Source organism: Pituophis catenifer, unplaced genomic scaffold (genome assembly GCF_029215685.1).
Source record: "Pituophis catenifer annectens isolate HBS135680 unplaced genomic scaffold, rPitCat1.0.hap2 SCAF_1, whole genome shotgun sequence".
NCBI lineage: Eukaryota > Metazoa > Chordata > Lepidosauria > Squamata > Colubridae > Pituophis > Pituophis catenifer.
In genome coordinates, this window is record NW_027256881.1 from 287,220,059 (window position 1) to 287,364,237 (window position 144,179).

At 38.6% G+C, this 144,179-nt stretch overlaps 1 protein-coding gene across 1 annotated transcript; it reads right to left on the bottom strand.

Moving 5' to 3' along the window:
- Positions 1–1,815: 1,815 nt before the first annotated feature.
- Positions 1,816–94,016, bottom strand: SPRED1 (sprouty related EVH1 domain containing 1). Its single transcript, XM_070931350.1, has 6 exons — positions 93,300–94,016; positions 31,810–31,984; positions 22,675–22,843; positions 21,921–21,970; positions 8,601–8,759; positions 1,816–3,801 (listed from the first exon to the last, which is right to left on the bottom strand). The coding sequence occupies exons 1-6, from the start codon at positions 93,329–93,331 to the stop codon at positions 3,142–3,144; spliced, it is 1,245 nt and encodes a 414-aa protein (XP_070787451.1). The 5' UTR covers positions 93,332–94,016; the 3' UTR covers positions 1,816–3,141.
- Between the last annotated feature and the right edge of the window lie 50,163 nt (positions 94,017–144,179).

Consider the following 144,179-nt stretch of genomic DNA (forward strand, 5'->3'; position numbering starts at 1 on the left):
TTTTAAAAAACACAATATATATATTGGACCAATGCTGTTACTTCAGATGATTTTAGTGGGGAGGAAAGAACCTAAAATCCTATAGTATTGTGTTTGTATTTCAATGCCTTCCCCAAGAAGAAACATAATTTATTCAATAAAGGATAATACAAGTTTACCAGCAAAACGTTTAAATACACACTGAAATGAATGGAGGCGAATATACTGTATTTTTCGGAGTAGAAGATGCACACACCCCAAAAGTGGGTGGAAAAGTCTATGCGTCTTATACAGTGAATTTTGCTGAAGTCCCGCCCACCCACCGGCCCCCACCCTTCATCCGTTTTCAGTCTCTGCATGCTCCATTTTAGACCCATTCCAGGCTGCGGGGATCGCCACAGCACATCGCTGCTGATCGCCGTGTCACGTTTTTGGCCTCTGCACGCCCTGTTTTCGGCCTCTGTGAGCCCTGTTTTTAGCCGGTTCCAGGCAGCAGAAAGTGGCGGTGGTGGTTGTGATTCCCGCCACCTGGAACAGGCCAAAAATGTGACACACAGAAGCGACGATGTGCTATGGCAATCCTGGCAGCCTCGAATGGGTTTAAAACGGAGGGTGAGGAAGCAAAAAACGTGAAGCGTGGAGGCAGTGATGGACTGTGGCAATCAGCCTGGAACAGCTGATTGGCGGTATTCCGGGAGGCCGATCCAACCACCAATCTGTTGTTTGTGCTGAACCATGCTGCGTTAACGTGTTGAAGCTGACTAGGCTATTTGCTGCAAAGACACTAGTCAGATTAATACCGATGGGATGTTGCTGGCAGAGGCAGAATTTTTTTCCCTTGTTTTCCTCCCCCAAAACTAATGTGCGTCTTATACTCCGGAGCATCTTATACTCTGAAAAATATGGTACATGTCCCAGGATAATGTCTTCTGGTCCTGGTGACCAATCCAGATTGGATCCTGAAACACACTAAAATGCACATATTCAGAAAAAGGATTAAAGCATATAGAATTCCTTGTGAAAAACACTACAGGAACAGATGTATTATGTTGATTAGTGTTCATCAGACATAGAGTCGCTGTATCTTAAAATATTTAAATATATGTGTGTGTGCAAATATACACGCAGAGGTCCAAAGCACTTTCTTGGTCAGCCAGCAAGTTCTTTTCATGGCTATTTGTTGCTGTGCCCCACTTTAATAAAAAACAGAATGTTTTAATCATTGCTGTTCACAATTCATGCTGTTCTCATGCCATTAATGAAATAAAAATTAGGGATTTTTTTTCTCTGTCTCACTTTTTCTGTTTGGAAAAAGAAATGAACATTTTGCCTAGGCAACCAAGTTAGCCAACAAAATGACTATATGAAGCATGAAAGACATCCTATACATCAGTTTTTAAAGATATAAAATGCAGGAAAGGCAACTGCTGCTAAAGAATCACATTTGCTGACTTAGGTTATTTATTCTAGATGAAAGTACAAAACTAGAAAGAAGCTCTTAACTTCAATACTTATCAATATATTTCTCTTATTTTCAATGTGAAATAATACTTCAAGATGATCCATGTACATAATGTTGTCAGTTCAAGCTGTCATATAAAATATAAATGCCCCTTTAAAAAGATATTTTACAAACAGTGTTATGTACAATTGTTTGGTTTTGATGTCTGGGCTTTGGGAAATGTAGATTGTATAGTGGAGGTGGAACTGTATGATGGAACATGATCCAAAGAAAACAAAATCAATATGTATATTTTTCTGAAGAAAGACAGATATTAAAAATTGTGAAATTTTAATTTTAATCCAAAAACATATTAAAGACATATTTTACTCCCTTCTCCACATCCCTTAACCTTTTTGAATGAATGACTGCTTCACTGCTTTAAATTTTTATTAATAAAAATCCTCTATGCTTAATTATGTTATTATGCCATATGATAGATAACATTTAGGAATTACCAGAAATGGCATTTAGAACACACAGCCAAATGTTAAGTTAAATATATTCATTAATATGCTACAACTCAAAGACAAAATAAAATCCATTTTCATTCAACAAGAAATTAACTTGTTTTCTCCTACCTGGACTACAGTTTGTCATATAACATAAATTTAACTTGTGGTAGGTCAAATAAAAGTAAAATAATGGAAACATATAATGAAATAACTGGCACCAAGTTGAAACAAAGTTATAAGCATATATTTTAAACAATTTTGAAGTGATAATTTTCTCTTCCCAAACATTTGTCATCAACATTTTTAGGAGGGAATCCTAAAAGAAAATCTGCTGGCTGTGAGAAAGGGAGCGGTAAAATCTTGCCATTACATTGAAATTAGAGTTATTTATATATAAAAATAAATGTTATGTTCTCATAAGAGCATTAGACAATTATATCTGTGCTTAACAAAACATTGGTCATTCAAGACTACAATAATTAATATTTAAAGGCTTTCAGATTACCAGAATGTACAGAAGAAAATTAATACAAAAATGTAGTTGAAGGGAAATAAGACTGAAAATATTGATTTCTCTATTTGAATAAAAATACTAAGTATTTAAAACTGAGAAATACTATCACGGAATGTGCCTGGAAAACAAGGTCCATAACTGCTGAACTGGAAAGTGGAAGAAAGATTTAACAATTTGTACCGTATATTTTGTTAAATATAAACATTTGTTATTTGTACATAAAACTGTTTCCGAAAACTATTTATAAGTAATTTAGTTGCACTGAAAATCAATTTAATTTTTCATATCTGCCAAGACATTAACTTCCTTTAGTTTTCAATCAGCTTTCCCTAGTGCAGGTTTAGTTAAATTTTCTGCCAAATGGATTATTTCAAAAGTGTGTTTCCCCCCCATCACCTATAGCACAAAATGTACAGAGTGCTGAAGTATGGACTGCAGAGTTTATACTTCTTTTAAAGACCAATCGGAAGGAAAGGCTTTCAGGTTGCAAAAACTCCTTCATCACTTGTCCTATGCACTTAAAAAGTAGATTAGGCATGGCTTGCATTGGTCAAATGCCACAGTTCAGACACATCTTCCACAAGAGGCCTTTCTTATAGGGTGGGTTTTCCCTTCTGCGTGCCAAGTGCTTCCATGAATTAGATACTTCCCAGCAATAAAGACTTGTCAGCTCATTTTTGCACCAGACTGCTTCATCCTGCAGCCTTATGTTTTCCTCCACAGCATCCACAGATTTCGCCACAGTGGTGACACGCTCTCAGTGGGAGGTAGCAGCACATACATGGCGCAATGAAAGACAAAGTGACGAGGGCCAGCCATCGTAGGCAAAACTTGTCGTCACTCGTGTCACAGGAGCAAGGGTCAGAGAAATCCCCTTCAGAGTCTGACATGCAGTGGTAGAGCATGCTCTCGGCACAAAGCATGCAGCTAACTTGGTATATGCATCTTCTAATTGGGTCTGGAGCATCTTGGCATTTGCCCCGCCCATTCTCTTCATGGTTAAACCTCTCTTGACAGTATATGCATCGAGAGCGCTCACCATCCTCTTTCCTTTTTTTGGATTTTTTCAATTTGATAGAAGAAGGCTGGGTTTTGAGTACCACAGAACTCTTAGAATCTTTTAGGGAATTCAGTTTAGGTCCATCTCTGGATGGGTAGAGATAGTCCGATTTTTTATGGTCTGCTTTAGGGCAGTGCAGCGAGGAATCTATTTCATCCCTATCCAAGTCATTTTTCCACATATCAGGATGCCGATAGTCTGCATAGCGACGTATTAGTATATCACGAGGGTTTATCCGAACAATTTCTTCTTCGTCCTGAAAAGTGACGCTCCTGACTGGTTTCTGGGGTATCTACAAAAGAGGAGACGACACAGAAAGGAAAAGAGGGGCCTTTAATTTTACACATAACCATACTGATGACTGAATGTGTTACTTCAAACAAACAAAGTATTAAGTCACAACAACTTATGCAGTGGTGGGTTGCCCCAGTTCACACCGGTTCTATAGAACTGGTAGTAAAAACCGGCGGGAGGCTCCGCCCACCGACCCCTACATCATCAAAATGCTTCTGTGCATGGGCAGAAGCTTCTGCGCAAACGAAGCGAGAGCACGTGTGCGGCCCCGCTGCAAACCGGTAGTAAAGGTAAGTAGAATCCACCCCTGACCTTATGTCTCAGGAGAATAGTTTTTCTTAAAACGCACAATTTATTGAATATACCTGCCATATTTATTGTTTTTTCAACAGTCCAAATAACCAAGCACTGCAGTGCTGATAATCCTTATATTAAGTTCACATTCTCTTACACTCAAAACATTTTAAAGTAAAGGACATGCCTAAATACTACAAATTAACAAGAAGGTTATTATTCCAAAGCACAACATTTTTAATGGTCATGTGAATCCCTTGAAGGCATCTAAAAATTAGATTGGGATCACATCAAGCTGTGGATGATATGCACTTCTAACATTATTTTAAACTGAAGGAGATGGTGGACACCCCCTCCCCCCCAGTGAATATCTGGAAATAGGAATGTAAGAAAGAAGGGTGAATAACCTGAAGTTTTAATCAAGCCAGGATCTCTGCAGATAATTTACATTTATACCTGATGAATTTGCATTTAAAAGCCCAAATATGCAACTGGCAAGTGTTCCTGGACTTGGCTCTTTTTGTTGGAAGAGGAAGCATCATCAATGCCATTTATCAGCTTGGACTCCTTGCCAAATGTAGTCTTATTTAATGAATTTAATTGCACTGGTGACACAAATTCTGGTTACATCCCAGATGAATTACAGTAATACACTGTATATGAGGGTATCTTTTTAAAAAGTGCATAAATTTCAATTTTGTGTGTGTTTGTGTGTATGTATTTCTGTAATTATTATATAGACAACTGATTCATATCTGGAGCCAATCCGTCATATTGGTATTGACAATCTGAAAGTAAGCTTATATACAACACCCAAGATCCTACTTTTCAGTCCATCTGTGAAAGTCATCAAGTTGAGTGTTGAGCACATAGCAATTGTTGCTGTGATAATCCTGGAATGACCTTTCATTCCCCCCACCCCCAAATCCACATGGTCTCTCTCTTGCTTTTTAAATACTCCTCTGCATTCCCATGATTTTATTATTATATTCAATAATTATTTTATCTACTGTTGTTGTTTTGAGGATATTAACTGCTTTTTCTGCTATAGAAGAGTTTGATAATAATAAAGGCAGAATCCAGTTCTGTGTGAGTGGAAGCTGCATATTGGTATTTCCTCCTCCCCCATAGGTTGTGTGCAGTGGTGAAATCTGAACCGGTTTGCTATTGGTTTGCTGGCTGTGCATGCACACTGTGCATGTGCACATGTGCAGTTCGCACCAAACACGTGCTGTGCACGCATGCGCAGTACACACCAAAAGGAGGCTTGGGAAGGTAAACAGAACAGCAAGGGGGGGGAATCAGCTGTGGTGTGCAATCTTGGGAACCTTTTTAAAAACTTTTTAAAAGCATTTTTAACTACCTATTCGCCTGAACCTGTAGTAAAGAAATGCTTTAAAAAAAAAAAAAAGGTTCCGATGATCGCGTGGCACAGCTATGATCTTAGGAATCTTTTTTTTTTACTTTTTTCAAGCATTTTTTTTTTACTACTGATTTGGGTGAATAGGTAGTAAAAAAATGTTTTAAAAAAGTAAAAAAAGGCTCGGACGATCACAGCTGTGCCGCATGATTGTCCAAGCCTTTTTTCCCCCTTTTAAAAGCATTTTTTAACTACCTATTCGCCCAAACCGGTAGTAAAGAAACGCTTTAAAAAAGTAAAAAAAAAAAAATAATTCTGACGATCGCCGGCGAACCAGTAGCATTTTTTACTACTGGTTCGGGAGAACTAGCCTGAACCAGTAGCATTTCACCCCTGGTTGTGTGTATGCTCAATATCTGAGGGATAAAAACTGTCAGTAAAAACTAATTCAGTAAAAGCAACCATCAAATTTTGCTTGAAGTCCACAATTTTGAAGCACACAATTCTCAAATACGAGAGGATTCAGAAGGTTTTTTTCCCCCCCTGTTTGATTTCTTCCTAGATTTGTAGCAGTACAATTTCAAACATCCACTGCTAAATTAGGAAGGTTGAAAGAAAGAATTTGGTCTTATGTGATTCATGTTAAGTTAAGCCTAGAACGTTCCTTGTGAACATGAGCTTTAAATCATGTTGCAGATGTAAGGTTTGGTACAGGTGCAGAAGTAAAAGTAACTTTGGAGCTCAGGCCTGAATTATTTCAAAATGCTTTTAGAAGAAAAAAAAAACCCCTAGATTACTTGAAGTACTTGCTTAATAAATACATTAACACTTGTGGTAGGAACTGTAGCCAGGACCAAAGAAGTTGTTCACTTTGCTGGCATCCAATGGAAATCCACAAAACCGAGACAGAAATAGCTTTTCCATAGCCTTCTAAAGGATTGGCTGGTGATGACAGAAGCATCTTTCACTAAATAAGTTTGCTATAACGTTTTAGTTTATGAGCAAAGATTAAAAAGCAAATAGCCATCTCCCATCCCTGCCAAAGGGAAAGACAAGATGCTCTATTATATAGGGCAGAGCAACCTTATGTTGGAATATTTGAGATTCACTATGACTTACTTGGCTCAAACTAATGAAAATCACTCTTGCCAAATGGTTCAAACTCTCTACATAATGAGCAAGCTAAATATGGAATTCTTTGGAATCTAATTCAAGTTCCATTCTCAATTAAAGCAGGGCATGCAAATCAAAAGTTTTGTTACAGATAGTTCTGAATTTTAATTACAGAGTAGTTCAGTCATTAGTATGGAAAATCAGTGTGCATGGTAACAAAAGGATCGTTTTGATTCATGGATGGAAACTGGCTTACAATGCTGTTCAGAATCATATAGCCAGTATAAGTTTGGACAAACACAAAAGGTATTTGTTCAAATATTTATGGAAGTATGATCTTCACCTAAGAACATAGCTTGCCTAGAACTGAATAAATTCAATCCAAACAGAAAAAAACAATGTGTGAGATCTACCAAGCTTCGGCACAAGTAGATGCAAGAGAAATGAAACACAGCACCACTATAGAAACACAGAATGTACTTATCTTTAAAGACTTATTTCATCAAGGTTTTTTGGCACTGGAAAAGACTTAAAATCAAGTATTTCACTTTTCTCAGCCTAAGATCAAAGTTTTCATAAAAATCATGAATTTTATCATTTGTTAGTAACTCTAAATGGTTGCTGAGCATGACATTGGTGAGAAGACAGGCCAGTTGATGGCAAGATAAAAGTAAACGTGAAGGTTTCCTCTCTCCAGTCAAGTCCAACTCTAGGGGGTGATGCTCATCTCTGTTTCTTAGCCGAGGAGCCAGCGTTGTCCGAAGACACTTCCATGGTCATGTGGCCAGCATGATTTACACAAAACGCTGTTACCTTCCCACCTAAGTGGTACCTAACTATCTACTCACATTTGCATGCCTTCAAATTGTTTAAGTGGGCAGGAGTGGGGAAAGTAACAGTAGCTTACACCGTCATTTCTTGAACTGGGTTGTCCACTTACCAGCTAACAAGCTCAGCATCTTTAACCACTGAACCATTGCCCCCCCCCCAAAAGCTGAGAAGGGAAAAAAGGTGAGGGGGAAAAAATGGATATCTGTCATAAAACGTGGATAGAGGAATCTGCAACACATCAATTAATTATGCAAACCAGAGAAGCAAGTTCAAAGCACCTAGTTTTGCTGTTAAGCAAGCAATAGTTACTCATTATGGTCAAATCATAGTGAGAATTATGATTTGTTTGAAAGCAGAAACTTCCAGTCTCTTTCATGACATTTCACATCATTGCAGGGAAACTTCTATTCCATTATGTCTGAACTGGAGCAGTGATATTGCTAGACATAATTCTGGTAGCATTTCAGAGGTATCTTTTGACACATTCAATATACAAGTTGTTTTTCGGCTTCCGGTTGACATCACGGCGAGAACGGCTTGGAAAATAGAGGGCTCCACCAAGCCCTGCGAAATCCAGCCGGTAACCGCTGCTGGGAGGCCCTAAGGGGTTAAAGCCGCCTTGTGGGGGGGGGGCAAAGAAAGGAGAGGCAATTCATGTACCACCAGGAACTCGCAAGTTTCTTGTTAGGTCAGAAGCAAGCTCTCCCAAACAGCAGCAGGGACGATGGCCATTTTTGGCAGTCACAAGCTGGGACAACTGGGACTGTAAGATTTGTGCTTCCAACTTTTACGCCAAAGATTTAATTTAAATACAAGAATTTTAAAAGATAATCTCTAAGCATTAAGGAAGCAGTGATTAGACACACGGAGAAGATTAAAGACTGAAACTTAAGAGGCAAAAGAAATGGCCTTGGGAAGCTTTAACATATAAAAAAATTGGAAAAAAATTAAACAATTTGAAAGCTGATTTTTGGGAGAAACTGTCTTGCTTATTTGTATTTTTAAAACCCCTGGAGTTATTGGATAATTAGCTGTTTTTGACATATTGTTTAATGTTGGACTTGGGAGGAGAGCCATCTACTGGAAGAAGAGGAGCACTACAGCATTACAGTCAATACAATGTCCACAAAATATGTATTGTGTGTATTATATTTTATTTATTTTTTTTAAAAATATGCTAGTTGCTTTTTGTAGATTACCTGGTTTGGCTGGTTGTGGAAGTACAATCTTCTGGTGTTCAAATCTTCAAAGACTGAGGGTCTTATACATAAAGTTTTGTGGGGATCGTTGCTTGCTAGAGATTCATGTTGGAAAATCGGATCTTTCATTAGCAAACTTGATGTATTTTCTGGAATTGCCTGGAAAAAAATATATATTAAAATACATAGTTAGGGGTTTATTTTTCTTCACTTCTCCTATATAAAATTAAATTCATTGCAATGTTGTTTAGAACTTCAGTTAGTAAGTTGCATATGATACTGAAAGTAACCATTTCATATATAATTAAAAATGCACCATACATACTATTTTAAATAAATGGACGTAGCATTTATGCAGCATCAGAATAAAAATTTAATGAATACACTGGAAGTCCTTTATCAACTGAAGCAGTGAAAGAGGAAGTAAAGAAGAAGACAGATTAATTTGAAGATATCACTCCTTAAAGGTACTTGCTCAGCAGACATACTTTATCAGAGGTGCAGGAAAGGAAGCAACCATCCAGATTTGAGTAGTTTGGAGAATCAGCAAATACCACCTCTGGCTAGGCCCAGAGTAGGGTGGGAATGGAGATTTTGCAGTATTCTTCCCCTGAAGTGGGGTGGGAATGGGGATTTTGCAGTATCCTTCCCCTGCAATGCCCACCAAGCCACGCCCACAGAACCGATATAAAAAAAAATTGGATTTCACCATTGCTTTTAACACAACCTTCTTTGAAATGAATGATAGATGTGAAGATGAATTATGGAAGACCTCCTCCCATAATCCCCCTTGAGGTTTCACACAGAAGTGGGATAGATATGTAATGCATATAAATAAATAGAACAGACATGATTCATTCTATGGACAGAGAGAATGTAATTTACTTTTGTTCTAAATATCATTTTGAAAACATAGTGTGATGTTTAAACCATACATACATACTTACAACAGGAAAAAAGAATGGAAAGGAAGAAAGTCAACAACATACTCCAAATATACCCAATTCTTGTTATCTTAGACAAATATGATAATGAGCATCACAGAGCATAAAATGTTTTTTAAAAATAAAGGGGAAATCAAACATCATACAGATCATGGATATGTTATTTTGTCAGATGAAAAGTAGAGGAACATAATTTACAATTAACGCTTCACAAAAAAAGGAAAATCCCATTCATTTAAAACGGGGTGGGGGTGTGGGGGGAGTGTTCTCACATTCCCTCCAAAATTTGCTCCAAAATGCATGTGAACTTTCAGAATAGATTTGGGGATGCCAGAATTTCGAGAAAAAAAAAAAAGGCAAAGGAAGTTCCATTCAGTAAACAGAAGTCTTGTGATAGGCTGTGAACTCAAATGTTCCAAGGAAAATGTCAATAACTGCTACCAAGCCAAGAGACCAAGAAACATAAAAAAGGGTTTCTAGAATGCCATAGGCAGGAACAGTGCCAAGTTTAATACCTAGACCCTGTAAGCCTTAATCACCAAAAACCAAATTATTTGAAAGGGCTTTAGACATGGCATAAAGATTCTTCACTAGATGTACAATGATGAATTTCTGAGACACTTCAGACAAACTCTTTGTCTATTCAAGAATACATGGGTACCAAGTCTACATTTTATAACACAGCTAGTGATATGAAAGTCACCTGTTTCATCAATTATCAAAATGTCTCTATAGTAGCACTCAGTTAACAGAGAAGTTAGCCACATAAATTATCTATCAATTCCACCATGAGATGGCTATTTTGTAGGGCTGTGCAATCCATTTAGAGGTGTACTGATTACAGCTGCACAGAAGCCTTTTCCCTATGCTCTGAGTGTGTGTATGCCCAAAGGACACTTCATTTGCAATTGCCACTGAAGTAAAGCTGTGCAGAACTGAAAAATAGCTTCATCAGGAAATAAGTATTCAAGGTGGGGAACGCTGCTGTATCTGTATGAAAATGATTTTTTCACAAGATTTGTTCTCCCAGAATGCAGCTGTTGAAGGCTACTCTAACAGAGCCATTAAGATCAGGTATTTGGCATAGACAAAGGCAGTAAGCCTTCTACCAAAATGCAATTGCTTTAATCAAAAAAATTCTTTCTTCAACGTCAAAACTGCTGAGCCTGGTGGCTCAGCAGACTGATAGCATTGTGATTAACACCAGCTGTCTGCAATTATTGTAAGTTCGAATCTCACCAGGCTCAAGATTGACTCAGCCTTCCATCCTTTCTAAGGTAGGTAAATTGAGGACCCAGTTTGTGGGGGTAATAAGATGACTTTGTATAAATATACAAAAGTATGAAGGCTATTGCTTAATGCCTTGTAAGCCGCCCTGAGTCTCCGGAGAAGAGCGGCATATAAATCAAATTAAAAAAAAAACATTGTTGATAAAAAGAAAATCAATACGAGTGAGGCTAAGACACAGTCTTATTTGTGGTAATGTCCCATTGAAGGAAATCTAGCTGCATGTAGGATCTCATTACTATAGCATTACTATTATAGTCATAACTATAGGCAGTAGTTGTGGTCAATTCAGTAGTTGTGCTCAATTCAGCAGCATACACAGACATTACTCTTCTTACAAGAGTTGCGGACAGGTTTACAAACTTTTTATGATAGAAATAAACCTGTCCGCAACTCCAATCTAAAAGGTCTTGGATGGTTAGTTTACAGGATGCCACATAGGCATGTTTGTTTGTTTGGACTTGCAAACAAAATGGACTTACAAGTAGCCTCCTGAATGCAATAGCACTTAAGACTTATTATATTGCTTCACAGTGCTTTACAGCCCTCTCTAGGTGGTATAGAGTCAGCATATTGACCCCAACAATCGGGGTCCTCGTTTTACCCACCTCGGAAGGATAGAAGGCTGAGTCAACTTTGAGCCTGGTGAGATTCGAACTGCCAAATTGCAGTCAGCCGGCAGTCAGCAGAATTAGCTGCAGTACTGCATTCTAACCACTGTGCCACCACAGCGCTGTAACCAGTTGAGCACTGTCCGGACACTAAATTGGACAGATCCAGTTTATAAGCATTGGCCAACGTAAGCATTCCTGAAATCCTGAAAACATGCAGTATAGTTACCCTGCACTGTGGCAACACAGTGATCTATATGGTTTTAAGCATCAGGAAGAGCTACAATAATGTAAAGCACTTTATTTACTCTCCATTTTAGGCTACTATGAATTTGCATGGGTTCATTCCTAAAAATAATAATAATAAAACCTAATAAACAAAAAAAATAATCAGGAAACATAATTCCAACAAAAAGCCCAACACAGGTTGTTATTATAGTGAAAAATAAGCCAAAACAAACATTTTTATAGTAAAATAAATGAAAAAACCTCACGACATTAATGTTCATTATGGTCTCTATCTCACTATACACAAACACAGATTTACAAATGCCTGATTCTTTTCTACTGCCAAAGCATTAACACACCTAAATTCAATATCCTTCAACTGCATCACTGGCATAAACTACCCATTATCATCTGTAAAGGAACGTATACCAATTTTTAATGCACAGCAGAAACCTGGTTTGCTCTCAGCTGCTGGTATAAAAATTACTGTTCTATGGTTGCTAAGACATACTTTGACTTTTTTCCAAGACTATTAAAACATTTCTGTGTGCACAAGCAAAAGGATGCTGGATAAAGGAGTAATAAAACGATTCCAGCTGTAGCAGTCCAGCAGAACTCAAAAGCTGGAAGACAGCTGCAGAGAAAATAAAAAACAGATTGGTATTTGCTCTTCTTCAAACCTCCTCTCTACACTTTTCCCAGGATGAAGCTCCAAGGAGAGAACATTGTGCTCTTCTGCAAATCATGTTAAGGCAGTAATTTAAGAAGTGAAATGAAAATAAGGATACCAGCGCTGTACTCGTTTACCTTTTACAGGATCTTCCACATTTTCCAAAAGCATTTTACTCATCAGCCCCCTTCTTTAGAACACATTTTAAAAAGATTAAGAACATGAACATCAAATTTGAAATCATCCCTGCTTTGTGATTTCACAGACAGCAGCAATTGCTTTCAATACCAACAACAGATTCTCTCCAATTAGTTGCATTCTTCTTGCCCAACATCCTGAAAAGCATCAGAAGCAGCCTATGATCTATGAAATATTTTATGTAACCATTTAAAACAAAACGTTTCCCACATAAAGCATCTGCTAAAAGCATGAATGAACCACAGATGAGAGCAGTTTCTGTTTTTCAGGACCCACGTGCATGCACATGATCAAAGCTGCCACCTTTCATCTACTTTATTTCACTGGACATCTTTCACAATGTGGGTTTACTGTCATGTGAGGATATTCAGAATCATGGCCTAAGGTTTTTGTTGCTGATCAAATCAGTTAGAATCTCTTTACAAACATGGCCAAATCTATTTTTATGCATAAATTACCTCTCAATCAAACAGTAATACTTTTAAGAGAGCACTCACTTCAGATGCTTAAGAAGATTTAGCCAATTCCTTAGGAGAACAAGCAGAGTATGATGTCTTGCTGTTTTCTGGCATACTCAGAAAGAAAGCTGAAAATAGAAATTCTCCTGTCCCAACCACTAAAAGCCACACATGAAAACAGCCTTTATTTCACAACAGCTGGCCAGCATTTTATGATAGGGCTCATAAGTAACTCCCTTATCCAGATGTTCAGAGAACAGGGTTGCCTTTCCTGGGATTATGTCTTTAGCAGCACCCCTTAGTTATAGAAAGTCACTTTCCCAAGTTTTATAGATCACCAAACTGAATTTACACAAATCCTTATATCTTTCTTCCCACAAACATGGATAGTGGGATTCATGAAGATGCAGCCAAGTAGTTAAGGAGAAAATTTTATTTTTATTTTTTCTTTTAGGTCAAGGCTCTTAATTTATAGGCAGTCTTATGAAAAGCTTTACTAAATCACCTCAAATTTATTGGATAAAGAGATTAAAAGGGACGTTGGTTTTATCTGACATGCCCTTTCTCGGGGCGGTGGGAACAGCAGTGAGGAATGGGTTAACTCTGTTAGCTGCTAGGACTGAGTCTGCAAACTGTTAAGCCACACCTCTTCCTCTTGCTTCCCAGGTTTTTGATGAAGGCATAACGCAGACTGACGTGTTGAGCTGTGAATAAAGAAATGCAGATCCCTCCCAGGCCCCAGGACTGGATAGAAAGCCGGGTGGGGTTGACTGCTGTTCCCACCGCCCCGAGAAAGGTGTGTCAGGTAAGACCAACACTCTTCCTCCATAACGGTGGGAACAGCAGTCAGGAATGGGACAAAGCAAAGCTGGCTGTGTAGTCCAGTCCTGTGTCCCCCGCTCTGAGTGGACTCTCTGGAGCACTCGCCTACCAAAAACTGCCTCAGCCAAAGTGTAAGTGTCCAGCTTATAGTGGTGGATAAATGGCAAGGGGGACGACCATATAGTGGTCTGGCAGACTTCCTTTAGAGAGGAAGCCCATGCAGCCGAAGTATCTGCGCTCCCGGTAGAATGGGTGATGATATGCCTCGGGACCAGTAAGGCCTGGACCTCATAGGCCTTAGCGATATAAGTCCTAAGCCATCTCCCCAAGGTTGATGATGTAACCCTGCAACCGAGTGTTGTAGATTGGAAGGAGATGAAAAGGGCTTCTGTCCTCCTGAGGGTTGAGATCCTTTTAACATAGATGTGGAGAGCCCTCTGCATGTCCAAGGTATGCCAAGTATGTTCCAAATGGTGGACTGGCTCAGGACAAAAGTTGGGTAAGACCAGTTCTTGAGCCCTGTGGACCCATGTGTTGACCTTGGGCAGGAATGTCGGGTCCAGGCGTAAAATCACTCTGTCAGCGTAGAAGACGCACAGGTCCTCCCTGATTGACAGAGCTGCAAGTTCAGATATTCGCCTGGTGGAGGTGATAGCCACCAGTAAGACCACCTTATATGACAGGAAGCATAGACTAACCTCCCACAGGGACTCGAAAGGATTCTGGGTGAGGGAATTCAAGACCCTGTTCAAACTTCACATGGGAAACTGGTGTACCATGGGAGGTCTAAGATTAGTGCCCCCCCTGAGGAACTGGTGGACCACTGGGTGCTGAGAAAGGGAGTCTCTGGTTCCACAAGTCAAAATGAAGGACAGGGCTGCTATCTGTCTCTGAAGGGTGTTTGGGGCTAGCCCATCATCTAAACCGTCTTGTAAGAAGTCCAAGATGTGAGCTATAGAAACCTCCGTGGGGACCAGGCCACATTTCATGCACCAGCCGTAAAAGGCCCTCCATGTGGCATTATAGATATGGTTGGTGGAAGCCCTGCGGGAAGCCTGGATAGTTTTGATGACCCTGGAGGAAAACTTGTCCCCACTCAGTAGGCTCCACTCAAGCACCAGGCGGTCAGTTGGAACCACTGGGTGTCTGGGTGGACCAATGCCCCCTGGCTGAGGGAGATCCTGTCCTGAGGAATCCTCCAGGGCCATGTCATAGGGTTGCCAGGTCCGTGAACCAAGGCTGTCTGGGCCAATGGGGGCTAGAAGAAGTTCCACCTCCTCCTCCAGAAGTTTCCGGATGACTCTGGGAATCAATGGAAGGGGAGAAAGGCATAAAGCAGCCCCGAAGGCCACGTACTGTGTAGAGCATCCACTGCCTCTGCTTCTGGTGTTGGAAACCTGGAGAAAAATCTCAGGAGTTGGTGGTTGTCCCGGGTGGCAAAGAGGTAGACTGTTGGGAGGCCAAAGTGGTATATCAACTCCCGGAACAGGGACAGGTGCAGGCACCACTCTGCGTGGTCGACTGAGGCTTGGCTGAGCCAGTCCGCCTGCACGTTTGCCACTCCCAATATGTGCTGCCCGTATGGAAAGATGAACAGCTGGGCCTCTGCCCAGAGGCCCAGCTGTTCGGTCTCCTGCATGAGGGACTGGGAATGGGTCCCCCCGAGGCAATTTATGTGGGCCTTGACGGCCATGTTGTCTGTCAGGACCAGAATGTCCTGACCTGATACTACTTCCTCGAAGCTCTTGACAGCCAGGTGTATCATCTGGAGTTCCAACTAATTGATGTTGCGGCTCAGAACTTCCTGAGTCCATTGACCTTGAACCATGTGTGATCTGAGGTAAGCTCCCCAACTGAAGAGGCTGGCATCGGTTGTCAGAGTCAAATAATGAGGCTCTTGGAACCTGCATCCGTTGGAGATGGCATTGGACGTCCACCATTTGCAGGAGATGAGGACCTCTGGTGGAACCTGCACTCTGGTTGTGGCTGTACTCTGGCGAGTCCTCTGATATGGAAGGAGGAACCACTGCAGAGCCCTGCTGTGGAGTCGTGCCCTCAAGGCAAGTGCTATGGAGCCAGGCTCGTGGCGCTGCCTCCAGTCTTTGCTCCAAAATGGCACTGAACCATCTTGTTGCACCCTCCAGGCTAGCGCTACGGAGCCAGGCTCGTGGGTGCTGCCTTTGTGGGGTGCAATGGGGCTGAATCCTTGGGTCCCCAATGGGTCAGCGGTTCAGGGCTACGCCCGTGAGCACTGCCCAGAGATCTGCCAGCCGGCAGTCTCTTCGCTGCCCACACGGCCTTCAGCGGGCTTGGGTTGAGTCGCCCTTCACGCTGGAATAAACAGGGAGCCTCAACCAGCCAAACTGGGAACCGTCCCTGGACATCTTTGAGAATTCTTCCAAATTATTGTTGGAAATAGTCAGGAATGGATCAGCTCACTAAAACATGTCTGTCCAGCTAGACTGGGTCTAAAAGCTGGGAAGCAAGAGAAAGAGGCATGGCTTAACAGTTTGCAGATTCAGTCCTAGCAGCTAACAGACGGAGTTAACCCATTCCTGACTGCTGTTCCCACCGTTATGGAGAAATGCCAGATCAATCCCTCTACTTTTGATTAAAATTCAGTTTAATCAAACTATATATTTAAAATGACTTCTGAGTAAAGTTCTACACAGCATCCTTATACCGATGCACTTTTAAGAAATACATGTTGAGGCTTTCAGATACCAGATTCAAATGGTAGAAAGCACTCCTTCCAACCTTAAACCACTCAGCAGATTTTAGCTACATGTCTTTTAAGTGGGTTTCAAGTGTCACATGTAAGGCTGCTAGCTGCAGATGTTTGAAACAGAGAATGTAAAGAAACAAAGAAGAAATGCTTTTCCAGATTCTCCACTGAGAGAGGATCTGCTTTTAATTTTATTAGCCCTGAAGATCTTATCTATTGGAACATCATTTCTTTAGCAGTGTGCTCCTTTGGGAACTTCTGTTCTTGCAAGTGTGACTTGCCAGAAGTAGTTTACGGAGACCTTACAAAATCAGGAAACCTACATTTCTCTTGGTTTTGTGAACTGGAGGAAATTTTTACACTATGAAGATTGATTATTGTTTGAGGCAGGTTAAAAATCCAACAGGGATTATCAAAATTGTGTATACTTTACTATTTAGCAATCCTGATCTTTTTTTTCTTAATACCTTTTTCTAATTTAACCTTTTTTTCCCTCAACGATATATGAGCATTCCAAATTGGGCTATCTGATAGTAGTAGTCCACGTTTTAACTGTATTACCTGGATATTTTTAAATACAGCTAGTCCTCGATTTACAACAGTTCATTTAGTGACCATTCAAAGTTACAACAGCACTGAAAGATGTGACTTATGACTGTTTTTCACACTTATGACCATTGTGGCATTCCATGGTCACATAATCAAAATTAAAATGCTTTGGCATCTGACTCATATTTATGACTGTTGCAGTGTCCTGGAGTCATGTGATCATCATTTACGATCTTCTGACAAGCAAAGTCAATGGCCAAGTCAGGTTCACATAACAACTGTGTTACTAATGTAACAATTGCAGTGATTCACTTAACTGTGGCAAGAAAGGTCGTAAAATGGGGCAAAATTCACTTAACAAATGTCTCACTTAAAAACAAATTTTGGGCTCAATTGTGGTTGTAAGTCAAGAACTACCTGTAACCAATCCAAAACTGATTTTGGTTTTCCAGCTACATATTACATCAATAGCTCAGTCATTTTCTAATAAACTAAGATTCCTGGTTCTTTATTTAGTTACTTGCAGATGAATTATCAGCTGAAAACAAAAATGTCTCTTATCATTCCAAGTTCATAGCCTTCTACTTGGCAGGATTTCATTTCATTCCATTTCTATTACTCCGGTTCCAGTTCTTCCTGTGCAACTTCCTGGTCCTTCTTCTGTACTCATAATACCTTCCAAATTAGTGTTGTCTATTTCAAGACTCAGACTTCCTTTCTAAAACAAATACTTCAACATTATTAAATTAAAACAAGCTTGATCAATTACATTAGTGCTTCCTTCCAACTCAATGTTTCTTTTTAATACAATGCTTTATCAACACAATTGTAACTTAGTGACTGGAAGTATTCATACTGCTATACAAAGTGTTCATTTTAAATATTATTTTCTTTTGTGGTTTTGTTCTGTATACATTCTTTTATTACAATTCCAATTTCTTTGAGCAGTCTCTCAAAAGACTGCTGCATTGTATTTCCTTCTACGTTTTAGTATCTGCATATGCTGACCAAAATATGTATATTTTATTTGAATACTGGTACAAAGTAATTGATTTTCAGATAACAGATGACTCATGCTATGCTATTGACACTACTTGATTGTCAAAGATTTGACATACATACATAAAGAGAAGACATAAGGGTGCTCTACTCTTCAAAATATAGACAAGCAATTATATTTCCAAGTTTGCATTTCTCTTTATATATATAAAACACAGTGGAAAACAACTTTCTTAGTCTCTAAAGGCTGCAAAAAGCATGAACAGTAAAAGTATATCACTTAAATGGGTGGTCCAAAATATTTGACACAAATTTACACTGGGAGATGTTCAGAATTAAGCTTCAAAGAAGCCTACAGATTTTTTTCCTTCATTTTCCCCACCACAAGGAAGTAATCACCCAATAATTTTGAGGCAATTAAGGTGTGATTGTTGTCTTAACAGCTTCTCAAAGCTTTAAAATACATTTTTTCCTCCTTATTTTTTTTTTTAAATCCAATGGGGGTGAATTATAACTATCAATATTTTGTTCCTGAATTTCAGCAGAATATCTGGACAGCACAAAATGGTTGTGACCTCTGGCTGTCTGCTCTTCAGGTAAGGCAATGAAAATTGCAGTCATAAATTATCTTACCAGGAAGTTTATGTGATTGCTTCTTTATAAAGGTTTGCCCTGCAAATACATGTGATCTATTGGTGAACTATGAACACACACACACTCACTCTCACACACCCTTTGGGGTTAGTCCAATACTCTAATCCATATTCAGATGTCTATTTTAGAACTAATGAGAAATCAATGAATCCACTAACCCTGAAAGCCTGGATTCAAGTGAAAACTGTGGAAAGGCAGATATTCACTGCCTTTTGCAAAGCTGAAGACTTCTTCTTTTCCAGATAATTTGACCTCTATAGTTACCGTATTTTTCGGAGTATAAGAAGACCTTTCCCTCCCAAAAAAGAGGGTGAAAATCTGGGTGTATCTTATACTCCGAATGTAGCCCTGCCCAGCTTCTCAAATGGAGGTTTCAAAGGCTGAAAAAAGCATCAGAAAAAAAGCCCCCAAACAGAACTTCAGAAAAGAAGCCCCCAAACAGAGCTTCAAAGACTTTTTTTCTGAAGCTCTGTTTCGGAGGCTTTCAGAGGCAGGAAAAAAAGTTTTTTCTGAAATGGAGTTTCAGAAGCAGAAAAAAAAAGCAAAAAAAAAGCAAGGCACAGAGCTTACAACCAAGGAATCTGTTGCTAAAATTCATCTCTGGGAACAGCTGATTGGGAGTATTCAGGGAAGCTGATCCATCTGCCAATCAGCTTTTTTCTTATTTTCTTCCCCAAAAACTAAGGTGCGTCTTATACTCCGGTGCATTTTATACTCCGAAAAATACGGTATATTCGATGAACTGTAAAATCATCCATGTTGGACAGACTACATTGAAACTTGACTTACAATGACTACATTGAAAACTTGATTTAAAACGCTTGTTTATTTGCCTGAAACATGTACTGTATTTTCTTTCCAGATATCATCAGTAAGAAAGTTTTAAATTTGGAAATAAGCTTCAGTTTGTTACCAAGCTTGCTATGAAAATTTGTTCTAAGTTACTGGCTTTGTCTTTGTTCTAACTTTGTTCTAATTTGAACAAAGTTTTTTTTCTAGTTTTTTTTTTCTCGATACTATATATGCAAACAGGAAAGCAGATAAAAAGTTCAGGATATTTATTAAAATAAAATGTTGATCTCCTTTGTGTGTGTGTTTTTTTTTCTTTTTGCCTTGGGACTTATATACTTTATTCCAAACCAGAATGACTAGTTTGGGTAAGGAAATGTATCTGTAGCTAACAAGGAAAACTCACTTGACACAAGTCAGGCTCCCTGCCTTACCAAAATTAATCAATTTATTCTAAAAATGGGGAAACAAGTACTGGTAAGGGCCACAGGTGTCCCTGACATGTGACGTTGGCTGACCATGCCCCCCCTGGCCACACCCACCCACCCCCCCTAAGGTGAAACACAACCCTGATGTGGCCCTCGATTTTATTTATAAGATTTGTAGACATATTCCACATTCACTTTTTGAAGAGTAAAAATGATGGCTGAGAGTAGCCACGTTTTGAAGGATGCCTACCTGTTTAGAAAAAAAAAACAAAAACATGCAAACATAAGTGGATGTATTAACATTCCAGAAATTTTAAAAGGGATGGCAGAAACAATTCTCTGGATATATGCAACTTGCTTTCAGAAACCAAAACATGTTGCAAGGTTCCTTTGCTTATTGAGGAAATAAAGCAATACCAAAAACAAAGAGATCCTCAGTAGTTCAGGATCTTGGAGAAATCTTGCATTGCTCAGAGTGGTAAGGACATAAAGAAATCCCCTGGCAAATTACGCTCAATTATCACACTAGTGTACATTCAGTTCATACAATAAGAGTAGAAAGAAGAGACGGCTCTTCCGTGGTAGCAGGTGTCAGCAGTAAAACGTATCTCTCCAAAAATGTTAAATGCTTTCTCAGGAATTGGTTTGCTCAACAGAAGGCTACACAGACATAACTCAGCTGGATTCTTTTCTTTACAGCAGGAAACAATGAAGTTGTAGATACAAAGATTTGCCCACTGCAGTCTACATATGGGTCACTGCCCCAGGGTTTAAATTACAGATCTTTTCCAATCCCAGTCAGATTTTGTTCGATGGTGTTTGGAAGGATGGTTGTTTTCCTTAATCAAATCCATAATTTTTAATCAACATCCCTAATTTTTAATCAAATTCAGGCAGTTTTAAAAAAAGCAAGAGTTTAATGTTGCTTTTGTTCTTAGATAATCCTGACTATTGGCAGTACCATTTCAGAATGAAGTTGTGACACTAGTTAATGGTATATGTGAAATTTAAAAAAAAACCTTTTCTGAATACAGATAGTCCTTGACTTACAACAGTTTATTTAGTGACTGTTCAAAGTTACAATGGCCCTTAAAAAAGTGACTTATGACCATTTTTCACACTTAGGACGGATACAGCAGGTGAATTACAGTCGGCTGCTTGATGACTGGTTCATATTTATGATGGTTGCAGGGTCCTGGGATCATGAGATCATCTTTTGTAACCGTCTGACAAGTAGAGTCAATGGGGAAGCCAGATTTACTTAACAACAGTGTTACTAATGTAACAACTGCAGTGATTCACTTAACAAATGTGATATGAAATGTTGTAAAATGGGGGAAAAATTCATTTAACAAATTTCTCACTTAGCAACATAAATTCTGGGATAAATTGTGGTTGTATGTTGAGGATTACCTGCATTCGAAACAAGTTCATTAGGAAGCTTAGACTGAACCAGGCCCAGCCTTTACAATATTGTTTCTGTAAATTCCTGAGTGACAGCAATCTGCTCTGATAGGAAGGCACCAAGCAGACATTTGGAGGCAGAAACACTTCTGCTTTGGGGCTAAACCCTAATACTGAAAACACAATATCTGACAATCTTGCCTTGTTAAATTCTGCATTCCTCCTGCATCCATAACCATATGTTACTACTATCCCAGTTTCAGCATCTTTTTCTGTCAATGAATCATTTCTTTTCAGGGATTAGAAAAGTTAATAATTAGCTTGTAGAGCCTGTCACTCATGTGTCTGCAAAACCATGCTGATTCATTAACAGCTTTCCTTGGGACAGGTAATAGTTGTGCAGTCCTAGAGACGTCCACCAGCCTTGTCTCAAGGCAAGACTCTCCCAAAACTAGCTACCCACGGATAAAAATGAATGTAAGCATGTCTTTTAGATTAAGAGTTATTGTAATTTTAGCCAACGTAATTAACATAATGAACTGGGAAACACTTACTGGAAAGCCATCTGCAGGCACTTCGATTTCATCATGTGAGGTGGAACAACCTATGGGTGAAAGGGGCAAACATCAAATTTTAACTTGCTTTTATTTGTTTTCCAGCGTTTCTCACTAAGCATAGCGCAACGATTTTATAAAGAACATTATTTATATCATCATAATACAGGATATATTAAAACACATGATGTGAGGAAACACTTTAGACAGTGGCGTATTTTGTTTCCATATCCTTTTCCTGCTAGAAAACAGGAATAGATCTATTTTAATACACTGATTTTGGATGGCGATCGCTCTGTTCCCAGATGTCCCACTTTGAGGCCAAGGGACAATACGCACATTACAAAATTTGAAACAAGGACAAAGCACATCAGATGCCATGGTATGTTTACAAACTGGTTCTCAGGCAGAATATAGACATTGCTCCATTCTGTAGAAGGGGCCGGTGAAAATTAAGTATTTTTGAAGTAAAATAAAGCTTTGGTAACTACAGAAATTTTCAAAGTTTTTTTTTCCCAAATAAGATCTGGACTTTATTACTGTTAAACATACTGCTCTTTTTTTCTTCTTCAAGATTTAAGACAAGTTTTCTTTTTGCATACGTGCACATACATTTCAGTGATACATTTTGGCTTTCATTCTTTAAAACTGGCAGTAAGGGGTTAGTGAGAGCAGATGAAATGAACAACTAAAAAGGGGGGAAAAAAAGGAGTCATAAGCTTTTTAAACAAAACAATGCCTGAATAATGCATACCTTGAGATATATCTTCAACAGCCCTACGAATTCCTCTATCAAATGCTCTTGCATCAGCGGGACTTTGAAATGTGAGGCCAAATTTTTTTTCATCAATCTTCCAGTGGTGAAAAGTTGGCGTAACCTTATTGTAAATAAGATCCTTCTTTAACGTACACTCCAAAACCACCTGAAAAGAAACCAAGTTAAAAGAGGAGGTTACTATAAAGGACTTTTGTATGTTTGTGTATTTAAACAATTTTTGTTCTATCAAAGCTTTTTACAGAAAAAAAAATGGAAACAAGTCATAGCATAAAAGATTTCAGTTACTAACATATAGAATGCAAATTTAATCACAAAGCTTTAAAATCTATCCCCAAATGCCCATCAGTTTAATAACCTATTCCACATATCCCAAAATTTAATTAATTAATTAACATTTACACAAAGAAAAAGGAAGCTGTATAAATGGGAACCATCATCAAGATATCCGTGGCTTTTCATCCCTGCCAGCAAGTTTGGCTATACCTGAACAGAAGCGCAACAGTCGGTAAAGTGAACTGATTCTGGACTATTCAGGTATGTAAGTAAACAAGTAAGTCATTGAAAGTGACATTTGAAAGTGACATTTTTCACAAGTAATACAACATTGGAATAGATTGCTTGATATGCCCATTTGATATCCCTGCCTTGCAAGCTGCATTGGTTGCCAGTTTGACTCAAGAAGATTATTTGTGTATTTATTTGTATCCTGCTTTTATTATTTTTACAAGTAACTCAAGGCAGCAAACACCTCCAACACACCTTCCTCCTCTTATTTTCCGCAGAACAACAATCCTGTCAGGTGGTTTGGGTCGAGAGAAAGAGAGAGAGAGAGGGAAGAAGACTGGTCCAAAGTCAGCTGGCTTTCATGGCTCAGGTAGGACTAAAATTCACGGTTTCTCTCTTTCTAGCATGGTGCCCTAACCACTAGACCAAACAGGTTCTAGGCAACTGACTAATCTTGTTTTTTGATTTGTGGCACCTGCCTTTTGGAATGAAATTCCTAATGATATGTGGGTGGCTCCCATCTGAATGGTGTCCTGCAGATCCTTAAAGATCTGGTTCTTCTCCTAGGCTTTTGGCTAAGGTGGTTTGAACCAACTGCTAAGGATATTACATGTTTTATGTATTGATTGGATCTGCCATTTTTTTACTGTTTTATGTAGTTTGTTATTGTTACATTGTCTTGTACTGTAAGATGCAAAGATTCAGTCTGGAATTGGGTGGTGTATAAACTGAATGAACAAATGAATGAGTGAATGAATGAACGAACCTATCTTCTTTCTTCCCTGGCTGTCCAAACCTATTTTGGATGTGACTAGGATATCAGTAACTAAGACCAACTATATTACAGTAGTTAAGAACCAGGACTAAAAAGAACCAGATTGTAGTCTACTCTTAGCAACAGAAGTCTACTTGATGGCTTTGGGCTAGTCACTGTGGAAATATAGGCGAAGGGAAAACTATATATGTCACCTTGAGCTCCTGAATTAAACTGAGTAGAAATAAAAGTAGTCCTCATTTTATGACTACATCTGGGACCAGAATCTTGATCGTGGAGTGAAGCAATAGTTAAATAAAATGTCACATGACTGCTTCATTAAAAAAAACACAACCCTCAGCACTCCCAGTTGTGTGCATTAAGTGAAATCCCAAGTCATTAAGTGGGCAGAATGAAAGCTGCCTGCAGAAGGATTTCAGCTCCATCCTCCGGTAGGCAGCTCTTTGAGAATGAAAAGACTGTTGCAAGGGTTCAGACCATTGTAATTTCAGACTGCTGTTAAATGAATGATTGTAAGTCAAAGACTATCTGTAGCATAAATAATTCTAAATACATATCTGGTTGCCCTTTATTGGAAGCAAACCCTTGATTTGATAGGGCTTTGCTTTCTAATATCTCTGTTAATGTTCTTCATGCTGTATATTAAAAGTATTTTCCCCTAAGAAATTAATTTCAGAAAGATCAGTATATGAATGTATTCTATTCATTTAAACAAATCCAGGTTTTCTACTTTTTTGTATCTATGCAAACAAAATGGGATTTCTTTATTATGGGCCTGCTATGTGATGTTGTTGCTTTAAGATGTAGACAGATATTATATTTATTCCCTTGCAAACTGTGAACACCATTTCAGAATCAAATCCAAACTATTTCCTAGCCATACTCGATTTCCATTAACTGCTTTTGTTTCACACTGTTCTGTTCCCAAGCTGCTTTTTTTTCTACGGAATGCTGTTAGGTCCTCTTCAATTTTAGATTAAGAAACCCCTGTCAAAATATGTAGATAGCATCCAGGATTAGCAATTACAAAAAAAAATGTGATGGTTTTTCAACAACAAGTGTCATTCAATGATAACCTGTCTTTCAAGGAGGAATACAAAGATTTTTGTCAGCTCTAACCTATGATATAGGTTAAGGCAAGAAAAAGTGGATCCAGGATTACCTGTTCAGTTTAATATTTTCAATCTCTGTTGTCTCCCTTTTTCCTTGCTAAAAATGATTGTGCTAAAATTTCCATAGTCATTCCACACTAAATTATGGAAGAAGTGTGATACCAAGCAATGACATTTAAAAATTGTCTCTTTAGTTTTCCAATTCCTATTCTGGAAACCCTAATGGTACAAGTTTCAAAAACTTTTTTCATTGTCTGAATATGCTAATCTGCATTGATTAAACAAAGGCAACAGAGAATAAAATATGCAACAGGCAACAAACTGACTCATAAAATTGGAAAGCAAAGTTAAGTATCACTTTAAAAGCAATAGCATTTGACAATCTAAAATACTGAAACCTGCGTGCCTGCTTAATGCTTCATATAAAAGGAACTATCCGGCAATGTTTACATAGCTTAAAACAGCAGCAGACCTGTCCAGGTTAGAGTGGAAGGTAATTGTTCAAACTAGACTGGCTGGAGCCAGATCTCAGAAGGGAAGTATAATGAAGGAGGAAGTATGCAATTATGTCAAGGGTGCTTTGTGAAGAAAGAGTGAAAAAAAATTGCTTTACATTCCAACAGAGGTCTAAACAAGCTGGGTAAACAAGTCCAGAAATAGTCTCTGTCATTCCAAAGTGAAACTCATTTCCTCAGTGCTATCGCTTTTCAAGATACCAGGCAGACTGTTTGTCAAAAACATGTCAAGCAAGTATTCTCATTCATGAAAGTACACCTAGTATTTTGCCACAAGTACTCTCAACTAAAGCAAAATAAATCAAAAGATTTTACTTGCATAAGACTTCTCTAATCTTGTGCTTTCTAGATGCGATGGGGTCACACCGCAGAACTCTCTTCCCCTACTTAAATTCCAATGCTTTGCTTTTCTGAACTAGACCTCTGTCTTGCTACCCCACCCAAACAGACAGACAGACAGACAGACAGTCAGTATTCATCAAAGCACATCCTAATGTATGTTTGTTTCAAGTTAAGTTCTATTCTTTATTTCAGGAGTACGTTACAGCAAGAAAATGTTTAATGATGTCATTAATGCCAAGCAGGTTTTAAAGGCTCAAAAATCAAGTGAAATACAATCCCTCCCTGTTGTCTTCCTTTTAAATGCAGTCCACTTTACCACCTGATGATTTTGAGCATCTTGAATTAAACTCCTGAACCTAGTGACCAGGATGGCTAGAAATTCTGAGATGGGAAGTTCAATGTATCTGGAGGGCTGGAAGAGACTGAGTCAACCAGTCAAAGAGGCTTTTCAGGGCTGAAGAATAGAAGTAGGATAAAATAAAAGTATGGAAACCGGTCCATCCACATTGAATGACAGGACAACTCCTAAAAAAACCAAAGGCAGGGCTATCTGATGAGTTTTTAAGTCTGACCTATAATTAGTGGTTTATGACAGCCTCCCCCCCACCAAACAAATCAGTTGGCTCTGGATGTCAGTGCTAATCATAATTTCCTCTGATACACTGTTATATTACCTTATGATTATGTATATACACACACAGAAGAACACATTGCAAAAGGAATAACAGCAATGACAAAACAGTGGCCTTACTGGCACGCAAGTCTTTTTGCCAGCTCAATCTTAATTACTGTTTCAATAGCAGCTTTTACAAAAAACTTCTCATAATAGTGTACTGTTGATATATTACACTGAAAGAAACAAAACTGTACTCGTTAAAAATGGTGAGAAATCATAAAAATTACATTCTAGGACCTTTGAGTCCATGCCAAATGTATATATGGCAATATATTTTCAGGAGAGTGATTATTGTTGCCGTCTTGTACTCCATTTGTACATCTTCAATAATGGATAAAGACACACCTTACATAGAAGTACCATAGATAGTGACTTTCCAATTCTATCACTTTTTTCTTCCTCCACAACTAGCCAACGGTGGTAACATCATTTGGGGAACAGCAAATGTCTATTGTTTTCTTGGACAGTATGCTCAACTCTAGGTACAGAAGAAGTAACAAACAACTGCTCCTCACTGAAAGCAAGCAAACTGCTTCACCAAATCTTCTCTTCCTTCTTTCTCCTATGGTTTGCTCTCTGGTAGTAACTTCTCTTCTTTGTGTTCTCTGCTTTTTCTCACTCGATAGCTAAGGTAATATATTTCCGAAGAAACAAAACGGATGTTGGTTTTATGTGAACATCCCTTCTCAATGCGCTGCAGGAGAATCCAAGTGTGGGTTGACTTCTATCTATTTGCCAAAGATGGGGCTCCTTCTGCCATCTTACCTGATTTCCATCTCTGCATTTAAATATTTTTGGGGAGGGCTTATCTTTTGGGGGAGGCTTATTTTAGCACATGTGCTCAAAAGCCTGATTGGGCTTATTATCAGGAGATGTCTTATTTTTGGGGAAACAGGGTATTCAAATATAAATTCTTATCAACTGCATTACCCCTTTTTGCTGGTGGCAACATTATGCAAAACTGTAAAGGGCAACCACGGAACAGATTTCTTACAACCTAAGAAACCCTAATTAACCCTTGGATTGATAGTTGTTACAAAAGAGCAGAAAAGTAGGCATCAAAAAATGTGAAGTGTAAGAAAAATGGACCCAGTTTGTGGGGGCAATAAGCTGACTTTGTATAAATATACGAAAGTATGAAGGCTATTGCTTAACGCATTGTAAGCCGCCCTGAGAAGGGTGGCATATAAATCAAATTAAAAAAAAAAAAAAAAAAGGGACCCGGATTTAGTTTGCAACCCTACTCTCTATATCAATGACTTGATATCCTTACAAACCAATCTTGTTTCACCTTATCTACAGACCACTTCATACATACATGATTTTAAGAATCAGCAGACATTTAAATAGCAAATCAGATATTTAACACTAATGTTTATGACTAAATCTTTATACATTCAAAGACTATATTATTTAGCAGCTGCTCTGTTGAAAGTATGAATAAAGCAGACAATTTTACAAGCTCTACATTTAATTTAAATGGCAAAACAGGCACTCGGGGGCAGATATTACATGGATTACTATGTGCCAGGCTGATGGTTTACCAGTTATGTGGGAGCTGCCTTTTTCTGTGTGCCTCTTGTATGGCTATAGGTAACATTTAAAGAAAGTAGTCCAAATGCCAATCCCCGGTCTTGGTCCCTGCCCTTCTGGTTAAGTTGTAACCCTAATCTTATGTAAATGTAACTTTCATCAAGATAGCGCTATGTTTAAAGAGCTCTTTATCAGCAATTCAGTGAATAGTTATATCCAGCTGCACCTATAAGCATGATAATGTGTAAGAAATGGATACTGAATTATACTAATGAACAATTCTATACCAAACAGGCAACTAATAACCCATTTAGTTTGCTGATTTCCTGCAATTTATCATTTCATTTTTCTGGCACAAATTATTTTCACTGAAATTTTTTTTTTGTTGGTTGCAATCTTTTTCACAATCTACATTCTTAAGAGTGACATTATCTCAACTTTTAAAATTTCAATGCTGATAGCAATACACACACACACATATTGTAGATATAAATACAGTATTTTTATTAATTTTCACACTATTATTTTTTTCTTTTTGTATACCTATTTTCCTTTTTGGTTTATCTTATTATTTTTTTGCTCTTAATGCTTTGTTTCATAAAACAATCCAAAACACCTACAACTTTATATAGTAATATATTGAGTGTGTCATATACACCATCTACCTCCTAATTGTGAGTTTATTTTATTTATTTTTATTTTATTTTGAATTTGTATACCGCCCTTCTCCCTGAGGACTCAGGGCGGTGAACAGCCAAGTAAAAACATTAAGTACAAATATTAAAATACAATTAAAAATATATATATATAAATTTGGCCCCATTAATTAAAAACGATAAGCAAAACAATTAAAAACACTTAAAAAATTAGGCTAGCCCGGCTTGCTGGAAAAGGAAGGTTTTAAGGGCACGGCGGAAGGCACTGAGGTCTTGGATTCTCCTTATCTCTGGGGGCAATTGATTCCAGAGGGTAGGTGCCCTCACAGAGAAGGCCCTCCCGCTGGGGGTCACCAGCCTGCACTGTTTGGCTGATGGCACCCCGAGGAGGCCCTCTCTGTGGGAGCGCACGGGTCGATGGGAGGTCGTCGGTGGCAGCAGGCAGTCTCGAAGATAGCTAGGCCCTATGCCATGGAGCGCTTTAAAGGTGATAACCAACACCTTGAAGCGCACCTGGAAGACCACCGGGAGCCAGTGCAGCTCACGCAGGAGCGGTGTTACATGGGAGCGCCATGCTGCTCCCGTCACTACCCGCGCTGCTGCGTTCTGGACCAGTTGGAGCCTCCGGGTGCTCTTCAAGGGGAGCCCCATGTAGAGAGCGTTGCAGCAACAGTAACTTGTGAGATAATTTTTGTATTGTAGAGTCTAATAATAATATGAGCATGATTGTTCTATATCTGTTAGATCTCCTATGATTTGCTAAATTACAAAATAATTTGGAATAAAACTAAAGTGAGTGAATGATGGAAGGTTCTCTATGGGAATGACAGTGCTATGTAGAAAATTGGAATTTAAAAGATCACTATTAATATTGTGAATGTCTAAGAAAAAGATAATGAAATCAATGGTCCAAGATATGACAATGAGTTAAATTTGTGAAGTATAGTGAAACTTTATTATTTATTTAACTAATTTATACAGCTGCCCACTTGCCAGAGTGACACTGAGCAGGTAACAGGATATTATTTTGAAAAAAAAAAGTGTATGCAGTGAAGATTTTTGCTTTTCATTTACCAAGTAATTGAGAAATGAATAAAAGCAAAAAAATATATATATTTATTGATTTAAAGAAAGTATATAATGAAGTTTATTAATGTATTTCAGAACATTTGTGCAAATATGGAATTTAATGTTGGTTATAGTGATATATGATGGAAGCTAAGCATCCGAAGAAATAAGGAAATGATTCAACACAGAGAAAGCAAGGATGTGTGATATACCTTTGGTTGTTAATGCATTTATTGATAAACATATATGGAATGCTTGCAATAATTCTAGAAGTGCGCTCACATAGGGCTGCCCTCCTCCGGGTCCCCTTGGCCAGACAGTGTCGGCTGGTGGTCCCCAGTATGAGAGCGTTCTCTGTGGTTGCACCGACCCTCTGGAATGGGTTGCCCACCGGGCTCCGGATGGCCCCTGACCCCCGCGCCTTCCACGCCAACTTAAAGACATGGCTCTTTCAGCAACTTCCCTGATCTGCCGTGGATTTTAACTTGGAGATTTGGGGATTTTAAATTGGTTTTTAATATGAGTTAATTTTTATCTATTGTCGGGTTATTTTATTGTTGTGAGCTGCCCCGAGTCCTACGGGAGAAGGGCGGCATATAAATCTGACAAATATAAATATAAGTGATTTGGCAAGGACATGAAAATGGCTGCAAATGATGTACTACTCTTGACTAGGAACCCAAATGATTGCAGTGATATTAGATACAGAATACTGTATGAATGAGGATAATGGATCTCAAACAACAACAAAAAAGAACAAATAAAAAAAAAGGGTAGAATGTTTTCTAAAGATGGAAAAATATGTTATTTTGTTAAATACCGGTAAAAAAGTAATTGCTATTACCTGGTCTACTGTAAGGAATCTGTATTTACAGGAAGCAATTTAAATATGTGTGTAGGTGCACAATTCTGACCATTGTGTTCCATGGAAATGAGGGCTGGGTATGTCAGTAGAAACAACATAGTGAATTGAAATGGGATTTACTTTATGAACTGAAAAAGGATATGTATGGCAAAATAAAGAGATAAGGTCAGAAATGAATGGGATTTGAATGAATGTAGACTAAATACAAAAGTAACTAGTATGAAAGAAGGACATTGAGATATTTTGGTTACAGAAAGCATGAAGCACATTACAAAGTCAATCTATGAAGGAAAGATAAAGAGAAAAAGAAACAGATTATCAAAAAGAGACGTGAAATTTAAAAGGCTAAAGGCAATGTATGAATTGGTGCATGAAGCAGAAACAGAAAAAGTATTTAGAAGCATAGTGAATAATGTAATGTGCGCTAGATTTAATTAGATTTTATCTTAGTTTAGTTCTGCTTCCAATTTATTTGCATACTACTTTTTTTTTACTACTTTACACTTTTTCTATGGTTTGTATAATGATCCTTATCCTGAAACGGGTAAGTGTAAAACAGCATTTTTCAAGCTTGGCAACTTTAAAATGTATGGACCTCAATTCTCAGAATTCCCCAGCCAACATTTAACACTGCAAGAAATTTAATAGTACCAACAATATACATCTCTTTCAAATTTTGCAATCTTATGATGTACTTTATACATTTATTGTGATAATTATTACAAATCACTTTAAACCATTTTTAGGTATTTCCAGTGCAAGAAAATATTTTAATGGATTTTTCAATTAACCACTTTTAATGCAATCCAACAGTACTTTTCAAATGATCAGAAAATTTTATGAACTTTGAAATTTAAAACCATTTACTAAAATGTGTTTAGGTGTGTATATAAATGTGCACATATGTCTGTGTGGGAGCACATGTGCACGCACACATAAACACCCACAAAGAGAAAAGAGTAGGGGAACAAACACATATTTATAAACAATAGGGTGTTGCAAACTGTTTCTTATGGAGTTACTTCCCTTTAATTAATATCACAAAACAGACATAATTATTTTTACCGTTTTATCCCTGAGACGTTCCCCATGTATAAGAAACTCAGCACAGCCACTTTCTTCTTGGTGAATGACTTTGAAAATGGTGACGCAGCTTAGTCCACCCCCTGCAAGTGGTAACCATCCACCACTTGAGTCATCACGGGTCATCACCACAGCTCGCACACGGGCATAACTATTACTGAAACAGATTAAGGATAAAAAAAAAATTAAGTTTTCTATGTTGGGAATGAATATGATTAAGTCATTGCATAGTCACATTAAATTATTCAAACCTAATAGTTAATCATACAGTTTTCAAAAACATTTGATATCCCATGATTTTCAGCAGCATTGGGAATCTGTTTGGTAATCTGAACTGAATACTGAAGAGCTGTGGTGGCACAGTGGTTAGAATGCAATATTGCAGGCGAATTCTACTGACTACGAAGAGTTCGATCCTAACTGGCTCATGGTTGACTCAGTCTTCCAAGATCGGTAAAATGAGGGCCCAGATTGTTGGGGGCAATATGCTGACTCTATAAACCGCTTTGAGAGGGCTATACAGCCCTATGAAGTGGTATATAAGTCTAAATGCTATTGCTATTGATTACTGTATACAGTTTACTTGAACACATTTGGGCAGATGAGGCAAATTTTGTAATGTTGTTATCAGCAAAAGCCCAGCTAGTTCGATTATCAAGAGATTAAATTATTGTGGCCTAGTCTTAATACCACAGTAATTTATTCTCCACAGAAGACCAGAGCTGCGGATCCAGATATAAGGATATCTGCAAGATGCCCTGGGAATGGACATTAACAACTGGGAAACCTTGACCTCCGATCGTTCAGCTTGGAGGCTAAAGACGCAGTATGGCCTTCTCCAATTCGAAGAGACACTTGTTCGGCAGGCTGAGACAAAGAGGCAGTCCAGGAACCAGCAAAATCTGGGGGCTGGGCAGGGAACAGAATGTATCTGCCCTCAGTGTGGAAGGGATTGCCATTCTTGGATTGGCCTTTTTAGTCATACTAGATGCTGTTTTAGGACCTCTTTTCAGAGCACGATACCATAGTCTTTTGAGACTGAAGGTTGCCAATGTGAGTCTTAATGCTATAGGTAGGGATTTCCAATGTTTCTTATATGAAAATGGATCCAAGATGCACAAGCAAGAGCAAAACACTGTAACAAATCTTCTCTTCCCAAATTTACTAGACGACATTGGATGTAATAGTCTTGCATCAGCATGTGTAGCATGGCAGCATTGGTCAGGGCTGGTAACCAGGGCAACACATTATTTGATGCAGTTCTGTTTATATTCAGCGATACATTCTCTAATTTGGTGAGAAAGGAGCGCACACAGTTTGGATCATAATAACTTGCCACAAGAAAGCATTAACTAAGTAGGAGATGATCACTACGTTTGCTCACTTGCTTCCTGCCAAAAGTCACTTAACTGCCAGTAAATGCAAACTTAATTTTACCATCATTGCCTTTTTGGATATGATGATGGAAGGTCAGCATCCAGTAAAAATTACATAGTAACAGGATTAATGTTGTATTCATCCTTTTATACCCCGATATTTAAGTTGAAGCTTTTGGAGGAGAAGTTAAAAGATTGTGAAAGGGACATTTAGGCCACCCCAATGTTATAAATTATAAAGGAAAGGGCATAAAGGACAGGTTTTAAATGTCCTTTTCTGTTGTTTATCAGTTGGGAAACAAAACTTTTTTAAAAAAAGGACATTGATACATTTATTTAAAAGAAAACAGTTAATATGCTTTTAGCTAGTCTTTGGTACTAAAATGCCAAAATATAAGGTAAAAGGCCAAATTTATTAAATTTCAAGATGGAAGGTACAAGTACACAAGATGAAGAATAATATGAAATTAACACTATTCTCCTTTACTGTATTTGTACCTGTCAGATTTATCTTTTCTTCAAGTACTTTACTGCACTGTTACTATGGATCCAATATGGTAAAAATAAGCCAATGTTGTAAACAAATTAAAACAACAAATACCTTACTATCAACAATCAGAATCCAATTATTATCCACTCAAACGTACTGGAATTGTTCATTAGTATTTTTGGTAGATTGGCAGACTGGCCAAGAACTTCTACACAATTCCCATAACTAAAGGCAGTGGGAAAGCCAGCGGGAAGTTGCATATTCATCAGAGGAATATATTTAAGATTACTTTAATAGAAAAAACACACTCAAATTTTATTTATAAGCAATTTCAAGTACTGTATATAGGGCAGTGGTGGGTTGCCCCCGGTTTGCACTGGTTCTATAGAACCAGTAGTAAAACTGGCGGGAGGCTCCACCCATCGTCATCAAAATGCTTTTGTGCATGCGCAGAAGATTGCGTGGGTGCGCGGTCCTGTTGCGGACCGGTAGTAAAGGTAAGTAGAACCCATCCCGATATAGGCATTCTATTGCCTGAAAAACATAATACTTCAGATCATTTTTCAATAGATCCCAAAGCTTTTGCTTTTATTTACAACCCAAATTATGAAAAAGCAATGCCATCTATACTGCAAATGTGTGAAAGTTCACCCACTCTTTGTACTGAAAAAGCAAAAAAAGTATGTGGATAACTCTCCTTAATGTAAATAAATTTATGTTCGATCTGTTGTCACTGCATTTCACCACGATCTCTTGGGATGTGACAAGGAATTCTGAAATGTTTTAATAATGGGTAATCTTATAGCCTACTTAGAATTCTGCACAATCAGAGATCTATCTATAGATCTCTGTCTATTAAGTCTATAAACCTGACATCCTGCTTATGAGCATATGGAAATATGAAATGGGAAGTTTATTCATTTTCTTGTCTGCTAGTGTTAAATGAAGCTCTATTCCATTCTCCTGTGAACAACAGTAGAGGGAAAAAAATTATACCAGTACCATGCCTAATTTCCCCTCACATTATGGATATAGAACAATTATGAAATCTCCAGTCTGACTATGCCCTTCAGTCAGCTTCTTTAATTGTCACTTTTTTGATATGGAAAAGCCATCATTTCCTCGCTTCCTCCTCCACCCAGCAGCAGCCATTTGACTGCCTGCTGGCCTTGGACTTGTAATTTCCTGCTGGCTTCCCCACTGACTTTTTCCTTGCACAGGCTTCCCACAAGCAAAATAAATGGGGAAGCTGGCTAGAATTCAAAGGACGGAGTGAGGGAGAGAGGAAGATGTCCAATGCCACTTGCCAGCTTCCCACAAGGAAATTCAATGAGGAAGCCAGCAGGTAGTCGGAAGTCGCTCCCACCTCCATTACTTTTTGCCTACCTATGATCATTCTGTTTCTGTTTAGGTAAGGAACTAACTCTGAGATGATGACCCAACAGGACACCGGTTGTCTAATAAATATATGTATTTGTTGTCAGAACAGTAATTGTCAGTAGAACAAATTTCCTTTCTCCCTACATTCCCATTGGATTCCTAAGGGTAAATTTCATGCTACGGTGATTTATGGGAGAGGACAGCAATTGCAAAACAAATTCAAACATACAAGAAATCTAGTCTAACTTTAACCAATTACACTTAAATATGCAAAATCCCAAAAATAAAGACAAATATACACATATGTTTATTGCTACATTGAAATACAACCATGTATGGAGAGGTGCTAGATGCTATGAAAGTGCAATAAATAAATAGGGATCCAATAATGTTGAATTCAAAGCAGAAAGCTGCCTTAGATCTTGTGCGTTATACCCACTGTATTTATCAGTGGCTCCTTAAAGAAGATGTGCCTTTTCTGGACATGTATGCAGCTGTGCAGCCTCTGGTTCTCTTTTGTCATACTCTAACTATATGCTAAATAAAACATAAAGTCCCCAGAAAATATAAGCCTGGATGTTGCTGCCTTTAATAACTTTAATTCAATCCTGTATTACCCTGGGACAGCACAGGAAATGGCACAACTGATTTAAGGAGCTGGTGATAGAGACAGCGAGCATGCCTACCAGATTCAACACAACTTTTTGTTTTAAAGTTTTAATTTATTTTAAAAGGACAACTAACTACCGGTATGTCAATTATGCATTTAGTAATTATTTCCTATTGTCATATTAGCATTTAACTTACAAAGTTTCATTAAGTAACAAAGTAGTATATTTTCTTCTCATTTGGACAAAACACCAGAGAAATGTTAATACAGTGTACAGTAACTTCATAGAGTACTATGCTTTGTATGTGTTTCTATCAAATCAGACCTAAGAGTAACAACCCAAAAGAACAAAAACATGAACCACACAGACCAAATAAAAAATTGAAGAGAGTGTGGAGTATTTTTTTGCTATTTAAATATTAATAATTAGAGCATAATGCAGAATTAGCTTAATCTTCAAGATGACCCTTCCATTAATGAGAGTTGTGGATGGAAAAATATATAAAACAAAAATAAATTATAATCAATGTTTTAGGATATCCAGGTTTGGAGAAAGACTATGAAGGGACAGGTTAAAAGGGATGACAAACTCATTCAATTGCTTCACTTAGTTGTAAACAAAATTCAAATCTGTACTAATGCTTTGAATGCAATGTGTTCTTGGCAAGAATTCCTCTTGACTTAGTTGTCCACGAAGAAAGCATTTTCTTTTAGTTTGCTACTGTACAAGCTATTTAAAATTGGGAAACAGATTTAAAGGCCACATACAAAACGCTCTTGAAGTATGGAAGGCTTATAATGAAACTTGAAGATGCAGTGTTCATAATCAGCCATTTTTAATACAATGATAACCGATATTCTCCTTTGGAGAAATATCAAAACATCAAGGGTGAACATAAAGTTTAAATTTTAAAAGAGCATGAATCTGGTAGGACAATACTGCTTCTTCCCTCCATGGAAGATTTAGAACAGGTCTTATGTTTCCTTCCCTTCTCATTCCCACTCTGAATACTTAATGATTGCTGAGAGGTTCAGCACTGGTTTTAAAGTAAAGCTCCTGGAACAATCAGGATAAGGAGTTCTCTATTGCACTTGCCAAGAATGACCCCATATACAAATAAATGCAAATTCAACCCCCGAGTGACAAGGACAGCATCCATTTTGATGAATTACAGGAAAGAAATCTTGGAAGCTGGCCTTGCTATTTGTTAATTTCTGCCTGCCTTGTAAAGTTTTCAGTTCACTGTCCATACACAATATCTACAAAATGCAAGGTAGCTTTTTTGTCACTTTTGTCACATCATGATTCTCCTAAAGGGAACAAAAAGACCAAGCAAAGAAACTGGTTGAATACATGCACATGCATACCTATACACCCTCTTCTGGTGGGAGCATGCAATTTATGTAAAGGGGCAGGTATATAAAAAGTAATCCCTGGATCTGAAAAATGTCTACATTTTTCTCTGCATTTTTTTTTAATTAAAAAAGTTTTTATTTTATGATCAAACAAGTATACAATATAAACAATCATTCGAACTATCATCAGGAAAAAAAAAAGAATTTTTTTTTTTTAAATCCATAATCCGTCTCTAAACTCAATCTTCAACCCCTCCTCACCACCCCCCACCCCCGACTTCCCAGAACAAAAACAGGGCATAGATTTCACCAAACATTCGCTAAAATAAACTAGCTAACTGCAAGATTTAATAGCTCCCAAGACCCCTTAACTCCCCTTTTACAATTTCATCAACCTCCCTTTTATAGACTCAAAATAGCATATAATCCAATAACTATAAGAGTTTTAAAACCATTAACAAATATAAAGCATTCAAACCTTAAAAAAATCTCTTAATATATCAATAAGGTATTCAATTCATTTACATAAACATTTTTCCCCCTCCTACTTTTCTCAAAATTCAAATATTTTAAAGTCTTATAACAAAAAATAAACCTTAAATATTCAAGTTAAATTTCTACATTTTCCCCCTTCATTGTTTCCCTCCAACTTTTAAAATTTTAAAACATAAACATCAGCATTTTAATCAACCATTAATACATAAACTAGAATATCAAAAAAGATTAACCTTACATTCTTACTCTCGAATATTTTAAAAATCTTAAAACAAAAAATAAACCTTAATTAATCATAATCTGTACATTTACCCCCTCAGTCTTTTTTCCTCCCTCCCATTTTTAAATCCTAAGACATAATCATTTTAGCCATTATCATTATTTAAGTTTCTACCTTTTTTTAAAAAAAAATAATCATTTTAATTAACCATTAATGCATCATATTTAAAAAGCAATATTTAAATTTATAAATTTTCCCCCTCAGTAGTTATAAAACCTAAAACATAATCATTTTTAACCATTAATAGAACAACTGCAAAGCCAAAAAGAAAAGTTAATCTTCCATTCTTGCTTTCTTTTTATATTTTTTCCAGTCTTTCTGCATCCCTCCTGCTTCTATTTTGAGGAGGTTTTTAATTTTAATTTGAAGTTGATGTAACTGCAAGGATTATCCCCTTTTTGAGAAAATTTCCTCTGATTTAGAGCCCCCATATCGCCTCTTCTTGCTTAAATAGATCAGTTCATTCCTTCGTCTGTAAAACCAAAGATTGTCCAAAGTTTGTGAAAAAAAGTTCAGTTGTTTCTTTTCTATTAAATGTGTAAATACCACTGGCAAATCTCCTTCCTCTTCTAAAACTTCGAAAGTCTGATCATTTACTACTTTCTTCCAAACCAAGTCATAATTTTGAAAGATTCTGTCAATTTTTTCAAAAAGAGCAGAAAATAAGCTTGAAAATTCTTGAGAAGATTCTTGAAAACCAGCCAGTTCCACCTTCTCTGCTTCAATCAAAATGTCTCCTGGATTGTCATCATGCTCCGTACTTTCTTTTGTCTGCTCCATCATTTCTATTGTTATCCCTTTGAGAATTGCTATTTGATTACTTATAGCTGCAGTATGATTATTCATGGCTTCTTTTATAAATTCTGTAAATTCTGCATTAGGATCCTTGTAGTTCTGTAAATCAGACAACTGTATCATTTCTGACACCTCCAAATAGCTTCCAGCACTTTCAAAATCTCCTTTCTTGGAAGCCATTTTATTTTAAAAAGATTTTCTTTCTTTCCACAACCATAAAGTCATAAAATCACAGCCATCCTCTTGAACAACTTTCAGCAATTTCTTTATAAATCACCAAACGAAATAATCTTTTCCCAAACAGCTCTTTAAGATCTAATCCAGCAATTTAAAGCCAGTCTCTGAGCACAAAACTATTAGCAGGCACTTTCCTTTCTAGCTTTCACTTTTTAAAAATCGCAACAAAAACGCCATCTTTACTTCCAGCTCAGAAAATTCAATTAGAAACATTGTATCCCCGGAGTTAAGCATTATACTTGCAAAAAGCTTGTCCTCCTGCTTCCGTTCCGCCTGCTTTTTTGAAATCATTTAATCTTCTGTTTGACAGCAGAAATTGGACGCGACGCCTAGCTCTGTAAAAAACAGAGTCCCCCCGGATCCGGAGCTTCAGCGGGCTGAACGGGGAGCTGTCGCCCTCTGAACCCCTGGAATTAATCCAGGGGTTTTCGGGGAGCTCTACCTTCACCCACCAGCTCTCCTCCCCTTCTTTTCCCAAAGGGGAGATTTTCAAGCCGTTTGACAGCTGATTAGCGCTGTCAGAACGGCTCAACGAGATCGCGGGGGCGGCGGTCTAAAAAGACCGTCCATGGCGCCGCAGAGCCAACCCGGAAGTCCTCTCTGCATTTTTAATGTTTCTATGTAGCATGTATGTGCCTGTACTATATGCACAGTTCTCACATTTTTTTCTGGTATAGCTGGAAACAGAAATACATTGGAATTTAGATTTTCTTTAGCAGATTTATGGCTTGCCTCAATGTGCAAACCAGAAATTGTGATCTATAATAAACTCTAGTCTGGAGGTCCTCAATTTTTCTAGCTCTATAGATAGGCAATGAGGAAGGGGATGGGTTCGTGTGTGCAACCTAGATCCCGTACATGCGCAGATGAAGCTTTGCGTGTTTGCCACTTCTGCAATCCGGTTCCCAACAATCTGTGCTGGTACCGATCCGCTGCCTGGAAACCTCTGTTCTAGTCAATTTCCAAACGAGTTTTAGCCCTTCAATTGCTTTTGAAAGTTTATTTTAAATTTAATTTCTAATTTGCCCATAAGAGAAATATCTGCTGAAGTAAAAAGATGATCAAGTAAAAAAACTGACCAAATATAACAATGTTTTGTACAGAATCAATCTTATGTATGAGCATTGGCTAAATTATGGGTAATTTCCATATAACCCTATGAAAAAATCATACATTAAGTGATCATATATTAAATCTCTAGTATCATTTATAAAATAGGAATAATAATCTAGTACAGTATAAAAGAACCCATAAGCTATTAACTGTTTTAGTGAGCCATGTATAAGGATATATAGAATAACTTTAAATTTGCAATGCCCATTCCAATATTCAAAATCTTTTGTTTCTAAGAAATCAGATAAAGTGATAGTTTTGATTATAAAAAACATAGTGAAAACATCGTATTGTATTAAATCAAACAACCACCAAAGGAAAATTATACCCTAGGAGCGTTAATTACATATGAAAAGATGTAGAGCAGATGACCTCAAATCCTTTAACAGGAGAACAGTGGTCAAATCTGTCAACAGCAGAATGTTGAAGTCACTTTGGTATTACTCAGTTGGGTTCGACAGATAAACAAGTCCTTCCACCTCAGCCTGTTTCACTTGTAATTGTGGTTCTTCCAAGTGGTCACCTATGAATTAACACTCATGGGTTATGTTCCTGTACAAAGCCCTGTTAGGAACCTGTTGGCGTTTGTATAAATTCTTTGTGAGCACCTACCCTATGGATCCCATATAATTTTTCCAAATTTGTGTAATTTGTAAGACAAACATAATGGATCTGTTAAGTAATATTGTCTAGGAACAGCGTAAAAGGCAGGTTGCAAAAATTCCCAGATAACCACTCAAAAAAAATAATAATCTCAAAATATAAACATTTGCAACGGAAGTTAAATGACTGTGGCAAAAAAAAAAAAAAAAGTTAACAGGTGCCCTGGGAGCAATCCCAAAACATATTCAAAACCACTTGAATACCATGGGTGCCTTGGGCAAAATCAGTCATCCCAGTGCCTTGGGAATGACTCCATAGTTGGGTAAAAATGTCAAAACCAGACTAAACATCTGGCTATGTGATCAACCATCAAAATGATAATAAACTGGCCATTATGATTCCAGTAGTTATCCAAGGAAAAAAATATTTGGATGGCACTGAGCATTGATTTCCGTCAATTACAAAAGGCCACACTGTTTTGATTTGCACAAATACTACGTTATGACATCTTAGCTTCTTGGGAAGAACTTGATGCAAATGAAGACCAACATTAGTTAAGCAACTGACAGCTGTGTATTTAATAATAATTATTGTTTCCCCGAAAATAAGACCCAACCGGAAAATAAGTCCTAGCATGATTTTTCAGGATGCTCGTAATATAAGCCCTACCCAGTTAAGTCCCAATTAAGATTGTCAGCCAGACAATCTTAATGGGTGCATTTAGTACTTTAGTACTACGTATTTCCCCCAAAATAAAACCTAACCAGAAAATAATCCCTAATGTGTCTTTTGGAGCAAAAATTAATATAAGACCTGGTCTTATTTTTGGGGAAACAAGGTACTCCAACAATTATAAGCTCCAATTCACTAGATTTCTTGGAACAGAAAAAAAGACCACTTCATATAATCATTTAATTAACATTTTCATTTACTATGAAGATATTTTTTTACATATCTGTAGAGAAGAGGGAATATCATATTCTTTCAGATTTGAGCCACTGTTCCTTATAGTAAAAAAGTTTTGTACAGTAGCTTATCTTGTGGACCAAGAAATTGTTAATATGTAAATATTCGAATATAATAGTTCTATCAACTCTGATTAATATCAGGGACCAGTGGCTATCATGAATCAAAAAAACAACATACGTTTTGATCCTCAAAAAATTACAGATCTAGGCTTTGGAGATTTATTTTATCTTAAGAATGTCAATTTTTTTTCTCTTAGGCATCATACAGGTATTGCTAATTAACATCAGGAAAATGGGCCCCAATCAAGTAGAATTTCCATTAGAAATGATGCAAAACTATTTACAAAATAAAAGTTCTAATTTCAGTTGAGCAAAGATATAACCATAGAAGCTAGAAATAAACAACTTTATCTTTATTTCAGACAACAAGGACTTAAGATGATGAATGACATACCTTGCTACCAGGAGAGAAAAAGTTATTCAGAAGTCGATATTGGATATAGCTAACATCTTTAAAATGAAAATCTTGTTCAACCCTGAAGCTTTAAAACGAATCAATTTATCTACTAAAAAAACCATAATATTTTAGCATATGATACAAGGATCAACTGAGCTATGATAGGTATCTGAGTTCCCAAGAAAGCAAAGGTATTATAAGGAGAGGACACAGCTATGAGGAACAAATTATATTTATGTGGGTAGCTCTAGCTCCTTAACCACAGAGGTTCCTGAATCATCTCCAACTTTTAGGAAGATCAGGATGCCATTAATTCCATTAGGAAAAAAGTCATAAATTCAAGATGCTGTATTATAGTAACTGTTATCACTAATAATCTACATCTACCACCATTACAGAATCTTAAATACTGAAGCAATTAAACTAACAGTTTAGATATGGCTGTTTAAAACTTTATATGATGGTAACATTTATATATCTGGATTTAGTAAATTTATAAATTAAATTTATTTATAAATTTAATAAATCCAGAGATTTCAGAAATGATACTGTCTTAACACAATCCTCTGAAACAACAATTATTTGCTTACATTTTGTTTTCTCTTGTCTAGCTAGTAATAATGTTGGAGAAACCTATGGAAAGTATGGTGGAGTTATTTTAGATGCTGAAATGATGTGTATTTATTTTATTTATTATTATTTTATGCAATTTATATGCAGCCCTATCTCCGAGGACTCAGGACGGCTCACAACGGTAAAATGCATAATTCCTTATTAAAACGATATAAAATTAAAACCCGATTTAAAACAGTTTAAAATTCATTAAAAACCCCCCATCAGTCCAGGCTATGGAACAACCAGGTCTTCAACTCGCGGCGGAACGAGCGAAAGGCTATCCGGAGCCACAGCCACTCGGTCTTGGCAGGGTTGAGTCGAAGCCTGTTCCTCCCCATCCAGGTCTGTACCACTTCCAGGCAACGGGACATCACATCGAGGGCATCACTGGGCTGGTTTGGGGTGGATATAAAAAGCTGGGTATCATCAGCGTACTGATGATGCCGCACCCCAAAACCACGGATGATCTTCCCAAGCGGCTTCATATAGATGTTGAACAGGAGAGGCGAGAGGACTGACCCCTGGGGGCACCCCACAAGTGAGGGGCCTCATAGCCGACCTCTGCCCTCCTGCCAACACCGCTTGCGTACGGCCTGAGAGATAGGAGGAGAATCACCGTAGAATAGTGCCTCCCACTCCCAACCCCTCGAGCCGTCGCAGCAAGATACCATGGTCAATGGTATCAAACGCCGCTGAAAGATCCAAGAGGACCAGAACAGAGGAATATCCCCTGTCCCGAGCCCTCCAAAGATCATCCACCAGTGCGACCAATGCCGTCTCCGTGCTGTACCCCAGCCTGAAACCCGATTGGTACGGATCCAGGTAGTCTGTATCCTCCAGGGCCAATGGGACCTGCCGTGCCACCACGCTCTCAACAACCTTCGCTACGTGTATTGTTTTCTAGCAGATAAAAAAAATATTACCTATATAAAATGTGGTTATTCTATCTTAAAATATATGCAATTTGATGAAGTCCATGATTATTATACATTTCTTCAGATGCTGTATTATTTGCTGATTATATAAAAAAACAAGCATTAGTGGAAGCCAAGAACAAACATTAGTGCTAGTTAAAAATTGGAATATACTGAATGTAAGGAAACAAAATACAAATTTTGAAATAATGTAATAAAAACAAGAACAGAATGCTGGCAAGGAGAAGCATTATATGGACAATTTCTAGAAAATATGAAGGGGAAATTGAATAAAGATAAAATCTGGCAATGGCTTATAACTGAAACATTAAAAAAGAATCTGAAGGCTTGATTTTGGCTGCTCAAGAGAAAAACTATTCAAATTAATGAAATCAAGGCCAGAATTGAAAAATCAAATGATTCAAACAAAGTGCATATTGCACAAAGAAGCAGAAGAAACAGTAGATCAAATATTCAGCATGTGCAAAAAGACTACACAAATTATAAACAATAGTGTAACACAGTTGCCAAAATGATTCCCTTGGAACTTTTGTAAAAATTATCACTAGTCATTAATGAAAAATTGGTGGGAACGTGTAGTTAAAAAGTAGTAGAAAGTAATCAGGTTGGAATATTGTGGGATTTCCAAATACAAACTTATATAGTCTTGGCTCATAACACAACTGGTTAAACTGTGCAGAACAGAAGACAGAATATTTGTCTTTGTGAGTAGATCACAAAGTATCAAATCTAAACACTGAAGTTGAAAGATTATGGTACAGGCTAGTCATGGTGATTCCAGTGATTATTGGCACATTGAGTGCTATACCCAAAAATCTTGGAGAGCACATAGAAAATCTGTGCATTGACAAAATTTTCATTTGTCAATTACTAAAGGCCACACTGCTTGGGTCTGCACATATATTACACTGATACATTACAATATCCTATGTTCTTGGGAAAAACTTGATGCGTATGAAGGCCAATAACCTGCTAAAGCAACAGTCCCTAACCTTTCCGGATCTACAGACTGGCAGCGGACATGGGATTGGGCAGCCTCTGAGCTTAAAGAACTGGTAGATGTGATTTTACATTGTGTAAATAACAACAACAACAATGACAATGATTGTTGTTTTTAAAATCTTAATAGCGTAAAGTTAAAAAAGCGTTTTTAAACCTTTTTAATATTATGAGTAGGTAAGAGATCCGTTCCTATCCCCCTCTGTAAAGCTCCTTTGTGCCTCTATAGTTTATTTATTAATTTATTTGCTTGTTTAATTATGTGCCTGTTCAGAGTCACATTGTTTGAACTGAACAGCCTTATAAATCTTAGCAATCAATCAATCAATTGGCAGAATCTCTTAGCCAAATGTTCTTTCATTTCATCTGCTCTGTGAGCTTGGCTAAGCAAGGCAAGCCATCAATAATGAGCAAGTTGATTAAATGCATAGGACAAAATCAATACCTATCTAGCTGGTGTACATTCTACTCGATCCCAAGGACCTTGAGCAATTTACACAAATCAAACAGCAAAGCCCACTCCTCCACAAATGACTGGAACACGGAAGCAGTATGAAATATTGCCCTTCTTTGGCTAGTAACTGAGGTCATGTCCTCTGTCCTATTATCTGCTATCTGTTGCAACATTATCATTTTCTTTAAGGGAGATACAGGATGATCTTAATTTTCTTTTGTCTTCTTTCTCACACCCCATTCCTTATCTTTCTCTACATTACTTAGAAGTTATCACAATCTCTACACCCTAGATTTCTCACTCCTCAGGTTGTAAAGACAATCTTTATACTTGCCACATATAAATTGGATTATAGTCTTTTTTCTAAGCAACTAAAGTAGAATAAATGCTTCTTGAGCATATTTTTAATTTTCCAAATTCTTTATTACTATTATAAACACAGATATCCAAATTGGGCACCCTTGGATAATATAATATTCTTCACTGAACCTTAAGTGAACAATATTGACATGGTTAAAATTAAGCACCATATTTTTCTGTAAATTTGAATCCACTTACTATTTATATGCAATTATTATATATATATATATATATATATATATATATATATATATATATATATATATATATATATATATATATATGCAACTCTTGGTGTATTCGGGTCTTCTCCTGTGTAAGATTGAGAGCACTTCGACAACGTTTCGGCAGAATCTCATCTGCCATAAATCAGGCTTATGCAAGGTGTCTTCTGCAGTTGCTGCAGAAGACCCTTTGCATAAGCCTGATGATGGCAAATAATAACAATAACAATAACAATAACAATTATAATTATAATTATTATTTTATTTCTATACCGCCCTTCTCCAAAAGGACTCAGGGCGGTGTATAGCCTATTAAAAGCACAAAGACAAACAACAATTAAAAAAATTTAAAATTATTAAATAATTTCTGCTCAATATTAAAACTCCCAAAAATTTAAAACATCCAATTTAAAATCATTACATTGATAGCCTGGCCTGGCGGAACAGCAGGGTCTTAAGGGCACAGCAAAATACCCTGAGTTCGGAGATCTTATGCATTTCCGGGAGCAGTTCATTCCACAGGGGTGGGGCTCCCATAGAGAAGGCCTTCCGCCTGGGTGTCGCCAGCCGACATAACTTGGCTGATGGCACCCTGAGGAGACCCTCTCTGTGGGAGCGAACTGGCCGGTGGGAGGCTACTGGTGGCAGAAGTCGGTCTCGAAGGTACCCGGGTCCTATGCCATGGAGTGCTTTAAAGGTGGTAACCAACACCTTGAATCACACCCGGAAGACCACTGGGAGCCAGTGAAGCTCGTGCAGGAGGGGTGTCACGTGGGCACAATGGGTTGCGCCCATAACTACCCGCGTGCCGCATTCTGGACCAGCTGGAGCCTCCGAGTGCTCTTCAAGGGGAGCCCCATGTAGAGAGCATTACAATAGTCCAGCCGGGAGGTGACAAGGGCATGAGTGACTGTGTGCAAGGCATCCTGGTCCAGAAAGGGCTGCAACTGGCGAATTAGGCGAACCTGATAAAAAGCCCCCCTGGCCACGGCCGTCATATGCTCTTCAAAAGACAGCCGTGCATCCAGGAGGACACCCAGATTGCAAGCCCTCTCTGTGGGGGGCAGCGATTCACCCCCAATAGTCAGCGATGGCACCAGCTGACTATATCGGGATGCCGGAAGCCACAGCCACTCGGTCTTGGAAGGGTTGAGTCTGAGCCTATTTCTCCCCATCCAGACCCGCACGGCCTCCAGGCAGCAAGACATCATATCAAGGGCATCGTTGGGGTGGTCTGGGGTGGAGATGTATAGCTGAGTATAATCAGCGTACTGATGGACTCTCACCCCAAAATCACGGATGATCTCATCCAGCGGCTTCACATAAATGTTGAACAGAAGGGGCGAGAGGACCGACCCCTGCGGCACTCCCCATGTGAGGCGCCTTGAGGTCGACCTCTGCCCCCCTGCCAACACAAACCGTGAGCGGTCGGAGAGGAAGGAGGAGAACCACAGCAAAATGGTGCCCCCGATTCCTAACCCCCTCAACCGCTGCAGCATGATACCATGGTCGATGGTATCAAAAGCCGCTGAGAGATCTAATAGGACCAGGACAGAGGAGCAACCCCTGACCCAAGTCCTCCAGAGATCATCCACCAATGTGACCAATGCTGTTTCTGTGCTGTACCCCTGCCTGAAGCCCGACTGGCACGGGTCCAGATAGATAGCTTCATCCAGAGCGGCTGGGCGGTTCTCTGCAGATGCGAGTGGAAAAATGGTTAGATTTCACCGCTTTTATCGCCACTAGGTAGGTCTTGATATAAGACCTCACCAGTGTCCGGTCGGAATCGGATTGACTAGTCCTCCAAATGCTGTCTAGGCGTCTTTTCCTATGCTTCATCTCTCTCAGCTCCTCAGAGAACCAAGGAGCCAATTGAGATCGGCATCGGGTCAGAGGCCGCAAAGGCACAATGCGATCCAAAGCTATGGCCGCCACACTCTCCCAGGCGGCCACCAGCTCTTCAGTCGAGTCGTGTGCCAGGGTCTCAGGAAATGGCCCAAGCTCCGTCAGGAACCTTTCGGGATCCATCAGGCGCCTGGGACGGAACCATCTGGTCGGTGAGATGAGATGAGATTCTGCCGAAATGTTGCCAAAGTGATCTCAATCTTACACAGGAGAAGACCTGAATACACCAGGACTTGCATATCTGTACCCGTGAAAATCTACGAATATATATGTATATATTTCTTTTCGTAGATTTTCACGGGTACATATATCAAACTATTCTAAAAATACGAGTTCCAGGTATATTAGTAAAGAAAGAAGCAGACATCCTGCGAGCTCCGGAACTTAAAATTTTAAAAGAATTAAAATTTTCTTTTACTAAGCTTTTGTCAGCCATCTGCTGACATCGTCAGAGTATTAAACTACCATTACAGAGATCTGTAATGTATATTGCAAGTTCTGACATCCTCTTTCATCAGCCAAGCTTCTTTGAAGTTGTACTTCAGGGACCCTGAAAATTCACAAATTCTTACTCATTTTAACAATAACACATGATCAGCAAATCAACATATGTAGCTTCATTGTCAGAGATGCAGATTGATATGGATCTTGATATTAAAAGTTCAGCTTGAATGAGAGTTACACTGGAACATTTTTAAAAAATTTATCAATCACTTTTACTGATCATATTATTTTCTTTTCTCTATTATTTTGTTGCACTGTGTCAGACTGGACAGTGTTAAAATTAAGATCAAAACAGGCATCCTCACCACCACCACCATTTCTTGAATGCCACAGCTGAAATGGGAAAACAAGACAATGGTAATAATATTTAACTGATATGAATGCCCTCTGCAATAAAACTATGATTTAAAAAAGCCTAAATTAATGGGAAAGAAGGCCAAAAGGAAAAAAAATGTTTCTGAAGTTTGTTAAACTGAGTTTTTTTAAAATGAACAGCTTACTGTATTTTTCCCTCAGACTCTTGCCAATCTGACCAAATATAGAAGAGAAGCAGCAGGTTTTTCCACCTGCTACTAAGTTATCTTGCTTTTTATGGGTAAAAGATATCAAAGACCAAGGACAAATCACTGTATCTTTATTACATCCTGTTTGGCCAAAAGCAGAAGTAGGGATATGCAGGTCTGGGCTTAGACCAACTTCAGGCAGAGGATTTCTCAAATCAAGTCAGAAGAAAAATCCAACAACTTGCCAGGTTTTAAGAAACATATGCCCCCAAATACTATACAATGCAAGAATAAACATTCTCTGGGAATATGGACTTATTTGATAGCGAAGTTCTACTCAGGCAGGGGCACCTTCATTTAAAGGTTATAATAGATGACAGTTGTACCACAGGTAAAGTCCAAGAAGCTTTAACCCTTGACTTTCACATTGTGGTTAGATTGTGACTTTCATGCTTCATGTGCTTAAATCTAATGTGTCAACCCTGGCATGCACCTGACCATGCTGTGAATACCTGGCTTTTTCCAATGGCTTGATTATTCATTTAAAGGTTATAATAGATGACAGTTGTACCACAGGTAAAGTCCAAGAAGCTTTAACAGTTGACTTTCACATTGTGGTTAGATTGTAATTTTCATGTTTCATGTACTTAAATCTAATGTGTGAACCCTGGCATGCACCTGACCATGCTGCAAATTCCTGGCTTTTTCCAATGGTTTGATTATTCACTTGTTTGTTTCATTTCTATATGCTCCATACAGTGCAGGACATAAGCAACATCTTCAGTATGGTTGCCTGTCTCAGCCATCGTTCCCCATGTCTCCTGTAACAACGCACCCTCACAACACGAATGAAACTGCCTCCTCCCTTCCTGTCTCCCTTATAATCCCCATTACCTTCTCAACCCTTGATACCAGAAAATGTAGTCACCAAAAGCTGAGCGCATCAAGAATTATTGTATAATAATATCTGCATGAAGGAGGAGCTTGAAGGGATAGAAACAAGCACCCCTAAAATATTTTAATCTCCCTTATGAACAGAAGATGTGAAAATCAGCATATAGTACACTTATTAATTCTTCATTTAGTGTTTAAAAGGATTGAGACAGAAGTCATTTTAAGAACCAGTTGTCTCAAAATTAAAATAGTGGCACTCCTAGTTATAACTCCTAGTTATGCAAACATTTAATGTTATTTCCTTGGGCAATTTAGATAAACGAGATTGTATTTTGTATGTTAGACTCAAGGAAGTATAAGGGTAATCAGATATCCAGATTACACCTACCTTTCTATCTTTATGTCTGTTTACAGAGTCCGAGTCATTCTTTGTATGGACTTCCCACACACCAGGAAATACACACTACACCAAACAATTCAAAGTAAACTTTCAAATTCAACTAAGTCCATTATGAACAGATTATATTGTCAATTTCAGCTTTACAATGAGTCCAATTACTGTATATTAAAATAGGTTAAAAATAACTCAAATGCAGATGCCCTATGAAGGGTGAGAAACTTGTGGTCCATGCTATTGGCAGTCAGCACTTATAAGCACCATCATCAGATGAGTGATTCAGTAGCAACTGTTCAACAATTTTTCAAGCCTTCCACTCGTATTCATTTTATGATTCATACGGTAATATATTTTATATGCAAAAGATTTCAGATTCAATTCCAAAATAGAGCTTTGTTTGCAGCCTTGGGGACATTGTAGCACTAGAAAGATCAGTTTCCTAAATTCATATATATTTAGATTTACATCATAAATCTGGATGGCTAGTTTAACAATCTGAAAAATTGTTTTCTTCTGACAACTCTCTCATGCTAAAATATTGTGGACTTGTGACGCACACCTCCAGCATCCTCTAAAAGTTTGGCAAATATTTACAGGGATCTGTGGTTCTGTTTCACAGATCTGCCCAATTTGGGGGCAGTTCCAATAGAGATTTTCTTGATCTTTAAGCTGATGTCAGACAGTGAAGGAACTGAAGGTGAAAAGTAGCTGGATGATTCAACAACACAATGATCCAAAAATATAACTCTAAATTAACTACTTGCTACTTAAAGGAAAGAAAGATAAAGGCATCTGAAAATATTTCACTGTCCTCAAATTTGAATATTATTGGAAATTACTGGAAATATGAAGGGAATTTCAAATATGCTATACATGTAAAGTTATCTAAGAATATATTATTAGATAGTTGATTTCTGCAAGGAAGAATGAGGGCAAAATCTAAAAGCAAGAACAGAAAGATTCTTAGCTGGCTACAAGAAACTAACAAGAGTTGGAAGGGTTAGGGTTTATATAACAAATGACTTCCCCAACACCTTCAGCCCCCAATTCAATGTGGCTTTCTCACTAACTTGAAGTTGAATGCCTATGATGTAATATATTTCAAAAGCACTAAAGAGTGCTGTGTGCCGCAAGAGGAACACAGGCATAACAAAGTTAAAGAACTTTTTGTGTGGCATGCTAAACACTCTTGTTCTCGCAAGTGAATGAGATGGTAACAAGGCCTTCAAGCTCTTCAATTGCTTGGAACAAGAGTAGTATGAAAGATATAAAGGATAAGAAAGTGTATATATAAGTGGAATATATATCTCCACCCAACAAGGTATATACCGTGTTTCCCCGAAAATAAGCCCTCCCCGAAAATATTTAACAGCATGCGCAGCCAGTCCCTGCCATTTCCTCTGGTTAGGGTTAGGGGAACAGAGCTGGAAATCAGGTAAGATAGCAAGAGAAGCCACATCTTGCTCCATGTGCCCCAAAATAATAAGACCTCCCCGAAAATAAGGCCAAATGCTTATTTCAGGATTCAAAAAATATAAGACAGGGTCTTATTTTCGGGGAAACACGGTACTCCACTTTGATATAATTCCTGTTGTACCCAGCATTTCTAACCAAAAACATAACATTGAACTTTTGTTATCTGAACATCATTTATTAAAATTGAATGAATTCAAGTACTATCATGGAACTCTACCATGAATCCAAGCAGCTTATTTGGTTATTATGAACTGCTGTTCGTGGGAGTGGATTATGTATAAGTGTGTGTGTGTGTGTGTGTGTGTGTGTATGTGTGTGTGTGTGTAAATTCATTTTATACTTTATTAGGCATTCCATTTATTAGGCATTTATTAGACAGCATACTAAAAAGCAGAGACATCACCCTGCCAACAAAAGTATGTATAGTCAAGGCTATGGTTTTCCCAGTTGCAATGTATGGCTGTAAAAGTTGGACCATAAGAAAGGCTGAGTGCCAAAGAATTGAGGCCTTTGAACTATGGTGCTGGAGAAAACCCCTGCGAGTCCCTTGGACTGCAAGGTGATCAAGCCAGTCAGTCCTCGAGGAGATCAACCCTGACTGCTCTTTAGAAGGTCAGATCCTGAAGAGGGAATTGAAATACTTTGGCCACCTAATGAGAAGAAAGGACTCACTGGAGAAGAGCCAAATGTTGGGAAAGATTGAGGGCAAAAAAAGAATGGGATGACAGAGAATGAGGTGGATGGAGTCACTGAAGCAGTAAGTGTGAGCTTAAATGGACTCCAAAGGACAGTAGAGGACAGGAAGGCTTGGAGGAACGCTGTCCATGGGGTCGCGATAGGTCGGACATGACTTTGCAACTAACAACAACAGGCATTTCATGGTAAAAGAAGAAAATGTCCAGGAAAATGGTTGACAATAACAATAAAGCAATAGGAAAATGGACATTGACTTACCTGAATGTCCTTTTTCGGAACGCTGCGTATACACTCCAGCATTGGGAAAATCCTCTTATCTGACAGCAACTGAGAGAACTTTTTTTACTTATCTACCCACTCTGTGCTCTCTCCACGCCCCCTTTTGCACCCGAATCCCCAGTCTTGAACGAAGACACCACAGGTGAACTACAACAAAATTTATTAACACAAAACCACCACAAGCCAACATACAAAGAAAGGGAGGGAAATGGAGTGTATACGCAGCGTTCCGAAAAAGGACATTCAGGTAAGTCAATGTCCATTTTCCAGAACGCTGCTACTACACTCCAGCATTGGGACATACCCAAGCCTAACTTCCAGGGTCGGGCAAAACACTATCCAACTCAGAGGACCCAGACACCACTACTTGAAAAACTCGTCGCCCAAAAGACGCCTCAGCCAAAGCGTAGGCATCAATCCGGTAATGTCTTATGAAAGGCGACAAGGAAGTCCAAGTAGCCGCCCTACAGATGTCCAACACAGAAGCCTGGGTAGCCCAGGCTGCTGAAGTAGCCGCACTCCGCGTAGAATGAGGCAGAATGTTCCCAGGAACAGGACGACGCTGATTCTCATAAGCAGCAGCAATACAGGCCTTAATCCAACGACCAATCGTGGTCGACGACACTTTCTGACCCATGGATGCAGGATGGAACGAAACCAATAGGGCTTCCGTCTTCCGAAACTCAGCCGTCCTACGCATGTAACGTCTCAACGCCCTGCGCACATCCAGAGTGTGCCAGAGAACCTCCCGGTGATGTCTCGGCGACGGGCAGAAATCCGGAAGCACTAATTCCTGCGCCCGGTGAAACCACGAGTTAACCTTGGGCAAAAAAGCAGGATCCATCCTCAGGACCACAGTGTTAGCATGAAAAATGCACAAATCTTTCCTGATGGATAAGGCAGCGAGCTCAGAAATGCATCTAGCAGACGTGATCGCCAGGAGAAATGCAACTTTGAACGACAGAAACTTAAGTGAAGTGGAACCCAGCGGCTCAAACGGAGACAAAGTGAGAGCCTGCAAAACTAAAGACAAATCCCAAGTGGGATAACGATGAACCGTAGGCGGTCTCAGGTTCGTAGCTCCATGAAGGAACCCCTTCACCCACGGATGATGAGCCAAGGAAATGTACGGTGGACAGGATAACACAGTGGCCAGGGCCGCCACCTGGCGCCTGAGAGTGGCGGGAGACAAACCCCGTTCCAAACCCGCCTGTAGAAAAATGAGGACATCCTGAACCGTTGCAGACGTAGGATCCACATGAGCAGTCGCACACCAACGGCAAAAGGCTCTCCACGTGGCTTCATAGATCCTCGTCGTGGATGGTCGACGGGCCGACTGAATCGTACCAATCACCTTATCCGGCAAACGGCCTTTCTTCAAGAGGACGCGCTCAAATGCCAGACGGCCAACTGCAGCCATTGGGGCTCGGGATGACGAATGGCCCCCTGACACAGCACGATCCGATGTGGAGGAATCACCCACGGGTCTGTCACCGAAAACTCCACAAGATCTGCGAACCATGGCCTGCGGGGCCAATGTGGAGCCACCAGTAATATCTCCGCCCTCTCCACTATCATCTTGCGAACCACCTGCTGAATCAGAGTGACGGGTGGGAAGGCATATAGTAGACCCGCTGGCCAACGACACCGCAGAGCGTTTGTGTCCTCTGCCGCTGGAGTCGGATACCGAGTGATGAACCGGGAAAGTTGGGCGTTGGTCGGACTGGCGAACAAGTCTACCAGAGGCCGTCCGAAGCGAAGAGAAATCTCCTGAAATAGACTGGGAAGCAGCTGCCATTCGGCCTGGTCTATCACTTCCCTGCTGAGCCAATCCGCTCGTGTGTTGGCTTCCCCGGAAATGTGGTCTGCGAGGATGGACTCCAGATTCCTCTCCGCCCAGTTGAACAGACGTGTCGACTCGAGCATCAGCGTCTGTGACTTCGTCCCCCCTTCCCGGTTTATGTGCGCTTTGGCAGATGTATTGTCCGTGAGAATCAGGACATGACGACCCCAAACCAGCGACCGGAAATGCAGAAGGGCGAGACGAATGGCTCGAAGTTCCAACAGGTTGATGCTCTGTGCACGTTCCTCTGGAGACCATTGTCCTTGGCCCACCTGGGCACCCAGGTGGGCTCCCCAGCCATGGAGGCTGGCATCGGTGGTGATCACGACCCGGTCTAGTTCCAGGAAACTGCAACCTTGCAGGATGGCCGACGACTTCCACCAACACAGTGACATTCTGACTCGCGGAGGCACGAACACCGTCCTTGTGGAGTTGGAACTGCCTGTTCTCTGGAATGGAAGAAGAAGCCATTGCAGTGGACTAGAATGTCTGCGTGCCCACGGAACAACGCGGAAACACGAGACCATCTTCCCCAACAAACGTGACAGCGTCAATAGAGGAGCCTTCCTCCGGGTCAGCACTTGGCCCACAAGCGATTTGATATTTTTCGCCCTCTCTGAAGACAGGAAAACCTGACCCTTCTCGGAGTCTATCAGGGTCCCGAGGTGTAGAATCGCGGTCGTGGGAACGAGCTGGCTCTTGTCCAAGTTGATGGAGAATCCGTGCTCTCGGAACGCTGAAAGCACCCTGTCTCTGTCTTGCGCCGCTTGTGCCCTGGACGAGGACAGGATCAGAATGTTGTCCAGGTAACATAACACCCTCACCGGAACGGTACTGAGATACGCGGCCACTACCGCCACCAGTTTGGTGAAAGTCCTGGGAGCCGAGGAAAGACCGAACGGCATCGCACAATACTGGTAATGCCTGCCCGCATACTCGAATCGCAGAAACTGTCGATGCGAAGGAAGCACTGGAACATGCAGGTAAGCCTCTCGCAAATCCACCGACTGCATCAGGTCCCCTTGGCGAATAGAAGCCAGAATGGACCGAAGAGAATGCATCTTGAAACGACGGTAACATACCGCCCGATTCAACTCCTTGAGGTTGAGAATGCCTCTGACCCCTCCCGAACTTTTGGGAACCAAAAATAGTATCGAATAGAAGCCGGTCCCCTGCTGGTCCAACGGAACCGGTTCTATCGCGCGGATCTCCAGCAGGTGTGCTATCTCTTCCACCATCAGGCTGCGAGAGTCTGTGGACAGGGAAACTGGGCACCGGATGAACCGTCGTGGGGGCCGATCCGTGAATTCGATTGCGAGGCCCTCCGAAATAGTACGACACACCCACTCGTCCGGAGTGGACCGGGCCCACCAATGACAAAAGGCCCGGAGACGTCCTCCCACTGGTCCCGGAGTCGGTGAGTCATTTGCCCCTTCTGAAGGGCCTAGAAGTGGATCCGCGATAGGGGCGCTTGGAGGAGGACTGTGATCTGCCACGCTCTCTGAAACGTTGTCTGTCGGAGAAGCGGTCTGGAGCCTGGAACGACTGCCGGTAAGTCGAGGGGCCTCCCTGCCCCGAGTAGGAACGAAATGGCTGACGTTGCGTGTAAGGGGTGTAACGTCTGTCTTGTCTGCGAAGGGACGAGGGCATAATATTGCGTTTGTCTTTGTCGTCCACAAGAATCGGCTCCAATGCCGTGCCAAACAGGTTCGGGGCTTTATACGGGGCCGCCGCCAACTTCCATTTGGTTTTCACATCGGCTTTCCACGGCCGTAGCCAGAAAAGGCGTCGCGATGTGACAGAAGTCGCTAACGCCCGCGATGCAAACTTGACAGAGTTCAACGAGGCATCCGCTGAATACTCTGTGGCTGCAATAATCTTGTTAATATCGTGGCGCAAGCGGGTATCCTCTGGAGGGAGTCGTTCCTGAAGTTGGCGCAACCAGATCAAAGAGGCCCTATTGAAGAATGAAGTAGCCGTGGCAGTTCTAACAGTCCAGGCCACGGCCTGATGAGACCTACGAAAGGCCAATTCGGTGCGCCTGTCCTCCGATTTGAGCCCCTCCAGCGGATCAGATGAGACCATCGAATGCGAAGTGAGAGACGCCACCGGTGCATCCACAGTGGGCACATCCAACATGGCTTCAAGTTCGGGCGCCGCACAGAACAGTTTCTTATCTAAATTGCTTGGTGCAGTGGACGACCCCGGTTGGGCCCAAGGCGCTTGCAGAACATCCGCGAACAGTTGAGGGCACGGAATAAAGTCCTTCTCCTGCTTGACTTGCTTAAACAGGGCATCATGAGGACCGGTCTCAGACGGGGTTGTCGGGGGTTGTGCTCCCACCGAACCCAAATTAGTAGTCAAACGAGCCTTGTGAAGGAGGGACTTAAATAGTGAGGGACGAAACAAGCCCGTGAAGGCTGGAGTGTCAGGTACCAGACCTTCATCCTCAGAGAATTCGAGGTCGTCGGGGCCCTCCTCGTCATGGCACGAGCCCTCAGACGAAACAGACTCACGAGGCGAGGGGGATCGAGCCCTGCGAGAGCTTGAAGAGGCCAACGTGCTTGAAGTCCCCGCCGCCGATGTCTGGGCCGCTGTTTGCGCTCCGGCCGCCATAATAGAAGCCAACGCAGTCGACAACATCGTCTGGAAGTCGAACTGAGACGGAGGCGGAGGATTGTCCACCTCTCGGAGTCCCGCTGCTGTGGGCGTGAAAGTGGCCTAAGGTTGGCACCGAGGGGGCGGAAAGGCCTCCAAACCCGCTGAGGAAACATCAGGCATCGACTGGGACACGCCCTTCTGCCAAGCCAAGGAACCGGATTGGACCGCTCTCCGCTCCGAAAAGTCAGGAACAGGAACAGCCTGTTGGGCGGATCCCGCATCACCACGGACTAAAGACGCTGACGCCTGCTTGGCCTTCTCACATCGTTTTTCCAAAGCCTTATGACGCCTGAGAGCATCCTTATCAGCGGCAGAGGAGGTCTTAGAGTGGCGGGACTTGTGACCGCCAGACGCAGAGCGTTTGCCCGATTGTTTCTTGCGGGACTTAGATCTGACAGGGCTAACCTCCTGATCACTGTCTGAGGAGAACGAGCAGTCCGCCATGGTGAGAATGCCCAAGTTGAATAGTAATTATAAATTAATTGACAGATAGATTTGTAGTAATAAATAATGAATCAATGATTGATTGCTTGATTAATTGATTAATTGATTAATTGATTGGAGAAATGCTTGATTGAATAATTAATTGATTGATTGGATGACTGGCTGCTTTGAATACGAAATTAATAGATATCAGCTTGTTTGATTAAATAATTGAATGATTAGATGAAATCTTGCTTAATTGATAATTGATTGCTGAATTGATAGTCTGGCTACCGCTCTGGGCAATGTACTATGCCCCAACAAGCAGTGCTGGCCCTCCTGCCACGCTGATTCCAAGGGCCCCCTGTTTCTGCCCAGGAGAGAGGACAAGCCTTGCACAAAAGGCTGCAAAAAGGGGTGAGCGATAGACTGGTGATGCTCCTCCCCCCCTTCTTTCTTCCTTCGAGTCAATGCCCAGACCGGGACAGAGACTCAGCCAGCCGGACCTCGGAGTAAAGGCTGCGGCCCTCTAATTAGGGTCCGCGCTGCCACGAGGTGCTTCCAAAATGGCGGCCGCCCTGATGGTCTCAAAATGGCGGCCGCAAGTTGGTGGCGTAGGTATAAATGGCGGCCTGCCCGAGCTTCGTAGGATGGCGGAGCGCTTTCCCCCCCTGGCGCCGCTCAGACGCAGTTAAAACTTACGGCCGGAGCTTCGAGGCCGAAAATCAACGCCGCCAGAACACAGCGCCGCCCGCAGAAGCCTGACGGGACGGTCGCTGGATGAGTCACGCCTCCAAACGCAGCGAGCCGGTAGCCGCTCCTGAAATCACCTCCGTTCCGGCTCGCTGTTCCACACGAGAGTCGGGGAGCTATTCCTTAGCCCCGACCTCTCTGGCAATAATAAAGCTTTACCGGATCCGCCCCGCAGGGACAGAAGCCGGCAGCAGCAGGTGCTGAAGCGCAAAAGCCGGTACGACCCAGCTCCCTGGGCACGAAACCGACGAGCAGCTGATGGACTCACCAAAAAGAAGATAGAAAACTAAACTGAACCGAAAAAAAGGAAAAAGAAAAAGGGGGCTAATCAAAAATAACCAAAAGCCTAACGCAACACTCAGAGCACAGAGAAAATCCTCCCAGTGTGTCAGCAACTGAGAGAAAGACTGGGGATTCGGGTGCAAAAGGGGGCGTGGAGAGAGCACAGAGTGGGTAGATAAGTAAAAAAAGTTCTCTCAGTTGCTGTCAGATAAGAGGATTTTCCCAATGCTGGAGTGTAGTAGCAGCGTTCTGGAAAATGTTCTTTCAGTATTTATTGTACAAGGAAAAATACTAAGTATATGATTAAAGAATACATATGACTTAGAGAAGTGGGAAAGGGCTCAACCATTTCCCCACCCATATACTGTATTTTTCGGAGTATAAGATGCACTTCCACCCCTAAAAGAGGGTGAAAATTTGGGTGCATCTTATACACAAAATGTATCCCCGCCCACCTCCCCCCTCCCCAGAAAATGGGACGTGCAGAGTCAGTAATAGGCTAAGGCAATTCCTGCAGCCTGAAACAGCTGATTTTCAGGAGGCCGATCCAACCGACAATGAGCTGCTTGTGTTAATAAGGCTGTGGTGAAGCTGAAGCTGAAACAGGCTATTTGCTGCAAGGAGGCAAATTGCTGGGAGGCAGAGGCAGATTTTTTTTTTCTTGTGCTAATCAGACTGTGCTGAAAATGAAAATGAACCTGAAACAGGCTGCTTACTGCAAGGAGGCAAATTGCTGGGATGCAGAGGCACATTTTTTTTCTTTTGCTAATTAGGCTGTGCTGAAAATGAAACAAGCTGTTTACTGTTTGCTGCAAGGAGGCAAATTGCCGGGAGGCAGAGGCAGATCCCTCCCCCCTCCGTTTTCCTCCCCAAAAAAGGTAGGTGCTTCTTATAGTCCGGAGCGTCTTAGACTCCAAAAAATACTGTATTTGTCTGACGGATACATTAAAATGCATTGAGTATTTTTTTATCATTACTGTGATGCTTTAAAAAACAACTTAGTTAGGAAGAAAAATACTAAGCTAACCAAAATGTATATTATCAAACTAAGAATGTCACTACTCAGCTTATCATTATAGCTTCAGTCAACTACAATTTTCAACAAGATACTGCATGCATTTTTATCCTGATCCACCAAATAGGCTGGTGCATGCTAAACCATTTTTTTCATTAATGGTATCAAAAGAAATTGAGGTGCACTTCTAACCTTAATTGGCATAGTTTTATCACATACCTTGGTAAGCAAAGGAAAAAGTCTGAAGAATGGAGGAACTCAATTAGGAGTTGTCTCTTTTGTGTGTAGGTGCAGCCACAATGTATATAATAGGTGCATAAATGACACAAGACCTATACATTTTTATTTTATTTAGCATATGGCATCTGTAGAGGTCATGCAATCACTGATACACATGTATAATTTATATCATATTATATCACTATAATAATTTATAAATTACTTGTAAAATCATCCAGTTTAATGCATTTTAGAATATATAAAACAGTACTATTCGATAATGGTGCTGGTTTGGTCTCTGGCTCATCTCCGACACACATTGGGACTATAATTTATCTGCATTTAGTTTTGCTAGTTCCTGGTCTGTTTTCTTCCCAAGAACGGAAATACTGTATAAGTTCACTTATGTAAATAAATATGCAGACCACCACAAAACATCCTAAAATCCTTTTGCCATTATACATGAAGCATTTCAGAACTGTGTAATATTTTGTTAAACAACATATCGTGCAAGAAAGTAAATTCAGTATAGAGGTACCAGAATACTGTATTCAAAAAACACATTTCTGTGTATGAATTTAAAATACACATCCCACACCAGATACCTAAATCTTATTTTTAAGATGGTTCCATTACTATCCTGCTTGCTCTTAATGTTACTTCTTTTCTAAATCACTAATTGAAAATGTTTATTATCTTTGGCTTCTGCAATGGCAAAGAACAAGGTTTCATATTTTTGTGTGTGATACCTATAAATTATTTGAAAACTGCTATAATATTCCCCTCAGTGTTCTCCTCTCAAGTCTAAGCACTTCCTTTTCCATTTTTTTTGGCAGTATTTAATTTTTAATCTCCTAATCACCCTTGTTGTCTTTCTCCAATCCTGTTTCAGTTTGTCTAAATCATATTTAGGTTCTGATGATGGACCTACTATTTGAGGTGAAGTGTGACTGTCGTAGAATAAAGTGAAACAATTTCTTACTCTAATTTAAATACTATACTATAATTTAAATTTACCTTTTTAAAGCCATATTCACTGAGATTCATATTATCCATAATCAACTATTGTCCCAAAATCTCTTTCATGAGAAGTAATATTAAGCTAATTATCCCCATCTGATTTCCTTTTCCTAAGTAACTTTATATTTCTCTTATTAAATTTCATTCTGTTATTTTCACTCTATGTCTCCATCTTATTGAATTTTATGCCTATCACTTAAGCCAGACCATCCCAAATTGTCTCAGTTCATAATGCCCTTAGTATCTCAGTAATTATTTTCATTGTACCCCTAGGCTAGTAGTTCATGCAGTGTCCCACAGATGTCAAACGTAGCCATATTTCCTTCCAAAATTTAAAATATCCTGCACTATCCACCCCTCTGAGTTTGTTGCAGAACCCCAGCACAGACTTTGGGAACTGCTGTTCTAAGCTATTAGCTATCATACCCATTCTTATGTCATTTGCAGTCTAATGATCATTTTCTCCATTTCTCTTGTCAAAATCATTATCTATAGTCCTGTAGTCATTTTAAAAGAGCAATATGCATGAGTCATGGCCTTTAATGAAATAATTATTTCTTCCATAATGTGGGAAAAAGCAAAGTAAGCGATATTGCATCTGACTAAATATTGCTGAATTGTAATTCAGTCTTGCTCTTGCTGTTTGGAGTTGCCGAGAACTATAATTCAGCAATAGCTGGCAAGCTACCGTATATTTCCCCTCTCTGGGTCTATCCCCACTGGGTCTACAGTAAACCAAAGTTGAATTTTTAAGTGGCAGTACCATATGGAAATCACTATCTGTATAAGTTCATTATACCTCATTGCTGATTTTTAAACATTAAGCAAAAGTTGTATACTTCATAAGTTAAAATATATGTTTCCAGTAGGGCTATGCAAATGTTTTGAAAATACAGTATTTCAGAAAAGGGTGCTTCTTAGTGTGCTTGCAATACCAGCCCAGAACTCTTTAGGGCAACCTCGTCTTTTCTAGAGGTCATGTGGTTGCCATGAGATTTGGAAAACAATGCAACTGTTTTAAAGTTTCTATTTATTTATTTTGCTACACTCCAAGCAATTCTGATGGTTCATAACATAGGCAGAATTAAAATACCAATCAAACCAATTAAAAAACCTCATCAATCCCATATTTGAAGCTCAGAATTAAAAACCATTTATGCTCTCAAAGACTTTGGTACTGAATCTGAAGCACTGATTGTAAATTGTGCAGATTTTCATATATATTTAAATAACTAAAACAAAGCAGTGGGTCAGTGTTATGTTGTTGTTAGTTGCGAAGTCATCACGATCCCATGGACAACGTTCCTCCAGGCCTTCCTGTCCTCTACCATCCTCTGGAGTCCATTTAAGCTCCAGTGACTCTATCCAGCCACCTCATTCTCTGTTGTCCCATTCTTCTTTTGCCCTCAAACTTTTCCAGCATTAGGCTCTTCTCCAGTGAGTCCTTCCTTCTCATTACGTGGCCAAAGGATTTCAATTCCATCTTCAGGATATGGCCTTCTAAAGAGCAGTCAAGGTTGATCTCCTCTAGGACTGACCGGTTTGATCGCCTTGCAGTCCAAGGGACTCACAGGAGTCTTCTCCAGCAGCATAGTTCAAAGGCTCAATTCTTTGGTGTTCAGCCTTTCTTATGGTCCAACATTCACAACCATACTTTGCAACTGGGAAAACTGTGTTATGAAAGGCAAGCAAATAGGATGTTGGGAAAGTAATTAGGGGTCCAATTTGTACAAGCAATCTAAGTTAGTTTATAAGTAATGTAAAGGATTAGGGATATAGAAATATTTGATGAGAATATATTTTAGCTAAAATAATAGCAATAGGTAGTTCAAAACCATTTCACAATTGTCATTTGCCTTCCTAAGGTTTCAGAAATAAATTGACTTGTATTTCATGCAAGAGAAAAAAACATTCTCAATTTGTAGATGAAATACAATACATCTATGGTCACTTTGTTTAGAAAAACTGAGAAAAATACAACTTGCTAATGAATTAGATCACAAAAATATACAAAACATACTAATAAATTAATTTGTTATGAAATTCATTGCTAATAATTTAATTCCACTTTCATTTATAGCAGTTAAAAAAACACTTTGAGAAAACTTATTTGAGTGATGCTGACTGGCTCAAAGCCACTGTAGCTGAATTCATGTCTAAGGCAGAACTAAAACTCATGATCTCCAGATTTCTAGCCTGGTACCTTAACTGCTGTTATCAAACTAGCTCTCTTTGTTTCAGTACTCAATAAAAATATATTAAAAAGTGCTCTTTGGGATTCAAAGAAAGCAAAGGAAAACTCTTATACCAGCAAACATATCAGCAGGAGAAAAAGTCTGAGAGACAATGTTCACAATTCACTATATATAAAAGTGGGTACAAAGGGAAGGTGACACACATTATATCTGTAGAACAAATGACTATATACATGGAATATAGGTAGTCATACATTCCAACATTCTAATACATTATATAGAATTTATTGCGATTAGCAATTGGATTAAAATATTGCATCAACAGATTCTAATGGACTATAAAGCTATTTCTGATAACCATCCCACATAACTTTTCAGGGTGAGGGGAAAAAAGATTGGGCACATACATAATCAGGGTATATAAACACCCTGGGTATGTACAGTAGGTTAAGCTAAACTCCTTCCTGCAAATAAAGATGATTATAGTAATTTTATTTTGAAATTGATTTCTTGGTAAATGTTATCCCAGCACTTTGGGTATCCCTGATGGAGAAGTCTACTAAGTTCTCAAACTACATTTCAAAAGTATAACTTAGTTTGCATAGAAGAAGGTAGTTTTTAACTATTTTACACCTATGTTAGCCAAAGATAGTCTCCCTTCAATCCGAGGTCATGCAAAAGGCCAAGCTACATTTCTTTCGATTAGTTTCGTCTGAAAATTCTTGCATAAGAAATAGTTTTACAAACATGGCTCTAAAGAATTATAATATAGATCACTTCAAAGGTACAATGTGTATATGTTTTCTTACTTATAAGTAGCAGTTTGTAGTTCTAAATTCGTTTCGGAATGGTTGGAGAACCTAGGAATTTTTCAAAGAATAAATACCTTGTGATCAATTGTAGGACCTCTTATCAGAGACAAATTGCAGAATTTATCCTACTACGTCCCCACAATTACATTATAATGCCCCATATATCTTTGACCCAATAAAGACTGCCTGCTTGATTAAAACTAAAATGTCACAGATACTCTGTAGTAGCAATTAGCTAAAATGAGCTATTTCAATGGTTTCTCATGTTCACAAGTTTATTTGTCAAATGGCAAGAATTCATTCTAATTTGGGAATACAGAAAAATTGGAGCATGCAGAAGTTCTTAGAAGAGTGAAAATGTCTTACTGTACCTTTAAACTTTGAAATCACTAAGTAGAATTGATAAAACAGTTGAGTAAAGGTGAAATTAATCATAGGGAACTTAGCCTTTGATCCTTGGACAACAGGAAAGGCATAAGGAGGGCAGAACAGCACAGTGTAGGAACAGATGTCTATCTGTATGACTTATAACCTAAATCATAGTTTTGATAGTCTATAGCATAAATTTATAAGGTCACAGTCCAACAACTTTGTCCTTTTCCCAAATGCATCACATGCTATATTAGGGATAAGCGATGCAAAGTTCTTGGACCAAATGTAGCATTTATATGTATAAAGCAACAGTCGGTCAAATGTTATTTCTTTCCTTTCTTTCTCTAAAACTATCTGAAAACCGTGACCAAAAGGTCTATTCTTTGATAGAAGTATCTCAGCAATACCCTTCATGTGCTTTCTTAATATTGATAATTCTCCTTGTTTGCTCACAAGCTAAGAAAACTACTCATCTAAAAGATAACAGGATGAATCATATTGTTACATAACATTTATAGAATTTGTCTACATTATTAAAATGTTAGGCTTTTGCATCGAACATGAGAAGAGTTGATTTTCTTCTGCTTGTTTCATTTGTACTAGACACAAAATTGCTTTTTTTTCTATTTGAATATTGTTTTCTTCTTCTTCTTCTTCTTTTTTGCTTTAATTTATATGCCGTCTTTCTCCGGAGACTCAGGGCGGCTTACAATGTGTTAAGCAATAGCCTTCATACTTTTGTATATTTATACAAAGTCAGTTTATTGCCCCCACAATCTGGATCCTCATTTCACCTACCTTTGAAAGGATGGAAGGCTGAGTCAACCTTGAGCCTGGTGAGATTTCTTATTTGTTAGTATAAAATACTATGCATTTTTCCTGTAGAATAACTAGTCCTATGAAGATACATACATACATACATACATACATACATGGAACATAATTTCTCTAGCTTTTCAGGCACTCAGCTGTAAAATTTGGCAAATATAGTACATTATCCAAGTTATCTTTGTTGTTGTTGTTAGGGTGTGTGTAAAAAGTATTTGTTGCTCGTGCAACGAGCAGAGCAGAAACACACAGGGAAGGAGATAAACGTCCAGCTCGTGTGAGAAAAATACTTTTATAGATAACAAGCAGTCTCGATGTAAGTAAAACAGTCCAAGGTCATAAACAGTAATATCAGTCCAGTAAGTATCTTCCCTTACCAAAGCAAACAGACTTTAGTAACTCTTGGTATACAGTACCATACGCAGTAAGCAACAGGATACAATCAGGTATCAATCCGGAAGAAGCAGGAAGAACCAGGAAGAACGAACGCTTCTCTGTGCTGCTTATTTATGCACTGTAGCCTAATTACAGGGTTCAGCAAACCCTGATTACGTGGCTCAGTTGTTTCTTAAAGAAACAGATATTGCCTGACCAACAAGTTAGGAGTAAGCTGCAAGCTGAACCTAACATTCTCCCCATTGGGCAGGACAATATACACAATAGATACAGAAACAAAAATACACATCCAAATCATACATTGTACAGTGGTATCAGTTACATTTCAGATTCTTAATCCAAATCTTTCACAACAATTGGTGTGTTTAATGGCACCTTGCGCTTTGGTAAAGTTATCGGCAATATTGTCCTCTGATGCGCAATATTCCAATGTAATCATGTTATCCTTAACACATTGCCGAACATTCAGATAACGTATATCAGTGTATTTAGTCCTTGTCTTTACAGCAAGATTCGTTGCCATTTTAATGGCTGCCTGGTTATCCTCATAAACCGTAATAGGATAATCCATTATGAATCCAATATCTTCCATCAACTGTTTATAATAAATCAATTCAGTACATGTAAGTGATAGACAAGAAAATTCCGCTTCCATGGTAGACAAACTGATGTGTTTCTGGCGAATTGATTTCCATCCAATCAGGCAGTTATCCAACATGATTGCTATTCCAGACGTAGATTTTCTGGCAAAACTGGCATCAGCATATGCCTTTAATATCATATTGGCATTTGGTTCTAAATACATAGCAAAATGCAATGTTCTTTTAAGATACCTAAGAACACGTTTAGCAGCCTGCCAATGCCTATCAGTAGGCTCTGAACTATATTGTGCTAGTTGATTAACACTAAAAGCTATATCAGGCCGTGTCCAGTTGCTCAAATACGACAAACTGCCTATTAATGATTGATACAGTTCTTTACTGAACTGTGGACTCTGCAAACTATCCTGTTGGAATTCTTGTGCCATAGGAGTCTTGGCAGGTTTACATAATTCCATCCCATATTTTGTCAACAATTTGCAGATCTTATTAGATTGTGAAATTTTAAATCCTCTAGATGTTTTCAGGATATCCAGCCCTAGATAATGCCGTATATGTCCTAGATTTCTAAGTTTAAATTTTGTTTGCAACTGACCGATAATCTCTCTGGCCTCAGTGTCAGTTCTGGTAATTATGGCAATGTCGTCTGTAAAGAGTAACAAGAATGAAACACATCCATCCTGTTCTTTTTTAAACAGACATTTATCTGCTACGCCCTCATAGAACCCAATGTTATGTAATTCCTGCACTATACATTGGTTCCACTCGTAACCTGATTGCCTTAAACCATATAGGCTATTCTGTAGCCTCCAACACTCAGTGCTATCCTGTGTATCATAACCAGGAGGTTTCTTCATATATATTGTATGCCTTAACGGAGCGTTCAAGTAGGCTGTCTCGACATCTATATGAGTAATAGAGCATTTATTTCTAGCTGCCCAAACAAGCATCGTTCTCAAAGTGCTCGCTCGTAGACTTGGAGCAAAAACCTCATCATAGTCTCTATCTGTCTGTGAGAACCCTTGTGCAACAAGCCGAGCTTTATGGGTTACTACCCCATCTACACTTTTCTTTACCTTATAGACCCACCTACAGCCTATAAGTTTCTCATTTGGTGGTATTCTTACAACTTCATAGACACCAAGCCTCTTCAAAGAATCAATTTCTCTATCCATTGCCTCTTGCCAGGCTTTTTGCTCCTTTTCTGGATATAATTTTATATCATGGTAACTGGATGGTTCGATATCTACTTGGCAAACCACTGTGGCTTTATAGCGATCTGGTGGATGCCGGTCCCTGGAAGATCGTCTAGGCATAACAGGACTAACATCAGGTATATTGGGTTCATCCTCCCCTAACCCTAATTCCTGTTCCTGTTCTTCCACCTTAATAGATGGTTTATCATCCATCTCAGATGAACTATCATCAGGAATATGGTCTACCTTAACATCTACATCTGTAAAACCATAGTCTGCTTTCTCTAACCTGTCCCAGCCTTCATGTTCTAGGAATTTAGCATTAGCGCTACACAAAACTTTTGTTGTTCCTTTTTCCCAGAACCTATAGGACCTATGGTTAGCTTCATAGCCAACAAAAATCATTTTCTTTGCTCTCTGTTGGTCCTTCCTTCTCTGACTAACTGGTATATGCACCCAGGCTGGTGCACCAAAAGTATGAATATAACTTAAATCAGGCTTCCTCCCGTGCCATAAAGTAAAAGGTATTTTTCCTGTAGAGGAGTGCACCACATTATTTAAAATATGATTGGCACATAGTATTGCTTCTCCCCACAATTTATCAGGTAAACAAGCATCAGCCAGCATAGTCCTAGTCATAGCTTGTAGGGTCTGGCCTCTTCGTTCAATATATGCATTATGTTCCGGCCGAAAAGGGGCAGAACGTTTATGCTGTATCCCAGCATCCTTCAAAAACTTAGCCAACTGATGGTTAGTAAACTCAGTTCCATTGTCAGTAACAATGCATTTCACCTTAAACCTCTGCTTCCTTTCAACAAAACGAAGCCAATTTGTGATACATTGAAACGTATCACTTTTGGACTTCATAAGGTAGCAAAAACCATATCTGGTAAAGTGATCAACTATACTCAAAATATAGCATGCTCCCCCTAAACTGGGTTTCTTTGGTCCTATTAAGTCTAAAAAGACTACCTCCAAAGGTTTAGTTGTTTTAAACCCATTGCAGCGGTTTGCAGGTGTAACTTTACTTTTATGCTGGTTACAAGTATTACAGTTCAGGTATTTGCTGCAAGCCCTTAATTTTATGCCTTTAGACTGCTTAACAGTCAAATTCAACAACCTGAAATTCAGATGACCAAGCCTTCTATGTAGTAAATGTACGCATTCATCATGAGGCTTTACATTTCCAAATTTAGCTTTTGACTGAACTAACAGTAATGACTTATCCCTAATGACAAATAAGTCGTTTTCTAATTCTGCAGTAACTACAGTGCCTTCACATTCCAGCAAACATTTGTTGTTTTTAAAAGTTACTGTAAACCCAGAATGTAGTAATGACTTTACAGATAAAAGGTTATATTTCAAACTAGGGATATAAAGCATGGGTAAAGGGTGCTTACTGATAGAACATTGAACAAGTCCCTCCCCAGCTACAGTCACATTCCAGCCATTAGCTAATTTGACCTTTTTAGTACTTTTCTTCATATTTAGAAACAGTTTTCTGTTTTTTGTTATTGATTGAGAGGCACCACTATCAATCACCCACCAATCATCTTTTATATTAATAGATGAACTGGTTGCTAAATTACACCCTTTCCTGGGTTTAGCAAAGTTTCTAGCAGATACTTTCTTATTTTTACAATATTTTGCAATGTGCCCCTTAGCCCCACAAGCATAACAGCGTTTAACAATATTGACATTCTCATATACAGCTTCCACTTTTGGTTGCTGTTGCATCCTTAACTGGTCTCGTTCTTGCCTACGTTTGGCCTCATCCAGTAACCTACCAGTTATACTGGCCAATGTTAGTTCATCTCTAGACAATACTTCTAATGATGAAACAAAAGAGTCATAACTGTCATCCAACGATGAAAGAATAATATAAACTTGCTGCAGTTCAGTAAACACAAGGTCTTTCTCATGTAGCTCCTGGAAAAGCCCTGTCATGGAGTCCAGGTGAGCCATCATGTCTCCTCCTTTCTGAAGATGTAAGCGAAATAATTTCCGTGTCAGGTAGATATGGACGCCCACAGAGTCACGAACGTAGAGCTTCTTTAGCTTTGTCCAACACCTCGCAGCAGACTCTTCGCCCCGGAAATGGACAAGTTGCTGGTCTCCCAGTGTCAGGCCAATGATGCATAAAGCACGCTCGTTGTCCCTGTGAAATTTCGCTATCTTTTTAGCATCTTCTTCGTCAGCAGCATTCAATGCAGTTATATCCGGTGGATTATTAACCATGTCCCACAGTCCTTCTTTTCGCAAAAGTAGACAGCATTTTGTGGACCAGGTTACATAGTTTGTTCCATCCAACCGGGTTATAGTAGAATAACTTGTACCTTGCTCAAAAACCATCATCTTGACTACTACACCCACTGCCTGCACTTCTCACTTCCACAAAAACAAATTAAAGAGCCCTGGAACGTTCTGGGCCCATAACCAATGTTAGGGTGTGTGTAAAAAGTATTTGTTGCTCGTGCAACGAGCAGAGCAGAAACACACAGGGAAGGAGATAAACGTCCAGCTCGTGTGAGAAAAATACTTTTATAGATAACAAGCAGTCTCGATGTAAGTAAAACAGTCCAAGGTCATAAACAGTAATATCAGTCCAGTAAGTATCTTCCCTTACCAAAGCAAACAGACTTTAGTAACTCTTGGTATACAGTACCATACGCAGTAAGCAACAGGATACAATCAGGTATCAATCCGGAAGAAGCAGGAAGAACCAGGAAGAACGAACGCTTCTCTGTGCTGCTTATTTATGCACTGTAGCCTAATTACAGGGTTCAGCAAACCCTGATTACGTGGCTCAGTTGTTTCTTAAAGAAACAGATATTGCCTGACCAACAAGTTAGGAGTAAGCTGCAAGCTGAACCTAACAGTTGTCCCACCATTTATTATTTTCATGACTAAGTCAAGAGGGCCGACATACCTAACACAGGTAGTCTTCGACTTACAACAGCTCATTTAGTGACCGTTCAAAGTTACAACAGCACTGGAAAAAGTGACTTATGACAGTTTTTCACAGTTACAACCTTTGCAGCATTCCCATGGTCTTGCGATCACAATTCAAATACTTGGCAATTGGTTCCTATTTATGACAGTTGCTATGTCCCAGGGCCATGTCATTACTTTTTGCAACCTTCTGAGAAGTAAAGTCAATGGTAAACCAGATTCACTTAACAACCATGTGGTTAACTTAACAACTGCAGTGATTCACTTAATAACGGTGGCAAGAAATGTTGTAAAATGGGGCAAAACTCACTTAACAAATTCTCACTTAACAATAGAAATTTGGGGCTCAATTGTGGTCGTAAGTTGAGGACTACCTGTACTTCTTCCTTTTTCTATTTTTCCCACAACAACAACCACCCTGTAAGGTAGGTTGGGCTGAGAAACAATCATTGACCTAAAGCAGTGGTGGGTTGCCCCTGGTTCAACCGGTTCTATAGAATCGGTAGTAAAACTGGCAGGAGGCTCCACCCACCGACCCCGACGTTATCAAAATGCGGGGCGTTATCAAAGAGCGGGGCCGCACGCTCTTCGCTTGTGCAGAAGAGCATGCAGCCCTGCTGCGAACCGGTAGTAAAGGTAAGTAGAACCCACCCCTGACCCAAAGTCACCCAACAGGCTTTCAGGCCTAAAGTGGAAACAGAACTAGCAGTTTCCTGGTTTCTAGCCTGGTGCCTTAACCGCTAGACCAAACTGGCTCTCATGTCAATCTCCTACCCTCTTATGTTCTGATAAAAAGTATTTATACACATTAGTACAATTTCAAAGTATTTTGGATATATATTTCAGCAAGCAGCCTGATTTTATCAATAAAAATCACATATTCTAATTACTGGTGAAACTACCATAATTTCAGCCCTTACAACTCACACTTCTGAAAGTTTTCATTTTTTAAAAAACAAATAGGGATTGAAAAAAATAGGGATTTCATCTCAAGAATGTTTTTCCTCAAAATGCTCTTGCTGCAATTGTATTATGACTTTTGGTTTGGGAAACAAAATAGGAAAATGTACCTATCGAAAAACTGCCCCAAGTTGCCATTTCCTAATGGCAGCTTAACCAGATGCAAAAGATTGTTTCTAAATTCACCAGGAGAAATTACTGACTGCATTCTATATCAGCAACCCACGCAAGCTGACTAATGGAGTTATATTTGTCTCATAAGATATGTTGCCTGTGGAATATAATGGCTGCAAAACGAAGCATGAACAGCAGAACTTGTCAGTGAAAATAGAAAAAATATTCTCTTTAGCTGCCTCACTGTCTACCCTAACAGGCTGTTTCACCCAGAAAGTTCTATCTAGAAGTCTAGATCTATTCAAATAAACTCTAGAACTAATTAAATGTTACTGAAAAGAGGACAATCTATAGAAAAACAAGCAAATAAAGTGTTTAAATTTTGGTCCAATTTCATTTTATCGAACATCATGGCAAATGAAGATTTAAACATATATTTACATATCACTTTGTCCTTACAATGAATTATGCTGACAAAAGCTTCCCTTTTAAATCTTTTTAAAGCGTTCTTATACCAAATCCTAAAATGAAAGCATCTTTCCTAATTCTAAAGCTGCTTTGAATTTTAAAACAAATGTTATGTAATCCTAAATATATTTACAAGTGAGTAAGTCCTACCAAATATAGATTTGATTTAGTTCAACATAGCTACATTTGCACTACAAAAATACTTTTAAAAAATCAATAAGGTAATATATTCATTGATATACATTTAAAAAAAAAATAGAATCACCAGACTATCTGAAGCAAAGCTACATAAAGATCCACAACCAATATGAGAAGTGTGGAGCAATCCTCTTTCAAAGGAAAAGAAGAAGCACTTCTGACAATCACAATATAGTCCATAAAAATTCTCTTTTTTGCATTACATTGCCCTGAGCATAACAGAAATAAAGTAAAATTTAGCTTAAAAAAAAATTTTTTTTTTGAGAGCAACTCTAAAAAACTTTTCAACTGTATGTAAAGTCTTCTATGTCAAAGCAATGTGAGAATAAGATTAATGGTTTCCAGTGATGTTGTAAAATCACTACCCTCAAAGTGTACAACCTTGCCACTGCATATATATCTGTGGCAAGTGGCTTGTTCAGGAGCTGCCCACAAAGAAGCCAAATGGCAGGCTTTGCCAGGAAGCAAAGGCAAGGGAGTTTTGACAAATCTTGGGATTCCTAACTGAAACTGAGTCTAGATCAGGGCCCGAGTCCCAACACTTTTGGGAAATCAGCTGACAATCTTAGACGGTACTCAGGTATGGTAGACTAAAAGTCTCCAGCTAACTCCACATCAAAGTCTTCCTTAAAAATAGTTTCCCCACTGAAGCAACCACTAGACTACAGTTCTCCATCATATAATCTTTTGCTAGTGTACATTCAGATAGAATTCACTTATAGGTGCTGTTCCCTAATAGGAGTTTTTTAGCCACACATCTGGAGCCATGAGCAAAACTTTCTTATTGAAACTACAGTGTTTGATATGAACGGGAGGGTTGACTCAATTGCTTCAACAGTCCCTTACATTGCTAGACTTTTATTTGTATAGAGAATACTGTGCTCAGGAACACATAGCAAAGAGCACATTTCATCCAGTTGAGTTTATGTTCATAAATAGGAGTTCAATGCCTGTGAATGTTACAAAATATTAAGCAATAGGTTGGTGTATCAGCTACACACATTTAACAGATGAACTGTTAAATGAATGTAGCTGAGGAAACCGACTTGTTCTGGGTCAGGCCCTACCTCAGGATTGTTTCCACTGGCTGGATATGGAGTCTAAGTATTTCAGAAAAAGTCTCTTCCTGTCATGCTCAAAGACTCTGATGAATGAACTGGGCCACGTCCCTTGGTAGCTTTTTAAATCCTTCACTTATTTTTATTTGCTCTTGCCAAGATGTCCATGAACTCCAAAATATGATACACTTTCACTTTCCCCTTCCATTAACCACACAAGCCAGGTAGACTGATCTGCTATGATCTGTAATCTGCTAAGTAATTCATGGAAATAAGAAGGACTGTAAGTGTTCCTTGAAATGGAAAATTCTTTCTTATTGGTTACTTCTTAGAATACAGAGTTTGATATTCCTCTATTATTACACCTTTGAATAAAAATTGTTCAAAGAAGGGGATCTGATTTCTACTCATGGAAAGAGGAGTGCAGTTAGATTCTGTTTTTCTCTAAACTGATTTAGGAGGCTTTTCAGTGTCTCTGTACCTTTTCCATATGCCTGTGGCTGCTCAACACTTTTTGCCAATATCTTATAGTCTCCTGCATTGGCTTTCTTTCTTCTTTTCCAAAATATAGTTATATAAATATATACATTTGTTTAATAAATCCAAATATTTTTGCACTTATCATTTATTTTTTTCCACTGTCATCTTGGGAGTATTGATGGGATATGGGAGAAAAATGTTAGGTGCTGGTCCCTTGGTCACTCAGGGAAGCAAGAAATTCCCAGTGTTACCCTGCTGTTACTGGGTAGATGTCATCCAAAAGTGTGGCTTATTAGTTATGGTTTTCAATACTGACTTCAGTACTTTTCCTCTCTTTTTGTGCACTGCCTGCTACACAATTCCTTTTTCCAGCTCTTTGGGACAATTTAGTGAATACAAAAATCTGCATCAACTGAATATTGGAAAGCCTTCTTCTTACTACTGAACAGATAATTCTCCAATCTCAGTGGCCAGTTGTAAGGTTAAGATAAAGTGGTCAACTCTTTGTCTTGGGGTCTCTGTGAGAAATTCTTGAATTTGCTATTTTTGGCAGCCTGATTTTCTATCTTCAGATAGTTCTTTTCTTTCCTTTCAAATCTCTTTCTCGGGATGAACAGAAGATGTAAATGGGATGCCACTATTCTCTTTGAGAAGATGGAGTATTGAAGTGGTTTCTCTCAAGGAGTGGAAAAAAAAGTTCTTTTGAGCTCTGTCTTCTAGGTAAAATCAATTCTATTTTTTTGGCATAAAAATATGGTGACCGATTCTCATTTTAATAAATGTTATAAATGTCAAGGCAGAAAGAACACAAGATTAAACTGATCAAATATGAGAGCAAACAAGACCAACAGATCAATCCATCGAGATCTGCCTTCTGAATCAGGTAAGTTAACAAGCTAAACTAAAACACAATTCCAATTTTCTTTCCAGATTCACCATGTCTGTTTCTTCTGCAATAATCAGAAGAAACTAAGCACTTCATATTTCTCAGTAAGGATTTCTTACTTGAATTTGATGAAAAGGGCCTGCTGTCATGGAAGATTTCTGAATGAGTGATTTCAAAAGCACACTGAGGTAAGAAAAGGCAATTATGAATAATGCAAGGTAGTTGTTGGTAATTATTATGTGTTATTCAGTTTTAGAGCAAAGATTATTGCATGTTAATCCTGAACATTTTTACTTTGATTTTGATCCCAACAATTATAATATAATTTGTTTTCAACTACATGTTTAAAATTACAGCCTGATACTTTTTTTAATGATAGGAAGGAATTATGTCTTTTCACCATAATGTCATGTTACATTCTCCATTCTCAAAATTAATTTAGCCTTTGATAATCTGAAAGTGAAGTTGACTTGCAGGTTGCCACAATATATTTGTGTTACACAAATAGATAATACAGAAGTCCAGAAGTGCTAGCCTTAATATATAAACTCTCCCTAATGAAGGAAGATTATAAACTACAGAAATCTTATTAAGGTTTGATATAATATACAAAATGTACCTTTACTGAACAGAATTTAGAAGTTCTCATCATCATTATAAATAGAGGGATATAGAGCATATTCAGTTTCTTTTTTTAAAGCCTCTAATGCCACATCCTTACAGCCATTCTGAACACAAGCAGTATCTCTGCCTTCAATATAGACAATATTTCTTCAGTTATTATAACAAAACTGTTAATTGTACCAATTTACAATAATAATATTCATTTTAACACAACAAAGTATTGTTGGATCAAGGAAATGGGATTTCAAAAACTAATTTTACTTCATTTTAACTGGATTTTATACACCATTCCTACCTTTTATAAATCAGTTATAAATCAGTTTCCAAAAATTACTTTAAAAATATTGTGGTCTATTTCTAGGGAAGATACCCTAGGAACAAGATATTTAAACCAAACCCAACTATATCACATTATGCTAGGGAAATTAACATTTACTACTCTGCACGTGTATATTAAAACACATGGCCACTCATAATAGTCAGACTTTTCTTGAATGAATAAAAGTATGCTGCACAACTCTTTTTCTCACTTAAAAAAAAGTCCTTTTTGAAATGTAACTTCATTCTTAAGAAAGGAACATTAGCTACACAAATGTTATTTGTCTTTCTGTGCTGTCTTATGACCGGATTTGATATATTAACATGAAGACTGTAACGCAAACAGAACATGTCAGCAGTAGAAAGGCCTTGAAGTAGCATGATTCCAGAAAGGGAAAAGGATGCAAAAACTCTTTTTGCAGTTGCTTGACCTTACCTACTCTTCATAATATGCATGTCACAGTTGAATGTATGTGTCAGAAGGGGACAGAAAACAGCATGTTCCATTCCAAAGGCATCTTTCAGTTTTAAAAACTAAAGAAGCAAAGAAAGAAAGGAAGCAAAAGATTCTTTTCTACCCATATGAGTGCTATGGTTTTTTATGGCCTGGAAAATGTATAACTCAAGCTTAAAAAATTAACCCCCCCCCTTTTCTTTCAGTAACCTAATCTTTCCTGGCAACAGTTCCCACCAACTCCGCCAGATTTGAAACTTCTCCCCTCCTTCCATGAAAAACATATAGACACAATGCACTCTTTTTGCCCAAGCCCTGGTTTTATTTTATCTTCATTATTCATATAGATGAGACATAAACTCTGTGTTGAAAATTGAGAGCTTGAGAGTAGCACAAAAAATATTTTAGTGGAAGAAGTTACTAGCTCCAAGAAAAGTCAGCCCACTATTGACCAATGCTTAAAAGCAGTATAGAAGCTTTGTGCAGTGTACAGTTTTTATAATTTAAAATCAGAGTTTGCCACTATTTCCCAAATAAAACTATGGTGAAAGTTAAGATTCCTCTATGACAGATTGGTTATTATGACTTGTTTGCATCCTGCATACTGATATGGCTCTAAAAATCAAAGGCATTATCAAATACTACTCCAGCTTATATTATTGGATTTCATCTTGAGTCCTCATTTCAGATTCATTACCAATATGCAAGGTTAGACAAAAGACCAGAGCATTATATACAAAAGACCAGAGCATTATATATTATAAGACTCATTAACAAAAATAAGAATGACTTTTTTAGGACTTTCTCAATTAACTTTTATAAAGCAACAATGAATATCACTATCAAATGTAAAAGCAACATAGACACATTTAAATAATATTTTTACACTAATAAGGGTAGCATGTCAGGACATAGAATCTTTTCCATAAGTAACATAGAAAATATTTTAGAACAGGCATGTCCAACTCATGGCCCATGGGCTGCATGTGGGTCTCGACAGCTAGTAATGCAACCCCACAAGATTGTAAACTTTTAACAATATGTGTCTTTATATACATTAACTATAAAATCTATTATATATATGCAACCCAAGGCAATTCTTCACTCAATGCAGTCCACACAAGCAAAAAAGTTGGACAACCATGTTGTAGAAAATAATATACATCTGAATATGTGCAACAAAACTTTGAGCACCGATATCAAGAATTTTATTTATTTTAATTGAGACCCCTCATTTCCATACAGCCTCCTCTTTGTTTTAGTGCTATTCCATTTATGCTGTTGCAAGGTTCCTCTATTGTTACATCTGACTGCTTTAAAAATAAACCGCACTGAGGGTCTCTAAAAATTACAAAATATAAACTACCCCCAACTTATTTCAGCATTTTAGCTTCCGTTTAGCAGATTCACTTTTCAGATTTTCCATTATCATTTATCTTTAGTTGAAAATTATAGCAGTCAGGAGGTGGAATCAATCTTTTAGATCAAGGGTGATATTCTGAAAAGCTCTAGTATTTGCAAACAGTTGGCACCCATGGCCTTTTCTACTCCGAGACTACCTGTATTTGTAAATCCTAATACTGAAACTATATAAGGTATCTAGATGGTTTCTCCTCATTTATTGGCAGTGTTAGATTAACACAGATAGGTTAGCCTATCAGATTAACCATGGTTTCCTAAACAAATTTTTGTAGCCTGGTCGTAATGCTGGACCATAAATCATGTCTTACAAACAACAGCTGTGTTCACATATCACCACTAAATCTAAAGCAACTAAACAACATTATGGACCAGAACAATGTGTGAAGCTAGTTATTGATTTAAATCAAAAGCAGCTGCAAGAGGTTGGAGGGAGTGGGAAGGAACACTCTATTTTATCCATGTGTGCCTAGTTATTTTATCACACAAAACACAATTTCTAAAATACTTTGGTTCTTATACAAAGACAGACAAGGAGATATCTTTTACCATATAATAAACTTCTCTGAGCTTTTGGAGAAAAGGTGATCAACTAGTTTGGTCTAGTGCAGTGGTTCCCAATGAGGGGCCCACGCCCCACAGGAGGGCAATTTGATTTTTAATGGGGGTAATTGGAACCTTGTTTAAACTAAGTTAATGGCCTTTTAGGCTTCCTCCATGTAAGTAGGAGTCACTTTTTGAATAGTAAGAATTATATATCATGGGGCGGCGGGGGGGGGGGGGGGAATCAGGATTTTAGAGATGCTTAGGTGGGGTTTGGTCAAAAAAAGGTTGGGAACCACTAGTTTAGTGGTTAGGCACCAGTCTAGAAAACCAGGAAACTGACTAGTGAATTCTCATCTTGCCTTAGCCATGAAAGCCAATTGGGTAACTTTGGACCAGTCACTATCTCTCAAGCCAACTCACCTTACTGGGTAGTTATTACAGGGAAAAAAGGAGGAGGAAGGAATATTAGATATGTTTGCTGTGTTGAGTCATTTATAAAGATAATAAAGGCAGGATAAAAAAAAATCTGGAAAAAACTCATCAATTAAATAATGGGCAGATCTTTTGTTTCAAAGGTAGCCTGTTGTTCTGACTGAAATAAAAGAGCATGTTTAACAGCCCTGCACAGCATTCAAAAGTGATGCTTTAGAAAGTGCATTAGCATAAATAAAACAACCTCAAAGTGTAAAAACAATCATGTCTCTGGAAGGCTGAGGCTGCTGCTTTGAAGAATATTCCCAACAATTTGCCCAGACAATAGTTCCATTGGGATCACCAGCAAAGTAAAGCGTCTGTTCACACAACACATGCAGAAAGCTGGGGAAAACTTCTAAAGCAGTGGCATAACACTTCTAAAGCATACCGCTGCTTTAGGGGTGATTTAAGGAGAGCTTCACTTGTGCTAATACACTTTCATGTCTTAGAACTTAATCCAGTTGAAGGGGGCTTAATTATGGTTCCATCATTCATCAAATCTGCATACCTTATTAATATAGACACAATAAATCATTAACAAGGACATTTATCCCTCTTGTCTCTCCACCCTGCGTGCAAATACTTCAGTGGGCTTTTCCTTATTTATTCAAACAAATAACTAGACGTTCATTCTGTAGCAAGAGAGGTAGGCTTTCCAGCTGCTAAGGTTTTAAAAATCAGCAGCAATCACCTATCAGATGTATAATTGTCCCCATAATACCGTACAATTTTGCAAAATGTTAAAAATTATGTATTATATCCAACACTGCATGAACAGACATGCTTTGGTACTGTGGAATTTTCCCAATACCTCCTCCTCTTGTATGTTCCCCAAAATCTGCTTGAGATACTAGAGCAGATTTGGAAGAACACGGAAGGGTAGAAGTATAAAGGCAATCTTTTCTATTGGCTGATACAATTGCACCAGAGACCCAAAGAACTGATTTATATCCTACTATTCACTTAGGACCGTGATGGCAAACTTATGGCACGCATGCCACAGATGGCACACTTAGCCATATTGGTGGGCATCTCAGCTCCAGCGCGCATGCGCGTGTCAGCCAGCTGATTTTCGGGCCTTATGGGCCCACCAGAAGTAGGGAAAGAGACTGTTTCCTGCCTCCAGATGACCTCAACAGGTGGTGGGGAAGTCCCGTTTTTCTCTCTCCCCAGCCTCCAGAGCCTTTCTAGGACTCTGAGGAGGGTGAAAATGGCCTCTCCCCCCCCGAGGCCCTTCGGAAGCCAGAAATGGACAGAAGTGGTGGGACCAGAAATTGGCAAATGGGCCGTTTTCAGCCTCCGGAGTGCCTCCGGGGGGGGGGGTGTTGGGAAGGCCGTTTTCACCCTCCCCAGACTCCTAGAACGGCTCTGGAGGCTGGGGACAGCAAAAAATGGGACTTCCAGTCTCACCGGAAGTTGGCAAATGGGCCGTTTTCAGCCTCCAGAGGGCCTCCGGGGGGCAGTTAGGCCATTTTTGCCCTCCCCAGACTTCTAGAAAGGCTCTGGAGGTTGGAGAGAGCAAAAAACGGTCCTACCATGCCATCGCGTGGGGGTTCGCACACGCATGCGCAGGGGCATGGCGCATAGAATTATGGGTATGGGCACACACACATGTGACCCCCCCTCCCTGGCCTGCTCCTGGCACGCAATGGCAAAAAGATTAGCCATCAGTGACTTAGGAGAACAAGACAACAAACACAACAATTCCCTTTTTCCATTTTATCTCTGCAGCCATAACCATGTGAAATAGAAGGGACTAAAGAGTATGGTTGGCCCAAGTCATACAAATAACCCCTATGACTGAAGTTAGATTTCAACCAAGATCTCTTTGGTCCTAATACAACATTTTAACCATTACAGAACACTGACATTTTAATCTCATGACTTCATACTATATGGTAAATATGCATTAGGCCAACTATATATATAATACAAGCTACAATGTAAATATTATTCTATGAGAGGCTATGTTTAAAAACTGAAAATTTCTTTGTGCTTTGTGTCCAAACTATTATAGTCTATTAACTCACTGTCAAATATTTAATGGAAGCATCTGATGCTGTTAGGTAATTTTTTACTTTGGACTTCATGGTTTTACTGAATAGGTGAAAGTTCTTTAGATAGTAAAGTATATTATTTCAAAATGATGAAAGCCAGCTCTTCTGAATTTGATACCTGCTACTCACTTTTCTAATTGGGGACACTAACTTCTATCCTATATTTCTATTATTGATAAAACACTGGTTCAATTCCATTATTGTCCGTAATTTAAAAACAGAAGTATTATTTTCAACTTACTTCCAGTTAAATATCTTTAAGAGTTTTTTCTATTTTTTCTCACCAGAGCTTCAACTGCTATCTTTTGAACTATTAAGTTTCACAAGTCAAACTCAGCTCCTGTTTAGTATAGTATATACTATATGTAGATGACTTACAGTCATTTGATTAATGACCGTTTGAAGTTACAATGGCACTGAAAAAAGTGACTTATGACTGTTTTCCACGCTTACAACCACTAGAGCATCCATATGCTCGTGTGATCAAATTTTGGAACCTTAGCAACAGAAATTTTGGACTCAATTGTGATCAAGGACTACCTGTATATTTCTATATGGACATTGCCACAAGTCTTCTTGTCAATAATTCAGTAAAGGTATGACACTACTTTTTAGAGGTTGTTTCTTCAATCATTCAATCTAACTAACAGCTCTGGAATTTCTTGATACTTTTGAAAAAAAGTGGCATTTGCGTGGCAATAGAAACTATAACTTGAATTCCCATTTCTGAAATCTGACAGGGGAAGAAACTTTTAGGAAGAGTACTCTACATTAAATTACATTCCAATTTAATCTGAATAATAATTTGCAGAACTTTGATGATATGAAGCATTATTCCAGAAAGTTAATAAATACTAACACAGGCTTATCGATCCCAAGCAAAAAAGGCTAAAGAATGCACATTTTTGCAGTGAAAATACATTTCTGGGACAACACAACAACTTACATTTTTGATTCATTTTGTATCTTTTTCTCGAATATTGACAATATTTTTTAAAATTAACAATTTTGCAGATCTCTCCTACAAGTAATGTTGTAACAGTAGTATCAGCAATATAACACATATATGGTACTTTGTCAGAAATCACTTCATAGTCTAAGTTCTCACGCATACTAAGTTATTGTTTAACCATAGCTCCATGAATACTTTTATGAATCATAGATATAATAAAATAACCATGGTTTTTTTTTGAATGAGTTATAATTGTCTGGACTCAGATCACACTATGCACTATGCACACAATACAAATACTAAGCTAAAGAAAACAAACCTTACCAGAGCTACCTGTTGTAGTAACTCAGCCACGTATTTCTCATGAAGACTGATAGATTACAAATTTAGTGCATTTTAAGAATCCATTTACTTAGCAGCTCATTTGAACCAATTATGGAAAAGACTGCATAAGACGTAAAAAAGTTCTATGAACGGTTTTATTCCATTTTGCATTTGTGTACCAGTAATTGACAAACTGTAAAATCGATATGGCTTATTGTTTCTCATTCTGTAAGAAGAAACAAAAGACAAGCAAAAATCAGATTGCAGAGAGATTGCAACTCACAAAACAGGGGTATTTCAAATTGCTTCCTTAAACTAAGTATACCAAGAAAAATCCAGATCTCATTCTCTAAGATTAGATGCCATTTTGTACAAGGATACCTCTAGACAAACACTGGGTTTTTAAAACAGATTTAATATGCGTGATAAGAAACAAAAAATATAATTTAAACCATAACAAATAAAATTGATGGCTACTACTGGTATACTAAACACATTAAATCCCTCTAGGTAAGAACTACACCTTAGTCATAGCTCCACAGGAAGTTTGTATGTTGCTTCAAAGAGGGAACTCAAAGTATCTTATCAGAGCATATGGGACAGATATGATTCCGGTAGAAAAATCCCAGGAGAGATATTGAGATATTGTATCTGCAATCTTCTGCATTCTGCTAAAGCTGAAAATATAAACTTAAAAGATTGTTGTTGAAAAAAATATTTTTTATTGTCATCAACTTTTTTAATATTAAGATTATATTACACAGAACTATGCAAAGCTGGGGTAATTTATAACATATGTGCTTTTCTACAACCTTAATATCTAAAATTCTAAAAATCAGGTTTTTAAATCAGGAATTGATACATTCCTTTTTCAATGTAATCTTCACTTTACTTTTTTCTAAATAGGGACGCTCCATAGTATTGTTTTCTTATATCTGTGGCTGTATGTGTAGGATACAATGGTGTGTGCATTCGATTAGTAAATATCCTAATACCAGTGCCAATTGCTAGAAAGGAACAGCTGAATGAAAATGTGTATAATTAATGTAGTTTTATTTTTTTTAAAAAAATACAAATGATTAGAGGGGTTAGCTCAATCACAACTTTCTATTTGTGTGCATTAAAACCCATTTTCAAAGAATAAAATTGAAACTGAACTTCAGAACTATTATGTCTGATTTGAATGGCATATGCCTATCTGAAATAAGAACAACACAATTAAAAATCAAAATGTGTTTCCATTTCACAAACTGAGTAGATTTTAATAGTATATTTAATATGTGAATTTAGTAGGGAAAAACATACCAAAATACTTCTTAAAACATGTACTGTAGTACATTTTATTTAAACATAAGTTTTCAGCATCAATCACATGTAAAATATTAGCAATTCTGGATTTCCATTTTTAATATAGTTAGTTAAATGTAAGTTACAAGACTTAAGATTTATTTTATGTGATACTGCTGCATTTTTATTTCATGGCACAGATATATGATCTGCACTATAAACCAGAGTACTAGAAAATAGAAATCACCTTCATTAGGAAATAATTTAACAAAAACAGTTCATTCATAAAAACTAAGGTAGAATTATTGTACTATATTTGCACAGTACAGAGCAGAAGATCAGTTTTGTGGTCTTAAAATATAGTACATATATTTTCTAACAAATATTATATAGTAGACTTTAAAGACCACCATAAATTTAGCCATAAAATTGTATTCCAGTGATAAAAGTTGATAAAATGCAGCATGAACAAAACCAGGAAGTGATTGCCAGAAGAAAAGGGAATATTCAAAGGGAACTGCCTTCATCCAACACATGTAATGAATGAGAGATGTGGGGGAAAACAGGAAGCCCCTACAATGGCCAAAAGAAACAGGGATAGGAACAAAGCAGGATTATGTACAGATAAACCCATTCAAATGCCGTGTAAAATCTTAGCATTTTAGCATAGTGTTTTTATTCAGTGCTGAGGTTTCCAGGGCAAGGAAATGCCTGGATTAATGCAGTTCAGTGAGTAAGAGCAATCAATAAAGTTTTACAGCTACCTTTGCAGAATGCTGTTTACATTTGAAATTGATTACTCAAACTTAGTAGAGACAAGACAGCGACATAAATGTTGTCTCACTACTATAAAGCTTGGACATTTTGCAAGAGTTTCACAGTTTGAATGCTTAGTCCAAAATGTTAAACACACTCATCCTATCAATATTGAGACAAATCCTTTACATGGCAATAAGGAAACATAGGCAATTGCAATTTGTTCAAGGGCCGGCAATAGCTGAACTAGCCCTTACTACACATCTTCACACTGAATAATAAAATACAACCAATGAATCAATTTCACACTCCTGCAACTATTAACCAGAAACCCTTTAGCCAGGAATGAAATCCAGCAGGTTCTGGAGAACCAGTAGTGGAAATTTTGAGTAGGCAAATACCACCTCTGGCTGGCCCCAGTGGGATGGGAATGGAAATTTTGCAATATCCTTCCCCTGCCACGCCCAAGCCATGCCCACCAAGCCACACCAAGCCCACCAAGCCACGCCCACAGAACCGGTAGTAAAAAAGTTTGGGTTTCACCACTACCTTTAGCATATCAATCTCTCAATGCCTGTTGAAAAAACAATCCTGAGAACCCTCCCAAGTCTCATTTCCAATCATGAAAGCAAAAAGAAAGTTCCTGAAGAAGATATTGCCAAATTACTATGAATTTTCTGCAGGACTGGTGACTAGAGATGCAGTACTACAGGCCTTCCTATAGCAAGCTTTGCTGTTACTAATTCTGACAGGGAGAAATGGGTCTCTAACGGGGACTAAAGGTAAAGGTTCCCCTGGCACATATATGCTAGACGTTTCCGACTCTAAAGGGCGATGTTCATCTCCATTTCAAAGCCAAAGAGCCAGCGCTGTCTGAAGATGTCTCCGTGGTCATGTGGCCGGCATGACTAAACGCCAAAGGCACACGGAATGGGAGTTCACCCCGTTACGTGGCACTAGAGATTCGAACTGCTGAACTGCCGACCTTTTGATCAACAAGCTCATCTTAGCCACTGAGCCACCACTCAATGACGGGGACTAGAAATAGCCAAAATATACTGCAAGCCTGCTACTTAGTTTGCCACACACTGGTTTCTACAGAATACGTTTAAAAACAGAAAGCACCAGTAGGGGAAGAAATAATAAAGTACTTCCCTTAAATCTTGGTTGGGCTTTAGGATCCCTTGATAGGGAGCCCCCTGCTGCCCTTCTAAAATGAATTCTGCAGCCTGATCCCCAGATCATGCAGGCCAACACATTACATCTGGTTACTAATGAACCAAGGTTAGCTCTAATCAAGGTCAGACTTCATTATAAAACAAACACTTCTTTTAAAATGGAAGGCTCTAATAAAATGATTAATGAATTTCCTGGAAATATATTTATCTACAGGCAGCAATAAAGTCTTGATAAATATCAAAAGAAAAAAAAATAACGCTACTGCCCTTTAAAACCACAAGTTGTACAAAGCTTGTTCATGCAAATAGACAGAAATGAAAGTACTTCTTATTGAATGTAACTGTAATTCAACTTTTGATAGCTGGATTGCATTTAATCTTATTACTGTATGCAGCCTGACCCATGCTGCACAACACCTTCTTAACAAAGAAATTGTCATTCTGCAGCAATATCTTTACCTCTGTTGTTTGCTGAGAATCTCCAATCTTAATAATATTGTTAGCAGATCAGAGAACTGCCCAAACTATAAAAATCTTATTAAATCTACTGGGTTTTTTTTTGTTTTGATAAGTAGCTTTTATGAGCAACTTTATTTTTCAATGCCCTAGGCAAATACTTAACTGAACTTATTTTCGCAAAGCCTCTATTACCTGACTTTGGCTTGTTAAGTATGCAGAAATGTTTCCATTGCCATAGCAACATTGGGTGAGCATTTATAGGTGTGTGCGGTTCGGCTTTGAAAAAAAAAATGTTTAAGCTGATGATATAAGGAATGAAATGGCATACTTCAGTTCACTTATGAAACATGGAGATAGGCTTCAGATTCAGACTGTAACCGGGTTCAGAATTTAGTTTTTCATTATGGCATATTCACCTTGCTCATAGTCCTGGATTTGAAGGACAAGGTATAAGATGATCAATCATTCTTAAAATAGAAGAATCCGTATTTCAATGGCAAAATTATTTTAGCACAGAATTTTAGCAACCCTTGCTAGACAGTTGGAATATCAAAAGTCCAATAAACTGTGGCAAGTGCCTTTTATTTAGCATGCAAAAATCACCTGACACTGAGGACATAATAAATTTATTTTTCCCCTGGATTATTTTTGCTATCCCTTTCTTAAAATATGGAAACTTACCTTATTAAGCTAGCTGAAATCTACACCTAAAAGAATAAGATTGTTTTAATCAATCAGAATAGAGCTGGAAGGGACCTTGGAGGTCTTCTAGTCCAATCCCCTGCTCAAGCAAGAGGTTCCTATACAATTTCAGACAAGTGACTGTCCAGTCTCCTCTTAAAAACCTCCCGTGATGAAGCACCCACAATGTCTGAAGGCAAGCTGTTCCACTGGTTAATTGTTTCCACTGTTAGGAAGTTTCTCCTTAATTCCAGGTTGCTTCTCTCCTTGATTCGTTTCCATCCATTGATAAAAATGGATTCTATTTCTATCCAAAGGAATAGAAATGGATCCTATTTTTACTCAAAGAAGATAGAAGTATAGATAGTCCTCACTTAATGACTGTTCAGCAACCGTTTGAAGTTACAGTGGTGCTGAACAAAGAGTACCTACGAAGCTGCGGTTGCTGCAGCACTCCTGTGGTCAGATGAACAAAATTTGGGTGCTTGGCAGCCCACCCATACTTACAACTGCAGGGGCACTTTCACTTGCCCCGCCCACCTATCTCTTCCCCATCTCTGTCCTTTGTATGCCCTGTACAGTGGCACTCTTTGTCTGCAACAGCAAACTGAGGCTGAACAGCAGTCTCAGCTCACCAACACAGCCCCAGGCCTCTACTTCAGCCTCAGCTCCACCAAGGAGCTCTGTGCTGCAGCCATCTATCCCAGTGCCTCAGCGCAAAGCCCCCACTACCTCCTCAGGCCCTGCTGCCCTTTACTGTCATTCTTCCACTGCTGGGAGTGTGGGCCCATGTGAAACAGCTGATGGCTATGCCAGCTGATGGCTTCCCAAGATTGCTCACACCGTGAGCAATGAGAAATAACATTTGGAAAATTTTCCAAGTCACATGCACCATTCTCACAATGCTTTGGAAGGATTTTGAAGTCTTGTAAAAAAGGCCACATCCTCTGTTCTCCAATTTGTGCATTTCATGCTCATGATGCTTTGAAAAAATGATAAAGATCAGCTGGGTGCAGCAAGGTTGGTGAAGTGCAGCGTGGTGGGCACTTTGTGCTGTGACAGGTGCTACAGCACAGGATTTAAAGATACTCTATCGCAGCAGCACCGGGGCTGAAGTAGAGGAACAATGGTGGCCAACATCCTGCAGGAAGGTAATGGCAAATCACTTCCATCGTATCATCAAAAAGGCTTAGGACCTGGTTATCTACGGTACCGTCTGCTGCCACCAGTAGCCTCCTACTGGCCGGTACGCTCTCATAGAGAGGGGTTCCTCCGGTGCCATCGGCCAAACAATGTCAACTGGCGGCCCCCAGGGGGAGAGCCTTCTCTGTGGGTGCACCTACTATATGGAATGAGCTCCCCCCGGAGATACGGAGGATCCCGGATCTGCGCACCTTCCGCCGCGCTCTCAAGACCTTTTTATTCCATCAGGCTGGCCTGGCCTAACTTTCCCTTTTTCCCTTTTAAAATATAAATTTTAATCTGTTCTTAATTATTGGGGTGTTTTAAATCTGTCTTGGGCCAAATTGTTTAATTCGGTTTTATTCTGCTTTTAAATTTTGTATTTATGTGTTTTATCTTGTGGCTGTTCACCGCCCTGAGTCCTTCGGGAGTAGGGCGGTATATAAATCAAATAAAACCTAAACCTAAAAAGAGTGCTGAAGACTCTGTGCTGCCACCACTGAAGAGTACTGCTTTGTCAGGCAACCAAAAGGAAAGAGATAGGGGGGATATAGGCAGGTGGGGGGAATGGAAGAGGAGCAGACAAGGCAGCCCCTTACTTTACCTTACAAGGCAGCCCCTTACCTGAATGGCTCAGGTTGGATTTCCACCTAATTCATTTAACAGTGGCAATGGAGACTGCTGTTGCTAAGCAACACAGTAACATGATTGCACACTTTACGACAGCATTGCTTAGCAACAGACATTCTGATCATGATCATTTTTATTAATATTTTTTTATAAATAAGCCAATGTTTTAAATGAAAACCTGAATGAAAGACTTATGCAACAGTTATTTTAGTGATTGCACTCAAAGGATCAATATTGCAAATTCATGCTTTTTAAAAATTGTTTAATTACTTTTAATGAGCCAGAATGTTTTAAAACGTGGCTGACTGAAATAAGAGCATTTTGCTCTTTGCTTTTATTTATTAAACTTGCTCTAAGAAACTAAAGACTAATAGAAATGGTTTTCCCCAATTCTTTTATTTTAATTTCAATGAAGATAGAATTTCAATGAAGCAAATAGCAGCACTAGGGCAATCTTGGGTGATCCTGAAACAGTAATCAGGGTCACACAAGATTAATGTCTGAATGAGAGACTATTACAAAATCCTTAGGAAGTTGACAAGATTGGTAAAAACATCCTGCAGGCAGGTAATGGCAAACCACTTCCAGCATCCCATCAAAAGGACAACATGGCTAAGTCTCTGTGGTCAGGATTATGCTTTGCTGTGCAAGGCATTCAAAAGTATTCATGTGAAGTAGAAGCATGCAACATGTGAAGCATGTAACACTGTGAAATGCCTATTTTCAGTTCTTCCCATACTTCTTGTCACTAGGAATTAAACTTGACTTGATAAAGATTTGAATTTACTTTCATTTCAATCGAACCAGTCCTTTCTTTATGCAGGTAGTCCTTGACATACAACAGTTCATTTAGTGACTGTTCAAAGTTACAACGGCACTGGAAAAAAGTGACACGACCATTTTTCACACTTACAATCATTGCAGCATCCCCATGGTCACGTGATCAAAATCTAGATGCTTCCTATTTAGTGGTTCCTATTTATGATGGTTGCAGTGCCCTTTTGCAACCTTCTGACAAGCAATGGGGAATCCAGATTCACTTAACAACCATGTTATTAACTTAACATATGCAATGATTCACTTAACAAGAAAAGTCATGAAATGGAGCAAACTCACTTAAGAAATGTTTCACTTAGCAACATAAATTTTGGGCTCAATTGTGGTCATAACTGGAGGACTACCTGTACTACAAATTTAAATAAAACTGCAGACTTAATGCACAGTCCTATCAATATTCAAAAGTAAATATTACAATATTCAGTGTTGTTAAGAGATATTTGGAATTGCATCTCCCACAGCGATTGAAACCATACTGGGCTATGTCACCACTCTAGCTACTGTTTTCCATTTTAAAAAAGAAGAAATATTTAAATGTGGTTAAGTTACTATTTCCTATTTTATACCTTTATAGAAGGTATTCATAAGACTCTTATTAATATCAGAAAAAAATGATCCCATGTAAGGTCTTGAGGGGTTTCGAGAGCTACTATAATGCAAGGAAAGCACATTTCAAATAAAAAATAGTAAAAATAAATGGGGTTTAGGTAGGAATGTCATTGTTTTCATCCTGCAGCTGAACTCTGCTTTGAATGCCAAATTTATAAATACCAAATATTCTTAAAAATTGTGTGTATTTAGGTGTTCTTCAGATGCAAAAATGTTTACAACACAGTACTAACTTCATCAGGATTTATTCCAATTAAATATTTACAAAGATGTTGAAATTTTAAAATTTATCACATCTAATATAAATGTTCCCTTACAATAATTACTACATGAAATGACATATATTGATGCTATTTATAACCTGCAATTTATAGCCTCAATTTTCTTACTTCAAGCTAACAGATCATTTTTTTTTCTATTTATTTTTTCCTTTGGCTTATACTGATTTTAGTGCTACTTATCTTTTACCTTTCCTCCTTTCTAATTTTCATGTTCTTTTCATTGCAAATGTCCTTTTTGCAACTTATTAAACCTTTTTTCTGAAGATATCTTGCAATAGCTGCATTAACAATACATACCATAAGGTTGTGTTTTCCTTATATATTAGGCTTATATATGTCCTTAATTTTTAATGTTTGATTTTTTAAAATGTATATGTATAGACTGTAAGCTGCCCAGAATTACCCTATGGTAAGATGGGCGGCCAATCAATTTTTATAAATAAATAAATAAATATACAGAGTTAAGTAAATTCTCTCCCCATATAATGCAAATTAATAGTCAATATGGATACATGTGTGAGTGTTTACTGCCATTATAGAACTTTTCATTTGTCTATATCACAAAAAATGCTTAACACATTGTAAGCCGCCCTAATTGTCCGGAGAAGGGCGGCATATAAATCAAATTAAAAAAAAAAGGTGTACTGATATATTAAATGTGATTTATTCATATGTTGCTATTTATTATTGGAAGAACTTTATTAAGTACGTAGATCTTTATATTTGAAATCTAAAACTTCATACAAGCGAACACACAAAATGTTAATGTTGATTAAATTTCATTATCAATGAAATGCCTGCAATATCAACATTTTAGTTCTTCTGTAAATGTACAATAAATATTTCTTGAAAGTCATGTCATAATAATAGCTGGATCGTAAAATCAAGAAGCATATATGTAGGCCATCAACCCAGAGGTACAGCTGGCAAAGTTACATTAGTTCTAACCTACAACAGCAATTCAAATAACTGTCTTCATTTTAAGATATTTAAGTTCTTTCATTTACCCTCAGACCCTTGCGTGATTCTGAGCCAAATCTTCACCAAGTAACATTAACAAAGCATATCGGACCCTTAATAATAAAGTCAGACTTTCTGACACATTGCAAAGTCAGAGAGCAAACTCGATCGAAATGAGTGCAAGATCTGTCCTTTCACTAATTGTCAATTGTATATGATTAACAGTACACAATCAGGTTTATGTGAGAACAAGAAAACAAAACAGCAAGTTTCAGGATTTTTGCTGAAAGAATAGGGGGGAACAGTTACAATTTTACCCTCTCATTCATAAGCTAAGAATACTATACTTTGGTAATAAAATGGTTTTTAGGAATAAAGTCTGAATGAATTAGGATGGTACTTTGGGACAGCTTGAAGTGAAAACTAAAAAGAAACCAGTTAAAGGTGTGCTAAGAGGGATTTATAATTTAAAATGTTTTTCCTAAAATGGCCTTCACAACATCAATTATTCAAAATCAATAGTCGCATTTTAACTTTATAAACAAAAGTATTTAGTTGATCTGCAGTTTATGAAAAATATTAGCTTCTAATGAATCCACTCGCAGAATACTACGAAAACTGCCAGTAGTATGATCCTTTAAAGCAAGCAGTTTTTTTTTTAAATCACTGCTATGATCTGGATATTTAAACAAACAATGCAAGCTTGAATTAGCAAGTATTTGTCAATTCTGTTCACATAACGCACAGCATTATTCAACCATAAAATACTTTCTCTGGCTGAGTAAAATGCTCTGGCAGTTCTCTGTTGTTTAAAAAAAAAAATGTATAACTATAAATAAATAGCCAGAAAAGTAAAAATAAAAAATATGCTCACTGGAAAATATTACTGGTTATTCATGGCAAATTCTTTGGATGAAGTGTGTATGTGTGCACATACACATACACTTTTATTATATTAGAACCTAATTCTGTTAAACTGTGCCTACTAGAATATTTAATATTGGTTAATAATAGATATGTATTTTAATAACAAAGTGCGGACAATATAGATATGTGCAATATGAGCTTTTGAATACAAAATTCATGTGAATTAATATTAACTACAATCATTAATTGCCACATTTCAGGGGAAAAAAGCAGCCTTTTTAAGTATGGATTGAATAACAACTAACAACCGATAGCACTTTTAATAATATATTCTGGAGAATCAGCAGAATAACAACTCAGGATATGACCAACAAACTAATGACACATGAAGGGATCCAATCGGACAACATCCAAAACAGGATCTTCTAGCATTTTCTTCTGCTATGGTACATCTGTATTTTGTAAGAACAAAAGAAGAATAAATGTGCCACTAACAAAAAAAAAAAATCAACAACATATTTTACATTATAATCATTTTTTTATCCCAGAATTTAAAGTGTTCGTCAAAAGATTTATGCTTATAACATTACAGCTTACTGAAAATGCTTCATTGACAACTGAGAGCGCCATAAATGGAACTATTTATTAAATTAAATTTTCATTGCCAAATATATTAAAATTCCTGAAATTAAAACAGGCTGTATATAAGCCAAGAGCTGCAGAATTGCAGTCAAGCATTTTAATTCTTAATTAACAACTCTTTAAGCCACTTTCATGCAACCATTTGTCCCTCATTTACAACTACTGCTAGATGTGCCATATCTTAAAAGTGAAGCATATACTGGAATATTCTGCACTTTAAAATAAAGAGCAGCAACCCCCAGCGGCATTACTGTTTGACTGAAATTCCCTTAAATTTTATTTTCAAAGCATACTACTTTCTATGCATTAGCAGCAAAAGTAATGCTGATGTACATAGTAAGATGTATTATCTTCCTCAAAAAAAAAAAAAAAAAGATCAGGTTTGATCTGGAAATTGCTCCATGTAGACAGTGCACTGCATTGTGAATGGCCAGCCAGGTATTTTATGAATGGAGTGGATCACGTGCTCTCAGCACTTCCCGAGCTGATATTTCCCACATAACAGTGTCAACAACCAGAGAAGCAGCATTTTTCAACACAAAAAAACAGAGAATCCTAACACTTGTACCGATTAATCATCTTTTTCTACTATTCTACAAAAAGTCCACAACCTGTCAAGCAGGATCAGCAATGGCAAACGTGGCGAAGGTTTAATTATTTTTTTATGAATGAAAACTGTGGTATGCAAATTAGAACAATTCACAAAAAAGAAAATATGGCGGCGGCTGCTTCCCTCGCAGTTCTAGCAGTATTGCAACACTTCATCTTATCAACTAGCTGGGTACAATGTTTTGTACTTTGTATATTGCGGTCTAGGTTCAATCCCCTGTCGTTTCAGTTTAAGAATAAAGCACATAATTAACAAAAGAAGAAGGTTCTGACTGACACATCTTAAAAGGATTATTGTTTTTATTCGGAAGAGCATCTGCAAGTGACAAGTGTCCCTTCCCCACCCAAACCCAAGAATTATGTTTAACATTTAAATACCGCAGACATTTGGAGAAGGGGGGAGAATTATCGTTACCGGAAGAATGCTTTTTCATCATTCGAACTATATCCAAATAATATTCATTCCTTAAAATAACAGTAACTATTAAAAAGGTAGGTGTCATAGGTAATGTCAACATTGTTCATTGCTTAAAAGAATTGGCCAAGTTCAGGATCTGTGACAAGGCTAGCGTGCTTTCCAATTTTTTTTAATATATATATATATATATAAAAGATGTGGCTCTCAACAAATGTATTGAAAACTGCTATTCTGCAAACCCTTGAATGCTATATAATACTAAAAACGGCTCATCTGGGAATGAACTCAAAGGGGCTTACTTCCGATTGGAAATCGATTATTGCAAATATGCTCAACATCCTCTTTATTCCTATTTCTAGTTAATGGAGGAAAAATCTTAACAGCTCATTATAAAATTAAGCTTCAGGGGAAGGTTTAACAATATTTATACTGACTGACTCATCCAATTAAAATTCAGGGCCAGTTTCCTACAGGATGAAGAAGCTCCCACACTTTACTCGAAATATAAAACATACACATGGGAGAAAAAAAGATTAATCAAGAGGCGGAGTATAGGCCATTGCTAATCCGGGATAAGCATAAACATCTCCCCCCCCCCCCCGCCATATCCCAGACTTTCCAAAAGCAAGCGAATAAAACGAGATTTCCGATAGATAATTAAGTAGGCAAAAGACAGGCATTTCGGCTAGAAAAAAGCTGCAGGGCAACGGGGGCCACCAGGGAAAGAGACCGTCCTCTTAACCAACCCATTCACAGTAGAGATGAAAGGCAACTTACTCATGGTTAGAATTCGCCGTCTCTTCGTTCATTTTTTCCTCACCGAGATCCGAAACCGGGATGGAGCAGCACCGACGCGGCCAGGGCGCAGCAGGAGCTCACCAGAAGCCCCACCATTGTTAAACCCCAGATCTAGCCCCCCTTCGCACCCTTCCGCCAGAATGGCCTCAATCCTTGAGTGGGGTGTGTTTGTGTGTGTGTGAGTGAGTGTGTAAAACAGCAGCCTTCCTCCGGAGACTCAGACTGGCTTTTGCGGGAGGGGAGAGGGGGCCGTCAGCGGCACCGATCGCACCTTCTGTTTTTTTTTTCCCCGCTTGGAAAAGGGTGGCCGTCGCCGATCGCGGCGGGGGTGACGAGCGGAGCCTTTCGCTCAGCTGCAGCGCAGCTCCCGACCAACGTCCTTGTGGGGCTGCAGCTGCACCCGGACAGGAGCCCACATTGCCCGCTACTGCAGCAGGTCCTTCATCCGCACAGTGGCCTTCGCCGCCGTTCCCTCTTGCTGCCAGAAAGGAAAAAGGAGAGTCACAGAAATTCCTCCAGACTCCCAAGCAGGAACCGGCGGCCCCAAATCGCAGAGCGCGCGAAAAAAAGAAGAAGAAGAAGAAGAAAAAGAAGAAGAAGAAACGAGCTCTGGGAGCAAGCAGACGCCACACTGGGAGAGGAACTAATTCAGCCCGGAGCGAGAGGAAGAGGGAGGGAGGAGGGAAGGTGGAAAAAAAAAAAGTGGGGGAGGGTGTATTTTAAAGCCCGGAGACGAGGGGAGGGCGGATGCGTCACCAGCAGCTGGTGGTTGAGAAGGAAGAAACCAAGCGGACGAAGGAGCAGGACTCTCTTCCCCTCTCCGGAGCAGAAGGAAAGCAACTTTAGCAACGGCGCCCCAACCCCCAGAAGGAACCGCGGCGCTTTCCCCAGCGCCTGGCTTGCCCCCTCCTTCGGGAGAACTGGGCGGAAGCGTTGACTTTAAGCTCCTTCCGCCGCCAAGGCTGGGAGGCCAAAGGCGATCTTGGTCTTGGCTAAAAGGCCGACGGGGAACCCGCTGTCCGGGGAGCGGCGCGAGCCCTTGGCTGCAGACCGCGGTGGGGGCGGGGGCGGAAGAGGCAGCTCCGGCCTGCTTCGCTCGCTCCAAAAAAAAGTGCCACAGAGCAGCGCTCAGGCACTGTCCGTAGCCGATCCCCTGTATTTGATAGCGGGGAGCCGTCGGGGGGGGTGGAGAATAGAGCTCCTTTCTGCTCCCCAAGCACATGCAACTAACACCCCTGAAGGGAAAGCGACCTGCGCCCTCTCCCGCCTGGCAAAGCTCACTACTGTATTTCAGGCACGTTTAGTTCGGGTAGTGGACGGGTCTTGAGTTAAGTGCCCTGCTCTAAGCGCAAAGGGAGGGAACTGGCGCTCCCTTCCCCCCTCCCCCATTTGCTAGAGGCTTTGTAGGCCCGCACGGATCGGGCCCTGAGCCGACTTCCAAAGGGAGGAGCTTAAGGAGCTGTGAGACCCGAGTCTACTCCGGCGAACAATCTCGGATTATCAATTTGCGAAGGCTCTCCCGTGGAGCTTCTTGAGTCGCCCGCCTGCCGACACTGCAAGAATTCTCTCATAAGTGTGTGTGTGGGGGGGGGTAGCTTTCCAGAGGCCAAAAATCAGAAGGGAAAGGACACTCCAAATAAATCCTCTAATCCCCGCTCTCTTCCTGGACGCTCAATTGATTCCCAGCGCCCGGGGTCTGCTACGAGCTCGTTTCCTGAAAATAGTTCGCCCTTCCCTCGGTGTTTGTGTGTGTGTGTTGGTGTTGAAGTGTTGCACGGTGGAAGCGGAGGGATATCTGGTGTTCTGCACAATTCAACACGCACCCGCTCTTCTCTGGAGTGGGAGGGGGGGCCTCTTGAGACTTTGAAGTGGCTGAGTACTTCATGTACCCGAGGGTGGTTGTGGTGGGGGGTGAATCGGGAATAGTGGAGCAAAGTTTTGCAAAAACAACAACAACAACCCCACAACCGTATTTTGGACTTCTCTCTTGAAGTCCTTCCCTTTTGTCCAAAAGCTGGGAAGATTTTCTCACCCTTGGGACGTGAGCGACTCTTTCCCTTCTGTTACACAAGCTACTATTCGAGAAATCTCAGTCTTGCGTGGAAACCGGGGCTGCCCGGGTTGAATCACGTAATTCAGTTAAAAGTTGCTTTGCTGCTGACGACGAATGGTGCAATGTGGACCAGCCGGGACGCTTAACTAAGCAGTGTCTTTGATCTGGGATGAGAGTAGGACAATCGTTACGCAACGTTTCCCTGCGATGGTTTGAGTTTCCTATCCTGGGCATGCATTCCTGGCTTGCATTCCGATTTTCATTCAAGTAACCAGCGTTTTTCTCCCCTCTCCCCACGTGGGGTGGCGAGGCGTTTCTCAATTCTACAGGAAGTTAGAATTGAGGAGGCTGCTAAACGTTGGCATGCGTTTCTAAGGAGTGACTGAAAGAATACTAAAGTCCTTGCTAGCATTCCTAATGTGGTGTTCATTTGTTTCCAAATCCCCAACCTCTAGATATGCTGGGTATAAATGCCAGAGGCTATGTGTAGGACCAGTCTTTTATAATCTCAGCAATTTTTGTGGATTTCAACTCCAAAAATTGCTCAACTAGCATTTAGGATATGTGGATTTCAGTTTCAATTCTGGGATTTAAAGTCCACACATCTTTAGGTTGCTGAGATTGAAGGACACTGGTGTAAAACAATGAGTTTGAGAAACTTTCCTCTTGTGGTCTTAACCATGGAAGAGTCATGCCACAACTATTTTCCCACTATGTTCTTATGATGTGTTTTCATCTTTGATTCCAGCCTGTGAGTGAGACTTGACTATTTGTAATATAAGTCAATTGACCGGGATGTGAAAATGGTGTTTTCTCCAACTGACAGCATCTGACCCCCAGCAGCATAGTATACAATTTCTTATGCATCACTGTCATATGTTGGAGGTGAAATCCATTTGACCATAAGTAATCGAGATCAGAGAAGTGTTTATTAGCTGTGTCAGTTTTGGTGGGAAAGGAAAGATTGAGATTTCATAAAGAAAAAAATCCAGAAAAAAAAAATCCCTTTGAGAGAGTTAGTTGGGCAAGGGCTCAAAAATTGCTGACTGCTTCATTCTAGGGCTCTCACAGTCATATGACCCAGAGGCTATCATTAAAGGTTAAGAACAAATACCAGAGGCCTTGTTTGGCACTGTTTTCCTAACTTACTAAAATAATTATCTCTGAATAGTCAACTTATACCAACTCATTTAGTGACCATTCAAAGTTACAATGGCATTGAAAAATGTGACATGAGTGGTCTTCGCACTTATAATTGTTGTAGCACCTCCATGGTCATGTGATTAAAATTCAGATGCTTGGCAATTGATTCATATTTGTGATGGTTGCAGTGTCCGGCACGGCAACTGTTAAGTGATCGCAATGAGCCCTTTGCACTGTTGGAAGAAATATCCTTCTGGGTTCAGTTCCAAGTGGGGAAAAAGACACTGGAAACCTGGAGACTGCTTGGAAAGATGGTTTAATGGTGGACAGGATCACATGGTTTGAGTTCCTGAACAGAAAGGGGCCGAGATGCTGAGAGTCTTTGGGTTTTATACCCTCTCTGCCTTTGAACTTCCTGGGGCACAGGAAGAGTATCCTGATTGGTTGCTGTCAGAGGTCATAGCTAGCCTTGCTGGCTGATGTAATCTCCCAGTTGCCATGTGGGGAGTTTTTGTTACTAGGTGGGTCCTATTGTGTTGCAGATGGTTCATTGACAAGGTGGGGGGGTTGGGTTTCTGCCTCTGGCCCATTGACAAAAGTGGGGGGGGCAGGCTGTTGGGAGCTGCTTTGTCTTTAAAACATATTTCTCCATTTCTCATCCAGGGAAATATATTCTGCCTTTTTAATATTTCCTAAAATATTTCATTCTTCCAGGAGAGGGGTAGGTGCTAGCTTCCTACAGCACTTCCTATGATAGGGAAAATCACATATTTTTTTGTCCTCCAATATGTTGGAGAGGGAGCACAGCAGAAGCAAAGAGCATGTATGAAGAATTTTGGAATTTCCCAGAAGAAACATTCTCACAAGGTGTGGATCAGTGGCAGGAAAGATCATACTGGATTTAGTTCATGCTAGCAAGAACAAGATTTTTTTCTAATATTTGCTTCATTTTCAAATTTTTCATACAGAAGACAATCCTATCAAAATATTTCTGCATATTTAAATGTTTTTTCTTGTGATTCAGATAGTTTAAAGAATGGTTGACAAACATGTTTCAGTTCTTTATCTTTTCAGCAGGGATGTGGTTTGACAAGTTGATCTTTATCTGTTGAAGAAACAGACTTCTTCATATTAATGGCCTGCCCAGATGTTGACTATCTTTCTGAGAGCGTCCATTTCTTCCCACTGATCAACCAAATTCAATGACAGATCACATAAAGTCCATACCAGGGGTGTCAAACTCGATTTCATTGAGGGCCACATCTGGGTTGTGTTTGATCTTGGGGGGGAGGCTGCGGGTCATGGCCAGGGTAGATGTGGCCAGCTTGACATCACTCCTGTTGGGGGCGCCTGTGGTGGCCCAAGTGCTCTGCCAGTGAAAATGGGCTCCCAAGCTCTGTTTTCAGCTGCCATGGCCTCCTGCAAACCTGCAACTCTCTGCCAGTGAAAACAGAGTTCTGTTATCACTGGCAGAGGGTTGCAGGAGGCCATGGCACCCAAAACGGAGCTCGGGAGCCCATTTTCACTGGCAGCACCACGGGCTGGTCCTTCACTGTTTCCAGAGTGGCCCCGCAGGCCAGATCTAAGTATCGCACAGGTTGGATCCAGCCCCGGGCCTTGAGTTTGACACCCCTAGTCCAATCCATATGGCTCTTCATGGAACTCTAGAAAGGAAAAAAACCTCTGCCGGATCAGACCTACCTCAGTCAATACTTTTTGTCAATGAGATGCATCTGGGAATGCATCTCATTGGGACATGTATAAGGACAACATAAGGATCATATACGTCTTCTGGATACTTTAGGTGTTTTCTATATGATTCTGGACTAGACCTTTAAAGCCGTTTAAAGATGGTACATCTTGATAGCCCTGTTCTGCATCTGATCCACTAGTGTTTGTAGTTTTCTTTTAAAGGCACCTAAATTGGGTTTCTCTCAGGCAGCTGATGTCCTCAGGAGAGGGAATTTTTCTTACCAATGGTTGCTAAGATTTTAACAGAGATAAAGCCTTTCCTGAAAGCATGTATCTGTTCCGTCAAAGCAGATAAATCAAGCAGTTCTTGATTTATGACCAGTTATTTAATAACAGTTTGGAATTATGATAGCCTCAGAAAGGCTGTTTTATGACACATAAAGCACTTGTGGTTGTGGTAAAATATCACACCATTGCTTTTCCAGAGTCACATGACCACAAAAACCACCCATTCAGAAAAATGAGTTTGCACTTATGACCATGTGATTTGCTTAATTGCCATGTTAACAAACATTTGTAAAATTAGGTCTGGTCAAGTGGATATTTTGATTTTGTCGTAACTTACAACAAAAATTTCATTCCCAATTGCAGTCCTAAATTGAGGACTACCTGTATAAAAATGAAACAACTAGCATGAGACATCATGCAAGTGCTAATCCTATAGATTAGGTCTTCAGTACGAGATCACGTGAGTAATTTCATTCTTATGTTCTCTTCAAACTAAAGTTGCAAATTCACTCCAGATTATCTCTCTATACCCGTGATGGCAAACCTATAGCACACGTGCCAGAGGTGGCATGCAGCACACTCTCTGGGCACATGAGCTGTTGCCACAGTTCAGCTCTGCCGTGCATGCGTGTGTGCCTCCCGCCAGCCAGCTGGTCTTTGGGTCTCTGCCCAAAGGGAGGGAGCGTGTATGGGGAGTGGGACGCGCATGCGCAAGAGGTGGGGCGCATACGGGGGGGCAGCATACACATTGCATTTTGGGGGCTCGGGGGCGCGCATGCGCCTTGGGCACTCGGTCTGGAAAAGGTTAACTATCACTGCTCTATACCATTCCTTAAATTGGAGAGTTGCTGCTTTCTCCTTACCAGGTCAAGCAAAACTTAAAAACACATTTTCAGTTTTCAGTTGTCTTTGAGTCTTACTTCCCTTCCATCCCACCCAACCATTCTGGTCTACTGATAAATGTAATAACATTAATAACAAAATTAATTTCACTGGTTTATTAGTCCTACAGACATGTCCTTGTTTGAGAAGTATACAAATGGGCAAAAAACCTAATTGGGTAAGTGGATTGTTCTGAATATAAATTTTCCATCCACAAATAAACAATATCCATGTAATCTAGTAGTTTATTTATTTATTAAACTATTTTAGCAAAATTCTTTTATTGTAGTTATTTTATTATCAATATTTTATTCATTTTTTACTTATAAGTAAAGGCCTCCATCAAGAGGCCTTCTGGATAATCAGTAAAATATGGTATTGTATCGGGATTGATAGTTTTTACTGCATGGTCTTTTGAAAATGATTAGTAGTGGCTGCAATCCCATTCCTTTTAAACTCTTGGTGACCTTGATGCGATGTAATTAGCCCAACTCTGTGCAGACTTGAATCCTTAATATTACTTTATATCCTATAGTTAAAAATCCTTTGGCTGTTACCACTTACTGGCCAGTACCCAGATTCTGCTAATACAGATTTAGTTGTATTTAGCTGCTTATGTTACTAGTTCAATGATACCTTGTTGATTAAATTTCTAAACAGGATTCAGTGTACAAATGTTCTATGGAGAAAATAAGATTACTGTTAGAGAATTAGATACTTAAACCAGCCTTTTTCATACTGGACTGTAACTCCAGGAAATCCAAGCCAGTATGGAATTTAGTTTTCCTGGCTAGGATATCCTCTGAACTTCAGTCTCAACACTTCAAAAAGGTGCCAGATTTCCCATAGTAGAATTTTCAGGCAAAGACTGGTATTTAGGATCATGGGTCAATTTGGTTTGATATGAAAATTATGCTGGGTACTTCTGCAAGAGAAACATGGAACAGTGATTGTACTCTTGAAAATCTCAGAGATTGCATCTGTACCTGGTCCATTCCGCCAGGAAAAAAAAAACATCAGCTATAGGAAATTTGCTTGTCCACAGCAACAAATGATTACATGGCAAAGGAGTTTTTTTTTTTGTTTTTTTTTTTTTGCCCATTACAGGAAAGAATTTTTGTCCTAGTCCTTAATGTTACCAATTTCAAAAATAACTTCAGGAATAAAATCTTCAGTTTATTTTCCGTTCTTCCCAAAGGAGCCCAGTGAAATTTCATGTCATGCATAGAGAAATGTCTATGTCAATTATCAATTTCTTAAATCATTGGTAAGCCATGGCTTACTGAAGAAACCAAATTTGGCTACTTCACAAAACATACCAAATCAATGCTTATAAATATAATGGCTTGGTTCACACAACAGACTTAAGCCAAACTCAAACAAATCATATTATACTCCAGTGTGATGTATAAACCCAATCTCTTTTTAATGAAAGAACTACCTTTTCTGAAGTGGTCCTGTACTTAGGAAATGCCTAGCCATCTGGAATTCATTAGGGCTATTATTTCCAGGTTGTAAGAAAGCTCTAAAGATCCATTCATTTACCCAAACTTTTCACTGAATGGATCTGCACAAGACACTTAACTGGATTACTGAATTAACCCATTTTCCAGTTTCACAGTACAGTGAACCACAAATAGACAACTAGGCAGGATTTGTTCATCACACACAAAGACGGTCAAGTAGAGAAAATCTAACCAAGGTTAAAATGTACAAAGTTTTGCATGTTGAATGTATGCAGCTGTTGGGTCTTTAACTTGACAGAATCAAGTTGTGTGAATCAGCAAATTGCTCTGCCCGAGATTACAGTTGTGATTGGATGTTTACTACTTTCGCATTTTAATTGCATAGATTGTCTGCTTTTAAGATTGATTTACTCATATTTTGCTCCATTTATAATGGGGAAGTTGCTTTAGAATGGATTTTGCCCCTTAAAGATGGACAAGAAATATTTTCAGCTATTATAAAGATAAATAGCTACTTTAAGCAAGAGCACTCAATCCATTAATTTTGAATAGAAATACACAGCATCTCTTACTACTCAAGTCATCTATGGCTACAATTTTCCAGTGTATTAGTTCTTTGTCTTTCTAGTGTCTGGACTGCAACTGTCACTGAGTCACACAGCTTGCTTTAAGTTCGTTGCCAACATCAAGCCAGCAACTATGTCTGGACCAACTAAAACCTCCCCCACACAAAAAAACCCAGGTAGCCCTCAGTTTACCACCTGTATTAGCCTGATCATGTTAGAGAAATGTTTAAATAATTATCATTTTTTTTAAAAAAATCACAATTTTTTAGAGCCATCACAAGTTAATGGATCCCAGAAATGATATTGCAATGAGCTGAAAATAATAATTGTATGTGGTGGTAATGCTATGATGCAAAATTCTGAGTGATGAATCGTAAATGTTTTAAATGGGCCTCCAAATTTGTTTATTGTAAAATAAAATAAATGTTTGGAATATTTTAGTTTTAATCTTCAGAAAATACTTGTTGAGAGTAAGACTTCTAAATTAATATAGGTAATCCTCAATTTACAACCATATGTTCAGCTTCTGTTCAAAATTAATGGTAGTACTGAACAAATGGTACCTATGTCCGATACCCAAAGTTGTGGCCATTGCAGAGCTCCCATGGTCATGATTGTGTAATCAAAAATTGAACACTTGGCAACTTGCTGACATAATTGTGGGGGCACTTCATTCCCTCAAACCCATGTTTAAACAGCCCCCCTCCCTAATTTTGGAATTCCTGCCTAGTGGTATTGCTTGGCAGTGGCAGCTCCCTTCAGTATTTTTCATAAAATCAGGTAAACATTAACCTTTTTTTGTATCTTAAAGCTTTTGAAACCTGGTTTTCTGGTGGTATCTCAACACTATATTGTTTCTAAGACTGCAGTTCTGTGCATTTTAGGAATAAATCTCATTGAACCGAATAGCACATGAAGTTGGATTCTTTATAATCAGGATTTCTGTCATTTGGTTTATTGAAGTATTATACAGAATACCCCTAGAGCAGTGGTCCCCAAACTTTTGGGCACCAGGGACCAGTTCTGTGGAGAGAGGTTTTTCCACGGACTGGGGAGAGGGGCTGGTTTTGCACCCCACCGATGGGCCTTCACTTGTTTGTGTGGCCCAGTTTCTGGCATGCTACAGACCAGACAATCCCGGCTCTAGACAATGGATGGATAGATGATTAGACAGACAGACAGACTTTCTATAAATTTAAGAAAACTCCCTTTTCAGTATGGCTGTTAATAAAGAAGCAGTGTATTTCTGGAATAAGAACACAGTGCTTTCTTATTTCATAAATTTGATTGATTGATTGATTGTTTCAGTCCCATCAATTCTACATTGATTTTCAGTAACCACATAGCTAGGTCTTCTCCATGACTATCTGTCCGTAACTGGTCCTTCAGCTTCTCCAGTGCTGTACCTATCACTACTGTAACTGACTTCATCCACTAGTTGCTAGTCATCCTCTTCTTTTCTTCCTTTCCAACTTTCTCATATTTAGGGCTTCAGAGAGCTAGGACTTTGCATAATGTATCCAAAATAGGATAGCTTGAGCCTGGTCATTTCTGCCTTCAATGAGAACTCCGGATTGATTTGTTTGATGATCCATTTTCTTGACATTTCCCCCTGCATCAACAGGCAGTTAGCAAGGGGAGTGAAAGAACATCTGCCTTAACAAAAATAGAAATAAATTGGGTTCTAAAACAACTTATCCAAGATTTCCACAACCCAACCATGCTAGATATTCAAGATAGTTTAAGAAAAGGCTGACGAACCAAAACATAATGCTGAATAATTGGGAAAGCTGAAGAATCCCAAAAGGAAATTAATACATAATTAATAGAGAAAGCCTTTGATTATACTGACCATATTAAAATGTCAATTGTCCTTCGGAAAATGAGAAAATCCTAGAACATAGATGAGTAGGCATGCTTCAGGCCCCATCCAGTAAAGAGTTTCATTTGATAGGACCCAGTAAGTTTGCCTTTCTCTGTTGAAGTGCCTGCCATCTGGAACAACATGTCCCCCAAAGATTTGTTTAAAAGAACCCTCAAATGGGTTTTCTCCTGGGTCTTGGGCTAATGCAAAGGAAAGGCAGTTTGGACTGTGTCACATGGCTTCTTTTAGAGATTATTGGTCCACTCTACTCCAGATGTCTATTGTTCTGTTGTCTGTATTATTAAACTGTTTTCCTATTGTACACCAACCAGAGTCACAAGATGCTGACTGGCCATACAATTTAGTAAATGAAATGAAATCTCATTGTCCTCACACAAAATGTACACATAGGTCATAAAATCATAGTCCAAACAGAACATGGTGTAACAACTAGTTCCAGATTGTCAAGGGAGTGAGATAAGATTGTATACTCTATTACCTATTGAACCTATATACTGAATATATGCATTGAGGAAGGCAAATTGCAAGAAACTGAGTGTAGTTTCAAAAAAAGAAGGAAAAAGCTTCCTGCCTGATTGGATGACAGTACTCTGATAACTGAAACATAAATGATATGCAAATATCTAATAATGAAAGTCAAGGAATACAGTGAAAGACACCTGTGATTAAATATTAAAAAGACTAAACTAATGACAACAAATAACAGCAACCAAAAGTGACAGTGGGTGGATATTTTTTTTTCTTTTAGCAAAAGGAAAGAAGCAGCAGTTCAAAAGAAAGCAGAGACTAGCACTTGGTGGGGCAGTAATGAAAGCCTTGGAAAAAAGACTCAATTGGATAAATGTTCACACTGATAATTCAAGAGGTACTCATTTTCTTTTTTATTTCTAATTTTATTCCCTGGATTTATATCCCATTTCCCCTTCCTTAGTGGAAGACAGTATATACTGCCGCCCCTTCTCCAATCTTGCAATATTGTCTGTGCTAGGAATAATAATTGATCTTGTGTCATCCTGGGAACTTGTTTGGTTATGGATGGGCTTGAACTGGGTCATCTTTATCTTCATTCATCTTATCTTATTCACTTATGCAGATACACTCTTAATATGCACTCATTGATCTGGAGGTAATTTTTCTATCCAGAATGTCTATGGAGATTTTCAGTCATCCAGGTCATGGTTGTCCCAAAGGTGCTTTTTCAAGAGGCAACTGGACTTTCTGGTTTTTCTTTGAAGACGTTTCACTTCTCATCCACGTTTCACTTCTCATCCAAGATGAAGAAGGTTCTTGGATGAGAAGCGAAACATGGATGAGAAGTGAAACGTCTTCGAAGAAAAACCAGAAAGTCCAGTTGCCTCTTGAAAAAGCACCTTTGGGTCTATCCAGAATGGTTTGTTACCATATAAGCAGGTGCGGTCAAAGATATTACAACAATTTTTTGTGTTAGCTTCTATGTATAGAAAAAAGCTGTGTTTGATCATAAGTTGAGACTGCTTTCTGAGCACCATATGACATCAATGAAGATTTGTGGTCAGAAATTTTCTAAAGCCCTTGCCTTTTAGGCTGTATCAACACCAGTGAATATATGGAAGGCGAAGGCTATTCTGTACAAAAATGGTTAAAGAAATTCAAGTTTAGTTGCAATGAATTAGTGTTATTTTGAGAACATGTAGCCATTAATTTGTAGGGTTATTTAAGCAGTGGCTTCTTCCCACTAGGCTACTCTTAAATAGTGGTATATTTTCATTCCAATTCCCATTATTTAGTGAAAAGTAAATTCTGTATTTCCCATTAGACCTTCTTGCAATGCACATTAGGAAAGATATTGCATTTCTCTGTTTTCCTCTGGTCCTTCAATGATATGTGAATGGAAAGCATTGTATGCAACATAATAAACTTTAGGCTTATTTTCTTTGGGATGTGGAGCCTTGAGAACTTTCCTTGAAAGGTTGGATATCAAATGTTAAAGTAATAAATGTAACACAGAAAAATAGGTTTTTAATAGTGGTCACATTATAATATGGAGTACTTATAAAACTTCACAATATACAGTACACTTCTGGTTTGATGAAAGAGGTTCTCTTAAACAGTTGATAATAAGGAATGTTGTAGCACTCTGATTAATATTGCTGTGTAAATTACTACTTGTTTTGATTTGGTCTAAGGCACCAAAAATAAGTTGCAGAAATTTTAACTACTTCGTGAGAGACAGTTTGGTGTAAGTATTGGGCTAGACACTGTGAGTTTTAGTCCCACAAAGGGGATGAAGCCAGAGAGATGATCTTGGACCAGTCATTTTTTCTCAGCCTGAGAAAGGAGGTAATGGCAAACCATTTCTGAAAAACCTTGCCAAGAAAACTGCTGGGATTTGTCCAGGCAGTCTTCACGAATCAGACATGATTGAATGAAAGGGGGGAGGGGAATCCCTACTTCGTGCCCATTTGCAGAATTATAAAATCCATTAAGTAAAAATGTTCCATTTGGAAAGGCTGAATTCCAGCAAAGCTTCTAATTTTTCCACTGATTGATAGATTTGGAGTACTTTGTAGAGTTGTCTGCACAATGCCAACAATGCTTGTTGTGTGCCAGTCTACCTACCTTACATGAACTTGCTAAGTATCTGTTTTCTGATGACTTCTCCCAAAATGTCCTTGTAGCTTATGTCTAACTACTCTTCCCAAATGTCAGAAAAAAGAGAAGAAAGGGAATCAAACAAATCTAAGATATTTTTATTTACTTTTGTCAAGCATTTTATTGATTCCAGCAGTGGATTTATTTATAAGGTGTTTTATAATATCACATGCCTGGGAAATTGTGTGAGTATTTGCAAAATTTTCTTCTTGCAAAACAAGAGAAATAATAAAATAAAAATGGAGAAATAGTTGATACAGCTGTGAAAAAAGATGAATGTACTTAAATAATTTCCATTAATTTCCTTAAGAATTGATCTGGGCTGGATCATCATCAAAGTTCCTTTTTTGCCTATACGCAATATTATCTCTGTTAATTGCCCTTTGATTCTGCATAATTTTTGTAATTATGTGGCAGAAATTTGTACTGAGTAATACATTTCTCAGCATGAAGGTGTTTGGGTACTGGGTTTACCCTATGGCATTTGCTAGTTTTAGTTGTTCATTTTTTAAATACACATGCACACACAAATACATATATAAATACACACAAATAAATATCCTTACAGTATATATATGCTGTATTTTCTCATTTTTAAGTGACAATTTCATTCATTTAACAAAAATGTTTTATTAAAACAATTTTTATTTAAACAATTAGTGCTTGGAGTAATTTTTGTTTGACTACTGCATCAAAAATATTTTAAGTATTTTAAGAACTATGAGCCCCCAAAATTCAAAACGACAATTTTAAAATCTAGTAGTTGTGATTTGCTGCAGAATTTCAATAATGCTCTTAAAATATCAGAGATGGCGAGATGTTTCCGTGGTTAAGACAGTGGGCTTGTTGACTGGAAAACTGGCAGCCCAGGTTTGAGACCCGATGGTCAGATGATGGGGCTGAACTCCCATCCATGCCCCAGTTCCTGCCAAATTAGCAGTTCAAAAGCATGCAAATGTGAGTAGATAAATAGGAAGGTAACAGCGTTCCATGACATCATGCTGGCCACATGATCACAGAAATGTCTTTGTATAACACTGGCTCAATGGCCTTGAAATGGAGATGAGCACCTCCCCCTATAATCAGCAACAAGTAGCAGAATAAAATCCGCAGGGACTCCTTATTTAAAGTAGCCACTGTCAGGGTTCCAAGTAAGACCCAAAACAATCAAAACCCTGAGGCCTAGAGTTTCCTCAAAGTATGAATTTATTAGGAATATCATATTGGCATGGCTGGTGAAAACCTGACTCTGAAGGACCCAAGGTTTTCCCCACCAAAATCAAAACCCAAAGTTCTTTCCCCCCCGGTCACATGTCCGTCACATGGTCCAATCAGGTTGCAGTCCCAACTTTGGCTGGCTTTTGTCCATGCCCCTCCAACACTTGGTAGAGCGTCCTTGGCTCCTACAGGAAAGAATGTTATTTTGGCTACACATCCATCCAGCTATCTCTATCTCCCCCCTCACATTCCCATAGCTGCAACCAGCCTTGCTGTGGCAACCCTGAAGATGCTCCTAAAATGGCTTCAGGGCTGACAGTCACTTTGGTCTGCTCAGTTCAATGGTACCTGGTTCCTTCATCACTTACCATATCATCTTCAGTTCCCAACCCAGGGTAAAAACATGCCACAATAAGTCAAAAATGTGATGGGAATCATTAATATTAATAATATAATTATTGTGAATATGTTTTATGATGGATAGGAATGACTGAAAGAATTGTTCATATTTAAAAGGTTTCCTCACATTCAACTCGACTCATGGTGATAACATGGACATATTTCTGTCGCTTTCTTGAAAACAGTAAGGAAGTAACTTGTCATTACTTTCCAGGGTGGGGTTTTGTTTTTTGTTTTTTTGCTTTCTAGTCAAGCTTAATAATTCTGAGATTCCCTGATGGCCTCCCATTCAAATATTAATTAGGTCTGACTTCATTTAGTTTTGTCAAGTTCATCCAAATCACTAGATGTTGCCGTGACAGAACACTAGGAAATCTGAAGAAGCCATGTGTCCGTTTTTTGAGGTGGTCCAGACAAGAAACTAAAACCGTAAGTAGTAATACCATCTTTGTTGTAAGTTTACATAACAGCGTCTTGCAAGTTTTGAAAGCACTCCATCCCCTTTGCCTTTGCTGTCCAGAGAACTAGAGAGAATCCCTACGAGATACTTTATTTGGCCCCGTTCCTTCTGTAGGCTGATATATCTCTTCTCTGCCCTGCTTCAGGTTTCAATTACTGACTCACATACAGTTCTTTGATATATTTCAATTTACTCAAGGTCAAGAGATAATAGCATGCAATCCAAAACAGAGTCTCAGAGCCTGAATGAGTTATTTGCAAAAAGGAGTATGTAGAAAACTAGTCCCGAATCAGTCCAAAGTTCTGAGAACTGGGCCAGGGTTATCAGCCACTCCAAAAGTGGAAGGTTTTTTACACAAACAAGGATGTCACACAAGAACCAGAGATCAGGCGTTGCTTTCAGCAAAGGAACATGGATCAGACCTGCTTCTTAGATCAAGCTGCAGCTAGCTGTAATCAATCAAGAGATTTAATCTCATGTGTGGCAAGAAGTCTAATAGAACAATGTCGCAGAGCAACATCATTTGATTCCCTTTTGCCTGCCACTGTCAATCTCTGTCTTTGTGAGAAATAATTTGGATCATAGAAGTTTCTCTCTGGAAGTCTGCAACCTTCTGGGGCCATGTTATTGTTAGAATGCTGAAGTATGGCGTCAAGTCAAGAGTGCTTCCTTGGGCCTACTCTTGGAAGGTCGGAGTCCAAAACATGGTATCTTCTAGGAGTCTAGATAAGGACTATTAAGATTTGTGTCAGGCAGAGGACTTCCGGTGGCACCGCAGGCACCGAGGATACTCTTTTCTTGAGCGCCAGCCCTGCGATCTCGTAAAGCCGCTAGAACAGTGCAAATCAGCTGTCTAGCGGCTTGAAAACTTTCTCCCCGGGAAAAGGGGAGGAAGAGAGCAGAAGGGCGTAGATAGAGCTCCCCAAGGAGCCCCAGGAACAATTCTGGGGCTCGAAGGGTGAGAGCTCTCTGGAAGCCCAACAGAGCTCCAGATCCAGGACGTTTCTGCTTCAAGCAGAAGACGCTGCGACCACCCCTGCAAACAACACTTGAATAAACATCATTCGGAAGCAGGCTGAGCAAACTCAGGAGAGATTAGATTTGCAAGTACTGAACTTTAACTCCAAATGTGTATTACTTCCTTCTGGCTTATTAAGGGGAGAAAGTGAAACCAAGATGGTGATTGAGCTTTAATGGGGCGTGAAAGCGAAAGTTAAAAAGGAAAGCTTCTTTTAGTGTTGGCAGCCCCTGTTCAAAATTAGAGATTTGTGTTGTTGTTGTTGTTGTTTTTAAAAGGGAGAAGATTAAAGATTACAGCAGTGACTTTTAAAAAAAGGATTGATATTTAAAGACTGATTTCTGGATTTGGTGGATCTACTGTTCTGGCAGCTGATTAAATTTAAATTGGAAACTAAAAATGGCTTCAAAACAAATTAAGGCTATTGTCCTCAAAAGTGCTGGGACTTCGTCAGCTCAAACATCCGGATTGCAATCTCTGTTCCAATGGAACCAACAATATTAACATTTGAAATGTTGCAGGAAGCCCTCAAAACACAAGCCTCTGTTACAGAAAAAAAATTGCTTCAATGTTTCAGGAGCAAACTTGAGAAGTTGCTGAAGAAATAGCTCAGGTCAAAGAGACTATCCAAAAATGAAACCAAAAAATTAGAGAAGGTATTATTATGGCAGTACAAGGATTGGCATTGAAGCAATAGATGAAAAAGTGGAAGAAATTAAGCAGTCTAATGAGAACTTGGAAAATAAAATGGGGGAGGTCCAGGACAAGATGGAAAGAGCAGAGGCGGATGTGATAATGATACAATATAGAGACATGGAATTTGCTCTGAGAATAAGAGGCCTCAAGGAAAATAAGCAAGAGAATTTGAGAGAGATCTTTTCAGAAGCATTTGCACAGATAATGGAAGATCAAAAAGCAAATTTTGAATGGCAAATTGACAAAATTTATCGTGTCAATTCATGGGTGGCCAGACAGAAACATCTACCAAGAGACATTGTAGTTTATTTTACAACAAGGAGATTACGCAATGAAATCCTACAAGTCACTTTAAGAATAAACTTCAAGTGCAGGGGCAGGAGGTTTTAACACTGAAAGAAATTCCCCCCAAAATGTTGAGAGCCAGAAAGGATTACGCCTTTCTGGTGGAAGAACTGAGAAACTGTCAGATACAGTATAGATGGGAAGTTCCAGCTGGTCTAGTGGTGAATTATTCAGGAGAAAGATACCATCTCAATTCAGTGTGGAAGGCAAGAGATTTCTATACCAATGTATTAAAGGCTGGATGCCCTCAGCCCCAGGAAGTTAGAAGGAAGACGGAAATAGAGGGGGCAAGAAAGGGGGAGAAAGAAGAATTGTTGGTACAGGCCCAAAAGGGTGATTTGATTATTCAAGAAGAATTAATACAATTTTCGACTACTGTTCAAGCTTTGGAGATAGAAGAACCTAAGGATCAAAGACAGACTCGAGCAGTAGCCAAGCGTCAAGGAGAATTAAGAGTGCAGCAACTTCAAATGATTCAAGATACTACAAAAACAGAAGCAGTGGGAGGAGCAAGGCCAAAAAGTAAAATGCATGAAGATTTCCAGCAGATGCTCCAAGTGCTTCAGAAGGCCAAGAATGGCAACTAGATTTTTGACCTGGAATGTTAATGGCCTAAATTCACCACAAAAGAGGAGAAAAATATTTCATTATTTGAAACAGTTTAAAAATAATGTAATTTGTTTATAAGAGACTCATATTAGAAGTAAAGATCAAAAATACTTAATAAATGCAAGGTTAGGGACACATTTTGTTGCATCTGCTCCTGAGAAGAAGAATGGTATAGTTATATACCTAAAAAAAGACTTAATTGCCAAATTAATTGAAGCAGATGATCAAGGAAGATTTATAGCAATTGAACTTTTAATAAAAGGAGAAAAAATACTTTTAATTAGAGTTTACGCACCGAACCAACAACAGGAAAAATTTTATAAGCTTTTACATTCCAAGTTATTACAATGGGACTATAAATCATGTATTTTATTGGGTGATTGGAATGGAGTTTTGGATACTAAAAAAGATAAGAAGGGGCTCTTGCAGAACATCTCAATGCGTGCCAGATTGCCAAAATCATTTTTTGAAATGATGGAGGATATGGAACTGAGAGATATCTGGCAAGAGAGAAACCCCGAAGAAAAAGACTTTACCTTTTTTTCTGATAGACATCAATCTTTCTCAAGGATTGATTTTATACTAATTACAAATGATTTCTTTTCCAGAGTGAAGAAGACGAAGATTTGTCCAAGAGTTTTAACGGATCATAGTCCGGTCTGGATGGAATTAGAGTATGGAAGGGGATCTAAGAGGTCTTGGAGGTTAAATGAAAATCTGTTTAGATATGAGGAAAATGTAAAAGAATGTAAAAAATTTATGAAAGAATTTTTTATTATAAATATGCATAAAGGTACATCTATGGAAATGGTTTGGGATGCAAGCAAAGCATATATGAGAGGCATTTTGATATATTTGAATAATAAATATAGACGCAAACAGGAAAAAAAAAGGAAGGATTTAGAAGAGGAAATCAGAAAAAAGAACAAGCTTTGATATTGAATCCAGCGGATAAGAAAATAAAAGAGGCAATCAATTTATTGCGAGGGCAATTTAATATGTTAATGGCTGATCAGGTCGCAACTAATTTGCAATATGCTAAACATAATACTTTTTGTAATGCTAATAAACCAGGGAGGTGGTTAGCATATTTATTAAGGAAAAAACAAAAGTAATGGACCATAGAGAAAATAGAATATAAAGGTAAAAAGGTCTATCAGCAAAATATGATTAAAAAAGCATTTTTAGAATTTTATACGAGGTTGTATGCTGGTGATAAAATTCAAGGTACAGATATAGATAGATATCTACAGAAAGAGAATATTCCTACAATTACAAAAGAGCAAAGGGAGGGTTTAAATCAACCAATAACCACTGAGGAGATTATGTCTGCAATTAAGCAATTGAAAGTGGGTAAATCTCCTGGGACGGATGGATTGACAGCTGCTTATTATAAACATTTGCAGTTAGAAATGGTGGGACCACTTAAAGAATTATTTACTAATATACAATCTGGAGGAGATGTACCCCCATCTTGGAGGACAGCTTATATTTCTTTGATTCCAAAGGAGGAGCAAGACCATACCCAGCCAAAAAATTATAGGCCTATATCACTCTTAAATACAGATTTACAAGATTTTTGCTAAAATATTAGCAAATAAGTTAATGACAGTCATGCAACAAATGATTCATAATGATCAAACTGGTTTTATAAATGGTAGACAAATGAAGTAATGTAAGGCAAGTTGTTAACCTATTGGAGTATTTGGGGAAGAACAACCAAATCCCTGTGGTGCTGATATTTCTTGATGCAGAGAAAGCATTTGATCGATTGAATTAGCAATTTTTATTGAAAATAATAGAAAAGATGCAGTTTGGGGAACATTTCACAAAATCTATTAAGGCAATATATCAGAAACAAACAGCGCAAATAATAATTAATGGTAGTTTAACAGATACTTTTAATATAGAAAAAGGAACAAGACAAGGATGCCCTTGTCTCCATTATTGTTTATTTTGACTTTGGAATTTTTGTTAAGTAAGATACGTGGGTCGGACAAAATAAGTGGAATTAAGATTTGGCAGTATTATATAGATTATGAGCATTCACAGACGACTTGGTTGTTACTTTAACCCAACCATTACAATCGGTTGTAGTTCTAATGGATATAATTAATCAATATGGACAAGTATCTGGATTTAAAATAAATGCAGGGAAAACGAAGATAATAACTAAAAATATGACTATAAATCAAAAAGAAGAATTAGAAAGACAAACAGGATTTGAAATTGTAAAAAAGTTAAGTATTTAGGGGTTTATATTATGACATCAAATGCAAAATTATTTAAGTATAACTATGATCCGTTGTGGCAAAAAATACAGAGAGAGATGGAAAACTGGAAAAAATTACACTTATCCTTGTTGGGAAGAATAGCAGCAGTAAAAATGAATGTTTTGCCTAAGTTTTTGTTTCTTTTTCAAATGATACCAATACTTAAAAAAGATGAAAATTTGAAGATATGGCAGAAGGGTATTAATAATTTTGTTTGGGCAGGGAAGAGACCGAGAATAAAACAAAAAATAATGCAGGATACATGTGAAAGAGGAGGTCTCAAAATGCCTAATTTAAGACTTTATTATGAGGCAGTTGTTCTATCAGCAATGAGTGATTGGATGAATTTAACAGAAGAAAGAATATTGAATGTTGAGGGATATGATTTGGTTTACGGGTGGCATGCTTATTTATTATATGATAAGAAAGTGGACAAGACTTTTAAAAGTCATATATTAAGGAATGCTCTATTGCGTGTCTGGAAAAAGTACAAGTATAAACTAAACGAGAAGTTACCATTGTGGGCAATACCCACAATGAGGGATGGGGGGGAAGAGGGATGGGTGGGTGGGTGGGGGGAAAATTGTTGTAATGATTGTTAAAACTTCTTAAATAAAAAAAAAGATTTGTGTCAGGCTGTGTTTGTACAGTTTGGCAGAAGAAAGAGGAGAAGGAAGAAGAAGAGAGCACAGTTTTTAACTGGTGTTATTAAATCTCTAGTATTTTGTTGGATTTTCCCTTTCTCCATTAAATACGTGATCTGACTATATTAACAACAGTCTGAGTGAATCAACTATGGAATTATATTGTAACATTTAGAATGTGATACAGACATTTTATTAAGAAGTCAACCCCACACAAATATCTACACACACACACACACGTATTTGCTATGTAAGCAGCTCTAAACAAAGTCAGGAAGCCAATTGTTTCCCTACCCCTATATTTGTATTTAAGGGCATTCTATTTCTATTTCACTCTCTTTCATTTCTATTCACATGGAGTGGAATTCTTAAGAAGAAAGAAAGAAACTCTTGCATTCTTCAGGAGCCTTTATAATTAGATGTGATTACTAATCTTTCCATTCAGGTTTATTTAAAGAATTTATATGGCTGACATCTCACATAGTGATCATAAGTGGCTCCCAACAACCAATAAAAATAATTCAATAAAAATTAAACAACCACTCCCATCAAGCACCAGAGTAGACCAATCAAACTATTGGCTTCTTAACTCAATCTCCAAGCTAGCCCAATGCTTAGACAAAGACCCAGGTCTTTATGGTTTCTCAAAAGGCCAAAATGGAAGGGAGCCCTTGAATTTCAGATAGAAGGCTATTGCAAAGGGCTGGGGCAGCTATGGAGAAGATGTGCCTCCAAAGCCTCATCAGACGATAACCTTTAAGGGAAGAGCCTGGGCATAATCCCACTTTATTTGACTTAGAATACCTCTGAGGGAAGTAGTGCCACCAATAAACTGGACCTGTGTCATGTAAGGCTTTAAAGCAATACTTTGAATTGAATGTAGGAATTATGTAGTAGTGATATTGTACACCTCTCAGAAAAGTTATCTACAAAAGAACTTCAGACAGTTACTTGACTTATTACGGCCCAGAGTCAAAATAGAGCTGCCCATGCTTGATAGCAGTGAATGATCGTCTAAGGTCTAACTTCAAATTCAATCCACAGTGATTACAAGTGAGGCAGGTTAGTTATTTGTTGTTGTTCTTGCAGGATTATTAAATTATTATTGTGGGATAGAAATATAAATATCCATTACAACTGTGACCTTATGTTCCAAAAATGTATTGTTTTTATTGGTTTCCCCTAAGTTATTGATTTGACTACAAGTATTGAATATGGAACTATAATCAGCGACTCTTACTTTTCAGGTAAATAAACAAGACTGATTGTAAAATGTCAAAGCTTAATTGATCTTGCTGGTAAGTTTTTACGTCCTTACTTCTAGCAACTGTGGCCCAGTATTGCTGAGTAGGCATATTTCTCCTGGTGATCAGTGTTCCTATTCAGAAGACATTATATTTAGAAGGTCCTACAGATATGAGTCACTTTGCTTTCTGGCATATAATTGGTCAACCTCAGACATTTATTTTATTTATTTTAGAACGTTTACCATAGCTGCCTACTCACTCACAGTGAGAGCAGCTTGTGAATCTACTCTTGCCTATTTCTTCTAGGTTCGGAAAATTTTGTTTTTTTAAAATTTATCTTAAAGTTATATCTCATGGGTAGCTTCCTCTAACTGACTGATGCTTTAGAGATTGGTGGACTCATTCCTTTCATTACTGGGCCTTCATTAGACTTGGAAATGAAGAACATATGCATATATAGAAGATAATAAAAATATGACAGCTGTTTAAAATCTACCAGTTGCATCTATTTTCTGAACAATGCTATACCATTCCATAATTGGGAACAGTGGTCCAGTGTATAACGACCAGTTTGAAATGAAACATTTCTGGGGAAGAAGCAGTTAAAGGGTTTTCCTTTTTCCCCATCAAGAATTTTATAAAAGTTTATTATAATTGTAAATACAAATAGAAACAATAATCAGAAAAGAAAGGGAAAAGAAGAAAAGAAAGAGTGCAATGATATAGAAAGGGAAAAAAGCAGTGATTTCTGCTTTTTTCAGTACATTAGAATACAAAAAAGTTACATCTTCAACTTTTTGCTTGACATTTTTAGTAGATATAAAACATTTCTTTAACCACAAAGTTGATCTAATCACCAAAACCTCAAATAAAAGTTTCATTTTTAAAAATTATTTTGAGTCTTTTAACCAAGTAAATTGAGTACTTATGCAGTCCTATTTCTACCTATATTTCAAATACCTTTAACCAGATTTCTTCAATGATATAAACTTTATATTATGTGACACACAATCCTATGCCCGGTCACGGGGAAGTTTTCTCTTTATTTATCTGGCATTTACTGTTGAACTCATGACCATTTGTACATTTTATTGATAAGGAATGTGCAATACTATTGAGAAGTTCTTCAGGAAGGAGGCTACCAATAGAAATCACGCAATAGCAACTTTCTGGTTTCTTGCCTGATTTTACATTCAATCTGTGCCTATCTTTTAATGCCCATCTAGGATCACTGGATGGAATTGCAGTAATCTGAACACTTGGCTCAAAAACTCTGTACTAGGGAGATTCCTAATATGAGTTACAGTTCATTAAAGAATGAAATTTAAATTTATTTCTTATAATTAATATGTGCAGAATGTAAATGTGTAAAATTACTAGAAATTTTGAAGTAGTGGGAAAATAATTTGGGAGATCAGGAATGCACCGACCCCAAATTTAGGAAAATATATAAAATACAATTCCTAGCTTTTATTAGCATATTTAAAACACATATGTAAATAAATGGCTGATACTGTTACTTTATATCTCATTTCCAAATCTCATGGAGGCCTAGTAATGATTTATTACGTGTACCATATATATATAAATGCTGCAGTTACACAGATTGTAATAATTTAATTAAGCAGGTATTACAGCATAAATTATTGAGGCAAAGTCTAAAGGAATTTAGAGTTAAATTTGGGAAAGATATAAAAGGGCTGTTAAGAAGGAACTTGGAAAAGAGATTATCCAGAAATTGGAGTAAGTATGAGAAAGAAGCTTAAAATAACCTCACCTCATAAGAGTCTGTTATTATATCCTACAATAAGGAAGTAGCATTCATTGAATGTCTCCCTGTGTCTGTTTTGTGACCTGGCCTGTCACAATGGACTGTCACCAGGTCATTTCTTTCAGGAAAGATTGAAATGACTATACCAAAGACAGGTTACAAGTGGTTTTGTGCTTTGAATAATAGAAAGATATCTAGAAGTACCCAGCGCTGCTGTATATCTGTTACAATTTCCTCTTGATCTCAGAAAGATATGACAGCAAGGCTTTGATTGGGTGACTACCATTTTGATTTTTAAATTCTTCTAACCCTTGGGCATCACAAAAATTGTTCTCTTTTTCTCCTTATCCAATGGTTTTTCCCTAAAAAAAGTTGGAGATGCAAACAGAAGTTTAAAAGCCTGGATGGAACAAGACTTTGGCTCATGAAAGTCGGTTGCTCTTTCAGATGTTTTAAACATCTGAATGAAAGAATCTGAATTTGGTCCCAGATTTGATTTTTTTATACCCCCCCCCCCAGACAGATAGGGGAGAGTGGTGTGAGGTCAAATTGGTCAAATTTGAAGTTTCAAAATATATTTTTCCCCTCTAGATTGTATCTTCACTTGTTAGTGTTTTTGTATATTCTGGTATTTTTATAAAAAGAACATGGATTAATGTTTTGGATAGTGGAAAGACAAACTTAGAAGGCAAACGTTCAGCTAATTTGTTCAAGCAATTTGTGCTATCAAGTTGCTGTATATGCATGCTAATTCTTTGACTAAATGCATTTGTTTGAAGTTCCTTTTTGGTTATGGGCCCTTGGTTCAGATTTCTTGGCTGATTTGCTGCTCTGAATAGATTTGTATGCTGCTCTCTATCCATAGTTTACTTGTTTCCTTGGAGCTAACCTTAGCCTTGCAATTGTATTAGAAATGAAAAACAGGTAATTATTTTATCCTGTCATAAAATGTTATCTGCTTACAAATGCTTCATTTCCTTGCGTTTTCTATCTATATGCTCATTATTTTTATAGAATTATTCATGAAATGTGGACTTCATTTATTAGCTGATATCCATAGTTGTGTGAATGAAGTTCCTGTTGCTCTACCATCTTCCTCTTTTCTGCCCTTTTTTACACTTCCTTCTGCAAATCTGCTGCAAAGGGGATTCCCGTCCTTCAACATAAACTTAGGAAGCTAAAGAGACAAAGAAAGAAAATCCATTCTTTCAGTTGTGTGCATTCAGTTGGCAGACAGAAACGTTTGAATATGAACAATTGAGTTTACATATTCTTCTAGTTCATCTGATAACTAGATTTTGATAGATTATTAGATGCACACAATAGAAAAGGCCAGACAATAAACTCCATAGGAAGGCTAAAATTCTTCTTACTGAACTTGGCTATCGTAATTGAATCTTGCAAGTCTGACTGTGCTGTACTTGCTCCTTATTATGCTCTAGTGAATTACAGAGAATGCCTGTCTGAGCCACTTCCAAATTTATCTTCTTGTGGACCTAGAAAATGCTTCAACCCTTTATGCTTAGCAATGGAGCCTGGTTGGTACTGGCCTCCCTGGAGGTGACACGAGGCTGACTCCAGGAGATTATAAATGCTTCTTTGAGTGAGGGTGTCTTTCCCATCATCTTGAAAGAGGCGGTGGTGAGGCCCCTCCTCAAGAAGCCCTCTCTGGACCCAGCTGTGTTAGCAAATTATCGTCCTGTCTCCAACCTTCGCTTTGTTGCGAAGGTTGTTGAGAGTGTGGTTGTACGACAACTGCCTCAGTACCTGGATGAATCGAATTATCTAGATCCGTTCCAGTTGGGCTTCAGACCCGGGTACAGCACAGAGACAGCATTGGTCGCATTGGTTGATGATCTCTGGAGGGCTCGGGACAGGGGTTGCTCCTCTGTCCTGGTCCTACTAGACCTCTCAGCGGCTTTTGATACCATCGATCATGATATCATGCTGCACCGGTTGGAAGGGTTGGGGGTGGGGGGCACTGTTCTACAGTGGTTCTCCTCCTTTTTCTCTGACCGGTCGCAGTCTGTGTTGACAGGGGGGCAGAGGTCGACCCCGAGGCCCCTTATATGTGGGGTGCCACAAGGATCGGTCCTCTCGCCCCTTCTATTCAACATTTATGTGAAGCCACTGGGTGAGATCATCCGTGGTTTTGGGGTGAAGTACCATCAGTACGCTGATGACACCCAGCTGTACATCTCCACCCCAGACCACCCCAATGATGCCCTCGAGGTGGTGTCCCGGTGCCTGGAGGCCGTACGGATCTGGATGGGGAGGAACAAACTCAGACTCAACCCATCCAAGACCGAGTGGCTGTGGTTTCCGTCGTCCCGATATAGTCAGTTGGTGCCATCTCTGACTATTGGGGGCGAGTCGTTGGCCCCCACAGATGGGGTTCGCAACTTGGGCATCCTCCTAGACTCGCGGCTGTCTTTAGAAGAGCATATGACGGCCGTGGCCAGGAGGACTTTTTATCAGGTTCGCCTGATTCGCCAGTTGCGTCCCTTTCTGGATCGGGACTCGTTACGCACGGTCACTCACGCCCTTGTCACCTCACGCCTGGATTATTGTAATGCTCTCTACATGGGGCTCCCCTTGAAGAGCACTCGGAGGCTCCAACTGGTCCAGAATGCAGCTGCGCGGGTGGTGATGGGAGCAATGTGGCGGTCTCATGTGACCCCCCTCCTGCGCGAGCTACACTGGCTCCCGGTGGTCTTCCAGGTGCGCTTCAAGGTTTTGGTTACTATCTTTAGAGCGCTCCATGGCTCAGGACCAGGGTACCTACGAGACCGCCTCCTGCCACCAATAGACTCTCACCGACCAGTTCGCTCCCATAGAGAGGGACTCTTCAGGGTGCCGTTGGCCAAACAATGTCGACTGACGGCCCCCAGGGGGAGAGCCTTCTCTGTGGGGGCACCTACCATCTGGAACGGGCTTCCCCCGGAGTTACGAAAGATCTAAGACTTACGCATCTTCCGCCGTGCCCTGAAAACGTTTCTATTCCAACAGGCTGGTCTGGCCTAACTCTCCCTTTTAAATTGGCTTTTAAATTGGCTTTTAAATTGGGTTTTAGATCTCTTTTAGATAAATTTGGATGTTTTAATCTTTGAGCCTAAATTACTTAATATGTTTTTTAATAGTTTTTAACTTCTATATGTCTTTGTATTTATTATGGCTGTTCACCGCCCTGAGTCCTTCGGGAGTAGGGTGGTATACAAATATGAAAAATAAATAAATAAATAAATAAATATATCTCTGTCAAGGTCATCTTCCTTACTTTCAATCCTAGGCTACTTTAACTTTATATGACTGGATTTGTTTTACAACCAGAGGGAGTGGATTGGAACACTATTATAATTGTAGTAAAGTCTAAATAAGATTTTACATATTTTATTTGTTTCTAGGGAACTGCAAAAGGTGATGTATAAAGTTGATTCTAGTAACAGAGTTACTTGGAATAGGGCTTTTTCTAATAGTACATTTGGAGAGCACTCTATTAGAAATAAAGCAAAAACTAATATCATTTTGACATTCATCTGAATAAAAAAGAAGTTCAAAGTGGAAAACAATAAAGCATATCTGTGGTGCAGGCAGTGTCTTTGGCTCTTACCACATATTGCAATGGCAGATCTAAAACATCTACTTTCAATCACTTGAAGATGAGAACACCTATGGACAAATTTTTGGATCTTGCTTAATTCAGATGTCAGGTCATTTGAGAAGTTGCACTCATTTTGAAGGAACAGAATTAAAGCTCCCATTCAGAACTTCTAAATATGAGGTTGGAGAAAAGGCAGGAATGGAGTTGAGTTTCATTCTGTTCAATATTTATATGACCATCCCTCTTATATACAAAAATACTGGAAGGTTCATAGCAACAATAAAACATAAAAAGAAAACAAAAACATTAACATTAACATCAAAACTACAGTTCATAGTACCTCAAAGACCATACTCCCCAATGCATTAGCTGAACACCAGTCTCATCTTAGCCCAGCACTTAGGGAAGATCAACTCTTCATAGTCTTCTGGAAATCTAAAAGGGTGGGGCCTTCTGAATCTCAGGGGAGAGGGTTGTTAATTATTTTTAAATCCACCTAAGCATTTGAGAGCTCATGATAGCAGAGATGAAATATTTATGAGGCACTAATATACAGCTATGCAGTGTTACAGCTATACTGGTGGACATGTTTGTTTTTACATGATTGTATTTATGTAAAAATCTTCTGTTTCTGTAAACTGCCTGGAGATGCATTGCATGACAGATAGCATGTAAATATTTGAAACAAAGTGATAAAGGAGTGAAGGGGAACAGGGAAAGAATCCAGGGATTTAGTTTCAGCTGCAGAAAAAACAGAGGTAAACTCAGCAGATTTGGTAAATGTGGAACTTTCTGAAAAGAGACACTCCACGGACTGTACTTATACTGTACTTATAGTAGTAGGCTACTATACCAATTAGAATCTAGAATCCAGTTGAAAGGGATTTAGAGATCATCTAATTCACCTCCCTGTTCAGTGCAGGATTCACTAGAGCATGTTTGACATCTCACCATCTATCCTTAGTAAAGGAGATAAAGGCAATTTGGTGTAGTGGTTAAGGTATCAGGCTAGAGTAGGGCTGTCAAACTCCCGGCCCACAGGCCGGATGCATCATGTGCTGGCCACGCCCATGCCCAGTTTAGCAAAGGGGAAAAAAATCCCAATAACATTACTTGACACTGCCGTGATGATGTGAGTTTGACACACCTGGGCTAGAGACTTGTGAGTTCTCATCTTGCCTTAGGCACAGAGCCAGCTGAGTGATTATGGCTCAGTTATTTTCTTCAGCCGTAGGAAGAAAGTAATAGCAGACTACTTCTGAAAATGCTGTTGGGAAAACTACAGGGACTAATCTAGGCCGTTGCCAGGAGTCAGTATTGAGTAGAAGGCACCCTGTCACCACAAAGTGAGAGGAAACTGCTTATTTTCTCCATGAGGCAAGAATTCATATGTCTCAGTCACATCCCTACTGAATCATATCTTTGCTTCTTTTTTCCCAAGCTAAAGAGTCTCAAATATTCTAGACTGTAGGAAAGGTGATGAAGGCCCATTACACCCTAAATCTAACATATAACATATGTCTGCTAAACAGAAAAGCCAGGGCATCACAACAAAATAAAAATTAGGAAAATCCAGGACCCTTGGATTTAAAAAAAAATTGATTCAGAAATTTGAAGTGATTCAAATATTTGAATTGAATTGGTTTTCTTCAAACTATGGGAACAGCTTGGAAAATGGGTATTTTTTACATAGGCAAGTATCTGTCCAAATGTATGAACCAGATCTGAATCTTTTTGATATGATTTAAACATTTACAGTATGTTGAAGGGGTAATTTAAAATTGTTTTTCATAACAAATCTTCAAACTGAATATTCACTCAGCTTTCAGGGAACTGTAAAAGAAGCAAAAATGTAGAACTTAATTAGAGAAATTACCACTATAGAGGAATAAATTCTGAACAATTTTATGGACAAGTATGAAATCAGGTATTAAAAGATTATGACAATAAGAATTCAGGTTATATTACTGATATAACCAATATTTGTAATAAACTTAATTTAGTTTCAGAAGAATATAAACAATTGTGTCATTTTGTATTGATATTGTAAACTTTCCTCCAAAGTTTCTGGATTCATATGTTGAATATTTGTGTCTACTTTCCCAGAATTCCCAGATGCTGACAAGTTGGAAATTATAGTTCCAAAACATCTGGAAAACAATAGTGATGGCTAACCTTTTTGCCATCGCGTGCCAAAAGCTGGGAGAGTGCGGGGTGGTCTCACGGGCGCGTGCCCACATCCATAATTTTATATGCCCTGCCCCCCCACGCATGCATGTGCAACCCCCCCCTACTCCCCCGCTTTTGGCATGTGATGGCCTGGTGGGCCCGGTAGGCCCGTTTTTTGCCCTCCCCAGGCTCCAGAGGCTTTCCCCACCTACCCCACCACTCCGGAGGCCAGAAACACTTCCAGTGGGCCCAGAAGACCCAAAGTGCATGCATGCTGGAGCTGAGCTAAGGCAATGCTCGTGTGCCCACCCATATGTCTTGGCGTGCCACCTGTGGCACGCGTGCCACCGGTTCACCATCACGGCAATAGGTTAAGGAAAGCTGATTCATGAAATGCCTTTGCTCTTGAGGCTAAACTGAATATGACACTGGATTGTTGCACTTTTTTTGATGTTTCCAGGATGTTTTTTTTTTTTTTACCAAGTTTACATGACTTTGTTTTTATGGTTTAGTTTAAGTGTAAGCTGTTCATGGGACCCATCAAGCTGAAAAAATGGAGTGTAAATAATTATATAAATCAAGCCCAAGAAGAATCCCAGACAATGAAACATATAAAACTAGAGAGGTCAACCTTTTATTTGTTACTACTGACATTAAAATAGAATGATAAAACCCAGTCATGAGTTTCCGCTTTTCTTCCTTTTGGAGAAGATACACTTTATAGATCCTATTTAAGATTATAATATGCATTCTAGCAAGCCTACATATGCAACAGATTAGATCAAAGTCATGGCAGGGGTAAATAAAAAAGATCAAAGGTTGAAACCATATGATGCCTGCCACAAAGAAAAATAAGTTTTTTTTTCTTTTAATGTAATCAGCATGGAGTATTTAACTGTGTATTCTGCCTTTGTTTCTCAATCATAGAAGCTGTAACTTTAAGAAAAATGATGTTAGCTATTTTTTGGATAGAAGGAAGAGCTGCTATCAAGGCAAGAGGCACATAAAAGCCTGGGACAAGAAGGTACGATGAGTAAACATTTTAAACAAGCTCCTCCCTAGATCACACAAAGATAAAGGAAGGGAGGTAGAAGGGTATTCCGTCTTGAAAGATTTTATATTATAGCTTTACAATACAAGTAATACTGCATGGCATTGGTTTCACAGTCTGATATATCACGAAGGACTCAATGTGGCGGCCTACTCCATTAGCTGATAGCTTGTACAATATACCTTGGGAGTATGGTCATTTAGCCAATTTAAATCCATTTAATATCATCTAGCCATTTTTAAATCACTTTTTGAAGGGGAATATTATGAAGCTGTCTGTTGAACGCTTTGTTGAGGTTCAGGTATACTATGAAGCAGTGGTGAAATCCAAATTTTTTTACTGCCAGTTCTGTGGGCGTGGCTTTGTGGGCGTGGCGTGGCTTTGTGGGTGAGGCTTTGTGGGCATGGCAGGGGAAGGATACTGCAAAATCTCCATTCCCACCCCACTCTGGGGCCAGCCAGAGGTGGTATTTGCTGGTTCTCCAAACTATTCAAAATTTCCGTTACCAGTTCTCCAGAACCTGTCAGAACCTGCTGGATTTCAATCCTGCTATGAAGCATTCCCTTGATCTATTAAACTGGCAACTGTTTGAAAAACAGATATAGGATTAGTTCAGCATAGTTTGCAAACTCATCCATACTGGCTTGTGTTAACTGTAGTTTTTATATGCAAATGCTTTCAAATATACTGCTTGATAAATTGTCATAAAACATTGCAAAATCCTCAAGAGCAGAAATCCAAATGAGGTTTTCATCCTAAAATAGAACTTGGTATCAGTCATATTAGCTTGATTTAAGAAACTAAAAAAGAAAAAATCTTCAAAGAACGTAGTGGCAAATTCCTTTTATTATGCTTCCCCCATCCAAAAAAAATCTAGTTCTACTTCAGTATGTTTTTACGTTGATCAGGCATGGGGAAAAAAATCCAGAAATTATTGTTTAATATATATTAGATAGAAATGCCTTTGATCACTCAAAAAGCAGTTTAGGAATTGCTAATTTCTGTGAATACCTTTTGGAATGGAAAATCAGAATGAATTCTAATGTTTTCCTTGAGCTCCTTTAGCTACCTTAACACCATTTCATCTACTTTTATTTTTACTAAAGGAAAGCTAGAAATTGGTGGATGATGGCTTAGTGAAGATGGTAAGTGTCTGTCTTGTCCTTTTGTAAATATCCTTTGTAAATATCCATTGCCAAAAGTCTGTCCAGGAACAGAAGATGTAAATTATGATTATTCAGGGTAGCCAATTAGAAAAGACATCTCTGAGATTGGTTTTGTACATGGTAACTGCAGTGATACTATTATACACACAAGAAATACTGAAATACTCACATTAGATGAGTAGGTTGTGAAGATGACAGAATGGTATCCAAGGAAATGGTAAAAATGACTTACCGGTATTTGATCAGTGATAAGACAGTAAGTACTTTTTTTTATTAAAGACTGGAAATCCTATGGACTTTTTGCTGAAAATGGAAAAAATGAACTGGGTGATTGATGAACTGGATTTGCTGATTAAAAAGGATTGGACAGGAGAAGAAGGGATTTTCAATGTAATTTTAATAAAGGAGGACAGAGAATAAGTTTGTAACTTGTAAACAGGATTGGAAGTCACTTCTTTATGTATCTTCTTTTTTCTTTTATTTATATTTTTTTTCACACTTTTTGTATCTTTTTTTGTTTCTTGTTTTTACTCTTACTCTATATTAGTTCATGTTTTCTTTTACTTTTGTGAAGATCTTTAATAAAAATTTAAGAAATAAATAAACTGTGATTATTCAGTAGCCAGGTGTCACCTGTTCTATCTTGTTCTGGTGCTGGAATTTGAAGCTTTTTTTGGCAACCCAACGTAGGACTCCTAAACATATTCATTATCCAGTATTCTGTTTATGGTACTGTAGTACAGCTCATCTGATTGCTGATGCTATTTTTGTACATCAGTTTCATTTCCCCCTTTTAATCCCTTTGATTCTCTCTCTCTTTCTCTGTCTCTCTGGATTCTCCCCTTCTTTGCAAGCATTCCTATTTTCTGTTCCTTAAAAGTTTTACATCCTGGCCATCTTCTCTGTCAAAACCAGACCCTATGAGTAATTAATATTTGCATGAGAATACTAATGTGTCATTGTTCATTGTTAAAAGTTAACTCTTTATACTGACACTTAAGAAAAAAAGAGAAGCACACAGCACTCCAGTTTACTATTTTGAGTTATCCAAAAATTCATTCTTTGCTCAGCAAGATGTTTATGTAGCACATAGCGCCAAACTAACAAAATAAAGAACTGTAAATATAAAGAAGGTAAGAAAAGTAGGAGTTGAGGAACAATTTTAAATAAAAGCAGAAGCAGCAAACTTCCTGTAATTATCAACAATGGTGGGTTAGGATTGCTCATTTATCTATTTTAAAAATGCTGGGTTTTTTTTCTTAAACTTAGCACATTTTAAAAGGAAATAAGCATATGAAGGCTAGTACTTGTATTTTACTTAAACCCCACTGCCCTGTAATTTGATAGATACTACAGGATGGAAATGCACATGAATTCTTTTATGCATCTGAGCTCTTAACTTGTTAAAAGTGCAGTCCTTCACACACATACAATATATTAAGCAATTGTAAACCTAGTAACCTGTTGTAAACTTTTAAAAAACAAAATAAAAGATACATTTAGCAGTCTCAACAGAAATTAACGATCATATTCTTAATATGTTTATAGGTTTAAACTTCCCTTTACATATACACATAGTCCTCACTTAAAAACAGGTTGGTTAGGAACTATTTAAAATTTTGATGGGAAACCAAGCTACTTATGACCCGTTGCGAACTTCCAATGGGTTCACTCACACTCCACATTCACATGACTGCATTTTGGGCACTTGGCAACCAGTTCCACTTTATGGCCAGCTATAGCATTCCAAGGTTACCTGAGAGAATAGATGACATACAAATAATTGTATAGACAAATAAACCTACAATCAAATAATCCTCTCTTCTGCTACCATCATCCCCTCTGTTTAATATATTGGTTTTTACATGTTTTTGCCAGTGCAAATCTCTGCCGTAGCTATAGAGTAACAAGGATAGACATATGAACCATGACATGGTTTAACATTTTGTGAAATACTGGATGGATTCTCACAGACAAAATATAATCAACCCTTTGCCATAACTTCCATTGCAAATGTAAAGCCTGAGTTTCAGTCAGTTTAAAACTGTATTCCTTCTGAGCAAAGAGGCTATATAAGGCATTTGACACTCTACGTGTTTACTTAGAACTAATTCTCACTGAGAACTCTGAAATACAGAGGATTATGCTACAACATATTCCTTATGGAAAATCTTCCACTCAACTCCATTTAAAATGAAAGGGTTCACTAATTGTGGGCTTGGTGTGGCAGAACATTTTAAATATAGGTCTTGTCCCCATTCTTAGTTAAACTGACTTCATTCTAAGCAGGTCATCAGAAGTTTAGCAGTAAAGAAACTTTCTGTGGAACCTACTCAGTTATGAACTAATATTCTAATTTGGATGAATTTATGCTCGTTTTGTTTTTTTTAAAAAAGATATGGTGGATTCTTAGGTATACCTCAAATCTAAACACTGGATCCACCAAAGAAAATAAATGCCTAAATCCAAGGGATGTAATTCTGTGACAGTTGTCTGAGAACAATATTGCATCATGCTTGTTCATGAGTTGATCCAGGATGATTTTATGTAACTGTGTTAGTAAGAGCCACTATACCAGAGTGCAGCATATCAATTCTCTCTATGTGAATCAGCAAATCAGATATCATGATAGACAATCACATCAGTAACCAGGCCCTTTGCTATGTAGAACTTTGTAGGTTAAAACCAGCACCTTGTATCGCACCCTGAGGCAAATTAGCAGCTGCTCCAGCAGGGCTATCACATGTGCAAAGCAAGGACTAGTGAAATCTGGACTAGTGAAAGCTTCCACAGTGGTATTCAAGGGCATGTTATGTTATTGTTATTGATTTATTGAACATTATAACACAGCAGTAGGCAATGTTTTTCAGGTCAGGAGAATGTCTGCTCAGGGCTGCCCTTCACAAGTGGATGAAACCAAACACTCCTCCCTTGTATAACAATATTTAACAAAGTGATATTTTAGTTTTTGGCACTAATAAGGCAGGCTTTGGATAATAAAAGGAGGCAGGAAATTTAGGTGGGGAGGACTGCATGATAAATAGAACATAGATAAACGAATAATATAGAATGAACATAGATAAATGAAGACAAATCATGTCAGATCACAAACAGATTATAAGGATTTGCAGAAGAACACCACACAATCAGAAGAGATGCTTTTGAGTGCTTTGAAATGTAACAACGAAAATCCTGAGCAAAATTAGGTATTTTCATGAACAAGAGGTCCAGTTACCTTTTGCTTTTAGTGGATTCTGTTTTGAAAGAAAAATGATTAATACACAGCAGTCTGTATGCATTTTATAGATTTAGCTGTGGCTCTCTTTTCTGACAGTGGATAGAATTTATCATTCACTAACTTTGTAGAGCTGCGACTACTTCTTTTTAAAGAAACTGCTCCTTAAACTTCCTCTCTGGTTCTTTTTTCAGTCTGACATTCTGGTTGATTGAATGATAAATCTCCCAAAAGAGGAAGCCTGGCTGAAGTATCCATGTGACTCAAACGCTGTTGCTAAGCTGGAAATGGAATTATGTCTTTTGGACCACAGGTTTGTTTTTTTTTTAAAAAAAAAAACTGGACAATTCATTGCAAAATAGCTCATGCAGGGCTCAACATCTTGACATGCATGCACAAACACAGCAGGAACTGATCACACAAAGGCTTCTTCCCACACAGAATGGGAATCAGCTGATTTTGCAATATCCTGCCCACTTCCTCTCATTCATGGATCTGAATATAGAAAGCTAAAGTAGGATGTGAGAAGGAACAAGCTGCATATGGCCCCTTGTGGGAGTTGTATCATCATGTATCTCTCATAAATACCATGAGGAATCAGTAAGCCTGTTTGGAAAGATTCATGTTACCTTCAAATAATATAAAAAAATTAACTACCGGTATGTTAGGAATTGTATTGGCTAAGAACTAAACACAAAGTCCCAACAGAAGGATTATATTTTCTAGCTATCTTGCAAAAAGTAGCAGAAACTGAATTTTAGTACTGAAATGATCTTAATATTTTTTTACATCTACTCCAGAATAAATCCTCCCAAAATATATCATCATCATCATCATCATCATCATCATCATCATCATCTTGGAGAAAAACACCCCAAACACACCCCAGACCATCCCAACGATGCCTTGGAAGTGATGTCCCAGTGCCTGGAGGCCGTGCAGGTCTGAATGGGGAGAAACAGGCTTCAACTCCACCCTTCCAAGACCGAGTGGCTGTGGCTGCCGGCGTCCTGGTATAGCCAGCTGGTGCCATCGCTGGTTATTGGGGGCGAATTATGGGCCCCACGGAAAGGGCCCGCAACTTGGGCATCCTCCTGGATGCATGGCTGTCTTTAGAAGAGCATACGACGGCCGTGGCCAGGGGGCTTTCTATCAGGTTCGCCTGATACGCCAGTTGCGCCCCTTTCTAGATTGGGACTCCTTACGCACGGTCACTCAAGCACTCGTCATTTCTCGTCTGGACTATTGTAACGCTCTCTACATGGGGCTCCCTTTGGGGTGCACCCGGAGGCTCCAACTGGTGCAAAATGCGGCCGCGCGGGGGATTATGGGAGCGATGGGGCACTCTCATATGACACCTCTCCTGTGCGAGCTGCATTGGCTTCCGGTGGACTTCTGGGTGTGCTTCAAGGTGTTGGTGACCACCTTTAAAGCGCTCCATGGCTTAGGGCCGGGGTACTTACGGGACCGCCTTCTGTCACCAATTGCCTCCCACTGGCCGGTTTGCTCCCACAGAGAGGGCCTCCTCAGGGTGCCGTCAGCCAGACAATGTCGGCTGGCGACCACCAGGGGGACAGCCTTCTCTGTGTTGGCACCTACCCTCTGGAACGATCTACCTCCAGAGATACGAGTGATCCCAGACCTCCGGACTTTTCGTCGGGCCCTAAAAACTTACTTTTTTCAGCTAGCCGGGCTGGCCTGATTCCATGTTAGTTTTAACGTTTGATATTGATTTTAATTGATATGTTTTAAATTATGGGCCAAATTTCATTTAATTAGTTTTAATAATTATTTTAACTTTTTTGTACAAATGTTTTTATTTTGGCTGTTCACCGCCCTGAGTCCGAAAGAGAAGGGCGGTATACAAATTTAATAAATAATAATAATAATATACTAACCTTACCCAGATTCTATTTTGTAATTTTGCTTTAGATAAACACATTTTATAAAATTTAAACCAAGAGAAGAATTGAACTCATACAGTAGCTAGGTAGAGGTAGGTAGAATTCATAGCCACGTAGCTTTGCTCTGAACACTGTGTGTTCGGCACCAATGGGTGAGCACAATGAATACTAGTTCAAAATTCAAAGGTTATTTTCCCCATTTTTTTCCTCATCCTGATAGATAATGATAATTTTCCTGAATTAAATGCAGAAGTTCAGCTTCTTACATTCTTGTTTGAATACACCCCTGTTGATTACATCTTCAGAACCAATATCCTGAGGCTAACTATTCTGACCTCCCTGCTGTGATCCCATATCGTGCCAACATCTAAATGGGATTTTCAAAAGGGCAAACTTTCATTTAATATATAGATCAATAAATCTTTGAGAACAATATGAGGAAAAAGAATTTGTAAAATTTATAAAGTGCTTGGTTACTATTTCTGAAAAGAAACAGTAATCTGATTTTGTTTAAAATCAAAGCTTCCTTACATCTGTAAAATAATGATCATTGTTTCATGTCCACAGTTGCTTGAGATATGTGACTTCCTTTATCTAAATGTTTTATGAAACTCATCCATGACCTTTGACAAACTAGGATAGTTGCCGGTTAATGGCCAAATATAAGGATGGATCAGTGAGCCATGAATATATCTATGGAACCATTACAAAGACAGATCACGCTTCAAAGCCAGTAAAATATATTAAAGATAAGCAGGCAAACTAAATACTAAGAGCATGGTTCTGGAATTAGAACTTGATGAATACTTGAGTCACCCAGAAATATGTTTTGGAAACATTTAATTTTTTGCCTTCTAAAGGGAACTGAACTTTAAAATTAAAACCAGTGAAACATAGTTAATCATCCATCAGGCTGTTTAATCAGTTTAAGAACTAGGTATTAGAGACAAGCAGTTAATGGCACAGAGTGAATTTGACAGCTCAACTATTATTCATTTTATTGCCTTTTATTTTTATGTACTGATTATCTTGGGGTTACATTACAATGAAATGTAGGATGAACATTTTGTAAGTATATAAAATAAGATTTTCACTGTAAAAATAAAGAAAAATAAAGCTATTAGGTGTAGATTTATTTTGTTTTTTAATTCTATTTTTACTGCAATAAAAATACTGTGAAGAGACTGCACAGGCCAATCGAATAAACTACAATCTATAATGTATAACAAATAGCAAAAAAAATCACAAAAAAATTAATGAAGAAAAAAGGCAAACAAACAGCAAAATTTTTTTTTACAAATTTTAGATTCATGCCTTGGAAAGAAATTAATCACGTTAGGTTTTAAGTATGCATGTACTCAGGCTCTGGGTGAATCTGAAAACAGGATGTGTCTGTATCAAATATATTAAAGATACAGCTGCTCTAATAATACATATACTCTTTAAAACAGTTGTGCCTCTTTATGGCTCATGCAAAATACTTTAGAAAGATATGGATCAGTCAAGAAAAACTGTATTTTTATTCCCACATACCTCAGAACACTTCCTCAGAGTCTGAATGGTTTCTCATCACAGAGAAAGGGGAGAAATCATTTTTTCCTTTAATTAAATACATATGTATGCTTCTGTCATAATTAGTGCAGTTTTAATATAATCATTTTGATCCTAAATATATGAAAGGATAGGAATGAGATTTATGAGAATGTCAAATCTAATAGCTAACATATTGTTCTACGATGCTTTTCAGCAAGGAGCTACATTTTCATCTTGCCCCTAAACACATTGAATTGAAACACATTTAATAGAAGTCAGTGGGGCTTGCTTAAAATGTCTCTATTCTTCTACTCAAAATGCAACAAACAGCACAAACTGGGAAAGGAAATGAATTAGAATTTGGCCCCCAGCAAAAGCAAGCTCCCTATAATCTCTCAACACCTGGAATGTAGTACATATCTAATTACACAGGAGAAGAAAAACTATTTCATTTAGCTTTCTATATACAGCCTGTAGGTTAAGGAGAGAGTGTAGTACTCTACAATTTCAGTGATTGTTGTCTGTGTTTACCATAATTACAGAGATATTTTAGACTTCCGCATTTTGTTAGAAGCATAATATTGGGCAGTGAATAGCTGAAAACCACTTTAAGTAATCTGTTATTGTGGCCATATCCTGGAGAACAGTATATTTAGGCGCCATTTGGTTAACAGGACTAGAGTCATTCCTCCCAAGCCTTCTTAAAGCTGCAGTCATTGCAAATGCGTAGTATGGGATTGAATGTGCATAAGAAGAGGTGAGGGTCATAACTTTCTTTTCTCCTAAATAATTTTAAAGCAGAAATCTCTATTATTTATTTATTGTTTGTGTGTTTATAACTATTTTATTAATTTATGATATCACATACAAAAAAATACAAAAGCAAAAAGAAGCAAAAGTAGGGAAGGGAAGGGAAAGGGGAAGGGAAAAGTGTGGAAAAGAAGGGAAAAAAAAGAAAGGAATTGACAGTCAAGTTCCTAGAATAGGGTAATAACATCAAACCACAACTTTTTAGTTTTACATAGTAGTTTAAGCTAGCCATTTCCATAACACCAAATCTATCTAATCGGTAAAGCCCGAAATCAAAATTTCATTTTTTTTCTATCTCAAGCACAAAGTCCAGAAGCGGTTTCCAGGTAGAAACAAAGGTATTTGTATTTTTTTCCTTGATCAAAGCAGTCAATTTAGCCATCTCTGCTAATTCCATCAGCTTTTGCACCATTCGTCCATTATTGAGGTCCAAATCTCTATTATTTATTATGAATGCTTTTCAATGTGCAAATTTGCCCCACCCCTTTCATATCATTTATTGTAATTCCTAGAAGGCTGCAGAGAGGTTATGAGTTATATCCTAATAGTAAGCGATGCAGTATTATCATAAGAAGCCAGTTAGAAGACAAGGAGGGACTTTAATCATTTCCTGAAGTCTTCTAGGAAGGAAGAAGTTGTATAACTAACTGCCAGAATACTTGCTCTTTGGGATTCTGAAACAATTGATAGTCGCACACAAATTAAGTCAAGGGTCAGCTTCTCTTTTCCCACTTGTATTTAATTTATCCTAAGTTTTAAACTTTTTTTCAGGTTATCTCTCCTAGTGATTTTTCCAGCTTCCTAGTAAAGCAAGGAATGAAAACAGGTTGGTTCAAAAGGAGAGAGGCTTTGGGTGAAAAAAGTGTCATTGGCTTAAGACAGCTTCATATTTCAGAGACAGACAAGAATGTCAATGGAAGTTATAAATGCTGTATCTAAATATCTTCTGCACAGGAGGTCCTATGGCATGGCTTAACATATTGGCAGTGCTCTCAGTGTGTTGAAATGAAACATGGATCCAAATTCTGTGTCAAACATTTTCTCTTGTTCAGGAAATGAAAGATGTATTACAGGTAGTCCTTGACTTACGACCACAATTGATCCCATAATTTCTGTTGCTAAGTGAGATATTTGTTAAGTGAGTTTTCCCCATTTTATGACCTTTCTTGCCATAGTTTTTAAGTGAATCATTGCAGTTGTCAAGTTTGTCACACGGTTGTTAAGTGAATCTGGCTTCCCTATTTTTTTTTTCCAGAAGGTCATAGGATCCTGGGACATTGCAACTATAATAAATATGAGTCAGTTTCCAAGTGTTCAAATTTTGATCATGTGGCCATAAGTATGCTGCAACAATTGTGTAAAAAAGGGTCATAAGTTCCTTTTTTCAGTGCCAGTGCTTTTTTCTAGTTCACTAAATGAACTGTTGTAAATCGAGGATTATCTGTATTCTATTGTTCCAAAAACTCAGGGCAGAATATTTATTAGTCCATTTCACTGAACATATGGGATATAGGGAGCTTCCTCAATGAAGGCTTTCAAGAAGAGATTGGACTGCCATTTGTCAGAAATGGTGTAGGGTCTCCTGCTTGGGTGGGGGGCTGGCCTAGATGACCTACAAGATCCCTTCCAACTCTGTAAGTCCAGATTTGAAGAAAAAGTATATATTATTTTAGATAAATGGAGAACAGTACAAGGAGATGCCAAAAAAGGGAGTATTACTTATAGATAGGAGGCAGATTTAGAGAGTTCTTGCATTTATAAACCACTTTGGAACTTCAATATTTTCTTATTGTAAGAAATTATTAAATCTAACTAATAGCAACTCTTCTATTATTTTCTACAAATAATTCTAAGAGAAAGAGAACCCTGCTTTCTGAATGAATGAAGTAGGCTTAGTTTGGTCTTTGGGGACCTACAGTGGTTGCCTGTTCCATGAAACATGGTATTACAATAGCTCATCCTAGATAATCAAACAATAAGAAAAAAAACCCTAAATTAAATTTGCAGCTGCAGGAAATGAACAGTAGAATACGCGGAAGAAGAATCTGTTTCAGAATTTTGAAAGTAGGCTATGGTTTTAAAATAAAAGCATATATGATATGTGGATATGATTTTGATGCAATTCTTAAAGGTGTTTAAACTACCACATTTATTCTCTAATCCCTCCAAAGCAGTTAGTATCACTGATCTGTGATTATGTTTACCACTGCAAGTCTTAATACATCCAAAAACATTTCAAGATGACAAGGAACCATCAGAGCTACTTTCAGAGGTTGGAAAGGAAAGCACAAAAATGCTAGCTCTGATGCTAAGCCTCCATTGTTTGAAAAAAAACAAAACATCCCATATTCTCCACTCCACTCCACTCCACTCGACTAATACAAAGAAAATAAAATAATATTCTGCCACTATACCATATCCAGGTTCATATAAAGAGAACCCAGTGATAGTTTGAAAGAATACATCCAAGCCCCTTGCAACCATTATTGTATTGCATATAAAGCATCTAAAGTTATACCATATCATATTGCCTATTTTGCAATGAGATACTTTTCTTAGTATCTCTAGTCATGGTTACATGCTACTATAGCATCTGGAATGGAACAGAACATGAGATAGTTATTAAATGATGAAGACAGACTGCACAAATTACATTTCAAAATAAAGCCAAGAGTGATCTGGGCTGCACTGATTGCTTGAAGATCCTTGAAATTTTTCCCATTTAATGCTTACTGTACTGTAGTACCCAAGGCACAGTGAGCAAATGTGAAATTGGCAAGAGTTCTGCCTACTTCCTCTTCTTTTGGATGGAGAAACCAACCAACATTCAGCACTCCAGAGGGTTAACTTCATTGCCCAGAGGATCATTGGTTGCCCTCTCACCTCTTTGGAAGAGCTTTATAGCTTCCACTGCCTTAAGAAAGTTCAAAACATTCTTAAAGATCCATCTCATCCTGGACATCCTTTTTTTAAACTATTACCATCTGGCAGAAGGTACAGGATAATAAAAACAAGGACAAATAGGCTGAAAAACAGCTTCTATCCCAGGGCAGTAACTATATTGAATTCTACTGTATAGTGCAATATTAATGCAATATTGGGTTTTCAGTTCAATTGTATAGAATGTGTAGAATGTGTGTTTGTGTTTTATTTTTATAGTTATAATGTACACTGAAGATGGCATTTAATTCTATTGTACGAGGTACAATGACAATGTAAACTAAAAAAAAAAAAGAATGAGTTGCTTGATTTTTTGGGTTTTTTTCATTTGACTGATTAAATGTTTTAATCTAGGTGCTCTAAGGTAAGAAGAGGCAAGAATTCTTGTCAATGGGAGGACAATATGCCTGCAAGCTCCAGAGATGTATGAAAAAGAATACTATTGCTCTGGTTTGAAATAAATTGGTCAGAGAAATGGCAACTGAGCTCTCAAAGTTAGCAAGCATAGACATGCCCAAACTTAATTTTGAACTGCTAAACCTTACCTGCGTGAATATGATCTTAACAAATTTATACTAATTAGTCCAGTGTATGAGATATCCCTTTGAATTCTGGGGTAGAGATTAAATATAGGTTTCCAAACACCTGTGCCAAATTCAAAGAAGTCAATGCAGAAAAAACAACAACAGTGGGTTCGTAAGAAAAAAGGTGATGGCATTTTCTAAATACAGGGATTTTGATTTGTTAGGGTTGCTGTGGTAATATAAATTGTCATTTGCGGGTCTTTTCAATAAAACAGATTAGCAACTAGCCAGCTCATTCAACTCAGAAAAGAATGTTACATAATCATTCAGGACAAGCAGTTAGACGATGATATGCAGCTGCTTGGAGCAAATGGATAAATAAAAGATCTCTTCTTATTTCTAAGACCTCTCTACCTACAAAATGCTGTGATTATGGATGACTAATGGTGGCTTAATTGTAAAGCTCTAATTTGAAGAATTGATCTGTCTCTTACTGAATGCAACTTTCTTCTTTTTATCTAGATCGCGGGTGTCAAACTTGATCACGTCACGTGACGTCACGTGACGTATCATGACATTTTTGCCTTTGTGGAGCGTGGCCTGCATGTGATGCATTCAGCCCACAGGCCCTCACTTTGGCACACCTGATCTGTGTCAATTAATATCATCACCTGATGGTGATGATACTATTGAGATCTTTGCAGTATGCTGCTGCTCTAGAGAAATTGGAACTCATGGAGACCTGGAACTGATCAAGTTCAGACTTTTGTATCACAGAGAAATGAACATCTGTTTTGATTTACATTGTTCCACCTTGACATCTGGAGCCAGGCTGAGTCACATGCATATACAGGTTATTGTGAACAGGTAGTTGGAAAGGCTGAAATAAATCCCAAAGCCTAAATGTGCTAATGCCATATTCTCATCTTAATGAGTCAGCCATGGAATAAAAGCAGTATGCCAACATTATATGGGAAACAAACATGAAACTTGTCTGACTGAGCAAGTTGTTCCACTCAGAGTGAAATTGTGCCCTTGAATCTGCAATTATGAAGCAGAGAACATAGAAATGTTCTCTAATTTCTCAGCACTTACCACCCAGCAAGATCTTCTCCAAGCTATGTTGAGTCATATGGTCAGGAAATGATGTTGGTGGAGATGAAGGAACAATGATCCACCACCCAGTGGTCTATATCTAAAATTAGGTATAAACTGAGACTCTAGAACAGCCACAGCTATGTCTGATTTTCCAAAACAAGTTTCTCCCTCCATCATTTAATATAGAGTGATATTCTTAATAATGTTTTAGTAAATGGTTTTGGATGTAGTTTGACCCTTAACCCCTTGCCAGAAAAGGAGCCACCTCCATGCTGATAGACTTTTGGCAATATCATGAACTTTTTGAATCTTCACTTGAATTCAACTGTTACTTGACCTCGAAGAAAATGATTCACCAAATAACCACCCCCACACCTCATGCACAATTCTCTTATTTAGCAGTAAATTATGGCCTGTAAATGGATGTTCTTACTCATATATGGCTATATTTAATCTCTCCTTTAAAAGATCAGGTTATGCTGAAATCAGTACAAGATGGTATGTTGACCTGAGTAAGAGTTGATTTGCAAAACTTAAATTAAAAAACTAAAAATGTGATCGTATAATGGTAGTTATTATTACTGATCTGTTCATCTTTTTACCTTTCTGCAAAGAGGAAACTAATATCTTACATGTAAAGAACCATAAATGTCTTAGGTCAAATGCTAACTCTAGAGCAACATTGAAGCTTTAAACTCAACTTTCCTAAGTTTTCTTAAATGCCCCCTCATTTCCAAAATTTTTCTACCACTTCTGGTAAAATCAATATGGCAATGAGGGGAAAAAACTGTTTTATTGTTCTTGCAGAAGAAACCTTGTAGGCCATTGTACCACTAGACATAGGAGCTGTGAGAGGTAGCACTAGGAGCTATAATAAGCTATAGAAATATAAGTCAGTAATAGAGTTTATGTATTTATGTATTTATTTATTTATTTTGTCAGATTTATATGCCACCCTTCTCCCGCAGGACTCGGGGCGGCTCCCAACAATAAAACAACCCGACAATAAATAAGAGTTAAAAATATTAAAACCAATTTAAAATCCCCAATCCCCAAGTTAAAATCCACAAAAGATCAGGGAAGTTGGTGAAAAAGCCATGTCTTTAGGTCGGCGCGGAAGGTGCGGATGTCGGGGGCTGTCTGGAGCTCGGTGAGCAACCCATTCCAGAGGGTCGGTGCGACCACAGAGAACATCCTCATCCTGGGGACCGCCAGCCGACACTGTCTAGCCGAAGGAACCCAGAGGAGGGCAGCCCTATGTGAGCGCACTGGGCGGTGGGAGGCCGGTAGGAGGTGATTCTGTAGATACCCCGGGCCCATGCCATGAAGGGCTTTATAGGTGAGTACCAGCACCTTGAAGCGGATCCAGAGGACCACCGGCAACCAATTTCAATTTAAAAAGAATCCTGATTGAAATAGGTACTGTCTTCCAGAGCTTCAGAGGTCTTTCGCAAGTCTTCTAGCCTGATCCTGAGCCTCTGATCTCAGGAACAAAGAAAGACTATTAATTCTTTTAGACCATCTCTGGCAGCATAAAACTTAAAAGTCAAATATTTTACAAAACAGAGCAGTAGTGGGTTCCACTTACCTTCGCTACCGGTTCGGAACTGTGAGTGTGTGCACATGCACGCTTGCTTTGCTCATGCACGGCGCTTCTGCGCATGCACAGAACCTTCTGTGCTTGTGCAGAGCGTCCATGATGACATCCGGGTGGGTGGACGGAGTCTCCCACCACCGCCACTACAATGGTAAAAACTGTACAGTGGTAGAAACCCAGAAGGCTATAATCAGATAAGCAAGCATGGTTTTACTGGTAATACAGAAGGAAAATCTGATCTCTCTTATGTCCCAAGTTGACATATGGAGGAAGCTCAAACATTTCTGGAAGCTCTGTGTCAATAACAGAAAAAGATTAATCATCTGGTGTCATCTGATTCAATGAACAAAGATGTGGAGTTGAATGGAAAGCCTTGGCCCATTTGCTCTAATGGTTTTAAGAAACAGAATGCAAATATTTGTGACATGATTTAAGTCCTGAAACTCTGGACAGGTCCAAGAGGGGCTGCATTTCCTTTATCTGTGCACAAAACTAGAAACATGTATGACAGTGGTCAATATCAGTACTTAAAAATGTAAGAAATTATTTTATTGCTTTGAACTCTGAATTTTTTCATGACATTCTTACAGTTAGAGATCCAAGAAGTTAGAAAAATGTAGACACTCACAGCCAGGACAGGCAACAGCTATTGAAAAAGGCTCCCCACCTTGTATTTAGAAAATATAAAAATTGAGTTCTGTTTTGAAACATTCAGGGACTTCGACAGTACCAATGACATAAAGATCTCTTCTGGAATCTTGGAAATCTGCTGCCAGTAACCCAGGGCAAAACTAGACATTAAGATCAAATCTGTATTATTTTAAATGCAAATATCCATATACATAAGTAGCTGTATAGTTGAGAACCAACTGCTGCATGACTTAAGGAAGAAAGGAGGAGGATTGTTCAGATGACTCTTTTGGGAATGGAAGAATGTCAAAAATTGTTGTGTTCTTGGTCTTTGAAAGAGTTCATATGTGGTCATTTCTCCTACTTGGAGAAAAAGCCTTGTTGTCTGCCCTGAAAAGTTGATAAAAGTGTTTGATTTAATTTAATTTACTTATTTATTAAATTTGTTTGCCGTGCATCTTGCTGCGTTTATAATGCCCTGCCCTTTTTTATTACCTGGATGCAAAAGAGACAGAATTGGAAAGTTTTTGTAACCTGGGCTATGAACAAGAATATGCTAACTTTTTTATTTTCATTTTTTAATAAAATGAAATGCTGCTGGAAAAGGCAGTGTGAACCCTTTCTCTGAAGGTTATTTTTGCAGTCAATTTTTTCTCTATCTGTTGTTTCTTCACTTGTAGGAAAAAAGAAAGACAAAAGATTTGCCGACTGCCTCCCTAATAGTGACTGCTGTGAGAAACTGCAGCATTTCAGAGGCTGTGTTTCAACTCTGGAGCCTTGTTTGTTTGTTTGTTTGTTTGCTTGCTTGCTTGCTTTTAAACCAGTCATGTGTCCTCCAAAGCAGGGGTCTCCAGTTTTGCTGGCTGGGGAATTCTGGGAGTTGAAGTTCTCCAGGCTTAAAGTTGCCAAGGTTGGAGACCCCTGCTCCAAAGAACATCCCGTTTTGCCCTTATAATATATAACCTCAACATTAGTGCAGTAAAGTAATCACCAAATGCAATCTTTTCTGTATTATTCTTGTTACAGGATGCCATTAAAAAAAAAACTGTGGAATTGGTCTAAAGCAGAAACTATGTTCTCCACCTTGAGTTATTATTTGTAAAAATAATAAAGGCAGCATACAGAAAAAAATAAAATAATATATAATTTAGATAAGATAAGATGATAACTTTTATTGACTTTTTTTTTAGTGTAAGCACACTGGCCCACATTAAAAATGAAATTCTGTTGCCTGCTCTTCAAGAGAAAGTGTATAGCTACCCAAACACATACATAACAGACATATACACGTGCTATATAGATACATAAATATATTCTTGCACTGTACATATACATATACGCACATGCACGATGATTAGCAAATCACACACACATACATTATCACTGTCCATTTTGAATAGTAGCAGAAAGAGGAAGCTTGAGAGTTCACAAGGTTGATGCTATATGGAACAAAACTGAATCTAGATGTTCTGCTTCAGATACCATGAAACCTCCTTCCAGAAGGTAAGAAGGAAAACAGATCTTGAAGAGGATGTGTAGCAACCCAGACAATCCTGCAGACTCTGCTCAAATATTGGTTATGTGCTATGTCCTGGATAGAAGGAAGTGAGCTACCAATAATCTGCCTCCCTCACCAATCTCTGTACCACCTTCCTGTCTTAAACAGTAATGCTTCAATTTATTTGTGTGTGTGTGTGTGTGTGTGTGTGTGTGTGTGTGTGTGTTATTTGCTAATCACTGAGGTCACTAACAAACTGCATATGAGAATTTGTGTGCAAAAACCTCAAAAGAGAGGCAATGAGATTTGTAGTTCACATCTGACAGTCATTTAGTTATGCTAGTCCAGAGCATCTGAAAGTATTGTGGCACAGATTTTCAGGGCCGAGCGGATTCTAGTGTGACCCTTTTGGCATGAATGCAGATGCGTGGAGGATGAATTTCCTACATGATATGTTAACCACTTCTTTAGAGATAGAGGAAATAATTTAATATGGTGGCTTTTCTATTCTTTGCTTTCTTAGTGCAGCTGGCAGCTGGCTGAGTGTGGAGATCTAGCCAAGGGCTATTAAAGGAAGAGACAGTGAACAGGAAGGAGAATGTAGTTGCCTGGAAATAAAGGGAATTTCAGGGCTTCCCATAAAAAGAATGTGAGGAAATGTGGCAAAAATAAAATCCATCTATCTATTTATGTTAATGAATACAGAAGCTAAACTGTTTATCAACATTTGTTTTTTAAAACTCAGAAGCATTTTTCTTGCATTCAGAAGATGAGCACATGAACAGCTGGTCAAATGTTGCAAATGGCATCCTCTGTGTCCCATGAAAGTATCATGGGATACTGCTGAAAGCAAACCTTGGCAGCACCCCAGGATCTTCAGAATTTGGATTTATATAACCAGTTTCTTTTATCCCAGGCAAAAGTTGTTGGGGATGAATTTCCCATGACTTTTACTGGACCACCACTATACATGAATCAAGCTAATTAGGAAATAATGTTATTGTTTTTCTTTAGGAATAGGGATGCTTGAATCTACCCAGTGATAATTGAGTCTACTACCACCTGCAGATTAAATCACACAATGATGTTATCCACCTTCATCAAAAGAAACAAGCTGTAAGAGAAGGACTGCCAGAGCTAAGGGGAGGGATAAAAAGAGGCATCAGTTTAGAGTTGTTACGCAGCCACAAACTAAGTTTAGCCCCTCCCCCCTTGCCACTGAGCCTTTTTTTAAAAAATAATTTTTATTAAACAGTTTTTCCATTTTCTATCACAATAGCCAGCTTTATGGTATCAGTATACCTCATATGTACATACAGGTTATTTCTATTTTTCTTATATACATTATAATTAGTGACTCTCAATTAACAACATTTCGTGATCTATACACTGTGTGCTTGTTATAGTTACATTTGCCACTGAGCCTTATCTAGCTCTAACCAGGTGCTGACTTTTAGTTGAGAAGATTCCTAATTATAGGTAAAGGTAAAGGTTCCCCTCGCACATATGCACTAGTTGTTCCCGACTCTAGGAGGTGGTGCTCATCTCTGTTTCAAAGCCAAAGAGCCAGTGCTGTCCAAAGATGTCTCCGTGGTCATGTGGCTGGCATGACTAAACACCAAAGGCGCACGGAATGTTGTTACCTTCCCAACAAAGGTGGTCCCTATTTTTCTACTTGCATTTTTTACGTGCTTTCGAACTGCTAGGTTGGCAGAAGCTGGGACAAGTAATGGGAGCTCACCCCGTTATGCGGCACTAGGGATTCGAAACGCTGAACTGCCGACCTTTCAATAGACAAGCTCAGCATCTAAGTCACTGAGCCACCCTTTTCCTGTGTATTGGCTTTAGCAATAAATCAGTTAAATTAAACTTTCAGGTGTGGACCTGTTCATTTTGCACCTGACATTAAACTTTTCAACTCACAAAAATTTCAAATGGAGCAGAACAGAAAAAAATGAAATGGTGTAGGGTCTCCTGCTTGAGCAGGGGTCTGAAATAGAAGACCTCCAAGGTCCCTTCCGACTCTGTTATTCTGTTACCTTGTTAACCCACATTGCATGTGATTCATAAGCAGAAGCAGGAGCTGACAAAACAACTATAGACACTGTTCTACGCTGTCAGGATGGTATGGAGAACCAATTATGCAATTTGTCAGCAATGGTGCACCAACCAGTACAACAGACATAGGATTTGGTGCAGCCCACACCACTGTAACTCTGACACCTGCAGCAGCTCCAGAAGTGTAACTCGTATTTCCAAGAAGTCATGGAAGCTTGCCAAATGGATTTGGAGGAGAATCAGAAAGGATAAGAACCTTCATAGTGCAATGTGAGTTGTTTATGTGAACCTGAACGGCAGAATTTCCAATTCACCAGTCACACATCTGCTTTGTACTGCATTTACTGACAGCCTCAGCAGCTCAATAGGCACTCTTGATCATTGAAACCAATGACTCAATTATGAATAACTTCATGGTTAATTTTAGGAGCCACTTCAGAGATCCAATAAGAGAAGTTATAGTGACCTACCAAATTCATAGCTTAAACAGGGTCATAGAAAGATCAGACTTTACATAACAAAATTCAAATTAATCACAGTAGACATAGGCCGGAATGAGGCAGCTCTAATTGCTTAGTTCAGAGAAGGACTGAATGGCCAAATCAGTACTGAGCTCATTAGACAAGGGGTTCTACAGACTCTAAACCAAATATACCAAGTTGTATTATCATTGACTCATGTTTAGAAGAGATTTGAGGCCGATTTGGATGTTGCAGACAACTAGCACCACACCAAACTATTCATCCTTCTCTACACTATGCCAAAAGGGACTGAGCATGAGGGAGAGGAACCCATGCAAATAGGATGCCAAGGAAATCACCAGCTACAGAACAAATCAGAGGCATAGAGACTTGGCACTATGTTTTTATTGTGGAGAATCTGGGCATATGGTGAGAAATGGCCCAACCAAACCACCCAGAGTAGAGAAACATCCTCCCAGCCAGGGCTCATGGAAGCATCACCCTGAACACAGAGCCCACACCCAGGGAAACAACAACAACCTCTCTCACAAGAGCTCTCAGGAGGGGTTATTCAAACATTAAAGATGGCTCAACACCATCTAAATAAGGTACATTGCTAAACATTTCTGTTGCCTTGACTTGAGCCATAGACAGGAAGAAGGGATTGCAGTGTTAGCTATGGAGTCCATGTTGATGGTAGAATGTTTTCCTACAGTGTGGATGATGAATCCAATTTTTGGATAAGGGGCAAGGCTTCCCTGCTAGAATGGGCAATGTTTACATTTTCAACAGCCCTGGACCATTTCTCTTTTCTGGCTCTGTCCAGGGACTTCAGCAAGTCACTCCTTAACACGATGATATACTTAAAAATAGTAACAAAAAGATCTCTCTCTCTCTCTCTTTCTTTTCAGGTTTGTTTACTTTGGTTTTTCATGACATTTCAGTATGAATCATTTAGATTTTTAGTTCTGGCCTCAATGCTCAGTCAGTTTCCTGTTTTATTTGTGTAGTTCATTCATGCTGTAACTGAGAACATAAGAGAAATATTTTAAAGACATGAAATAAAAAGTGAGGTTGCAAAACTTCAGAAATTCTTACCAGACATCAGAATCTGAAATGTCTTTTTGGCACTGTCCCTCTTCTAGATAAACCCTTTTGTAGCAAAGGGCAAGGACTATGCATTTGACATAATGGCAAGGACTCTTTTGTCAAATGCATAGTTAGCTCTACCAAGTATGAGAGAACCAATAATGATTTTGTAACTAACCTATTTGCAGATAGGCATCTGGATCAAGCTA

Coding starts and splice junctions, on each gene's coding strand:
- SPRED1 (XM_070931350.1), bottom strand. CDS start 93,331: ATGAACGAAGAGACGGCGAATTCTAACCATGA. Junction 31,985..93,299: donor ACGGCGAATTCTAACCATGA/GTAAGTTGCCTT, acceptor AATCTGTTTCAG/TAATAGTTATGCCCGTGTGC. Junction 21,971..22,674: donor TGTTGAAGATATATCTCAAG/GTATGCATTATT, acceptor TTTCACCCATAG/GTTGTTCCACCTCACATGAT.